Genomic DNA, 144,179 nt, shown 5'->3' on the forward strand with positions numbered 1-144,179 from the left:
TGCCCTGACAATAAACATTTAAAAAAAATGTATCCGACGTCTCCAGTAATTATAGCCATTCAAAGCAAAGTGGGACAAAAATTCTCCTTGTGAAATTAATACAACTGGTATTATTCAGTGCTGATGGGGGGGTGGTGTTCATTGGTATAAAGTCTCTGGTAAACAAGTTGACAAACATCTGCCAAGCACCTTAAAAGTGTTTATTGTCTTTGCTTTCCTAATTCCATGTCAAAGAACTTATGTTAAGGAAATAAAACAGTGATGCACACAAAGGTTCACATAGAACATGTGTTCCCTGCGGCAATTTTGTAATAGCAAAACCCTGAAAGGAACCTGAATATGCAACAACAGGGAGATGGTCCTACATGTCCACAGCTTCTTGAGGGCATGTTTCTGAATTCAGAATTTTGGAATTTTAGAAGGATAGTTTGGGGCATGTTACTTAGCCCCCTCAGGAGGGTCTGTGGCAGCATGGTCCACACGTCCAGGTTACTGCCATGAAACTTATTTATAGTCACACTAATTGGTATAAATAAACCAGAAATAGTCCAAGGCCACTTCAGGTCAGTACCTGAACTTTCAAAACAGCTTTTGGTTTTCCGAGCAATTTGAACTTGTCAATAAGGTATCGTGGATCTGTGTAAGTTACAGTATAATTTTTGAAGACTTTCTAATATGGGGCCGGGGAAGAGTAACAAAATCATAGAATGATCCAACTCCATTTCAAAAAAGAAAAACGGGAACACAGTTGTTACTTTGAATGCACCATTTGCTGTTTTCCATCTAAGCTGACCGTATCTTCTTTCTTTCCCCTCTTTTTCTCTTCTCCCTTTTCCTAAAATCTCCAAGTGGAAAGGTTTAATTTTTATCAGGGTAGGAATCAGGCTTTGCCCCACTCAGCTTTCTCTGAACTGCCTGCTGAGGGAGGCTGCAGAAAGGAAGCCCTCCTTGGCCACCTCCCTCCCATTTGGTGACGCTGAGAATGAGCCTTTGCATGTGCAGAGGGAGGGCCCTTGCTTGCAGGAGGAGCAAAAGAACCTAAATTGCTTTGTGTGAAGAAATGGGAGGGAATTTGGGGGGCAGAAGCTGGGGGATGGGGGAAAGGAAGGATCACTTAGCAGGGTGTTGGAGCCTCTGTTAGTTTCCTGGAGCTGCCAGGATCCAGCTCCCCAAATTTGGTGGCTTGAAATAACAGAAAACAATTTCTCACAGTCTGGAAGTTAGATGTTCAGAATCAAGGTGTCAGCAGAACCATGTACTCCCAGAAGGCTCTGGGGAAGCATCCTTTGCATTCTCTAGTTTATGGAGCTTGGGAAGCAGTCCTCGGTCTTCCCTGGCCTGTGGCAGCGTAACTTCAATCTCTGCCTTCTTCCAAAGGTGGTCCTTCCTCAGTGTGTGTCTGTGTCTAAATTTCTGTCTTCTTATAGGACAAGAGTCATTGGATTAGGATCCACGTTAATGTAGTAAAACCTCATCTTAACATGACTGCAAAGACCCTATTTCCAAATAAGGTCACATTTACAAGTTTCAGATGGATATGGATTTGTTGGGGCAGGCGGGGGGGGGGGGGGTGTTATTGTTCAATTCAGTACAGACCCCTAGTGTGGGACTTGACGGAGATAGGAATTCTAATATTCCTTTTTTTTTTTTTTTTTGCAGAGAAGGAGTTTGGGGGAGGGGCTGGATGAGAGGGAGAGAGAGAATGTTAGGCAGGTTCCACACCCAGCATGGAGCCCTATGCCAGCTGGATCTTACAACCCTGAGATCATGTATGACCTGAGCCAAAATCAAGATTTGGATGCTTAACTGACTGAACCACCCAGGCTCCCCCAGTACTCCATTTTTTTAAAAAGGCTCTTTCTGCTGAATGAATGAATGATGTATATGGACCTGTAATGTGAATTTCCTCCTTGCCTTAACCCAAAAAATTTCAGTATAAGTTGGCCATGCAAGTGTGCCTTATGGGCAGTGTCGTTTGTGCGGGAATCAAGGAAAAAGCATTTCTTTGTTTCTGTGAGATAAAAAGGGAACAACCATGAGAAGTGAAATCAGGAACCTCAAAGAGGCATAAGGTAAGAGCAGGAGAATCCCTGGGAGTGAGAGTTGGGATCTGAGCTGGTATCTGGTTATGGACGCACACAGAAATAAAATGCAAGGATTCATTGATGGGGGAGAATAGGGCTTTCTGTTGTTTCGGACTATGCTTTTACATATTTCCCAAATTTTCCATAATTATTATAATTTATTTTAATAATCAGGAAGAAAAATCCCAAAAATTATTTAAAAGAAGAGCAGTACATGGTGATGTATTATTTAGACTTTAATCCGATCTCCAGAAAATGCTTAAAGACCTGGCGAGCTGGCTTCTTCCTTTATTTAGTCTAATCAGACCCCTAAATACTATTAAAGCAATAATTTTCATCCTTCATGAGTATAATTATCTTATTCAAATTATTCTCTTTGATCAGCGTGGGGAGTTTACAAAAATTATTATTATTATTTCCTTAAGAAATCCTAAGTAAAAGCAATTACTAGCTTTTATACTAAAAATTAATCGGCACATGTTACAACTGTCTAGTAGACACACAAGGACACTTGGTCGTCATTTATTTTACTATACTTCTGAAAAACAAATGAAGATTCAAAATTATGAATGAGTAGGCATTAGCCACTTCCTATGTTGCATCACTATGCTAGAAACAGGAATAGAGCAATGAGCAATTTCTGCCCTCAACGATCTTATATGTCAAAGCAGCAGTGGTGTGGGGATTGGAGGATCAATTAAACAGGTCACTGCTATAGTGTGGGGCAAGCGTTACTGATGTGGGAGACAGGGGCAAAATAAAAAATTACATTTCCTTCCTGCCTACAGCCTATTGACAAGCCTTTGAAATAGGTAGAGTGAACCTCCCACAACTCAGCTGCCTTGATGGTCACACTTTGCTAAGGGCAGAAGGTAATCTTGGCTTAACATTATCCTGATCCTCCTCCCCACCCCAGGATGCTGTGAGTCTAGTTTCACATATAAAAATCCCTTTGGAAAATTTCTTTGTCTCTACCTCCCCAAGATATATGTTAGCAATCATCCCCTAAGCATATGGCCCACTGATACACGTCGGAAGGGTTTCATGACTAAAGTTTTATTAGACAGTAAGAAATGACCTTTTCCCAACAATAGCTAGCTTTTTCAAGGTCCCTGGAAACCTTGCTTCCAAAATACCTTAGAAACTTTATCTATCTTTAATCCCCTCCCATCTTGAAAGTATATAATCGGCCATTCCTCATGACCCCAGCGCAGGTCTTTCCGCTCATGGGTCCTGTCCCTGTGCTTTAATAAAACCACCTTTTTGCTCCAAAGATGTCTCAAGGATTCTTTCTTGGCATCAGCTCCAAACCCTATTTCCTCATCATTACAATGAGGGAGTCCTGGGCTCTGACAACATCGGTCGGGGAGAACTGATGAAATCTGATAAGGAGGTGGGTATCGGCTTAGGGAAGATCTGCTTCTGGAAGTTCTATTTGAATTGAGACCCAAGGGTATGGGTCTCAGTTATGAGAAGAAGAGGAAGAGGAAATGGATTGAGGATGAAAGCAAGTGTGGAATACTTGAGTCTGTCAGTGAGGACTGTTTCCATTTCAGGTGTTAACAATTCAACTCAAACTAGTTTAGGCAGAAGAAATTTGTTAACTTCTAGGTGGAAAGTGAAGGGGAGACATTGGCTTCAGGCATGGCTGGATCCAAGGGCTCAAACAATGTCAGTTTCTATTCCTCTCTTCATATCTTTTTTCTGTTTTCGGTTTGGTGTCGTTCTTTAGTCCAACTTTCTCCTCATCATGGGCAAGATGGACACCAGCAGTTCCAGGCCCACATTCTCCTAATTTAAGGGCCACTGAAGAATGTTATCTCCTTTAACTTTCCTTTGGAAATAGAGTCATTGTAGATGTTAATTAAGCTAAGGATCTTGAGAGGAGATCATCCTGGACTTAGGGTAGGCCCCCCCCAACACAATGGCCGGTGTCCTTATTAAAAAGAAAGGACACCCAGAAAAACAGAGCTGATTGTGATATGAAGGCAGAGGCAGAGATTGGAGGGATACCTTTCCCAGCCAAGGAGCTCACTTGTCTGGAAGCATGTTGGTGATTTTGTCCTGGGGTTTGGAGTGAGGCCAACCTGGGCCTCCGAGCCAACACTTACAATCTCTTAGTAGGAATGACATGAGCACAGAGCGCTCCTGGTGCACAGAAAAGTGGGGCAATTCACCAGGCTTGGTGCAGATGCAAGACTTCCCCACGTGGGTGATTTCTGCCCCACATTTTGAAGAATAAATCAGCCAGATGACAGTAGAAAGGGCATTCATAGCAGATGCCATGGGTGCCCACTCTTATCTCCCAGCATGTTGGTGCCTGGCCCATATTTCTGCACATGAGGGTCCAACTGGCAACTGCCAGCCTCTGAATTCCTTTGCTTGAGGCTTTTTCTGGCCTCCCAGGAGCACATGACGGAGGCTGGATGTGCTAGAGAATTAATCATCCCCAAGATAGCCCTCAACCAATGACTAGCTATAATTAGTGGATAAATAAACCAGCAACTTCAGCCTTCAGTTTGGGAACTCTGAGGTGTGTGTTACGTAGTCTTCCCACATTCATCAGAGGGATTCCACTCCATCTGTCCCCATTGTAACTAGTTTGTTGATGCATCATTTATTGGCTTCCTTTCCTTCCCTGTCTCACTTCCCTACACCCCATGTGGTACTTCCTGGACTCACTTCCCATTGAATGACTTGCATTTGAATCCTTGTCTCAGGGTATCCCTCTGAAGGAACACCAAATTAGACAGTATCTCATACAGAGAAAGTGACTTGTTCAAGAGCCTGGGGACATAAGCGTGGAGATCTCATGACACCTTTAAAGTGATTGTCCAAATTATTTGAGAATCTGCTATCCTGGTCTTTTGGTCACCCATTTGGACTCATCTGAGGCTTAGAAATCAGTGTGTACCACGTTGTAATGACTCCTGTTTTATTTTGGGAATTGTTGGAGTTTAGAACCCCAGGGATTGTTAATTTTCCCTGGATTCCTCAGACCTACGCCGTGTTGGGCAGGTAGTGTGCATTCCGTGAGTGATTTTGAATTAGTGAACTTGTTTATTTTATTTAAATTAGTGTATAAGAAAATTTCAGTGCCTAGTATGTAATGCATGTTCAATAAATGTTTATTGAACAGAATTAAAATATACTGCAAAGTCAGACTTTTTTTGAACAGGCATTGTGCCACCTAGTGGTGATTTTGAGGAGGGGGATTCGCAGGCACTAGTCTTGTGCTCTAGAATTTGGGGGACTTTGATTTTACTGAGGGTTCAAGGTTGGAAGCTGAGTTATTTGTAACAGGAAAATGACAGAAATAGCTTAAATGTCCACGGACAGGGGCATAATAAATTAAATAATGCGATATCATCTTCATAGAACACCATGCCGTTATCAAAATGGATTAAGTTGATTTATATGCACTGATACAGAATTTTTCCAGGACCCGTTGTTCAAGTGATAATCTGGAAAATAAACTGGAAATCACAGAAAATACATATAGTATAATGCCATCATGTCAAAATAAAAGGAAAATATCCCCTATATCTTTGGTTTTTGAGAGGTGGGCTCAGCAACAGACTGGGTGGGGTGACAAGAAGATTTTTCAGTCCCTTCCAGTTCTGAGATTCTGTAATCCTATGAAGTCAAAGTTTATTGTTCCTTTAAAAAATATATTGCTTTGACCCATATAAAAAAACTGTAAAACTTTATGGAGGGACATAAAAGAAGACCTGGCTAAATGAAGACACATGTCAAGTGTCCTGGATTGATAGAGTCAACCTTAAAGAAATAGAACATTCCTCAAAATTAATCCAAGTTTAAAAACAGCAATAACAAAATTGATATCCCTGGGCATTTTTGGTTGGGGAGGACTTGAAAAAGTCTTATAAAATTCATCCTGAAGTTCAAATGTATTAAGAAGAGTCAGAAAGTATTTGAAAATGAAATCCATGTTGTAAGGTTAGAACAGCATCATACACTAGAGCTAGAACAGATGAAGGAAACAAAAGAGAAAACCCCAGAAGCAGAGAATTTAGTATATACCAAAGTGATGCTTCAAGACAGTCAGGAAAAGATGGGTTATTCAATAAACTGCTGGGACAGCAGTTGCCTTGGTGGTCCTTCCCATGGGCAAGACACCTGTATGTATCTTTTCTAGAAAAGTTTCACTAGCCTGATCATTCAGAAAATAGTTTAGGTTGTATTTTTCTGTCTGACCTTGTACTGAAATAAATTCCTGCTAAATTAATGAAAGAAAAAAGAACAAAGTCATTAAATACAAGAAGAAAATATTGGTAAATACATAATGTTGGGCTTGAGATAGACTATAAATACAATCTTAAAGGCAGAAACCATCATGAAAAGACAGATTTGTTTCTATCAAAATTTTTTAAAGTTTGTGTATCTGTGGATATAAATTAACAAAGCTGAAAGACAAATACCAAGCAGGGGAAATATTTATTACATAAATGACAGAAAATTCTTAAATATATAAAGCTCTTTCACAAGACAATAAGATTAAAAGGAATGTTTGATAGACAAATGGGTAAGGATATTTGGTAAGGATGCAAATGGATAAAAAAGGATACAAAGGGATACATACTTACAAATGGTAAGGATATTTGCCAAAGAAGAAATCCAAACAGCATATAAGCAGGAAAATGTTTACATCGTTGAAGAATCAAGGGAGTGCGCATTAAAAGGACAATGAGGAACCTTTCATTCTATCAAAGTTTTAAATATCTAAAGTCATTTTAATCTTGCGTTTCAAGAGAGTTGCTTATCAGAGTGTTGACAGTGATTAATTATCTGTGGGTAGTGGGTTAAGGGCACTTTTCACTTTTTGTTTGATTTTTCTTGGTATTAATAGTTTACTTTTACAATAAAGGAATAATAGTTTGTGCTGACTCTTAAAAGAGTGCTCCACTGAAACCTCTGCAGAACTCATTCCTGGGGAATGAGCAAAGGACACGTCCAAGCGATAGGCTTCCTCTCGGGCCTGGCTCGCAGTTGCTGACCCACACTGCATCATCTTGGCCTCAACTTCAGGACCTGGGGCCAGGTGGCTGCTATTGTGGACAAGCAGCATGAGACCAAGTCACGGAGACCACTCAGCAAGTGGGAGCCTAACAATCTAGGTGACGATTTATGAAAATAACACACTAGAACTTGGTGTGACTACTCTCTTCAAACCAAAAAAAAAAAAAAGGAAAAAAAATTAAAGCCATGCCTGATGCCTGATTGTGTTCTGTGGGAAGAAAGGCTGGGTTACCAGAAGAAAAAGTTAAATCATTCAAGCCTGTAGATGAAGAAAATGCTGAGCAAGTGTTAGTTGAAGTGGAACAGGCAAATGAAGATGCCGCAGTTGTGTTCACCGGGGTGATTTCAGAATCAGAACTGGTCTGTTCCAACATTTAGAATAGTCCTGCCTGGCACATGTTCAAGAAAAATGAAAGTTCCCTTCAGTCCACGTAGCACCGGTTCACTGCAGTCTATCAAGTGTGTGACCCTTATCAAATCCCATGGCCACCTTGCTTGGCTCTCAAACTGAATCTAGATCAGCAGAGAGTTACGTAGTCTGTTGAACTACTGTCTACAGCTGGTTTTAAACCAAGCTGAGCTTCACAATTCTTCAGTTACTCTCTCTTTAACTGAGGATTCAGCTTCTGGTACTTCCTCTGGGAGGTGTAGATGAAAGTTTCTCTGTATCCAGGCAGCTTCTACCTCTGGAAAAAACTGAGTTACCTTGGGTTGGGTTCCCTGGAAGCAGCCTCTGAGATAAGTCTCTGTGTGCAGAGTTGTTGGGGGTGCGATGGAGGGGTCCTCAGGGACAACACACACAAGTGAGGGGCAGAGGACTGGGCAGAGGGAGAAATGATGCTTCTCAGCCAATCCTATGGAGAGTTCTGGAGGTGCGGTGACCTTGTAGTGTTGTCCTCAACTGAGGCACAGGGGCCAGGACTTTGTATCCCCTAAATTAACCAGTCACTGGATGCATGCTGTTCCTGGGGAGAAAGCATATTCTTGGATGAGGCAGATTATCAGTCTTTGCCAAGGGAAGTCTCTAGGGAGGAAGGCAACTGAATTGTCCTAGCAGACTGTTGAGGAAGAAAAAAAGGTCCCGAGAGAAGTGGGCCTGCTGGAAGGATTTCTTGTGGAGCCAGAAGACCAGACAGGTGGGTATGCTCCACGGGAGGTCCAAAGGACAGACCATCCACAATGGCAATGGGAAATGCACTAGTGAGAGAAGTACCAACATCACTAAGAAGTTCAGAGGGGGTTCTCTTCTGCAGGCCAGGGATGATGGGAAGAGAAGCAATCATAGGGCTGGGGTTGGTAATATCTTGGTTGGTAATGACAGCATCCTGGGGCCACAGAAGCCAGGTGCTGGTCTTCACCACCAGAAGCCTGGAGGCTATAATTAACAGAAAAACTGCTAAGTTAAGAGAGGCTGCACAGGGAATCGGATCCTCAGGGGCTGTGAAAGTATTTAATAGTACAAGGTGGGCTTAGGGGAAAACTAGATGGGCAGCTAGCAGGGTGCTGCTTGATATCTATAACCAGAAGAAGGCAAGAATGGGGGAGCAGGAGTCTGAAGGTGGTTGACCTGATGAAAAAGTCATGCTTCTCGCTCAGTTCTCAGATCTGAGTCAATCTTCAGACCAAGACCACAGAACCCATCAACTGAAGAGGTGGCTGGGTCTTTAGAAAGGACCCTGCAACACTGAAACAATTATTTACTACAATCATTACTCTAGGGACTGTGACCATTTTCATAGCTAGCTATATGTTGGGGAAAGAGAAACACCCAGAAATTTTGCAGGGTCTGAAAGGATCTCATTAGCCAAAAACCTGAAGTGTTATCATGGCCCCTCTGTAATTATGGGGGTCACGTGGTAAGCAGAGTCCTGGGTGATATCCAGCTTACAATGAGCCCATGGGAAAACAGACACATCCACTGGTCTTTCCTCAGTCCCTGAGTGTGTCACTGGGATGATATATTGAGAGCAATCTCCATATTAGGTCCTTGGCCTTGAGTACTCATGGTGGGGAAGACCAAGTGAAAGCCACTAAAACCGCCCCTTCCCTACCAAGATGAGATAATAAATCAAAACCAATATTTCACCCAAGGGGACAGGAGGATGATGGTAGAGATTAATGCCACCATTACAGACCTAAAGGAGGGGTGTCTGGGTGGCTCAGTGAGTTAAAGCCTCTGCCTTTAGCTAGGGTCATGATCCTAGGGACTTGGGATTGGGCCCTGCATTGGGCTCTCTGCTCGGCAGGGGGCCTGCTTCCCCCTCTCTCTCTCTGCCTGCTTCTCTGTCTACTTGTGATCTCCATCTGTCAAATAAATAAATAAAATCTTAGAAAAAAAAATACCTAAAGTATACAGAGTAGTTGTCCTGTCATATCTCCATTTAATTTGCCAGTCTAGCCGCTTCAGAAACCAGGAGAACAGTTTGTTGACTGTGGACTTAACCATGTAGTTGACCTGATGATAGTCACTGTACCGTCTTGGTGATCTGTCATAATACAGTCCAAAAGGATCTGAACCACCCAGACATCGCAGAGAGCCCCACCCCATCTGTTACACTGATAGCAGTGTGCTCCTCAGGCATGCTGAGCAGGAGATAGCTAGTACATTGCAACCCTTGGTCAGACACATGCCCTTCAGAAAAGCCCATGAAGATTCAGGGACCGGCCACTTCCGTTTTCAGGGAATCAGTGATCAGGGATCTGCCAGGATAGTTCCTTCAAAGTAAAAGGCAAATTAGAAAACACAAATAAGGCTAAAGAAAATAGTGCCTATAATCTTGTAAAACCTTATAATCCTCTAAAGGTGTCCTTAGTGTTTACATCTTTTAGGACGTTTTTCAACGTGCACAGAATATAAATCTAACAAATACAGAGTCATGCCACTATCTGATACCGTGTTTATTTCCTTGCTCGCTTGCTTACTGCCTAGATCTCCTCACTGTGTACACAAGCTCCATGAAAGTCACGTCTTTCTCTTGTTCACTGCTGCATCCCTGGCACCTAGAATACACTTGGTGCTGGATAAATATTTGTTGGTGGCATAAACCATACATACTAGACGCATTGTTTTGTAGCTAGTTATTTTCAACGAACTTCCAGCTGCTTCAGGTTGTACTTCATTTTTCTTAAAATGTGTCGTTCCGGAAGTCATGTGAAAGCAGAGAGCTCTCACTCCAGAGACTACTTTTATCAATGCAACTTCAAAACCAAGAAACCTTAGTCTTCTGGCAGCCCTCGCGTCTCTTTCGCTTTGGCCGGCCCTGCCTTAGAATCTTGAGCCGTCACAGCCTTGCCTGGATCATTCTTTAGAGGCTCCAAACCAGGTTCCAAGGACACAGGGGAAGACCTGACGAGCAAACAGCCCGCAGCCACGTCCCTCCTCCGGCCACGCGGGGGCGTGAGAGCGTCTCCGTGGGCTCTCGGTCAGGGGCCCGCTAGGGGGACGACTCTGCGGGTGTGGGCGGAGCAAAAGGCGCCCCGGCCCGGACAGGGGGCAGGAAGTGAGGAGGCGGGGCTTCTGCAATGGGGTATGCGCTTGCGCAAAGGTCCGGTTGGAGGAGTCTTCGTTTTCGCCACTGCTAGGGTCTGTCCTGGTGGGGACGCGTTTGCCCTTCTTTTACGAGTTGGGCCGGGCCCAAGGGGCAGGGGCAGAGTGCGGGAGTTGGGGTGGAAGGACTTCGAGGTGGGGACGGGGTGAGGGGCGGGGCTCGTGAGCACCGCGGGGAAGGTTGGGGTGGCGGAGCCTGGGGGGCAGGGACGGAGGGGCGTCCGGGCGGGAGTGGGGAGGGCCGGCGTCTGCGGTCGGGGGAGAGGGGCGAGTGGAAAAGGGGTACGGGAGAGTCCCGCCTCAGCCGTCCCTCCCCTCCCGGCGTGAAGTGCAGGGACCCCAGGATGCCCTGCCAGCCGGGGAAGTGCAAGTTGGCAGGTGGATGTGGTTTCCGGAAAGGGAACCCTGCTTCTCGCCTCAGCCTTTCCTTCTCTTCAGCGGCTCTTTGTTTAAAGTAGTATGTATAATTAACGCAGCCTGGTGTGCCTCACACCGACACCTTCCCCTGTGGAAAACCGCTTCTAGCCGCCTAAAGCAGCCCGGGAGGCAATCCCTCTCTTACCTCCTCCCTCTCAAAGCAGAGAGCATAAAGTTTTCCTACCTAAGCCCTGCCATGAAGAACGGAACATCTCCTGTCGAAACAGTTCCCCGGAGTTGTGATAATTTCTTCATGAAGTCGTCTACGAATGCTGCTCTTTACACTCTTGAAATAATGTCACTTGTCTGCGTAAAGAGGAGCAACAGTTTTGTTGTTGCGCGGTGCGGTCCTCAGTGAGAAACTTCAGTCCGGGGCGATGAGAATAGCTTATCGGGAACTCAGGGATTGATGGGCTCTAGTGACTCCAGCCAGTGCTATGTAACCCTCGCGAAAATGATGTGGGTTTCTCTTCATCCTCTCAGCCGTGGTGGCGAAGGGGTGCAGCCTGGCATTTGGAAGCTTAAGAACCAAGTCTGTTGCCTTCCAATTTATTTATTTATTTTTTTAAAGTCTTCCATCATGGGTGTACTTTGCTTGAATGATTATTTTAAAGTACACGTCCTATTTTTGCCAATCTGACAGCTGCTTCCATAGAAACCAGAGAAGAAATAGTCATTTTCAGCAGAGTTGTTAAAACTGTCTTCCAGGCTTCGGCTGCGAGTGCCAGTGAGTGCTGTACTTGCTCGTTCTGAGATGGTACTTGAAGAACTAAGGATCTGAAATGTTCTTAGAGGCTAACAATCCAAGTTGTGTGATTTTCTCACATCATTAATTTAGTAATCTTAGAAGTTTGCCAGCTATGTTTGTTGACCTGCTAGGGTTCTTTGAAGAGGAAGTGTCAACCCTGATTCTTTCTTAGGCTTTGTGTAGTCTAGTGTTGGCTCTTTGAAAATGTATAAATAGATTTCTTCCCCAATCCTTTACCCTTTCTTAAGGATAAACGAGGGATTGCAAAATATCAGGCACTATTTCTGTTTTAAATGACACTTGATTGTCAGTGAAACAGATGATAATATTTGTAGTTATGTTCCTGTAATGTGTGGGGCTTTTGCTTATACCTTCTGTGTCAGAAAATTTTTTAAAGATTTCATGCAAGACGTGAGAGATGAGCAAGAGTTTGCTTGCCGTAGTCACAGAGCTAAGCAGTGTCATAGATTTGCATAGAAATAGAGATGAGAGCTTTTCTGAAGGGTATAAGTAAATCAGTGGGTCTAGAGCTTAGGAATGGGCAAGGGAGAGCTGGGGTAAGATGCCTGGAGAAAGTGGGAGGTGGTGTTATGAGAGGCTTGGTCTTCTATATAGAGGAGTTTATGGAAGCCCATGGAAACCACTGGAAATTACAAAAGTAGTTGCCTTTATTGATTTTGGGGCTTTCAGAGTAATAATACATCCTGTAAAAATTTAAACAGCACAGAAATACATGAGATGAAAATACTAAGTCCTTTACATCCACCATTCTGCCACTCAAAATAACCATAATGAATAGTTTGCTGTGTTTTGCTTTAGATTTATTTATATTTATATATACTAGCATATTTCAGCATTGCTATTTTCGTAAGTTGGGCAGAGATTTTTGTTTGCTTTATTTTCTGTGATATCTCAAAAATCCAGAATGGTATGTGATATGGCATGTGGGAGGCACTCATTAAATATTTAATGAATGAATAACATCATTCAGAATCAAAAACTGAATGGGGTCTAGTGTAGGTTTGTTTGGCCGAGGTGGTTAAAAAGGTTTTTGTTTGTTTGTTTTTTAAGTTCATTGCCAGCATTTTAAAACTGATGACTTTTTCACATTAAGTTGGAATTTCTGACTTTTCTTGAAAATATTGAACTGTGGTAACACTAAGCTCAAGTTCCTTTACACTTGTTGCATCTTCTTTAGATGGACATGAACCTGCATTTACTTAAGTATGGCTTTGCCTGGACCCTACAGACTTGCGCTATTGAGTACAGTAGCCACTCGTCACCTATGGCCATTTTGTTTCAAATGAACTAAAATTGAGTTCATTAAGAATTCTGTTCTTCAGTCACACCAGCCACATTTCAAGTGCTTGGTAGCCATAGGTAGGAGCTACCATATTGAACAACGCAGAAACATTTCTATCATTGCAGAAATTTCTGCACTGCAGCACCAGTTTACACATCTGAATTTGCTATTCCTGATCTACAGAATTTTTGCAAGTAGCATTTGTTATTTTTAAGAATTTTTAAGATTCGTGTCTCTGTCATTACACAGATCTCCAATTTTTAAAAAAAATGGCTGCATAGTACTTAACAGTGTAGGACTTTATGTGAGTTGTAGGAATAGGATTCTGTTGTCTGATTTGCATTTTAGAAAGATTGCTTCGTTCTAGTTTGGGGGGGCAGTGATGAGCTGGAGGGGTAGGAGTTGGTGGTTTTATAGGCAGAGGGAGTGGAGGGTATATAGTAATCCACAATTTAAGGCCACAGAGCCCAGGAAAGGGTAGATTGAGATATTAAGGAGGCAGAATTGACATGAGTGATTGAGATTGAGATCTTTTGTATGGTAAAGTCCCTGCAGGGATTATCCAGAACTGATTATCTGGAGCTGATTCAGTGATGAAAATTGGGAGTTTGGCTTTACAAAGTCTAGAAGGAACCCTTAGCTAATTCTAATAAGCAGCATGTGTAACGTCAAAATGTTAGCAGCTTGTATATGAAAGGTGTAACTTATACCGTGTAACTTCTGAAGTCAGAGATCACTTATTAACAAGATACGGAAACTCTTTGAAGAGAGGGAATTGTTTTTGGAAGAAAATAAAAGCTCATGAAGCTCAGTTAAATTTAGAAGTACAGTGGGCTCTTGGGAACAGGATGGTTTGAATGTTGCCCCCCCCCCCCTTTTTTCTCCCTGAGACTTCATGATCTTTTCCTTTCCTCACATTGATTCCATTGTCCTTCCTGTTGATCTGTTTCTTTTGTAAAGGTTTTTGTTTGCAGTTCTTGCTTGCATATTGCTTTGTGTTGCCATAGCACCAACTGTAACTCAGTTTATACATGCCTTTACTCCTTTGCCTGATACTGCCTCACCAAAAGTCTTTTCTGTGTCGTATATCCACTCCTGGTTCTGTGGCCAATGGCAGGGGTCACTGGGAAAGATTGCAAGCCTGGCTCTGTCCCTTAAGTTGAGGCTGTAGGATGCCATTATAAAGGGAGTGTGATCGGGCAAGTGTCTGAAGCTTATCTCCTATAGTAAAGGATCTAAGAATGTGGGTTTGTGTTGTTTTTGCAGTTTGACTTCTAGCAAATTTTTAAACCTTAAGTATATTTTCCCATTTGAAACCATTTTTTTCTCCATCTGCACGCATGGCATAAAAAAGAAGAGTTGCCTTGAATTCTTCTGCTACTCATGGATATCCTTTCTTTTTAAAAAATTCATATAATGCGTGATACTTAATGAGGACCTATATCTTAATATCCCTTAATAGTCTTGCTTAGATACATTTTCCCCCTCAACCCCATGACATCCATGAAGGCAGGGACTGGATTTTATGCTGCATCTGTAACTCACAAGCTACCTAGCTGAGGAAGAACCTTACTAGCTACTCGAATACTAATTTTGAAATGATTTTTAAGCCTCAGTTATTTTACTACATTCAGCTTGGTTCCAAAAAAAAAAAAAAAAAACCAACCTGGAAAGTATCTTGTTAATAACATCAGATTATTATGTATCAAGTCTGGACTCTGATTTAAAATGGGTAGTAATTCCAAAAGGTTTACTTGGAGTTGATGTTTACTTAGCATGCCCTTTATTCACATGATATGTTAATAATTCATGGTTGGAATATATAAAGTATAAAAAATCTTGAGTGACTTTCAGATAGCTCGATACATAGGTAATATGGCTTATTAAAACCGATATTCTGAAGCATCTTTCTAGATAATATTGTATTAGTCTAGTTTGAGTTATATTTACATATTTTCCTCCAACCTTTATTGTGAAGATTTTGAAGCAGAAAAATTGAAAAAAAAATTTAATGAACACATCTATAAACGTGACTTAGATACAGTTGTTAATATTTTACTGCATTGGCTTTATGTCGTGCGCGTGTGTGTGTGTGTTTTCGTTTTATAATTTGAAAGTGAATTTTATTCATCATAAAGAGCTACTTCAGCAAGTAGTCAGTCAGGTATAAGATATTCACCTACATAACCACATCATTATCATCTAATAAGCAGTACTTACCTAAAATAACCTAAAAGCAAACCGTGTGTAAATTCCCCCAAGAGTACCAGTTATCTCCTAAAGTTGTTTTTTTTTTCAAACTAACTTCTAATCAGAGTTCAAACATTGCATTTTATTGTTGTTTCTTTTTAGTATCTTTTGAAAAATAGTTTAATATGTAATTGATATAAAATAAATTGTACATATTTAAGCTGTATAGTATAGGTTTTGGCATGTGTGTAAAGCTGTGAAACTAATACCACAGTAAAAATAGTGAACATATTTGTTATCTCCGACACTTATAATCTCTTTCCTGATTTTTACCTTCCCATCCTCAGGCAATCATTGATCTCTTTGAAATATAAATTATTTTGCATTTTCTACAGTTTATATTATAGAGCTGGAATCATAGAGTATGCACTTTTTTGGAGGGTGTAGGGTCTGGCTTCTATTGCTTGATAGTATATAGAGGTAAAATTGTTTTTGTATATTGCTTTTGTATCCTGCCCCCTAACTAAATTCATTATGATATCTTTGGATTTTTTAAAAATTTATTATTTTTTAAAGATTTTATTTATTTATTTGACAGAGAGAGATCACAAGTAGGCAGAGAGGCAGGCAGAGAGAGGAAGGGAAGCAGGCTCCCCACCGAGCAGAGAGCCCGATGTGGGGCTCGATCCCAGGACCTTAGGATCATGACCTGAGCCAAAGGCAGAGGCTTTAACCCACTGAGCCACCCAGGTGCCCCATCTTTGGATTTTAAAAATAGATGATCATGTTATGTAGGCATAAAGGCCATTTAGCTTATATGTTGCTTGTCTCTGTGCCATTTATTTAATTAGACATTTATTCATTCTATTGTGTTGAATAGGATCTCCAGTACAATATTGAAATTTAAGTGGTAAGAGTCAGCATTCTTGACTCAGTGCTGATCTTAGGAGGAAAGTGTAGTCTTTCTCCAATAAATATGCTGTTGGTTATAGTTTTCTATAGGTGTCGTAGTTTACTGAGAGGTTTTTTTTGTTTTTTTTTTTTTAAATCAGGGTTGGATGTGGGATTTTATCAAATGTTTTTTCTAGGGCACCCTGGTGGCTCAGTCAGTTAGGTGTCTGCCTTCGGCTCAGGTCATGGTCCTGGGGTCCTGGGGTCAAGTGCTGCATTGTGCTCCTTGCTCAGCAGGCAGCCTACTTCTCCCTCTGCTTGTGGCTCCCCCTGCTTGTGCCCTCTTGCTCTCTCCCTCTGACAAATAAATAAATAAAATCTTTTTAAAAAATGCTTTTTCTTTATCGAGATGATCATGTAGTGTTTCTTTTTCAATAAATAGGGTGGATTACATTGCTTTATGAATTTTTATTCAAACTTACATTCCTGGGACATATCTCAGCTGGTTATGATGTAGTCTTTTTATATATTGTTGAATTCGATTTTCTAAAATCTAGCTTTGTTTCTATGTTCATGAGAAATATTACTCTATAATAGTCTTGTAATTTTTTTCTGGCTTTAGTATCACAGTAATGCAGATCTTATGGAATAAAATATAAACTATTAATTTCTTTTCAATTTCCTGGAAGAGTTTGAATAGAATTTTTATTAATTTTTTCTTAAATGTTTGTTAGAATTGCCCAGTGAAGATATTTGGGCTGGGAGCTTTTTTTGCAGGAAGGTTTTTAAGTACAAGTTCAATTTAAAAAAATAAATATAAGGCTTTTCTGATACATCCATTTCTTTCTGAATTAGGTTTGGTAGTTTGTGTTTTTCAAGGAATTGGTCCATTTCATCAGAGGTGTGAAATATAAGATTTTCTCTTCCACTCGTTTTAAGAAATTTGATTAGGATATGTCTTGAAGTAAGTTTCCTTTGTGTTCACTATGTGTATGGCTTTTTAAATTTCTTAGATTTGTGGGTGTACAGTTTTCATGAAATTTGGAAAATGTTGACCATTGTTTCTCCAAGTTTTTCTTTTTCTCTTTCTTTCTTCCTTCTTTCCTTCCTTCCTTCCTCGCTTCCTCACTTCCTCCCTCTTTCTTTCTTTCTACCTATCTATCTATCTATCTGTCTACTACCATCCCTCCCCTCTTTTCAGGAACTCCAGTTATACATATATTAGGCCACTTGACTTATCCTACATCTTCCTGATGCTCTGTGCCTTTTTTTTCCCCCTTGGTTTTTTATTTTGGTTTTCTTGGTCCCTATTGATATGTCAAGTTCACAAGTCTTTATTTCACTGTTAAAATATCTAATCTTCTGTTAGTGTCATCCAGTGTAATTTTCATTGAAGGCATTGTACTTTTCTTGTCTCGATGTTCAGTGTAGGTCTTTTTAAAAAAACATATTCCATGTCTCTACATAACGTTCTCAGATTTTCCTTTAAGTTCCTAAACACATAGTATATAGTTGTAATAATTACTTTAATATCCTTATCAGTCAATGCTGTCGCTCATGTTATTTAGGAGTGAGTTTTTATTAATATTTTTCCTAATTATGGTTCACATATCCTGCATCTTGGCTGCTGGTAATTTTTAATTATGAATTTTACCTTATTAGTGGTAGATATTTTTTATATTCTTTTAACTGTTTTTAAGCTTTTTTCTAGAATGTGGTTAAGTTCCTTAAAAACAGTTTGATCTTTTTTAGTCTTGCTTTTAATCTTGGTTGGGTATGGCTAGTGTTGCTTTTAATCTTGGTTGGGTATGCCAGAGTAGCTTTTAGTCTAGGCCTAATTTTTCTCTAGTGGGGCAAAACTCTTCTGAGTACTCTACCCAGTGCCCCGTGAATTCAGAGGTTTTCCACTTTGAAGGGTAGAAATAGGCACTCTTGTCTGCCCTCCATGGGCCCTGAATATTGCTCCTCTAATTCTGTCAAGTGATTCTTTCCCATCTTTAGGGACTTTCTTCACATGAATGCCCTGTTTAGAACTTGAGGACACCAAGCAGATTTCCCTGCCTAACACCTTCTGGAATTCTTTCTCTGCACAGTTGTGGCTTCTCTTGTACTCTGCTCTGCGGGGTCTCATTTCTGTGGCCTACGTGAACTCCCAGCTTCATCTCTCCAATTTCGGAACATTGTTGGGCTGTGCTAGGTTTCCCCTGCCTACCTAGTGGCTTGGAAATTCTCTAGGTAGGAAGCTGGGGGCAGTTGTAGGGCTTATCACATTTGTTTCCCATCTCTCAGGGGTCACTGGTCTTCATTGCCTGATGTCCAGTGTGTTGAAACCATTGTTTTATTTATTCTGTTTTTTCATTTGCTTTCAGTGGGAGGATAAGTCTAGTTCATCTTATTCCATCTTGACCCCACTCAGTAGTGTGAGGATTATATTTGAAAGGATCAGATTGTATTTTAAAAAATACATTTTAAAACTTAGATTTTACTATTCCATTACATGCTTTTCCCTTTACTTACTGCCAGTTGCTAAACCTACTGTTATTTTTGCTTAATCCATTTCTTATTCCCCAATAATTTAACTGTTAAAATAAAAAGATTTCCCCCAGAACTAAAAAATGAAAAGGAGAAAAAAAAATCCAAGTTTCTAAGGATGTGTTATAGAGGGGAAAAAAAAAGTGAGTAAAAGTTGTTTGGTTTGTATTGCATGGGCGTGGTGGTGGAAACCCAAGGTAATTCAGGCTGAAATATGTCAGGGGAAGAACAATTGACACACCTATTTCTTAAGAGTTATGTTCCCAATTTTGTAAATATATATTTTCCAGAGATATTTTTAACTTATTTTTGTGTATATGTATTCCAGATAATCAAGGAGAAGAAAGATGAACTTAATCTATGGACTGCAGTCTGCTACTAGAAACTGTGTTTTCTTCCGATTTCATTTGCTGGCCCACTGGAGAAAATGTAACACACGAGCTGTAACCTCACCAGACTGTCATCAAGTACAAATTAATCATATAGTTAATAAGTATCAGGGTCTGGGAGTATATCAGTATGATAGGTTGACTTTTCTGCCTGAAAATTTTTCTTTCTCTAAGACCTTCAGTAACGAAAGACCGGGATGCCTCTTGAGCACGAGATGTAAGGAAATGCGGATGGTTACCCCAAAATGTACTGTGTGGAATGACTCTTTTTCAAGACAGCTACAGATAAAAGAAGTTACAGGAGTTCCTGCTCTTTCACTATTGCATCCTCTAAACTGTCTTCATGAAAGAGACATCAGGAGTTTCCACACTTCTCCTCGGATTCAAGCTGCTCCGGTTCCTCTCTTGTTGATAATTCTCAAGCCAGTGCAGAAACTATTTGCAATCATTGTAGGCAGGTAAAAAAACTTAAAAAAAAACAACAACAAACTTTTATATTACAATGTATTTATAAAACTACTTTTAATTGGATTTCCCACCCATATTTAGCTCAAAATTAAGTTTCTAAACAGATGGTTCTACCCAGTTTTGTTAAGTATGATTTAGTAATTTTGAAATGATTTACTGCATATTATTTTTTTTAAGATTTTATTTATTTACTTGGGAGAGAGAGAGACAGACAGACAGAAGGGGGAGGGGCAGAGGGAAAGGATGAGAATCCTAAGTAAACTTTGCACTGAGCACGGAGCCTGAGATCTCTGAGCTTTACAGTCCTGAGATCATGACCTGAGCCGAAATCAAGAGTTGAATGCTTAACCCACTGAGCCACCCAGGTGCCCCAATTTACTGCATATTATAGTATAAAAATATGATCTTTAAAAAATTATCTTACATAGGTGCTTTTTAAATGATCTTATGTTTGTGATTACAAGAATGAGAAATGTTGGTTACAGGTTGTAATAAGAGTAGTACTTACAGGGGCGCCTGGGTGGCTCAGCGGGTTGAAGCCTCTGCCTTCGACTCGGGTCATGATCCCAGGGTCTTGGGATCGAGCCCCATGTCGGGCTCTCTGCTCAGCGGGGAGCCTGCTTCCTCCTCTCTCTCTCTCTCTCTGCCTGCTTCTCTGCCTACTTGTGATTTCTGACTGTCAAATAAATAAATAAAATCTTAAAAAAAAAATCTGATTGACTTTAAAGAGTAGTACTTACAAACATATGTGTTTAGTTTACAGAATCCGAGGCAATGGGTCATGAAACTGAAGAACTTTACTTATTTAAGAATGGGCTCATTCCTAGCCTGGTTAACGCTTAACTAGCATTTATCTTTTCTATTCTATTTTTCTAGGCAATATTTTTCTATTCTATTTCCAACACATCTTTGTTATTTTCTCTTGGGTAGTCCTTCATAATAATTATGGTTTTACAGTTAATAGTACCTTATATTTAATTTATACCTCCCCCCATAAATAATCTTGTTTTGTCTTATTTGCCCCATTTATTAAAGAAAGGTAAAGTCAAATATTGTCTCCTCATAAAGCTTTTTGATGTTTGATGATTGTGAAGGCCCTTCTAGCCCTCCTACTTCCATACTAACTAAACCAATTTTCTTTCTATCAGAAATTGAGAACTTGTATTCTCTATATGTATTGTGTTCCTTATGATTTGACATTGGCACCCAGAAAAAAATACAGCTGTGTTAGCTCTTGATGTAAGTAACGGCTGTCAGAGAAAACCAGAGCTAGACAATAGTTAAAGCAGTAATTACAGATTTTATGCAGGACTTTTGCAGTAGGGGAAGAGAGACCTAAGTATAGAACCAGAGTTAATTTTGAATACAGCATGGGCAAGAGGGGATTTATAGAGTTAATTTTGAATACAGCATGGACAAGTGGGAATTTATAGCCAAGGAGCAGGGTGAGGTTTGGTGGATGGAAAATTACTAAGAGGAATCATTAGGAATAAGGGGGAATTCTCTCTAACATGACCCTACCAAGCTTCTTGCTGAAGGCAGGTAAGGGTGATCAGATACCATTTGGGGGCTGGTGAATGATGACGAACCTAATCAGATATTGAGTGTGATCAGATATGGAGGATGGGGGACTCTGGGTAAACTGACTTAGGAGGACTCTTGCTGAAACTGGACAATGGAGAGAGAAATACAGAAGTCCAAAGGTGAGGTCTTGTTGAAAAAAGCCTGAGTAGAGTCTGGTGGAAGAGAGAATCTTTGTCACAGCTCAGCCCAGGTTCTTAGGCCAATGGCTCTTTATCGTCCTCTTTAATCATTATTTTTAACTTTTTGTTTTTTTACTATTATAACAACTTAACATTTTCTTTTAAGCTGTGTTTTCATAATTTTAAGCAAAAAATAATAAGTCATATAAAGTTTAATTGGGGAATAAGTCTGGCCTAAGTTTCTTCAGGTTGAAACACTTTGAGGCATTTTAGGTGTGTCACTTAATAAAATTAAGATAACTTGAAGTTATTTTATAAGATGAATTGTGTCAAGAGAATAATGTATGTATCTTAAATTTTTGTTGTGATTTCACAGATGAACTTACAAGGAAAAATTTTGCCCCGGTGTTGAAAACATTGCTTATCAAAATGTCTGTGAACCCCACTAAAGAGCAGAGGGTATTGTTGCCTGGTAGAAAGTAGACCTCCTCCCGTGTTAACCGTACTGTCTCTCATTTCTTTATTTACAGTGTTTAAGCCCTTATTACTTCTCCTTTGTCATGTTCTTGAGGGGATAGTGGCCTTTTTTCTGGAGAGCAGTACTTACATCTAAAATCAGTCCTGAGGTGGTTTCCCTTGTACCTTGCTGAAGTAGTGGCAGATTGTGTCAGAAGTCTCATGAGCAGTGGGGAGGATCATGGTTAAAGGTACAGATTATTGTACCATAATCTACTCAGATGTTTATGGGGGCAGTTCATCCCTACTAAGTGGTTAAGTGCTCAGACTGGATCACACTGTCTTCCTTGCCTGGTTTTCCCTTATCACTTCTGCAGCCTTGGGCAAGTTGCTTCGTTTCTCTCTGTCTCAGTTTTCTCTTATCTAACGGGGTTATTGTGAAGGTTAAATGAGATGACATATGTATAACGATTTGAATAGTGGTTTGCATGTGGTAAACAGTCAATAAAAGTTAATTAATGGAAGTTGTGTAAAATAGATACTCATTTAGTGTTCACCTTTAAAATAACTGAAGAAGAAAATTTAAATGAACTTTAGAATTTTTAACTATAGTTCCATATAACTGATTACTTGTTTATCATTTAACTAAGAATTTTATAAATTGAAAAAAATTCATTTATACAGAGAAATATATCACAAAAATTCAAGGGTTTGAAGACATAAAATCGTAGCATAAAATTAAGTTTTGGTGATATGTGCTGATACTCTTCTCAGGACTTTGAATTTTCTTTTTACTCTAGGGGCATAAGAAAATGGTGGCAGGCACTTCCTCCTAACAAGAAGGAACTATTTAAAGAAAGTTTAAGAAAGAATAAATGGAAGTTACTCCTTTGTTTCAGTAGTTTTGGATTGCTCTTTGTAGTGTTTTATTTTACTCACCTGGAAGTGAGTCCTGTCACGGGAAGGAGGAAGCTACTATTATTGGGGAAAGAACATTTCAGACTTTTATCAGAACTGGAATATGAAGCAGTAAGTAGTAAGAATTGTTTGTAATTAGATTGCTTAATATAATAGTCAAAGCAGGAAAGTTTCTTCAGATGAAAGATGCACTACTTTTTTATGTTGATCTTTGATAGAAAATTAACATTTTCCCAAAAGGCCCCCAACTTTTTATACTTAGTATTCCTACTGCCTACGTTACTTTTCTTCTCATTCACCCAGCTAACTCCTGCTCATCACATGTCACCTTAAATGTCACTTTCTCAGGAAAGCCTTCCTTGATTATCCAGGCTGGGTTATGCAGGTTGGCTACATTAGGCTCTAGGGGTATCCTTCATACAGACTAAATTATGAATGAGCTCATTTGTATTTGTGTCCAGTGCTTGGCTCTATTGTGGTCAGGTCTCCTACTTTTATTTTCTCTTTGCATACTGTACTATTCCCTTAAATCACTTATCATGAGGATAACATAATAATTATTTGCATAATTATTTATTTGCTGATCTGTCTCCTTTGTTAGCCTAAGCTCTGTGGGAACACAGACCCTGTCTGTTTCATCATTTTTATCTTAAGTACTAGAACAGTGTACAAAGTAGTGCTTAGTATATATATTTTTTAGATAAGTAGGTATGTAATAGAATTTTGTACCTTGAAAGTAATGTAGAATAGGATTTCTTTTCTAAAATATAATTTCTGGCAATTTATTATATTTTTGAATGTAAAGTAAAGTTGGAGTTCAGAAGCCTTAACTCCTTAGCAAGTACGAGGTAAGTTAAGCATTTTATACCACTAGAGAGTTTCTTGAGGACAGATCCTCTTTTTCCAGTTCTTAGCACACATATATAGCATGGACTCAGTATTTTTTGAATTAGTCTCATAGTCTCACTTGACAGTTTTGGCATGGCTAAATCTTTGTAGCTTTTTATTTCAGTTAAGCTTCTGAGTTTGTCGGTAGAAAGTTACCATTAAAAAAGAAATAACAATGTTTTTTCACTAAAAAGCTGTTCCTAGTAAAGATAAGATGCATCTCTTCTAGTAGAATTTATACAGAGATTGGAGGTGTTTCTTAGGATAGTCTTACCTGAAGCAAGTTTGAGGAAAATGTTCTGGAAAGATTGAGGCAGGCCTAGTGTTAAATTAGTATGTCTTCTACCATTCATATATCACTTAGACGCTTTAAAAATTATATTTAATATATATCCTTTTTTTCCTACAAATGTAATAACCTGCTTGATATGAAAATTGAAGCACATGTTCTTATAGAGATATTATAAAGTGCTGTTATTATGTATAATTTTGCTTGTTTTGTCTACTTCAGAAGGGTTAGTATAATATTTTTTGTTGTTTCAGTTTATATTGGTGACTTGTGCTTTCTAAAAATGCTATTGATACTAAAGACTATTTAGATTCCAGTGGTACAAAACATCTATTTTTAATACATCTCAGGGAAGGTTATAAGCTTCTTGCTCCATATGTGAAAGAAGTTACACATTTTGTGGAAATTAAAGTAATATTTTCAGAACACCTTTAATTTTCCTATACTTGAAAGGGTTTCTCATGAATATAGCTTCAGAAAAGTGTCTTCATATGGTGGCTACTCTTACTCAACATAGTGTAGAGAAAATGACATGCCTATTCTAAAATTTCAGAAATTTCCTTTGATTCTGTGTGAATAAAACTTTAAAATTAATGAAATGTCCTTTTTTTGGTAAAAGTTTTTTTTTTTCATTAAGTATAGGCTGTTCTATTCAGTGGGTTATGAAAGCAATTTTGTTTTATAGTTCCTTATGTGAAATCTTTGTCCTCTAGGCAATGTTTTGTTTTCCAAAATATTTAGGAAAGTAGAAATCATATTTAAGCATTTTATTTGTTTATAGGGTAATAGAAAAGATGAAAGTTTTATTTCAACCAGTTTATATGAAAAATCTTAGTTATTAGAATCCATTCCATTTGTGAGAAATCACATTGCCTTTGCCTGAATAATTCAGATTTAAGGATCTGAGTGTTTAGTATATGTAGATTTTTACATAATTAAAAATTAAAATGTTCAACAATACATAGCCATATAACTTTTCATGAAGCAGTATAAACGTTTTGTAGTAGAGCTACAACTCTCTTAAGATAAAGATGACTTTTTAATCTTTCAGTGGATGGACGAATTTAAAAATGATATGCTCACTGAGAAGGATGCCCGATACCTAATGGTTAAGGAGGTGGTTAATCATTTGATTGAATGCAATAAAGATATTCCAGGGATCTCTGAGATCAATTGGATTATTCATGTGGTTGAGTCCCCAGATGTAAATGCCTTCGTGCTTCCAGTAAGTGAAAGTTCTCACACCTAATGTTTAATTGTTCAGTTTATTGTCCTTGTTTTTTTAAGGTGTCCACTTGCTTACATTATTTTCTTTATGGTGCAGAATGGACAAGTGTTTATCTTCACCGGGCTTTTAAATAGTGTGACTGATATCCACCAACTTTCCTTCCTTTTGGGCCATGAAATAGCACACGCAGTACTTGGACATGCTGTAAGTACCTAGAATGAGTATTCAGTTCTTACAATACCGCTTTGAAGTTAGCAAGTTAAATCTTAAAAGATTTTATTTTTTTTATTTGACAGATAGGGATCACAAGTAGGCAGAGAGGCAGGCAGAGAGAGGAGGAAGCAGGCTCCCTGCTGAGCAGAGAGCCTGTTGTGGGGCTTGATCCCAGGATCCTGGGATCATGACCTGAGCTGAAGGCAGAGGCCTCAACCCACTGGTGACCCAGGTGCCTCAAGTTAAATCTTTTAAAACCAACTTTTCAGTTTTCTTTTTCTTTAAAAGATAGAATTTTAATCTTTAGTAATTGACTTATTCTGTTACCTGAAAAAATATGATTGCGTAATTGTGAGAATTTTTATGGTCTTTAGTATTTGATACCTGAATAATTAGTATTTCTCTTAAATACTATTGTTATCACCTTTCTCTTTTGCTAAAAAGTAATTATTCTCAACCTCTAATTACTTCAAATTAGATTTTAAACTTTCCATAATTATTAACATACTTGTAATCTGTTCAGAAAATTAACTATATGAAAGTGATATTACTATTTAAGTGGGTAAATCAGTTTTCTTGCTTTTTTATTCATTCTCAGAGGATTGCTTGGAGCATATCTGAAAATCTTTGGAATGATATGCCATATATAATTAATGCAGAGTCATAATAATGATATCTTGCCATTTTATAGTTTGCTGAGCTTTTAAATACATACCTTCTTAATTATAATTTTAATACGATTCTCATTAAGTATGTATTTAATATCTCTATATTCTGTATGAGGAAACTCATGTTTAAAAAGACTCTAAGTAACATGAGTAATGAGGCCAACTGACAGATTGAGATTTTAACCCAGTTCTTGTGTTTGTAAATCCAACACTTCTTCCTTTTACCATAGTTACCTGATTATTGGCAGCGCTTATTTTAATGGATCATAGAATTAAGATTGATTTATACTCCTGTGAATACACATCTGTTTGACTTCATATGAGTCCAAAAAACCTAATATATTTATTTACTCATATATTTATTTTTATTCATTAAAAATAAGCATTTCTCTTTTGTCCACATTAATTAGAAAGACATATATTTCCTAATTGGAAACAAGAAGATAAATAGTGAAAGAATCATGAAATGCTATGTTGGAAATGCAAGTGATACTAATTTTAAATGGAAATGATAATGTTACTAATCTCTCTAAAAGTCATCTCAAATTCTGTCTATTCCTTAAAGTATTAATAAATTGAGATTGGCCACAGGTGTGTTTTTTTGAAGAACAAATAGTAATTATCTCTTTCATTTCTTTTGAGTTATGTAAAAATAGAAAAAACATTTTCTTCGAACAGATATGTATAAGAATAAATCTAAACAATCAAAATAGATTGTCTTTCAAGAAAGAGCTTCATAATTGTCAATCAATATTGGTCATTTTTAGCACTTAGAGGTGATCATACTCTGTGCCTTTACTTTTCTGGCCTCTAGTTCAGTGCCTCATTCAGCATATTGTTGTCATCTCTGTCAGGACAGGAATGCTAATTAGATAAGATACAAAAAGATAATACCAGCCTTAAAAATTGAAAATAGCTATTAATATTTTTTGTAGAGGTCTTACACATTATCAGCAATGTATTTTCTCTTTTAGCAGTCTCCATTTTGATTTCATGTAGCCTTTAATGTTTTCTTTGTTCCACAAATACATATTAAAAAAAATATTTAGTTTTCTAAAACTCTCTAATAGCAATTATATTCTTTAATAATTAATAACAAGGATGTTCTCTTCAGTAATGACTTTATCATTTGTAGTTTTATTCTTTTATGCTAAAATAATTCCATACTTGTTTTTCATGACACACAGTTCATATAATAAGCAAATAATGCTTTGTGAGGGTACATTATATCGTTAAGAGAAGTTGTCAACCCTGTTTCATACATTCAAGTAATGATTCCTATACAGTCAATATCAGCATTACATTAACATTTATTAATCAGTTTTAGTAGGGAATGATAAACAATCCAATGTGTTAAACTTACATTTAGAAATTACTACTCAAAACAACTATTTTAAGTAAAATTGGTTACTGTTCTAAATGAATATAAAACTTCATAGAACTCTATTTCCTAGTGAGAAATACCAGAGTGATAAAATTGCAAACTTGCATAAATGAATCATACTTCATATATTAGGTCATAAAGTCCAAAAGACTTTTATTTAAAATAAATTTCCAATATTTTTCTGAATTTTCTGTGTTTTAACTATTTCATATGTTAGGTAGTATTTAGTCTATTCAAAGGTATAAGCATAATGAGCACATTTGGTTGCTTTAGAAAGTAACGAGTGCATTAGAAATTAAAACTTCCTGAGTTTGTCCTTTTACTAATAGCTCTGTGAATTTTGGCAACTCTCTTAGCTTCTCCCCATCATAGTTTCTTTATAAAATAGGGATAATTGTACCTAGTTCACAAGATTATTATGCTTGTTAGTATAAGAAGCATACATTTTTATATATCTATATAAGAATATACATTCATATCCATGAACCTGTCATTGTGTCTAAATGATGTTAGGTGGCTCGGTAAATGAATGAATGAATGTATATACACATAAGCAAGTATGTAAGCAAGGGATGGAATGAATTAAAGCACATAGAAGAAGAAGAATATGAAATTTTAGTTGGAGAAGGTCAGTTAAAATGTTAATTATTCAATGTAATTATACTTGAACTAGAAAATGTAGGTATATACTGTCTTTTTATTTTTTGGTGTATACTCTTAATTTATTAAAAGTAATTTTCATTATTTTGATTATTCTCAGGCAGAAAAGGCTAGCTTGGTTCATTTATTGGATTTCCTGGGTCTGATTTTTCTCACAATGATTTGGGCCATTTGCCCTCGAGATAGTTTGGCACTTTTGGGCCAGTGGATACAGTCTAAACTGCAAGAGGTAAGTGTGAGACAGTAAGTTGAATTTGTAATGGCTGTGATGAGGATATTTTAAATATTACTGTAAAGTAACAGATACCAGAGATATACCAAAGATGTTTTGACATACCGTGAAATACAGCTACTAAATTTTAGTGTCTAAGTTTTCTCATTTTGAGGAGATATTCTTCTTCTTCTTCTTTTTTTTTTAAGATTGATTTATTCCAGAGAGAGAGCACATGCAGACACACACAGGCATCAGCAGGGTGAGGGGGCAGAAGGAAAGGGAGAGAGAAGCAGATTCCCCACAGAGTGTGGAGCCAGCGGGGTTCGACCTTACTACCCATGAGACCATGACCTATCAGAGATCAAGAGTCGGAGGCTTAGCCAACTGAACTACTCAGGCATCCCTTTAGGGGATATTCTTAATAATGAGCATTCCAATTAAAGGATACTATATCTTTTAAATGATGGGGGATAGATGTGTTACAAGGGCTTAGCAACTTTTGGCTAACATAATATTGTGTAGGTGGGGAGTACATAGTTATCGGTCTAAATAAGAGAAAACCTGGTCACAAATCCTTTCCTTTCTTCTATTACTTTACCTTCAGACTTTTCAGTTTTGTCTCTCATAGTGACTGTGTTGTACTTACTATGACTCTCCCTTTCCCCAAATACTTGCATTCTGATGGGAAACTCTTAAAAACTGTAAACTTTTATGGGCACAGTGTTGCTGAAGCTGCTTTACCACCCTTGTCTCCTTACTCCCACTTAAACTAAAATTACCTGGAAAATACTGAAAGGATAATCTTATTAGGTGTTTGTTAACTTTCATTTTAGTACTTATGTATGTTGATAATCCGTGTAAAACTTACTGGGGTCCTCATTTTGTTCAGAACACTTCACTACTGAAAGTAGGTCTTGCAGTCTTGATAATTGCTTTGTTAACTATGATTAATTATTTTATTTTACATCTTGTTTCACATATTTTCTCTTGTCCTGGGAGGTTTAGTTATTCAGGAACAATCTGTTATTTGTTTATTTAATGATTTGTGGAGCACCTATCATTGTGCCATCTGGGTGCTGTTTAAATCTAATGTGTAAAATTCTTTGAGACAAATGCTTTTGAAATTGGATAACTAAGTCTTGTATTCAGTGTTTACCATATCATCTGGCTGCATTTATATTGAAATAAAGGTTCTTAAAAAGAAAAAAAAGAATTGTAATTACTTAGGTTATAGGGTCTCATATTTTGAATTTTATTTCTTTTTTGTTATACTGGGAAGTCAAAGGTGTTAATGTGGTTTTCCCCTCATTTATCAGTACATAGCTTTTTTCTGTAATGTACTCTGAAGATCTTGTCATAAGATCTTAAGTCATAAGTCATAAGCTGTTTCTCCCTTGAAATGCTTGATGAATTGGGCTACTTCATATAATTCTTTAATAATTAAACTAAAAATAAAGTAGGGATTACTTCTCTTTGAACTCTTTTTCCCTAAAACACCCCAGTAATTTTGGTGATGAAGAAAAGTTTCTTTAGAAAGCTTTGCTCCTTATGATTGGAGAGCAGGAGGGGATGCTGATAGTGAAGTCATAAAGGAGGGGGAATTGCTGACATTCATTTGCCAGAGAAAAGAAGAAACAGGGGTCTTCACATAACCATTGGGGAGTCCTATTTTTGTAATTTTAAAAGATTTGGGTATAATATAGTAGCCCACATGGAGTGCTACCACGTAGGGTTTTAGAAGCTATTAGTGATAAGACTTATTGGTTACTTACCATATGTTAGATACTAGGATAAACACTAGATTAATTATGTATAGGGGTTAAGAATACTAGCTGTGAGCAGATGGACCTATATTTGAATTTAGGCTCTGTTAGACCTAAATTCTATAGAACCTAGGCAGATTACTTCACCAATTATAGGTCTCAGTTTCTTCATCTGTAAATTGGCTTAATACCGACTAACCCAAAGCACTATTGTGGGTTTAATGATGCATTTTGTTTTATTTATTATTATTTTTTGAAGATTTTATTTATTTATTTGGCAGACAGAGATCACAAGTAGGCAGAGAGGCAGGCAGAGAGAGGGCAGGAAGCAGGCTCCCTGCTGAGCAGAGAGCCGGATGCGGGGATTGATCCCAAGACCTTGGGATCACTACCTGAGCCAAAGGCAGAGGCTTTAACCCATTGAGCCACCCAGGCGCCCCTCATGATGCATTTTAAAGTAGGATCCCTCAATCTAAGCCTATTGACATTTTGGACTAGATAATTCTTTGTTGTGGGCAATTGTCCCATGCACTGTGGGACGTTTAGCCTCTAAACATCTACTCTGAACATCCGACCTCTACCTGCTAGATACCAGTAGTACTTTCACCCCCATCTGCCCTCCTCCACAGTTGTGACAATCAAGAATGTCTCCAGGGGTGCCTGGGTGGCTCAGTTAGTTAAGTGTCTGACTCTTGATCCTGATCGGTTCGGTTCATGATCTCTTGGCACAGGTCATGATCTCAGGTTCATGAGATTGAGCCCCATGTCAGGCTTGTGCTGAGTGTAGAGCCTGCTTAAGATTCTCTCTTTCCCTCTGCTCCTAAACCACCTGTGTGCACTCTCTCTCTCTTAAAAAAAAAAAAAAAATCTCCAAATATTTCCAAATGTTCCTGGGGGACAAAAGCATATCCAGGTGAGAACCAGTGATTATAAAGCATTTAGTGTAATACCCAGTACAAAGTAAGGACTCATTAAATAGGCGCTGCTATTATTATTTCCTCAATTTATCCTGTCTGCAACCCTAGGAGGTTGGTGCTGTTGCTACTCCATTTTACATATGATGCTACCGGGCTTAGAGGGGTTAAACAATTAGCCAGGGGTTCACAGTAAGTGTCAGCATTTGGACTTGAGTGTAAGTTTCTGTCCTTTAAAGCCCATGTTTTTAACCAGTTATGCTATCGGTAGACTTGATGGACCCCTGCAGACTGCTCATTGAGAGTGATGACATGATACAGTACAGTTAAGCGGCCTAAAAAAGACATGATTGAGAAGGAAGAAAGTCATATCTAGTAGTCATGTACTATGGATTAGATTGATTATATTATTTCTAGACATGACTGACATGTAGCTACCTCTGAAAAAGTGTTTCCTCTATTAATAACTCTGTTCTCAAAAGTCCTGCCTATTGATCCATTGCCTACAAATTTTAGTACTTACTGAAAATTAGAATTTAACTGGAAAGCATTCACATAAATACAAGTAATTAGGAAAGTTAAAATTATGATATCTATTTGTATTTTTTTATTGAAGTTGAAAGAAAATTTCATTTCCCTAATTAATCAATACTTAGAAGAGAAAGATAGCATTAAGATAATTTATTCAAAGAAAGGAAATTCTGCTATATGGTTAATTTTCTAACTGAAATAAATTCTCTAGTAGTGTCAGTGGTTATTATCTAGCTATATTTTTTCAGTTTTCTTTTAAAACTGTAAGATCTGGGGCACACGGATGACTCAGTCGATTAAGCATCTGCCTTTGGCTCAGGTCTTGATCCCAGGGTCCTGGGATCAAGTTCTGTGTCAGGCTCCCTGCTCATTGGGGAGTCTGCTTCTCCTTCTCCCTCTGTCTGCTGCTCTGCCTACTTGTGCTCTCTCTTTCTCTTCAAATAAATAAAATTTTAAAAAATATTTAAAATTGCAAGAACAAAATGATCAAAATATTAAAACTTACATTAATGAGCTTTCTTTAGGGGATCCTCTACACAGTAGGTAGAGATTATAATTGGGAAAATGGAAGTGCGGGTATCCCCTGCTTTCTGAAAGTTCGTGTTATATCACTTTGGTTTTAGGCTTTTTTTTTTTTTTTTTCTTCATAAAAGTAAACATACTCTTTGGATTTCTTTTGGTTAGTGAAAACAGGTACTAATGTAGGTCTTTTGTAAAAGCAAAGTAATGTGAGACAAAGTTTTGGAAAGTGGGGGATACCTGTACAGTAATACTCCTACCCCATTATCCATGGGGTGTGGGGAGGGTGGAGTATATTCAAGACCCCTAGTGGATAGGCCTAAAGCCTCAGATAGTAGCAAATCCTATATATACTATGTTTTTTCCTGTACATACATATCTGTGATAAAGTTTATAAGTTAAGCACAATAAAAGATTAACAGTAACTCAAAATAGAATAATTATAACAACATACTGTAAAAAAAAGTTATGTGAGTGTGGCTTCTCTCAAAATATCTTATTGTACTGTATCAACTTCTTCTTGAGATGATGTGAGATGCAAAATACCTATGTGACGGGATGAAGTGAGGTAAATGATGTAGGTGTTGTGGTGTAGCACTAGGCTGCTAGAGACCTGACGGTGTGTCAGAAGGACCATCTGCTTCCAGACTCCCGTTGACTGCGGGTAACTCAAACCATGGAAACTGAAGCCGTGGGTAAGGGGGATTGCTGTACTCCATGTGGTACTGTAGAGTCTCCAGAAGTCTGTAGGCATAATTTTTTAAATACTCTTTTCATGTTTTAAAATATTAATCTGTGATGGAGGCAATAAAGGCTGCACTTTTTGTTTTATATCATGGTGTTCTTTAAATGTTAATCATGGGGAGCGTAAAAACTTTATCCTAGATGCTCCATGAAATTAATTTCAAAAATTGCACTTTGTTACTCCTTTTACTATGAAATAAATATCCTTAATGGAGCTTCTCTTTCTTATTTCTTCTTAGTATATGTTTGATAGACCATACAGTAGAACATTAGAGGCTGAAGCTGACAAAATTGGACTACAGCTTGCTGCAAAGGTAAATGCTTGGTAGTTGAGAAAACACAGTGCCCTTCACACAATAAAAGATAAATGTACATTGTCTTTATGAGCTGTGGCATGAGCAGAGAATGAGAGTTGGACCGTATGAAATTTTTCATTAATACCTTTTTAAATTTGTGCACTCTAGAAACTGATATACTACTATCTTTGTTAAACTTCTCTCCCTTTCTCTCCTATCTAAGGGCTTTTCTGAGTAAAATAGTATATAATTATTTTTCTCCACTCAGAGAAAGGTTTGTTCTATTGTAGCTATGATCCTAGATGAACCACCTGATTTTATAATTTAAATAAACAGAAGAACAGGCTTATTACTTTGTATCTTTGAGATTATTTTTGTTGCAGCAAATGACTGACCTTGGCTAGCCAGAGAGTAGCTCTGGGCTTTTACTATGGTTTAAGTTGGCTTTTGCTCATGTCTCCTTTACAGGGCACTGGGTGCCTCCCTGCCATTTTTATCATCTGTGATAACTGAGTATTATTAGTAGAATTTAATATTAGAAGTAAAACTACATTTTTAGAAATAAGTAAAAAACAATGCCACTTGGTACATTAAATTCAAATTGTACTTGATTCTTTGTTGAGTTTCCAGTAGCTATTAAAAATCCTAGCTGTTAGAAATCACTATTATTTGAAGTTCTTATTGTGAGTTTTATGGGTTTAATTTCATAAATGAAGATATTATCCATCCCAAAGCAAAAGTAGTTATGTGAATGTTACATAATGAGAATTGAGTAAATTATCTGACTGTATAGATTAAGAGGTTCCCAAATAGTGGGCCACAGATTGGCTAAAACAAGAGTTTCCTAATTTCAATGTACTACAGTCTATGAAATTTTCCTTTTAATATAAGTGTGTTTTGTGTTCTGGTTAAGAAATCTTTGCCTATTTCAATAAGTTGTTACTGTTTTATTTCCAAGAAGCTTATTATTTTATTACCTTTTAAAAATATAATATGTGGAAGAGGTCAGGATACTTTTTTCCCCATGTGGATATCTAATAGCCTCAGCTCTGTTTATTGAAGAGATATCTTTTCTCCACTATACTTCAATGTCTCTTTGTCATAAATGTGGGAGGCTATAGAGAGGTTTATTTCTGGACTCCCTATTGTATTCTACTGACCTGTTATCTGTCTTTGAGCCAATACCACATTGTCACTGTAGCTTTGTAGTAAGCTGTGATATCTGATAACTTCTGTCCTCCAGTTTGTGGTTCTGCAAGATTGACTTGGATATTCTTGGTTCTCTTCCTTTCCATATAAATGTCAGAATCAGCTTATCAAATCACACGCCTGTACAAAAACATGCTTGGGATTTTGATTGGAATTGTGTGAATTTGGGGACAGTTGACTACTGTCAATAATATTGAGTCTTCCAGCCCACAAGTGATTTATTTGTCCATTTATTTAGATATTCTTGTAATTTCAGTGTTGTTTCTAAATGTTTTGTGTGTGTGTGTGTGTGTATAGGACTTAAAAATCTTTTGTTAAATGTACTGCTAAGTGTTAGACATTTTTTGATGTTATCATAAAGTGTCATTTAAGAAATAAGCTTCCTCATATATAGAAGTGCATTTTGTTTTTTGTAAATGAACTAGTATCCAACAACCTTGCTAAAGTCACTTAATTCTAATAGTGTGTAGATTCTTTTAGATTTTATATGTACACATTTGTGTTACCTGTGAATAATGACAGCTCTAGTTCTTCCTTTCCAATCTATGTACTTTCTCTTTTTTATCATACTGCGATGGCCAGAAAATTCAGTACGGTGTTGAGGGTGAGCAGTGAGCACTTTTGTTTCTTCATGACTTTAGGGGGAAAGCATTCAGTATTTCACCATTCTGGTGTCTGTGACAATTTTTTTTGTTTTTGATTTTGTTTTAAATCTGACTTTTTAGAAGAGTTGCCCTTCTATTCCTAATATGCTGAGTTTTTTAAAAAATTATGAGTAACTTTAATTTTATCAAATTTGTTTTCTGTATTGATGAGTATATAATTTTTCTCCTTTAACCTGTTAATGTGACAAACTACATTGATTATTATTTTACACATTAGGACAACTTGTTATTTTGAAATTATTTTACACATTATGACCACTTGTTATTTTGAAATATAATTTTATCAGTTATATTATCCTTTCCACATATTACTGAAGTTGGTTTGCTAGCATATAGCTTAGAATATTTGTATCTGTATTCATAAGAGATACCAGCTTGGAATTTTCTTTTCTTGTAATGTCCTGTCATGTTTTGGTATCAAGATTATGCTGGCCTTATAAAATGAGTTGGGAAGTTTTTTTGTTTTTTTGTTTTTTTCTTTTCTCTGGAAGTGTTTCTGTAATATTAGTGATATTTATTTTTAAATGTTTGGAGATTCAACGGGTAAAACCATATGGGCCTACAGATTTCTTTGTGGATGGTCTTTAGTTATGGATTCAGTCTTTCTAACAGATAAAGAACTAATCCACATTTTTCTGTTTCGTGTCAGGTTTTTTTTAAGAAAAAGGATTTATTTTAGAGAGATTGAATGAGTGAGGGGAGGGGCAGAGGAAGAGAGAGGGAAAGAAGTAGACTTCATGCTGACCGCAGAGCCCAGTGCGGGGCTGGATCTCATGACCCTGAGATCATGACCTGTGCTGAAATTAAGAATTGGAGGCTTAACCGACTGAGCCAGTCAGGTGCCCCAGTTTTCTGTCAGTTTTTATAAGTTTTGTTTTCTAGAAACGTATGTTTTGTTTAAATTCTAAACATTACTGGTATAAAGTTTTTTAATATACATATATATTTGCATTTTGTGTTGTTTTTTTAATTGAAGTATAGTTGACACACAGTATTACATTAGTACCGTGTGTACAAAACGGGGATTCGACAACTCCATATGTTACGCTCACCGTAAGTGTAGCTACCGTCTGTCACCATACAATTCTGTGACAGTACTGTTGACTGTATTCCTTATGCTGTACCTTTCATCCTGTGGCTTATTGTTCCGTAACTGGAAGCCTGTTTCTCCAGCTCCTTCATCTTTTTTGCTGCCACTTCCTGCCCCTCTCCACTGGCAACCATCAGTTTGTTACCTTTACTATATTTTTAATGTCTGAAGGATACTGCATTCTTCAGATATATTTGGTTTATTTATTGATTCAAAAATTAATACAGTTTTAGTTAAGGAGTTACATATGTTGTGATTCCTTCCACTGCCAATCACCTTAGTTTTTGTAAAGTTTAAGTCATAATCTTCAAGGTAGCGCTCTTTAAAAAAATTTTTGTGGGGTACCTGGGTGGCTCAGTTAGTTAAGCGTCCAATCATTAACTGCAGCTCAGTTCATGATCTCAGGGTTGTGGGGCCAAGCCCCGTGCAGGGCTCAGTGGGGAGTCTGCTTGAGATTCTCACTCCCTCTGGCCTTCCTCCCCGCTCATCTACTCTTTCTCCCTCTCTCTCTATCTCTCAGTCTCTCTCTCAAAATAAATAAATGAATCTTTTAAAAGAAGATTTGCTCAGTCCACAGTGCTTTCAGTTTGGCTTCTTGGATCTCCACTTGAGTATGGACATGCTTCAGAACTTCACCAGCTGTAATATTTAGGTTCCAGTTTCTTTAAGCAGTTTACTTTAGGGCCATGTTTAGGGTCTGAGTAGATGGATCTGCTTAGTTCTTAATTTCAGACACCTTCTAAACATGCATAAGTTCAAGCTGTATTCACTCCTAAACTATCACACCCTAGAATAGTACAGATAATTGGGATATGCTAATACCTAAGATTAAAATAATTTGACTGTTAGTTCTTTGATGGTTTTAGCAGATCCTTCTTGTGGTTCTTTCCCATAGATAACACATATTTCAGCTTGTATATTATCTGTAACTGTCTTGTAGCTCACTAATCCTACTTTCAGCTGTGTCCATTCTGCCATTAAACACATCTTTGACTTTAAAATTTTATTGTATTTTTAAAAAATTTTTAAAAAGATTTTTACTTATTTGTTTGACAGAGAGAGAGAGAGAGATCACAAGTAGTCAGAGAGGCAGGCAGAGAGAGAGCGCGGGAAGCAGGCTCCCTGCTGAGCAGAGAGCCTGATGCGGGGCTCGATCCCAGGACCCTGGCTTAACCACTGAACACAGAACTATTGGCTCTGAATGATAATTTCATCCATTGTAGGTGATTCTCCCTTAGTCTGGAAGACAATTAGAATAGAGCAGATTATTTCAGTCAGTCAGAGCCTGAGCTGGGTCTTCATAAGTTTCAATTTACCTGTACTTCACCTTCATTTATAAGAGTATTGCTGTACAGGGAAGTCTGCTGAAGGCGTGGAGTATTTACTAAGTTCCTCCTGTGTAGTGGATTTTGAACTTCAGTTTTTGATCCACTAGCACCATGAGACTGTTGAAATCTCTATTCAGTTTTCATCTACTTTTTGTTTTAAAAAGTGCCCTGTGCAGCTAAGAATTAATAAGATGCCTTGTTGAACTGGCATCCAGTGGTGTCTTTGCCCTCCTATCTTTCAAATCTTAGCTTCTCAAATTTGGCTGCCTTGTCAAGCCTGACTTGTAAGTTTTGGCTCTCTAGCCCTGCTGGATGGCTGAAAACTCTCTTTAGTCACCTCTTTCTACTTGGATTTCTTTTGAGTTCTACTTGTATTCTCAGCCTCTGGCTCTTCATTGCTTAGAATTTAACAGATTTCACGGAAATCTTTCTTTGAAAAAAGTTGATGGTATTTTGATAGGAATTGCATTAAATGTGTAGATTGCTCTTGGTTCCGTAGACATTTTCACAATATTTGTTCTTCCAATCAATGAGCATGAAACATTTTTCCGTTTCTTTGTGTCTTCCTCAATTTCTTTCATACTATATGCAGGTAGGCTGTCATTGAAAGTAGAAGGAGAGATAAAAATCTTCAGGACAAACAAAAACTAAAAGAATTTGCAAACACCAAACCAGCCCTACAGGAAATATTGAAAGGGGTCCTCTAAGCAAAGAGAGAGCCTAAAAGTAACATAAACCAGAAAGGAACAGAGACAATATACAGTAACAGTCACCTTACAGGTAATACATGGCACTAAATTCATATCTTTCAGTAGTTACCCTGAATGTAAATTAGGGCTAAAATGCCCCAATCAAAAGACAGGGTATCAGAATGGATAAAAAAAATAAGACCCATCAATATGCTGTCTGCAAGAAACTCAGAGACACCTCCAGATTTAAAATGAGGGTGTGGAAAACCATTTACCATGCTAATGGACATCAAAAGAAAGCTGGGGTGGCAGTCCTTATATGAGACAAATTAGATTTTAAACCAAAGACTATGATAAGAGATGAATAAGGACACTGTATCATACTTAAAGGGTCTATCCAATAAGAAGATCTAACAATTTTAAATATCTATGTCCCTAGTATGGGAGCAGCCAATTATATAAGCTAATTAAAAACCAAATCAAAGTCGGGCGCCTGGGTGGCTCAGTGGGTTAAAGCCTCTGCCTTTGGCTCAGGTCATGATCTCAGGGTCCTGGGATTGAGCCCCACATCGGACTCTCTGCTCAGCAGGGAGCCTGCTTCCCTTCCCCTCTCTGTCTGCCTCTCCACCTGCTTGTGATCTCTGCCTGTCAAATAAATAAATAAAATCTTAAAAAAAATAAAAAAAAAACAAATCAAAGAAACACATTGACAATAATACAATAATAGTAGGGGACTTTAACACCCCCTCACTGAAGTGGACAGATCATCTAAGCAAAAAGATCAACAAAGAAATAAAGGCTTTAAATGACACACTGGACCAGGTAGACTTCACAGATACCTTCAGAACATTCCATCCCAAAGCAACAGAATACACATTCTTCTCTAGTGCACATAGAACATTCTCCAGAACAGACCACATCCTGGATCACAAATCAGGTCTCAACTAGTACTAAAAGATTGGGATCATTCCTTGCATATTTTTGGACCACAGTGCTTTGAAAGTAGAACTAAATCACAAGAGGAAAGTTGGAAAGAACTCAAATATATGGAGGCTGAAGAACATCCTTCTAAAGAATGAATGGGTCAGCCAGGAAATTAAAGGAGAATTTTAAAAATTCATGGAAACAAATGAGAATGAAAACACAACTGTTCAAAATCTTTGGGGTGTAGCAAAGGCAGTCCTAAGAGAAAAATAAATAGCAATACAAGCCTTTCTCAAGAAACAAGAACAGTCTCAAATGTAGTTGGCATCCTTATTCACATATCCTTATGTTCCTTGCACTTACATAACAGTAGGGTGGGATTGCTGGCACTGCTATGTTTGTTTTAAAAAGATACTCCCTGTTATTACAGAATGTTATGGCAAATCTTAACCAATGACACATCACAATACCCTTTTTTAAATACCTGCATCAGCACTGTTTTCAATATCTTTAATTTTTGTTAATTTGGACAAAAAATGGAATCTCATTGCTTTTAAATATTTGCATTCTCTTGCCTAGTAGTAAAGTTGAGAATATTGTTTCATTTTTATTGGCTATTTCTTCTTTTGCAGATGTTTTTTTTTTCTTAATGTTTTTCTTGATAGATTTTAAAAATACATATTCTAGGCCCCACACCTGGATCAGTAGCAGGATGATGAAACCCTGAATCTGAATATGTTTAGGAACTTCCAAGTGATTCTGCTATCTAGGCAGGTTTGGAAATTACTACTTTGAGTGATCAAATGTCAATTTTATGTTTTTGGGTGACTTGGTAAGATAAATTTTCTGTGGTATTTAAGAAGAATGAAATTAGGTTAGCAAATATTGATATTCCTTTGATTATCTATAATATGCAAGCCATCTATTTTTTAAGAGTGTATCTGGATAGATACAACTATGATTTCATTTTCTAAAGCATATCTAAATAATTGTGTTGTGGATGAGGTGACCTTTTGCCAGTTGTGACATCATACTTGGTTCAAAGGAGAAAACAACATTGCTACATGTGTTAAGTCATGGATCCATAGTGATATAGGCAATATCTTTGTTATGGAGCACTTAGGCTATAATGTTCTTTGTTAAAAAAAATATTTATTAATTTGAGTGAGATAGAGCATGAGCACAAGTGGGGGTACGCAGAGGGAGAAGCAGGCTCCCCGCTGAGCAAAGAGCTGGATACAGGGCTTGATCCCAGGCCGCCAGGATCATGACCTGAGCCAAAGTCAGATACTTAACCGACTGAACCACCCAAGTGCCCCTGGAGCACTTAGGATATAAAAATGCCGTGTCTCAGTACAAGTATTTATTTCCTATCAAAAAGGAGGAACAGTATAAGAACCGTAAATATTATATTGATACCAGCATTTATTCTATGATATCACCTGTTTAGATGATAATGCCATTATTTGTCATTTAACACTATATACTGATACCATGCTTAGTATGTTATATGTATTGTCTGGACTAATCCTTTAGTAACTCTGTGAACTAGTGATTAGTATCATTATCTCCATCTTACTGATAAAGGAACTGAAGCCCAGATAGATTAAGTTACCTTCTTATAGGTACAAAATGGTAAAACCATGATTCAAACCCAAGGGTGTATGATTTCAAAGTCTGTTGCTGCAGTTTTGTTTCTGATCTTATCCCTCTACCACAGTTATATTTCTCAAGATCAACTAGTCTCCATGTTGTCATATCCCATGCATGCTTTTCTATGTTTATCTTGTTCTTTCTCTTAGTAGCATTTCACACTATTAACACCACTCTCCTTTAAAAATATGTATTATTTGTGTGACTAGCTACATATTTCATTATAGTATAAAAAGTTGTTTAGTATTGTAAACTCGTAATGGAAAATAATAGCCCTTACCGCACCTCCGCCTTATACTCTGGAAGTGAAAGTCCCCTTAACTTCTTTAGCTGTTTACCTCTCTCTATATTTCCACATACTGTGTTTATTTTGTAATTTCTTGACTCAGTAGGCTTAAACAATTGATTTCTTGTTACGGAAGATTTAATCTTTTATAAACCTGATTAATGTTTTTGTATGCTTATTTGCTATTTGTATTCCTTCTCGGTTAATTATCGTTCAGTTTTTTTCCCCCTCCATACTCTAATCGGATTGTCTGTTTTCTTATTATTGACTTTGGAGTATTTTTATGTATTTTGCTTACAGTCATTTGTTGGATATGTGATTTGAAAATGGTTATTCCTTGTCTGTGGCTCATCTTTCTTAACAAAGTTGTATGTGTGTTGTGTTTTTTGGTTTTCTTTCTTTCTTTCTTTCTTTTTTTTTCAGAGCAAACATTTTTAATTTTGATGAAATCTAGTTTAAGGTACCCCCAAGGAAACTCTGCCAATTTCTGGGGCGAGCTTCCTTCTGATACCTTAACCCACAAATTCCAACTACTCCTTGCAGTCCTGAACTCTTATCTTCTAACTCCTTAGCTTAGCCAATCTTTCCGTGTTCTGCTTGGGTTCTACCCCTTACACTGTGGTCAGGAAACTGCCTCCAGACAGAGAGCAGACGCAAATCCAGGGATTGCAGTATGCAGTGTTGTCTCTTTCTCTCAAGAATCACAGTCTAGTCTTGCCTTTTGTCCAGTACCTGAAAATATTTGCCTTGTGTAGTCTGTCCGGTTTTATGGTTATTTGTGGTGGGAGGATAAATCCAGTACCAGTTAGTCTCATGAATGGAAGTGTGTACATCCCCAAATTTGTAACTCGTGATTGTCCATATCTTAAAAGAACTCACTAAGAAACTTTTCAGAAGCTCTGTATATACCTAGGCGTCCAAACCTAGGGATAGCAGACTCCACTGTAAGATAGATAGGGCAGTGAGCTAGTTCTCTCTTTGGGAACTCCACATGGAATATATGTAGGCCCTGTCTGTGGCTGTTAAAGTGTCTTTGTAGAAGAATCCTGTAAAACTGGCTGCTGTTGTTTAAGGGTTGGAAAAGGAGAGGGAGGCGGGGTTATCTCATTCATTGTGGAGACTCTTCTTTAATTCTCTACTTGGATCTTACACCTGAGCCCTTTTTTCTTGAGTATCAGATACAGAACCTTTCTGGAGTCCCCATGGTGTGGGGGTATCAGCTGCCAAAGAAGCAGTGTAGTATAATGATAATGAGCGAGCTCAGGAACTTGACTGGCCAAGTTTGAGGATCTGCTTTGCCAGCTCTAGAGTACTCGCTATGTGATCCTGGGTGAGCTTTTTATCCTTCCTATACTTCAGTTCTCCCCATCTATAGGATAGGAATGGTAATTGGATCTATATTATAGAATCAATACAATTGAAGTCCTAGGAGCACTAGTCTTCTAATCATTTATACTTAAATATATGCCTGTGTTTCAGCTATAGTCAAAAAATCAAAAACAAACAAACAAAAAAAAACACAAAATATCTACCTGTTATTTCCTCTATTTCACAAGTATCTCAAACCTAATATGTTCAATATATCCTTGATTTTCCCCTCACATCTACTTCTAGTCTTCCTTTCCCCAATAAATAAACCACCTTCTATTCAGTTGCTTTTGGAAAAAATCTGGAGTCCTCCTTAATACTTCCTTCCTTTTTATCATTCATGTGGAATTTTTTACCAAGTGTCGGTAGTCATATCTATAAAATATATCTCAATATGTTTCTGTCTCCACCATTAGCATTTTACCTGAACTTCTGTGCCAGCCTCATTACAGCTTTCATTGACTCCAGTCATATTTCCCTTCTCATAATAGTTAGGTCCACTCAGCTAGGACATTTACTTTCTCAAGGTAAGACTTAACATGGATACTGGCCAGCATTTGCCATCAGATTTTTCGTATTCTCCTTTTGATTGGTACATTCTTTTTCATATTTGTTAATAAACCCTATTAGAAGACATCTTTGAGACCAAGGTGACACTTTTTACATTGATATACATAGACCTTTTCTGACCTATTATGTTGATTTCTATTTATTGATTCAGTGTATATTTAATGTGTATGTGTCATCTTCTAGAATGTAGGGATACATAATACCTTTGTGGAGGTCATAATTTGAGTAAAAAGCAGAGACATTAAATAAATGATTTTTATAGTTTAAAGGATTGTGACAGAGATACACAAGATCCCCTGAAAAAAGAGACCAGGAATGTAACATTAGCTAGGAATGAGAACTTGACCTAGAGATTAGACTGAGAAAAAGATATTTACAGAAGACATCTGAAAGCTAAGTAGTAGTTTTCCTGGTGAAGATGTTGATGGGGGTGTTTTTGGCATGGCGGACAGCATGTTCAAAGGCAAAAGTAATGATTGCTTAGTCCAGGAGTTAAAAACTCAGTGTGCTAAAATGTAGAGTTTCAGGAGCACCAGTGGCAAGAGATAAAACTGAAAGGTAGAGACTTGTTAGCAGTTGAGAGGATTTCATATCTTACCCAGCATAGAGGTTGGGACCTTGGACTCCAGAGTCAGACTGACCTGTGTTTGACCTCTTGTCTCTTTTCCATCATTGCGGGCAAATCACTTACCCTTTTTAAGTCTCTTTTCTAGTCTAAAAAATGGGAATAATGATACTACTACCTCAGAGGGTTATTTTACATGTCTTCCACTTGATTCTTAGTTGTGGCTGGTATCCTCTTTTTGGACATTGATGCATGAGACTTTCTTGACTTCTTGCCATTTAATATTTAAATTGCAGAATGTAATTATTTTATTCCTAATTCTGTCCTTATTAGGCAACCTTATCATTATAGCCTGGCTTCCTTGGTCCCATGCCTAAAAGGGAGAGAACGTGATGAATTGAGAATGCAGGTGCACTGTGCCCTTGGTAGTTTGGGCAGTAATAGTTATTGCCACACATTAACAAGTTGATATTCTTTTTTTTTTTTGAGAACTTTTTTTTAAAAATTATGTTAGTCATCATATAGTATATCATTAGTTTTTGATGTAGTGTTCCGTGATTCATTGTTATTTTTTTTTAAGATTTTGTTTATTTATTTAACAGAGAAAAAGAGATAGAACACAAGCAAGGGGAGTGGGAGAGGGATAAGCAGGATTCCCGCTGAGCAGGGAGCCCAACGATATGGAGCTCCATCCCAGGACCCTGGGATCATGACCTGAACTGAAGGCAGATGCTTAACGACTGAGCCACCCAGGCACCCCTCCATGATTCACTGTTTGTGTGTGACCCCCAGTGCTCCATGCAATATGTGCCTTTCTTAATACCCATCAAGGGGGTAACCATCCGCCAAAACCCCTCCCCTCTGAAACCCTCAGTTTGTTTCCTGGAGTCCATAGTCTCTCATGGTTCATCTCTTCCTCTGACTCCCCCCTTCATTTTTCTCTTCCTTCTCCTAATGTCTTCCATGCTATTCCTTACATTCCACAAATAAGTGAAACCATATGATAATTGACTTTCTCTGCTTGACTTTTTTCATTTAGTATAATACTCTTCAGTTCCATCTATGCCGATGCAAAAGTTGGGTATTCATCTTTCTGTTGGCTCAGTAATATTCCATTGTATATATGGACTGTATCATCTTTATCCATTCGTCTCTTGAAGGGCATCTTGGCTCTTTCCACAGTTTGGCTATTGTGGACATTGCTGCTATGAACACTGGGGTACAGATGGCCCTTCTTTTCACTACATCTATATCTTTGGGGTACATGCCCAGTAGTGCAATTGCAGGGTCACAGCATAGCTCTGTTATTAAACAAGTTGATATTCTGCTTTTTTATCAAACTTGTGGACTTGGTTAATGGGAACTGTTCCTGTGAGATGGATCTGTTGGTCACGTGCTGTCTCATTAGATTTATGAGATTTTAAGGCCATGAACTAGACAGAATATGGAAAATTCATTAAAATCAGGTTATTCAGGAGGTCTCTTTGAAAATAGGCAGCTTGCCTCCCTTAGAGTGCTCTCTAGTTGTGCTTTGTTATTGGGTATGAGTTTATTTTGTGTATTTATATTTTCATGGTTTTAATTTTTCATTTATAAGGCATTTAGTTTATCATTACATAAATTATCAGACTAATACAGGGTTGGTAAAAACTGGTTGGGCTAAGGTGTGACCCACAGAATAATAACTAGATGTACAGTTACCAGCTGACAATCAAACTAAGTATTTGATTTTGTGTGTATAGGTGTGTATTCGTCACTGTAAAGATAATTTGACACTTTACAGTCATTTACATAAATGAGTGATCTCACCACAACTAAATCATTTTTATTTTTTAGTATCTGTTTTTTAAATATGAAAAAGGAAACTAATTTTTTTTTCAGTGGTTTTAATGCAGGAGCCGCCTTTTAGTAGGGCACTCACTGTATGTGATTGTGATGATCACAGTGATTAGGTAGTAGAGATTACTGGTGTTTAATGGGGATGCGGGGGTGGGGATGGAGACAGAGATCTTGAATCCGCTATAATGGCCTGGAGAGCCCACAAATTTATAAGTGTTGCTGTACAGAGATGCTGCGAGATGGTTTCTTCAAGTAGCCTGAATAACTATGCAGATAGCACCATCTAGTGACGGAAATAGGTAATAGAATCTACTTTCATCAAAAAAATAAAATCAAAATTATAAAATTTCTGTAAATAATAGGTTAAAATCATAGACTTTTGGAACAGGAAAGAAAGTTGGAAATAATCTAATCCATCTTCTCCTTTTACAGATAAGGAAATTGGGGTCCAAAGAAGTGAAGTGATTTCTCCTATAACATGCACCTAGTTAGAAAGAGCCCATGCCCAGGTCTCAGAGTTTTCCAAGTTGGTAATCTGAGCCTTTGTCATAGAAAACTATTTTTGTGTTCTATTTGGGTTAATATCTTAGGTGCTTTGCTTAGTGATTTAAGAATAAAAAACAGTAAATGGGGAGAACATCTCATTTACTAGGTGTGTTACAATGTAGATTTTCATAAAGCGTGAACCTCGTTGTATCACCTAGACAAATGAGACAAAGTTTTGTGTATTCATTTCATTTTTTTAGTTGCAATGATTTTAGCTCCAAATGTTGAATCTTATGATAAAACTTTAGTATGGGGAAAAAAATGTACATGGAAATTTATTAAAACTTTATTGTATTTATTGATAAACTGACATGTTGGCAATCAAAAGATGCAAAAAACTTTAAAATGAAATGAATTAACAAAATGATGCAAGTCTTCCTATTTCTCTTTGTTAGGGCATATAAAATAGTTTTGGTAAGTCAAGGTTCTTTTGTTTTGTTTTTAATGAGAGGGATTGGCAGATATTGAGAATGATTTACTTGAAACCATCTCGAGCCTGTGTCACATTCAGTTGGAAAAGAGCAATTTTTAAGTATTGACTGTAAAATGTTGTTTATACAAGAAATGGGTTCCACCGTAAAGTGAGCTTTAGTGAGTGATACCATCAGAGGTATTGGGACAGTGAATGTATGAAAGTGAGAGACTGGGGGAACCAGTTTCCTGGCAGATGGTGGTGACAGTGATGACAGTAGTGCTGATAACACTGATGATGATATTGACAACAAATGGCAGTAATGTAAACTAACATCTCTACATGCAGGGCACGTGCACGTGTTTGCGTGTGTTAACTCTGTAATTTTCATAACAACCCTGTGAAGTATAGGTGTTGTTATTATCCTCATCTTACAGATGAAACTCAGGGATAGAGGAACCAAGGAACCTGACAAAGGTCTCACAGATAGCAAGATTTTTCAGGAAAGGTACATTTGTTTATGAAGTAGAACTTTCTACACTTATCTTAATGCACCAGGAACAATTTTGGTTTTCTGTTGCACTGCCTCTAAGATCGCCATTTTTTAAAAATCTGTTTGGTCTTTTTTTTTTTTTTTAATTTTTTTGATTAACATATAATGTATTATTTGCCCCAGGGGTACAGGTATGTGAATCATCAGGTTTATGTTTGGTCTTTTTAAATGGTATCTTTAAATAGCCTCAGTGTGTTCTTCTACCTCTAGGAGTCGAACTACCCTTCTGCCATAGTCCTTTGTAGTATTATCTCAGATAACTATTTTACTAACCACTTGTCTGTGAAATACAGGAGAGGATGTCACAAGGACTGAGACAACTGTAAGCTGTTAATGGCTTTCTAAAAAATGACTCAGAACTGCTAATGTCAGACATTACCTCTTAGGGTTATCACTGACAGGATTTTGTTGGAGAGTCTAGGTGAATAGAAAGCAAAATTCAGAGATGCTTTTATTGTTACATTTTTAATGAAAATTTTGGCTACAGGTAGGATATACTGGGTCTGGATTTATTTATACATTTTTTCAGGTGTTGTTTTGGCATTGGAAAATGTTCAAATAGAAGCATAGCTTTTCTACTATTGTACTCTTATGAATATCATATCCCACTGAGTTTCTAATTGAATAGTAGCAAATTCTTTTTCAACTAATACGTCCCTTAATGCATATTCATGCATGTTGATAATTAAACTTAATCCTTCTTTAGTTGTAAATTTGTGATATCATCACTTATGACCGAACCTAATATCCTATAATATTGGTTGCTCACCAGGGGAAAGTAAGAGTAGAAATAGTATCCACTGTGTTCTGGATCTGGACTACTTTATAAGAGTTATCACATTTAATCCTAATGATCCCCTGCTTTCATTTCATTTTTATAGATGAATCTGAGACTCCTGGAGACTAAGTTATTGGCCCAAGGTCACAAACACTTCAATCATTTTACTTGTGTTTAAATCCTAACTCTATCACTTACTAGTTATGTTATTTTCAACAAATTACTTGACCTCTTGGGTCTTGGTTTATTCTTATCTGTAAAATGAATGTAATAATAGTACTTAACTCAGAAGTTTGTTATGATGATTCAGTGAGTTAGTATTTGCCATACACTTAGAACAATACCTGGCATTTAGCTCCATGTAAGTAATTACTAGTTAAATAAAATAAATGGTATTTTGAGCCCAGTCTTTCTGTTTCTCCTTTTCCCATTCTCCCAGTATAATGCCTCAAAAAGTATTCCAGGACCTATGTATTTTGCTGAGACAAATTTTCTTATATTTCCCTGGTCAACTCTGACAATAACTAGTTCTATTTTAAGAAGAAAACCTAGTCTAGAAATTTTCCACTTTTTCTTAATGTACTTGTGGACACTTGGTAAACACAAGTTCCTTACTTTACTTTTTTAAAAAAGATTTTATTTATTTATTTTAGAGAGGGAGAAGAGAGCATGCAAGTAGAAGGAGGGGCAGAGGGAGAGAGAGAGAAAATCTCAAGCGGACTCCATGCCAAGCACAGAGCCCAACACAGGGCTCAGTCACAGGAACCTGAGATCATGACCTGAGCCAGAATCAAGAGTTGGATACTCAACCAACTGAGCCATCCAGGCACCCCTGCCATAATTTGTATTGAGGCAAGTGAGTTAGGCTTGTGATGAACTGAATATTTATTTTCTAAATATTTCTATTTTGATCTATAGTTGATCTATAATTTTGATAAATAATTATCATTTTTTTTACTGTGGCAAGAATATTTAATGTGAGATCTATCATCTTAACAAATTTTTAATTTGTATAATACAGTACTATTAACTATAGGCACAGGGTGGTACAACAGATCTTTAGAATTTATAAATCTTGTATAACTGAAACTTTCTGCCTTTTGAATAGCAACATTGTATCTCCCTATACCCAGCCCCTGGCAGCCACCATCTACCCTCTGCTTATGTGAGTTTGACTTTTAAATGCCTCACATAAGTGGAATCATGCTATATTTGTCCTTTTGTGACTAGGTTTATTTCACTTAGCATAATGTCCTCAAAGTTTATCCATGTTGCTGCATGTGGTAGGATTTCCTTCTTTATAAAAACTGAATAATATTTTATTGTATGTATATACCACTTTTCTTTCTCCATTTTTCCATTGATGGACGTTTAAAGATTATTTATTTTTTTATTTGACAGAGAGAGAAATCACAAGTAGGCAGAGAGGCAGGCAGATAGAAACAGAGAAGCAGGCTCCGTGCTGAGCAGAGAGCCCGATGTGGGGCTCGATCCCAGGACCCTGGGATCATGACCTGAGCCGAAGGCAGAGGCTTAACCCACTGAGCCACTCAGGTGCCCCTCCACTGATGGACGTTTAGATTGTTTCCGCATCTTGATTGTTATGCGTAACGCTGCAGTGAACATAAGAGTGCTGATATCTGTTTGAGATCCTGCTTTCAGTTCTTTTATATAAGTACCCATACATGGGAATGCTGGATCATATAATAGTTCTATTTTTAATTTTTTGAGAAACGTACTTACTGTTTTCTGTAGTGGCTGTACTGGTTACATTCCACTGACAGTGTACTAGGGTTCCACTTTTCTCTGTTCTCACTAACACTTACCCTTTTGTTTATTTTTTAAATCAGTTATCCTGACAGATGTGTGGTAATCTCTCATTGTGATTTTGATTTCCTTTACCCTGGCAGCTAGTGATGTTGAGGATTTCTAAATATACCTATTGGTCATTTTTATGTTGTTTTTGGAGGACTATTTAAGTTTTTTGCCCAATTTTAATTGTTATTTGTTTTTTGGCTATTGTTATAGGAGTTTTTTGTATGAAGTATTAACCCCTTATTAGTTGTATGGTCTGCAAATATTTTCTCCCATCCTGTAGGTTGCCTTTTCACTCTGCTAATTATTTTCTTCATTGTGCAGAAGCTTTTTAGTTTGATGTAGTACCATGTGTGAGTTTTTGCTTTTGTTGCTGGTGCTTTGGGTGTCATATCCAAGAAATCATTGCCAAGATCAATGTCATGAAGCTTTTCCCCCTATGTTTTCTTTGAGGAGTTTCACATGTTTCAAGTTCTATGTTTAAGGTTTTAATCCATTTTGATTTGATTTTTGTCTGTGGTGTAAAGTGAAGGTCCAATTTCATTGTTTTATATGTGAATATCCAGTTTACCCAACACCATTTAATGAAGAGACTATCCTTTGTCTATTGTATATTTTTGGCACTTTGTCAAAGATTACTTGATGGGATTATTTCTGGGCTCTGTATTCTGTTCAGATGGTCTGTATGTCTGTCTTTCTGCCACTATAATTATGTTTTAATTATTGCAGCTTTGTAATACATTTTGAAATTAGGAAGTATGATACCTTTACTTTTCTTCTTCTTTATTAAGATTATTTTGCCTTTTTGGGATCTTTGGTAGTTCTTTGTGAATTTTAGGATTTAAAAAAAAAAAGATTTTATTCATTTATTTGAACTAGAGAGTGAGAGAGCATAATTGGGGGAAGAGGGAGAGGGAGAAGCAGGTTCCCTACTGAGCAGGGAGCTTGACGTAGGCTCGATCCCAGGACCCAGGGGATCATGACTGGAGCCAAAGGCAACCACTTAACTGGCTGAGCTACCTGGGAGGCCCTAGGATTGTTTTTCCTATTCCTGTAAAAAATACTATTGGGATATTGATAGAAATTTTATTGAATCTGTAGATTGCTTTGAGTACAATGGGGATTTTAACAACATTAAGTCTTCCCATCCATGAGCACAGGATATCTTTTAATTTATTTGTATGTTCTTTAATTTCATTGATATTGTTTCATAGCTTGTAGTGTATAAGTCTTGATCCTTTTAGTTATGCTTACTCCTAAGTATTTTATTGTTTTGATGCTAAGTGGCATTATTGACTTAATATGCTTCTCAGACAGTTTGTTATTAGGGTATAGAAACACAACTGAATTTTATGTTAGTTTTGTAACTTGAAATTTTGGTAAATTCATTTATTCTAGCAGTTTTCTTTTGTGGCATCTTTAGTGTTTTCTATGTACAAGATCATGCTATCTGCAAACTGAGATAATTTTACTTCTTTTTTTCTGATTTGTGTACTTTTTCTTCTTTTTCTTTTTGCATAATTGCTCTTACTAGTTCTGGTACTGTGTTGAATAGAAATGATGAGAGTGTTCTTGATCTTAGAGGAAAAATTTTGTTTTTCACCATTGATTATGTTGTTTGCTAGGGTTTTTTTCAATATACGGTTTTTATTATATTAAAGTAATTGCCTTCTATTCCTAGTTTGTTGACTTTTTTTTAAATGAAAAGGTGTTGAAGTTTGTCAGGTGTTTTTTCTGCATCTGTTGAGATGATCATATAATTTCTATCCTTCATTTTGTTAATGAAGTGTATTGCATTACTTGATTTTCATATGGTGAATTATCCTTGCATCCTAGAAGTAAATCTTACTCGGTCATAGTGTATGATTTGTTTTTTTGGGCTAAATACAGCTTATTTTTAAAATTAAAAAAAAATTAACTGAAGTATGGTCCACTTTAATTTCAGGCATACAACATAGTGTGATTCAATGATTGTATTTATTACACAATGCTTGTGTTAAGTGTTATTACAATCTGTCACCATCCAAAGTTATTACAATATTATTGACTTTATTCCCTATGCTGTACTTTTCATCCTTAGGACTTATTTATTTTGTAACTGGAATTTTGTACTCATTCAGCTTTTTTCCCTCCTCCTCCAACCCCTCCCCACTGGCAACCATCAGTTCTTTATATTTATGAGTCTGTTTCTGTTTTTTGTTGTTACTGTTCATTTGTTTTGTAGATTCCATATTAAGTGAAATCATGTGTTGTGTATCTCTGTCTGACTTATTTCACTTAGCATAATACCCTCTAAGTCCATCCATGTTACCGTGGATGGCAAGATTTAATTATTTTTTATTTATGGTTGAGTAATATTCCACTGCATATATATGCCATATCTTCTTTATTGTGGACATTTAATATGCTTCTGTATCTTGTCTATTGTGAATTGGTGTTTTCATTTTTTTAAAAATAAATCCCCAGAAGTTAAATTACTGAATCATATGTTATTTCTACCTTTATTTTTTGAGGAACCCTTATACTGTTTTTCATAGTAGTTATACCAGTTTACATTCCTACCAACAATGCACAAGGGTTTCCTTTTCTTCACATTTTTGCCAACATGTGCTATTTCTTGTCTTTTTGATACCATCCATCTGTCTGGTGTGAGGTGATATCTGATAGGGGCTTTGATTTGCATTTCCCTGATGATTAGTGATGTTGAGCATCTTTTTCATGTGTCTGTTGACCATTTTTATATCTTTTTTGGAAAAATGTCTCTTCAGGTCCTCTGCTTTTTTGTTAATTGGATTTTTTTTTTTTTTTGGTGTTGCATTGTATGAGTTCTTTATATACTTTGGATATTAACCCCTTATCAGTTACATTATTTGAAAAAAACCTTCTCTATTCAGTAGGTTTCCTTTTCATCTTGTTTATGCTTTCCTTTACTGTGAAAAAGCTTTTCAGTTTGATGTCATCTCAGTAGTTTATTTTTGCCTCTGAGTTCCTTGGAGGAGACATAGCCAGAAAAATATTGCTAAGGCTGACATCAGGGCGATTACTGCCCATGTTTTCTCGTAGGAGTTTTATGGTTTCAAGTCTTGTATTTAGGTCTTTAATCCATTTTCAGTTTATTTTTGTATGTTCCATAAGGAAGTGGTGCCATACACTTGCGTGTGGCTATCCAACATCATTTGTTGAGGAAACTAGACTGTCTTTTCCCCACTCTGTATGTCCTATGTTGAGGGCATAGATATTTACAATTGTTACATTCTCTTATTGGATTTATCCCTTTGTCGTTATGTAATGCCCTTCATTATAGTCTCTTTTTAAAGTCTATTTTGTCTGATATTAGTATTAGTAACCCCCTTTTTCTTTTTTTTCTTTCTTTTTTTTGCTTACCTTTGCATGGAGTATCCTTTCCATCCCTTTACTGTCAGTCTTTGTGTGTCTTTAGCCCTGAAGTGAGTCTCTTATAGGCAGCGTATAGATGTATGCTTATTAAGTATGTGCTTATTTTTATGAGTAAAATTTTTTTCTTCCATAATTTTCTTCTATTTGTGGCCTTTTATTTTCCGTTTTAAAGGAGACTATTCAGCACTTTTTGTAAGGCAACTTCAGTGGTGATGAGCTTTTGTTTGTCTGGGAAACTCTTTATCACTGCTTCATTTCTGAATAATAACCTCGCCAAGTAGAATATTCTTGGTTGTAGGTATTTTCTTTATAGCATTTTGAATATATAATACTACATTGTTCTGGCTTAGTTCTTCTGAATAATCACTTTATAGCCTTATAGAGTTCTCCTTGTATGTAACTATTGGCTTTTCTTTTGAAGCTTTTAAGAGTCTCACTTTATCTTTTAATTGTAATTATTATTTGTCTTGGTGGACCTCCTTGAGTTCACCTTGTTTGGGTCTCTGTTGGTTTCCTGTACCTGAATGTCTGTTTCCTTCCTTAGCTTAGGGAAGTTTTCAGCTATTATTTCTTCAAACAAGTTTTCTGCATCTTTCCTTCTCCTCTCTCTGGGACCCTTATAATGCAAATATTAGTATGATGTTGTCCCAGAGATACCTTAACCTATCCTCATTTTAAAACTTTTAATTTTAATGTTTAAGTTTTTAATTATTTTTTTAAGATTTTTAAACTTACTTATTTGACAGAGAGAGATATCACAAGTAGGCAGAGAGGTAGGCAGAGAGAGAGGAGGAAGCAGGCTCCCCGCTGAGCAGAGAGCCCGATGCGGGGCTTGATCCCAGAACCCTGAGATCATGACCTGAGCCGAGGGCAGAGGCTCTAACCCACTGAGCCACACAGGTGCCCCTAACTTTTTAATTTTTAAATTTGAGTACAATTGATCCACAAAGTTGTATTAGTTTTGGGTATACAGCATACTGATTCGATATCTATATGTTATGCCATGCCCACCACAAGTGTAGCTACAATCTGCCATTATACACTGCTCTTACAGTAGCATTGACTGTATTTTACATGCTGTGCCTTTTATTCCTGTGACTTACTCATTCCATAATTGGAAGCTTATATCCCTCATTCTCCTTTACCCATGTTGTTTATTCCTCTACCTACTTCCCTCCAGCAACCATCAGTTTGTTCTCTGTATTTGCAGATCTGATTCTGCTTTTTGTTTATTCATTTGTTTTAGATTACACATTAAGTGAAATTATATGGTATTTGTCTTTCTCGGTCTGACTTTTTTCACTTAGTGTAGTACCCTCTAGGCCTATCCAGGTTGTCACAAATAGCAAGATCTCATTCTTTCTTATGGCTGTATAATATTCCATTGTGTATATATACCACATCTTCTTTATCTATTCATCTGTCAGAGGACACTTGGAATGCTTTCATATCTTGTCTATTATAAATAATGCTGCAATAAACATAGGGTGCATATATCTTTAGAAATTAACATTTTTATTTTCTTTGCATAAATACCCAGTAATGGAATTTCTAGATAATATGGTATTTCTTTTTTTAAATTTTTTGAGAAATGTTTATACTGTTTTCCACAGTGGCTGCACCAATTTGCATTCCCACCAGCTGTGTGTGAGGGTTGCTTTTAGTCTACATCCTCACTAACACTTGTTATTTCTTGATTTTTTATTTTAGCCCTTCTTAAAGATGTGTGGTGGTATCTTATTGTGCTTCCTTTTTGTAGTTCACTGATGATTAGTGACGTGGAGCAGTTTTTCATGTGTCTGCTGACCATTTTTATGTCTTCTTTGAATAAAGGTCTGTTCACATCCTCTGCCCATTTCTAAATTGGATTGTTGGGGGGTTTTTTGGTGTTGAGTTATGTAAGTTCTTTATATATTTTGGATATTAACCCCTTATCAGGTGTATCATTTGTAAATACCTTCTCCCATTCAGTAGGTTGAGTTTTTGTTTTGTTGATGGTTTCCTTCTCCGTACAAAAGCTTTCTGTTTTAAGGTAGTCCCAGTAGTTTATTTTTGCTTTTGTTTCCCTTGCCTTAGGAGACATATCTAGAAAAATATTGCTGTGGCCAATGTTAAATCACTGCCAGTGTTCTCTTCTAGGATTGTTATGTTTTCAGGTCTCACATTTGGGTCTTTAATCCATTTTGAGTTTACTTTTGTGTATGGTATTAGAAAGTGTTCCAGTTTCATTCTTTTGCATCTTGTCATCCAGTTTTCTCAGCACCATGTATTGAAGAGACTATATTTTCTCCATTGTATATTTTTTCCTCTTTTGTTACAGATTAATTGACCATATAAACATGAGTTTATTTCTGGGCTTTCTATTATTTTTCATTGATCTATGTGTCTGTATTTGTGCCATATCTTCATTTTTAAATTCTTTTTTTCTTTCTCCTGTTCAGCTTGGTTGCTTTCCATTACTCAGTCTTCTAGATCTCTGATCTGTTCTTCTACATCCTCTGATCTGCTTTTGATTCCCTATGGTGTATTTTTCATTTCAGTTATTGTATGCTTCAACTCTGATTGGCTCTTTATATTTTTTTAATATTTAATATAAATATATTTATATTTATTATTTTTATATTTTATATTTATTGAAGTTCTCACTGAATTTATCCATTTTTCTCTTAAGTGTGGTGAATATCTTTATCACCATTGCTTTGAACTGTGTCATATAAGATAGGTTACTTATTTCCATTTCGTGTAGCTCTTTTTCGGGGGTTTTGCTTTATTCTTTTGTTTGGAACATATTCCTCTGTCTTTTCATTTTGTCTGACTCTCTGTGTTTGTTTCTGTGTATTAACTAGGTCTGATATGTCTCTTGGTCTTAAAAGTAGTAGTGTTATGTGAAAGGTGTCATGTAGTGCCCAGTAGCTCAGTTCCTCTGGTTGCCAGAACCAGATGGTCCATGGGTGTCACCTGTGTGAGCTGAATGCACTCTCCTGTTGTGGCTTGGTTGTGAGTGCTGAGGATGTCTTGGTGGCTGGAGCTGGCCTTTAGCCTGCCTGTCAACAATGACTGGCTGAAACTACTGTGGGCACACTGGTGGACATGGCTTGCCCCTGGTGCAGCTGGCTGAGGGTTGGCTGTTGTCACCATGGGCATGCTGGTGGATAACAGCCCTTAACCTAGCTTTCTGCTGTGATTGCTCTGGATGCATTTGGTGGGCAGGGCTTGCTACTGGCATAGCTGGCTGAGAAACCTAGCTGTAGATATTGTAGGCATGCTGGAGGGTAGCATTTGCTTCTACCCTCCCCTAGACAGGAGTCACTTTAGAGGAGCACTGCTCCTGGACTGCTGCTTACCATGTGGCAGGGCAGGTGCTGCTTTGGAGTGGTGCCTACTGGGATGGGTGTAGGGGAAGGCTGCAGTGGGGCAAATGGTGCTAGCAAGGTGATGGAGAATGTCAGAACTGGCTCCTGCAACTATCCTGCTAGCTAGGCTAAAGGAAGGCAAGAAGAATGGAGCCTGTCATAACTTCTCTTCCCAGAGAAATCTGCAGATTCCTGCCTCTCTGGCATACATCCTAAAATTAGACAATAAATCTTCATGTATAACAAAGACTTTTTAAATTTGTGCTTCTGTGCTGGGGTCTCTGACTGATATAGTGCACTAGACTTTTAAACACAGAGACTTGTTTTCCTGTAGCCTTTTGGCTCCCTTAGAGTTAAGCCTCATTGATTTTCTTTTTTTCTTCTTTCTTTCTTTTTTTTTTTTTTTTACTTTTCCTCTGTATTTATTAGACGTACATGTAAGTTAAAAATCATATATATGTGTGTGTGTGTGTGTGTGTGTGTGTATTTTTTAATATATAATAGGTTTTATGTAAGAAGTTATATACAACAAATTATACACACACACATACATACTGGGGAGTGACAGGAAGCGTTAAACTTATATTTAGGAAATACAGTAGCTATTTTTTATAGTCTTGAAGAGTGAAGAAGGTAGTTTTTTGGTGTGTTGATAAATGTATCTCCTGCAGTCCACACATTCTCATTTATTTTCAAAGCTAGATATTGTGGAGATTTGTCTTTTTGGTTCAAGTCCTTAGGCCTGGAAGTGCCCAGTGTTAGGCCTAATACCCTTCCTCTTCCGTACTTGTTATTGTTTCTCCTCTTTTCTGGTTGCTGTGCCAGAGGTTTGGTTCCCTACAGTGTCTGTGTCCCTCCACTTCTTGTTGTGGCCTTCTTTCTATGATTTTGACTGTGAAAGATCTGTTCTGCCAATCTTCAGGTCATTTTCACAGTGAGTTGCAATACCTGTAGTTGTCACCTTGATTAATCCATGGCAGGAGATAATCTTAGGATCTTTTACTCTGCCATTTTCCCCCACTCCCCCTGTTGTACAGTTCTTTCAGTGTGCTATTGGGTTTAGTTTGCTAGTATTTTGTTAAGGAGTTTTGAATCTGTGTTTATCAGGATATTGGGTGTGTAGTTTTTTTAGTGTCTTTGGCTTTGGTATCGGGATAATGCTGACTTTGCAAAATGATTTTGGAAGTGTTCCTTCCTTGTCAACTTTTTAGCGTGAATTTGACAAGAATTGGTGTTAATTCTTTATTTTTTAAATTTTAAAATTTAAATTTATTTTTTTCAGTGTTCCAAAATTCATTGTTTATGCACCACACCTAGTGCTCCATGCAGTACGTGCCCTCCATGATACCCACCACAAAAAGGCTCACCCAACCCCCACCCTCCTCCCCTCCAAAAACTTCAGTTCATTTCTCAGAGTCTACAGTCTCTCATGGTTTGTCTCCCCCTCCGATTTCTCCCAACTCACTTCTCTTCTCCATCTTCCAAGGTCCTCCATGTTATTCCTTATGCTCCACAAGTTAGTGAAACCATATGATAATTGACTCTCTCTGCTTGACTTATTTCACTCAGCATAATCTCTTCCAGTCCTGTCCATGTTGATACAAAAGTCGGGTATTCATCCTTTCTGATGGAGGCATAATACTCCATTGTATATATGGACCATATCTTCTTTATCCATTCGTCCGTTGAAGGGCATCTTGGTTCTTTCTACAGTTTGGCGACTGTGGCCATTGCTGCTATGAACATTGGAATACAGATGGCCCTTCTTTTCATTACATCTGTATCTTTGGGGTAAATACCCAGTCAAAAACCTCCCAAAAAACAAGAGCCAGGACCTGGAGAATTCTACCAAACATTCAAAGAAGAAATAATACCTATTTTCCTGAAGCTGTTTCAAAAAATAGAGACAGAAGGAAAACTTCCAGACTCTTTTTATGAAGCCAGTATTACCCTGATCCCCAGACCAGGCAAAGACCCCACCAAAAAGGAGAATTTTAGACCAATATCCCTGATGAATACGGGTGCCAAGATTCTCAATAAGATCCTAGCTAATAGGATCCAACAGTACATTAACAAGATTATCCACCATGACAAGATGGGATTTATCCGTGGGATGCAAGGATGGCTCAATATTTGCAAATCAATCAGTATGATAGAAGAAATCAATAAGAGAAGAGAGAAGAACCACATGGTCCTCTCAGTTGATGCAGAAAAAGCATTTGACAAGATAAGCATCTGTTCCTGATTAAAACGATTCAAAGTATAGGGATAGAGGGAACATTCCTCAACTTCATAAAATCTATCTATGAAAAACCCACAGTGAATATCATCCTCAAAGGGGAAAAGCTGACAGCCTTCCCTTTGAGATCAGGAACAGGACAAGGATGTTCACTCTAACCCTTCTTTAAATGTCTGGTAGAACTCATTTGTGAAACCGTCTGGTTCTGGGCTTTTCTTTTTTAGTAGGTGTTTTACTATTGATTCAATCTTCTTTCTTGTTTTAGGTCTTGTCACATTTTTCTGTTTCTTCATGATTTGGTCTCAGTAAATTGTGTGTTTCTAGGGTTTGTCCATTTCTTCTAGATTTCCAATTTTGGGACATGTAACTATTTGTAGTTACAAATACTTAGTGATCCTTATGATCCTGTTTATTTCTGTGACTTTAGTTGTAATGTCTCCTCTCTAATTTCTGATTTTCTTTTCTCATTTTTTCTTAGTCTAGCTAAAGGTTTCTTAATTTAATTTCTCCTTTCAAAAGTCAGCTTTTATTAGTTCATTGATTTCTTTTCCTGTTGCTTTTCTATTTTCTATTTTGTTAATTTCTGCTATAATCTTCATTATTTCCTTCCTTCTGCTAACTTTATACTTAGTTTGTTCTTTTTTATAGTTCCTTGAGGTGTAAAGCTGGGTTGTTTATTTGAGATCTTTTTTAATGTAGACATTTATTGCTATAAACTCCCTTTCTAATAATGCTTTTGTTGCATTGTGTAAGTTTTAATATGTTATATTTTTGTTTTTGTTTGTCATAAAACATTTTGTAATTTACCTTTTCGTTTCTAATTTTACCCGTTGGTTTTTTGGGAGTATGTTGTTTTTCCTTCAGCTATTGGATTCTAGTTTCACTTCACTGTGGCTGGAAAAAATATGTGTTTTGTGACCTAACGTGATCTATCCTGAAGAATGTTCCATGTGTGCTTGAGAAAATGAGTATTCTCCTTATGTTGATTGGAATGTTTTGTAGATGTCTATTAGATCAATTTGGCGTATAGTGTTAAAGTCTGCTGTTTCCATCTTGATTTTTCTGTCTGGAAGTTATGTGCTTTATTTAAAGTAGAGCCTTGGGGCACCTGGGTGTCTCAGTAGGTTAAGCCTCTGCCTTCAGCTCAGGTCATGATCTCAGGGTCCTGGGATCGAGCCCCGTATCGGGCTCTCTGCTCAGTGGAGATCCTGCTTCCCCTTCTCTCTCTGCCTGCTGCTCTGCCTACTTGTGATCTCTCTCTCTCTGTCAAATAAATAAATAAAGTCTAAAAAAATAAATAAATAAAAAATAAAGTAGAGCCTTGCAATCTCCCACTATTATATTGTTGTCTGTTTCTCCCTTCAGTTCTACCAATGTTTACTGTGATGCTGGTGCATATATATTTGTAATTACTTATCCTCCATGTTTATTGATCATTTTATCATATAATGTCCCTTTGCTTTTGTGACAGATTTTGTCTTAAATTGTGTTTTGTCTGATTTATGTATAGTCACCCCTGCTCTCTTGGTTACGAATTTGCATAGAATATTTCTTTTTCTAGCTCTTTGCTTTCAAACTATCTGTGTCCTTTAAATAAGTCTTGGTAAACTTCATATAGTTGGATGTTATTTTTTTATTCTTTTGGAAACTCTTTGTCTTTTGAGTGAGGAGTATAATTCATTTATGTTTAAAGAAATTGATAGGGAAAGAACTTACTGTTGCTATTTTAATTGTTTTCTCTTTGTCTTTAGTTCTTTAGTCCTTTCCTTCTGGTGCCATCACTGTATTTTGTTGATTTTTTTGTATTGACATGCTTTGATTCCTTTTTCTTTTGTATATCTTATATAGGTACTTTGTGGTTACTATGGAACTTACAAAATGTTTTGTAGTTATAATAGTCTATTTTAATTTTAAGCCAATAATTTAACTTCAGTTATATACAAAAATTTTATACTTTATGTTATTGATTTCACAGTTTACATTTTTTATATTGTATATTCACTAACATATTCTTATAGTTATTTTTAATACTACTGACTGAACTAGAATTAAAATAATTTATCTGCTACTATTACAATATTACAGTATTCTGTATTTGTCTATATATTTACCTTTACCAGTGAGTTTTAGACTTTCAGTGCTTTTGTATTGCTGTTTATAGTTCTTTTCTTCATTTTGAAGAGTTCTCTTTAATGTTTCTTATAAGGCAGTTCTAGTGACAATGAAATCCCTCAGATTTTGTTTGAGAAAGTCTATGTCTTTTATTCTTGAAGGACAGTTTGGATAGGCAGTTTTTTTTTTTTAGCACTTAGAATGTAATGTCCCACTCCCATCTGGCCCTCAAGGAGTCTGCTGGGAAGACTTGTGGAGGTGCCCTTGTACATACTGATTTACTTTTCTTTCTTTTTCTTTTCTTTTTTTCCCCCCAAATTCTTTGTCTTTGACTTTTAAAAATTGCTTATAATGTGTCTATATAATTGATATCTTTGAGTTCATCTTTCACAGTTTGTCTCTGGGTTTCCTGGATCTGGATATCCATTTTCTTCCCCAGAAGTGGGAAATTTTCAACTGTTATTTCTCTGAGTAAACTCTGTGCTCTTTTCTCTCTCTTTCCTTTTCTGGGACTTCCATAATGCACGTATTGGTCTACTGGATGGTGTTCTATAAATGCTTAAGTTTCCTTCACTCTTTTATTTTTATTTATTTATTTTTTTTTACTTTTCTGGTTAATTTCCTGTGACTTGTCTTCGAGTTCACTGATCCTTTCTGGATCTAAGTCTGCTTTTGAATTCTTTTTTTTTTTTTTTTTTAAAGATTTTATTTATTTATTTGACAGACAGATCACAAGTAGGCAGAGAGGCAGGCAGAGAGAGAAGGGAGGAAGCAGGCTCCCTGCTGAGCAGAGAGCCCGATGCGGGGCTCGATCCCAGGACGCTGGGATCATGACCTGAGCCGAAGGCAGCGGCTTTAACCCACTGAGCCACCCAGGCGCCCCTTGAATTCTTATAGTAGTAAATTTTTCAGTGCATTTATCTTTCATTTCTAAGATTTCTGTTTGGTATTTTAAAATATTTCTATCTCTGTTATTCTCACCTTTGTTTATATTTCTTCTGACCTGGGTGACTATCTTTATGAGGGTTACTTTGACTCTTTCAGGTAAATTACATAGATGTTTCATTAGTATCACTTTATGAAGATTTAAGTTTTTCCCGTGGGATATATTTCCCTGGTTGTTCATTTTCCTTGACCCTGAGTTGGTATCTTTACATTAGAAAAAAACAACCAGCTTTTCCAGGCTTTGTGAACTGGCCTTCCACAGGAGAGGATCCTAACCAATTAGCCTAGCCAGAGACTTTGTGGCCCTCTCAAACCTTTGTGCCAGTCCAACTCCATCTTTGTTCTTAGTGGAACCTAGACATCTCAAGTATGCCAGGGCCTTGGGGAACCTGGGTGGCTCAGTGGGCTTCCACTCTTGAATTTGGCTCAGGTCATTATCTCAGGGTGGTGAGATCAAGCCCTATATTGGGCTTTCTGCTGGGTGTGGAGTCTGCATAAGATTCTCTCTCTCTGCCCCTCATATAAATAAATAAAGTATACCAGATCCCATCATTGCTCTGAGATAGGTGAATTGTAGGCATTTTCTCAGGCAACTCCCAGAAATGTTGGAACATTAAATATATGGTTCACTTTCTTTCCTTCCCAGGGAGGAGAAGCTCAGATCTGGGGAATTTTGCCACTCACTCTCTGTTGGAGGGAGGGGCAATTGCAGTTGTTTGTGTGCTAATTGAGTGTCCTTATTCTCACTGGCCTCCAGGCCTACCATGTGCTGCATTTCATCAGTGCTTTGAGACAAGACAGAAGCCAGTTCCTTGGGCAGCCCTGGAAAAGTTGGAATGTTGGATACATCATCCAGTTCTTTCCCTTACTAGGGAGAAGCTAGGGTAGGGTAGGGATGATGGCAAGAGGCTGTCCCAAATTTTCCTACTGGCTTTAATGTGTATGATTCACAGTTGTCTAAGGTACAGGAGCCTCTGAGCTAGTTTCTGGATCTCTCAGAAAGAGAATTTGTCTCTATATTGTTAAATCAGTGTATTTGTATTGGGAAGAAGGATCCATTGCTTCTTATTCCCATATCTTGCTGATACCCCATCACTTATTTTTCACAAACTAGAAGAATACAAGTAAAATATCCCTTTTGAAAACAAAGTTATCTCACATTAGTGGTTCTTTGAATTGGGTTTTCGAAATACAGACACACTTCAGTATCTTTATCTTACTATTAAAGCAGATATCATCAGTCCTTTTGGAATACTTTTAAGTTGGGAATATTTTTCAGTCTATGGGGTAATTATTTTCTTCTATTTCTGAATATCAAATATTGCTTTAAAGATTGCCTTTGTGTTTTTTAAGAAGAGGGAGGTTCTTTATTTTACTTTTGATTATCACTTTTATTTATTTTTGTTTTATTTTAGAAAGAGATCATGCAAGTAGAGGGGAGGGGCAGAGGAGAAGGGAGAGAGAGAATCTTAAGTGGGCTCCGTGTTCAGTGTGGAGCCCAATGCAGGGTTTGATCTCATGACTCTGAGATCATGACCTGAGCCACAGTCAATAGTTGGATGCCTAATGGACTGAGCCATCCAGTGCCCCTGATTAACACTTCTAGATGTGAAAAAATTTTGGATATTGTTTTGGTATGTGTAACAGAATACCTCATAGTAGATAATTCCTGGATTTGTAATGTCTCTTGAAATGTTTATCTTACAGTTTTCAGGGGTTTTTTTGTTTTGTTTTGTTTTGAGCTACTATATGGGCTGTGCTTTTTAAAATGTAGTAACTCTTTCAACTCATTTTTACGAATTCTCTTAGAAGAATATCTTGCTTGCTTGTCTCATCTTATATTTGTATTATTATGAATATGTTGTCCTGCTGTTGAAGGACATATTTCTGTGTGTGTTTAGAATTCATTATCAAATAATTACTTATGTGTGGACACACACACACACACACACACACACACACAAGCTCACATATATGTTACATATGTATTTTTCACATATATAGATATACATATATCTATATTTATTTTTATCTTAAATGGGTCACATATTTATTTTTATCTTAAATATATATTCCTGTTTATAAATATGTACACGTATCTGTCTATATATGTACAATGAGGTAAAATACCTTGGATTCTTTTTAATTTAGAGTATTTAGAGGTCTTAAAGAATTATGTTGCAGTTCTGATGGTGGAGTAGGAAACACCAGGGATTTGTCTCCCCAGATAGACTACAATTACACCAACAGAGTCTGTCTGATTGTATCTATTTTAGAATTCTGGTGTCTGTTTAAGGCTTGTACCTTCCAGGGGAATACTGGACAATGAATTGTGCTTAAGTTTGGTTAATTTCACCTCTTACAGCATTACCTGCCACCTATCCTACCTGTGTCACATATCAGTACACAGGTTTCTGGAGCATGTACACAGCTTGCCAGAGCCAGGGTAAGGAAAAGGTCCCTGTCCTTCAAGTATCAGTGATCTGTGCTCTGGTCACTGAACGTGGCTTTTGATCTTCAGGTGCATATAGGTGGGCAGCCATTGTTTTGTACCTCTCCTCATTTTAGCAGGCCCTGCACCTAAACATCTGGTAACATTCCTCTCCCACCAACTCCCCCACTTCATTTGTTTTCACTTTTTGGTGAGGGGAGCCAGATACTGAAGACTAGGACTTTCTAAAACAACTGCATATTTGGGGAAAATTAGAAAATGACTGTGCATGCTCAGAAAAATCCTGAAGAGACATTATATTTATGTCCAGGCTAACCCTAGGCACAGAGATAGTGGTAGTAAAAAGAAAAAGAAAAAGAAAAAGAAAGAACAATAACAGAACTAGCAGATTCTGTTGGAGGGGTAGAATCTCATATCCAGAGTTACATTTTCAAATGTCCAGTATTCACTAAAAAGGACAGGCATGTAAGAAACTGGAAAGTATGGCCTATTCATAGAAAAAAAATTAAATTAGCAGAAACTGTCCCTTAAGAATATCTAATGGCAGACATACTAGACAATGACTTTAAAACAGTTGTCTTAAAGATGCTTAAAGAACTAAAGGAAAGTGTAAGTCAAGAAAGTGATTATGAAAAAAGTGAAAATATCAGTATACAGCTAGACACCCCCCAAAAAACTAACAAGAAATTTTGGAGCTGAAAAATACAACAAAAATATGGGCAGATTCAAAGGGAGATTTAACAGGCAGAAGAAAGAATCAGTGAACCTGAAGGTAGGACAGTGGAAATTACCAAAGCTGAGGAACAGAAAAGATAGATTTAAGAGACCTGGGGGATATGATCAAGAGGATCAACATATGCAATGTGGGAGTCCCAGAAGGAGAAGAGAGAAGGGGCGGAGAGAATATTTCAAGAAATAATGGCTGTTAGATGTCCATCAACAGTTAAAGGGATAAAGAAGGTGTGGTATATATATATAAGCAGCCATCAAAAAAAAAAAAATCTTGCCATTTGCAATGACATGGATGGAACTAGAGGGTATTATGCTAAGCGAAATAAGTCAATCAGAGAAATAAAATTATCATATGATCTCTCTGATATGAGGAATTTGAGAGGCAGATCAGGGGTTTTGGGGGGAAGGGAGGGAAAAAATGAAACAAGATGGGACCAGGGAGGGAAACAATCCATAAGAGACTCTTAATCTCAGGAAACAAACTGAGGGTTGCTGGAAAGGAGGGAGGAGGGAGGGATAGGATGGCTAGGTGATGGACATTGGGGAGGGTATGTGATATGGTGAATGCTGTGAATTGTGTAAGACTGTTGATTCACAGAACTGTACCCCTGAAACAAATAATACATTATATGTTAATAAAAAAAAAAGAAATGATGGCTGAAAACTTCCCAAATTTGATGAAATACATAAATATAAATGTCCAAGAAGCTCAGTGAGCTTCAAGAAGATGAACCAGGGGTTATATGTTATAATCAAACTTTAAAAAGCCAAAGACTTAGAGCAAATCCTGAAGTAGCAAGAGAGAAGTGAATCATCACATTCAAGGTATCTGCACTAAGATTATCAGCAGATTTCTCATCAGAAACTTTGTGGTCCAGAAGACAGTGTTTGTTATATCCAAAGTGCTATAAAAGAATAAAGCTGTCACTAAGAATCCTGTGTCCAGAAAAACTGTTTTTCAAAAGTGAGGGAGAAGTTAAGACATTCTCAGTTAAATGAAAGTTGAGGGAATTCATGACCACCAGAACTGCTCTGCAAAAGATGTTCAAGGGAGTCCCATAGGTAAGAAGAATGTATACAAGACAGTAACTCAAAGCTTTTTGGAGAAATAAATATCTTGGTAAATATGGGGACATTTTCAAAAGCTAGTATTATTATAACAGTTGTTTGTAACTATACTTTTTTGTTTTTGTACAATTTAAAAATGCCTTTGAATTATACCTTTAAAGGAAATACCTTTAAAGAAAAAAAATTATTAGTATAAAAGCTAGTGTTACTGTAAGGTTAGTTTGTAATTCCAAATCTTGTTTTCTATGTAATTTAGGGGACTAATGCTTTTAGAAGAATTACTTCATTATTATTATTATTATTATTATTATTTTGTTTATGTAATATATAAAGATGTAATTTTGTTACATTTGAGACTGAAGAGAATGGAGACAGAGCTGTGAAAGAGCAGAGTTTTTATATGTTACTGAAGTTGAACTGGTATAAATTCGAAGTAGAGTGTTATAAACTTAGGTTGTTAAATGTAATCTCCATGGTAATTAAAGAGAAGATAGCTATAGAATATGCACATAAGGAAATGAGAAAGAAATTTAAATGTTTCACTACAAAAAATCAAACAGAGAAGACGGTAATGTAGAAAATTAGGGCAAAAAGGATAGAGGATATATAGAAAACAATTAGCACAGTCATAGAAGTAAGTCCCTCTTTATCATTAATTACCTTAAATATAAATGGATTAACTTTCCAGTCAAGAGACAGAGATTGCTAGAATGGATGAAAATACGTGATTCAACTATATGCTGTCTATATAGACTAATCTGAGACCTGAGGACATAAGTAGGTTGAGCGTAATAGGATAGAAAAAGATATTCCATGCAAATAGTAACCAATAGACAATAAGAGTGGCTATACTAATATCAGACAAAATAGACTTTTATTAAGAAAGATTACAAGAGACAAAGAATGGCATTATGTAGCAAAAAAGGTTTGAAACAACAAGAAGATATAACATTTACAAAGATTTATGTACCTAATTGCATACTACTAAAATACATGAAGCAAAAACTGACAGGACTGATGGAAGAAATAGATAGTTCTGTAATAATAGTTGGAGACTTTAGTAGCTTTACCCAGAATAATGGATAGCACAACCAGATAGAATATAAAGAAATAAAGTACTTAATGCAGTAAACCAACTAGATCTGAGAGAACCTACAGAATTCTCTATTCCCAAACAGCAGAATGTACACATTCTTCTCAGGGACATATGGGACATTTTCCAGGATAGGCCATACATTAGGCCACAAATTCTCGTAGATTAAGGTATATATCATTCCTAATGATATATCTTGGTGTATCTTCTCTGACCACAGTGGGATGAAGTTAGAAATAAGTAACAAAAATAAAACTGGAAAATTCATGAAACTCTGGATATATTTTTATTTATTTTTTTTAATCTTTTTTTTTTCTTTTCAGCGTAACAGTATTCATTGTTTTTGCACTACACCCAGTGCTCCATGCAATCTGTGCCCTCCCTAATACCCACCACCTGGTTCCCCCAACCTCCCACCCCCCCACCCCTTCAAAACCCTCAGGTTGTTTTTCAGAGTCCATAGTCTCTCATGGTTCACCTCCCCTTCCAATTTCCCTCAACTCCCTTCTCCTCTCCATCTCCCCTTGTCCTCCATGTTATTTGTTATGCTCCACAAATAAGTGAAACCATATGATACTTGACTCTCTGCTTGACTTATTTCACTCAGCATAATCTCTTCCAGTCCTGTCCATGTTGCTACAAAAGTTGGGTATTCATCCTTTCTGATGTAGGCATAATACTCCATAGTGTATATGGACCACACCTTCCTTATCCATTCGTCCGCTGAAGGGCATCTTGGTTCTTTCCACAGTTTGGCAACCGTGGCCATTGCTGCTATGAACACTGGGGGTACAGATGGCCCTTCTTTTCACTACATCTGTATCTTTGGGGCAAATACCCAGTAGTGCAATTGCAGGGTCATAGGGAAGCTCTATTTTTAATTTCTTAAGGAATCTCCACACTGTTCTCCAAAGTGGCTGCACCAACTTGCATTCCCACCAACAGTATAAGAGGGTTCCCCTTTCTCCACATCCTCTCCAACACATGTCATTTCCTGTCTTGCTAATTTTGGCCATTCTAACTGGTGTAAGGTGGTATCTCAATGTGGTTTTAATTTGAATCTCCCTGATGGCTAGTGATAATGAACATTTTTTCATGTGTCTGATAGCCATTTGTATGTCTTCATTGGAGAAGTGTCTGTTCATATCTTCTGCCCATTTTTTGATATGATTATCTGTTTTGTGTGTGTTGAGTTTGAGGAGTTCTTTATAGATCCTGGATATCAATCTTTTGTCTGTACTGTCATTTGCAAATATCTTCTCCCATTCCGTGGGTTGCCTCTTTGTTTTGTTGACTGTTTCCTTCGCTGTGCAGAAGCTTTTGATCTTGATGAAGTCCCAAAAGTTCATTTTCGCTTTTGTTTCCTTTGCCTTTGGAGACATATCTTGAAAGAAGTTGCTGTGGCTGATATCGAAGAAAAAGTATATAGGATCAAAACTTCACAACATTGGATTTGGTCATGATATCTTGGATATGACACCAAAGACACGGGTAGCAAAAGAAAAAATTAGGCAAATTGAACTTCATGAAAATTAAAAAAAAAAAGTTTTGCATCAAAAGACATCATCACAGTAAAAAGACAACTGGGAGAAAATATTTGCTAATCGTTTATCTGATAAGCAATTAATATCCAGAATACAGAGGATTTTTAAAACCTAACAATAACACAAAAGACCTGATTGCAAAATGGATGAAGAACTTGACTAGACATGTCTCCAAAGAAGATATGTTAATGCCACTAAGCACAGAAAAAGATTCTCAACATCACTGATCTTAGATAATGCAAATCAAAACTATAATGAGATACTACCTCATACTCATTAGGATGGCTACTGTCACAAGAACAGAAATTAACAAATGTTGGTGAAAATGTGAAGAAATTGGAACTCTTGTGCATTGTTGGTGAGAATGTAAAATGGTAAGCCACTGTGAAAATGATGTGGTAGTTTCACAAAAAAATTTAAGTTCAACTACCATACGATCCAGCAGCTCCACTTCCGTATATATTCCTCAACGTATTGAAAATGTCCTCAAAAAGGTATTTGTATACCCGTGTTCATAGCAGCATTATTCACAGTAGCTAAAATGTGAAAGCAACCCAAGTGTCTCCTGACCAATGAATGGATAAGCAAAATGTGGTATAGACATACAAGATACTGTTCAGTATTAAAAAGGAAGGAAATTCTGCGGTGTGCTCTCATACTGGATGAACCTTGAGGACATGGAAGCTAAGTGAAGTAAGGCAGTCACAAGAAGACAAATACTGTATGATTTCATTTGCATGAGGTACTTAGAGTAGTTAGAACCATAAAGACAGAGTTTGTAATGGTAGTCATCCAGGATGGGGGTAAGAGAAGGGGGAATTATTTAAGAGCTGTATACAAAATGAGGTATAAGGATGGTTGATGGTGGTGGCTGCACATCAGTGTGAGTGTATTTAATACCTGTGAACTGTACACTTAAAAAGGGTTAAGATGGCAAATTTTTTATGTATTTTACCATGATAAAAACAATTGTATTGTTTTAAACACTGAATAAAATCTACTTGGATTTCAAATTATTTTTTCTTTTCATTTTCCCAGCATTTGAAAATATTTTGATGGTGTTTGTTATATGTGCTGCCGAAGCGAGCACTTGATGGTGTTTGTTAAAAGCAGAGTGGCATGGATGTTGACTAGATCATGATACTGTGTATTTGCCTTTTTGTGTGTCACAATCTCACTGTTTTAAGGCCAAAAGCATATTAATGCTTTTTGATAGCACATTTTACAGTATGGTGTGTGTTTTTTCTTAATTGTGTTAATCAAAAGTAAACTAGTTGGGAAATATAATCACTTTAGCCAATCACTTCTTACAGAAAAAATTGGAAATGTCAATGAATTGAACAGGCTTATTATAATATTTACTGAATCACCCTACATAGGATTAGAAGTAATTATATTATAAAAGTAATATACGTCATATAATTCAGAAATAAAAGTCCTGCTCTTTCTCCATCATCAGACACCCTACTTATACTCTTAGGGTAGCTAGTACTTTTAACAGTTTCTTAAATTGCCTTCCAGAATTGTTCTTTGTATAGATAAGTATATGTGTATGAGTGTCTGATGGAAATATGCACAAATATACAAGACATGTATATCTTATTTGTTAAAAAAGATAAACTTTTATAAATATTTTGAATGACTTAAATATGTTCTTTAGCACACACACACTGAGGAAAACTAGAAAAATTGATAGGCACATTAAAAATATAACAAAAAATATAATTTCATTTCTTTAAGTTGAAGTCTTATTCTAGTGGTATAGATTAAGAATAAAGTTTCTATAATGCAGTTTAATAATAGATGAGATTTTTAAATCCTTATTTTTATGAAAACAAAATATTAATTTGTGTGGAAGATTTTTGCCCTCAAAACATGTTCTTAATGCCTGTTATATTGAAAATAGTGTCTTATCTCTGGGAGTGCGATTACTGTGAATATTGTACAGGAGTAGCTTTGGCTTCTCTAATACCATGTTGTATGAGTTTTTTTTTTTTTTTTTTTAAAGCAACGAGCACGTGCTACTTTTATTAAAATGCAAGAATTTTTTTTTCATTGCAGTCATTTTTATTTTTTTGTTTGTTTCTTGCTACGTTTTCATTTGCTTTTTTGTTTTGTTTTGTTTTTATTTTTATTCCAGTTAACATACAAAGTTATATTTGTTCAGGTTATAATTTAGTGATTTAGGGGCGCCTGGGTGGCTCAGTGGGTTAAAGCCTCTGCCTTCGGCTCAGGTCATGATCCCAGGGTCCTGGGATCAAGTCCCGCATCGGGCTCTCTGCTCCACGGGGAGCCTGCTTCCTCCTCTCTCTCTCTGCCTGCCTCTCTGCCTACTTGCGATCTCTGTCTGTCAAATGAATAAATAAAATCTTAAAAAAAAATAATTTAGTGATTCAGCAGTTCCATACAGCCCCAGTGCTCATCATGATAAATGCACTCCTTAATCCCCACCACTTATTTCACCCTTCCGCTCATCCTCCTCCCCCCTAGTAATCATCAGTTTGTTCTCTGTAGTTGTCTGTTTCTTGCTTTGTCTTTCTCTTATTTTTTTACCTTTGCTTGTTTGTTTTGTTTCTTAAATTGCACATGAGTAAAATCACATGATATTTGTCTTTCTCTGATTTATTTTGCTTAGCACTATGCTGTCTAGCTCCATCTGTGTCACTGCAAATGGCAAAATTCTTTTTGATGGCTCAGTAATATTTGTGTGTGTGTGTGTGTGTGTGTGTGTGTGTGTGTGTGTATTATACCACATCTTCTTTATCCATTCGTTGATCACTGGACACTTGGGATGCTTCCATATCTTGGCTGTTATAAGTAATGCTGCTGTAAACATAGGGGGCATATATCCATTTGAATTAGTGTTCTTCTATCTTTTGGGTAAGTACCCAGTAGTGTGATTGCAGGATTGCAGGATAGTTCTATTTTTAACTCTTTGAGGAACCTCCATACTGTTTTCCACAGTGGCTGCACCACATTGCATTCCCATCTGCGGTGCACAAGTGTTCCTTTTTCTCCAGATCCTCGCCATTACCTGTTGTTTCTTGTGTTTTTTTATTTTATCCATTCTGACAGGTGTGAGGTGGTATCTCATTGTGGTTTTGATTTGCATTTCCCTGATGATGTGACGATGAACATCTTTCATGTGTCTGTTGGCCATTTGTGTGTGTTCTTTGATGAAATAAATCTCTGTTCATGTCTTCTGCCCATTTTTAATTGGATTATTTGTTTTTTGAATATTGACTTTTGTAAGTTCTTTTTTTATTTTGGGTACTAGCCCTTTATCAGATATGTCATTTGCAAATAATGATAGAAAATATCTTTAAAACATAATGATATAAATTTTTAAAAATGTTCTCATAACTAGGCTCATCTTTTAAAAATTAATTCTGGTTTTAGGCTTGTGTGGACGTCAGAGCAAGTTCAGTGTTTTGGCAGCAGATGGAATTTGCAGATAGTCTCCAGGGCCATCCCAAGTTGCCAGAATGGTTATCCACACACCCTTCTCATGGAAATCGAGCTGAGCACTTGGATAGACTCATACCTCAGGTGAGCTAATGCTGTATAAGGCAAGACATTGTTTTTACTATATCATTTATTTTTAATGTAGGTACTTCTTGTGCTTAGAAGAGTTCTAGTCTAGCCTATCAGAAATTTTGATCACTATAATTATGGATTATCGGTTTTCATAGGATTTGACTGAAAAGTAAAAGTCCTGCTTGTCCATAAGTCTTGGGAAATAAATTCCTGTTCAGTTTACTTTTCTTGATGGTGACGGTTTAACCTTTATAGAATCATACCTTTTAATTTTAACTGATTTGGCGAAAGTCTAAAACTCAAAGTATGTATTTTTCAACATGTTGATCATAATTTAGTCTTGGTGATTTCAGTTTTGTTAAAAAGGTTGTTAAAAATACCAGTTAATGGGACGCCTGGGTGGCTGAGTGGGTTAAAGCCTCTACTTCAGCTCAGGTCATGATCCCAGGGTCCTGGGATTAAGCCCCCCCCCTCCAAATAGGCTCTCTGCTCAGCAGGGAGCCTGCTTCCTTCTCTCTCTCTCTGCCTGCCTCTTTGCTTACTTGTGATCTCTGCCTGTCAAATAAATAAATAAAATCTTTCAAAAAAATACCAGTTAATGAACTGTGTTTGGCTCAATTAAATATTAATTTTGATAGTGATGCTGGAATTTGTTTTCTTAGAAAAAAATCTTTTTGTATTAGTTTGCTTTTTGGTTATTTGTTTATAGGAAATGTGCTGTGTGGTGTTTGTTCTTTTTTGGTAGAATTTCTGAATGGATCAAGTTTGAAGCAGCTTTCTCACAAGTAGTTTTTACTGTCTTCTGAAACTTTCGACTTAACTTCATTCAAAATATTTTCTGTAGTTACCACATCAGTACAAAATGGATGTCAGGCATCTCTAAGCCAGGCTACATCTCTCTTCTGTTTCACTTGAATTAAATTTGCTGGTTGGTTATAAAAACAGAATATGCTTTAGGAATTTAAGAATTGGTATTGGTCTGTTTGCTAAAGGATAAAAAGAGACCCAGGACTTTCAGTATGATTTCAAATTCAGTTAAGAAATTCTGGGTTTCTTTTATAAGAAAGAAATGATGCTAGTAAGTATAGGGGATACAAAGAGAAATAAGACATGATTCTTGATACTTTCATACTAAGGTAAGATACAAATTGATTCTTAATACAACAGGGGATATGACTTACCATAAGAAAAGTAGAAATGTGGTGGTATGCAACTTGAAGGAATAATAACTAGCGTTTAGTTTGGAATGGGAAGCAATCACAAGATTCATTCATTCATTTATGTGATCAATATTTGTTGATACTCATCTCTAATCTGCTGTTCTGTGTTCTGTAGCCAGGGAGTGAGTGAGGACAAAATAAAACAGTCTTTGTTTTCTTGGAGCTAACATTTTAATTAGATAATTCAATAATAAACAAACATACAATATGTCAAGCGGTGATAAGCATGAGGGGCAAAAAGAGGGCTGGGAAGCAGAGAAGATTTACTAGTCTGTGTTCATGTGTCAAGGAGAGGGCCTCACTGAGTAGAACTTGGAAAATCCCTGGAGCAAATCCTGTGAGTATATGGATGGAGTCTTTTAGGCTGAGGAAGTAGCAAGTGCACAGGACATAAAGTGAGAGTATGTTTGGTGTGTTCAGGGAATAGCCAGGAAGACATGGCGGCTGAATGGAGTAAGGGAGGTGGGGAGAATGGTTGAGATGTAGAGGGACCAGACCATGAAGGGTCTTCTAAACCACAGTAAGGACTTTTATTTGAAGTGACGAGGGAAGCTAGGAGAAGATTTTCAGCAGAGGAGTGGGTTGACCTGACTCATGTGTTTTATAGTGATCACTGGGGCTCTTGTGTGGAAAGTGGAATGTAATGGGGCAATGGTGGAATCAAGGAGACTAGGAGGCTCTTGCAATAATCCTAGTAAGACATTATGGAGGCAGAAGAGAGTGAGAGAAGTGGTCACATTTTGGATATATTTTGAAAGGAATGATGACAGAATTTATTGACAGCTTGGGCATACTTTGTATCTTTCATAAGCATTGGAGATGGCCAGACATGGGTTCTTAAGACTTTTCCTAAATATATCTCATTTATGCTCCTAATTCAAAGAAAAAAAATTTTAGAAAGACAGTGAAATTTACTTGATATAATAGATACTAATCATTCCTCTTAAAAGGGCAACATAAGATTGGGATCATATGTGTTTAATTAGTAAGTGATGTATACTGAAGCTCACTGGTTCTGAGAGTCTTCTCAGTGATACCCACGACCCAGAGACCTTGTACTGCCCTGGGAAGTTTAGCCTATCTCTAAAGTCATAATAGTCACATGGTTTTCTTTTAGAATCCCCTTTCTTTGCATTTTTGCTCAGTGAAATTCTAAAAATATATGGCTTGCTTAAACTGAATAATGAATTCTAGCCAACTTTCATCTGAAGCTTGTTGTAAATTCTGTAAAAAAATGTGCTTTAGTGAAGTCTTTAAAGTAATAATGAATTGATTAGTGTGTATGAGGAAAAGTGGTTGGAGAAACAAATATGTTATTTGGGAACCAATGATGAAAAACACTGGGATATTTTTTTTTCCTTCTAAAAATAAACTATCCTAGTTCAGAAACTTAATTTGAAAACCTCATATAATTTCTTATATTTCCCCCCCAAGTGATTAAATTCAATTTGAAAGTAATAAAACTCTACTACAATATTGGGAATAATTCAGCGGTTGAAGTGAAGCTGATAGTGCAAGAGTATACTGTTAATTAGAATACATGGTCATAATTCAGAGATTGGAATTCCCTACCATTGTAATTCTAATTTCTATAATGAAACAAAGTGATTCCTCAGGCAATTTATAGAATTATATGAGTCTATAGACTATTGCTAAGGACTACTTTTTTGTTGTTGTAGTTAAAATTTATTTAAGGGATTTCTTTTGCTTTTGTTTTTTTTTTTTTTTCCTTCCTTTTTTTTTTTTTTCCAATTTTTTATTTATTTTCAGCGTAACAGTATTCATTGTTTTTTCACCACACCCAGTGCTCCATGCAATCTGTGCCCTCCCTAATACCCACCACCTGGTTCCCCCACCCTCCCACCCCGCCCCTTCAAAACCCTCAGGTTGTTTTTCAGAGTCCATAGTCTCTCATGGTTCACCTCCCCTTCCAATTTCCCTCAACTCCCTTCTCCTCTCCATCTACCCTTGTCCTCTATATTATTTGTTATGCTCCACCAATAAGTGAAACCATATGATACTTGACTTTCTCTGTTTGACTTATTTCACTCAGCATAATCTCTTCCAGTCCTGTCCATGTTGCTACAAAAGTTGGGTATTCGTCCTTTCTGATGGAGGCATAATACTCCATAGTGTATATGGACCACATCTTCCTTATCCATTCATCCGTTGAAGGGCATCTTGGTTCTTTCCACAGTTTGGCGACCGTGGCCATTGCTGCTATAAACATTGGGGTACAGATGGCCCTTCTTTTCACTACATCTGTATCTTTGGGGTAAATACCCAGCAGTGCAATTGCAGGGTCATAGGGAAGATCTATTTTTAATTTCCTGAGGAATCTCCACACTGTTCTCCAAAGTGGCTGCACCAGTTTGCATTCCCACCAACAGTGTAAGAGGGTTCCCCTTTCTCCACATCCTCTCCAACACACGTTGTTTCCTGTCTTGCTAATTTTGGCCATTCTAACTGGTGTAAGGTGGTATCTCAATGTGGTTTTGATTTGAATCTCCCTGATGGCTAGTGATGATGAACATTTTTTCATGTGTCTGGTAGCCATTTGTATGTCTTCATTGGAGAAGTGTCTGTTCATATCTTCTGCCCATTTTTTAATATGATTATCTGTTTTGTGTGTGTTGAGTTTGAGGAGTTCTTTATAGATCCTGGATATCAACCTTTTATCTGTACTGTCATTTGCAAATATCTTCTCCCATTCTGTGGGTTGCCTCTTTGTTTTGATGACTGTTTCTTTTGCTGTGCAGAAGCTTTTTATCTTGATGAAGTCCCAGAAATTCATCTTTGCCTTTGTTTCCTTCGCCTTTGGAGACATATCTTGAAAGAAGTTGCTGTGGCTGATATCAAAGAGGTTACTCCCTATGTTCTCCTCGAGGATTCTGATGGATTCCTGTCTCACATTGAGGTCTTTTATCCATTTCGAGTTTATCTTTGTGTACGGTGTAAGAGAATGGTCAAGTTTCATTCTTCTACATATAGCTGTCCAGTTTTCCCAGCACCATTTATTGAAGAGACTGTCTTTTTTCCACTGGATATTTTTTCCTGTTTTGTCAAAGATTATTTGACCATAGAGTTGAGGGTCCATATCTGGGCTCTCTACTCTGTTCCACTGGTCCATGTGTCTGTTTTTATGCCAGTACCATGCTGTCTTGGTGATCACAGCTTTGTAGTAAAGCTTGAAATCAGGTAACGTGATGCCACCAGTTTTATTTTTGTTTTTCAACATTTCCTTAGCAATTCGGGGTCTCTTCTGATTCCATACAAATTTTAGTATTATTTGCTCCAGCTCTTTGAAAAATACTGGTGGAATTTTGATCGGAATGGCATTAAAAGTATAGATTGCTCTGGGCAGTATAGACATTTTAACGATGTTTATTCTTCCCATCCAAGAGCATGGAATGGTCTTCCATCTTTTTGTGTCTTCTTCAATTTCTTTTAGGAGTGTTCTGTAGTTCCTCGAGTACAGATCTTTAACCTCTTTGGTTAGGTTTATTCCGAGGTATCTTATGGTTTTTGGTGCTATAGTAAATGGAATCGATTCTCTAATTTGTCTTTCTGTATTTTCATTGTTAGTGTATAAGAAAGCCACTGATTTATGGACATTGACTTTGTATCCTGCTACATTACTGAATTGCTGTATGAGTTCTAGTAGTTTGGAGGTGGAGTCTTTCGGGTTTTCCATATAGAGAATCATGTCATCTGCGAAGAGAGAGAGTTTGACTTCTTCCTTGCCAATTTGGATACCTTTTATTTCTCTTTGTTGTCTGATTGCTGTTGCTAGGACTTCTAATACTATGTTGAACAAGAGTGGTGAGAGTGGGCATCCTTGTCGTGTTCCTGATCTCAATGGGAAGGCTGCAAGCTTTTTCCCATTGAGGATGATATTTGCTGTGGGTTTTTCATAGATAGATTTGATGAAGTTCAGGAATGTTCCCTCTATCCCTATACTTTGAAGCGTTTTAATCAGGAACGGATGCTGGATTTTGTCAAAAGCTTTTTCTGCATCAATGGAGAGGATCATGTGGTTCTTCTCTCTTCTCTTATTGATTTGTTCTATCACATTGATTGATTTGCGAATGTTGAACCATCCTTGTAACCCAGGGATGAATCCTACCTGGTCATGGTGGATAATCTTTTTAATGTGCTGTTGGATCCTGTTTGCTAGGATCTTGTTGAGAATCTTAGCATCCATATTCATCAGTGATATCGGTCTGAAATTCTCCTTTTTGGTAGGGTCTTTGCCTGGTTTGGGGATCAGGGTAATGTTGGCTTCATAAAAAGAGTCTGGAAGTTTTCCTTCTGCTTCAATTTTTTGAAACAGCTTCAGGAGAATAGGTATTATTTCTTCTTTGAAAGTTTGATAGAATTCCCCAGGGAATCCGTCAGGTCCTGGGCTCTTGTTTTTTGGGAGGTTTTTGATCACTGCTTCAATCTCGTTACTAGATATCGGTCTATTCAGGTTGTCAATTTCTTCCTGGTTCAATTTTGGGAGTTTATAGTTTTCCAGGAATGCATCCATTTCATCTAGGTTGCTTAGCTTATTGGCATATAACTGTTGATAATAGCTTCTGATGATTGTTTCTACTTCCTTGGTGTTAGTTGTGATCTCTCCCTTTTCATTCTTAATTTTATTAATTTGGGCTTTCTCTCTTTTCTTTTGGATTAGTGTGGCCAATGGTTTATCGATCTTATTGATTCTTTCAAAAAACCAGCTTCTAGTTTCGTTGATACGTTCTACTGTATCTCTGGTTTCTACCTCGTTGATCTCTGCTCTAATCTTGATTATTTCCCTTCTTACGTGTGGAGTTGGTTTGATTTGTTGTTGATTCTCCAGTTCTTTAAGGTGTAGAGACAGCTGGTGTATTCTGGATTTTTCAATTTTTTTGAGGGAGGCTTGGATGGCTATGAATTTCCCCCTTAGGACCGCCTTTGCTGTATCCCTTAGGTTTTGGAGTGAAGTGTCTTCGTTCTCATTGGTTTCCATAAATTGTTTAAGTTCTTCTTTGATCTCCTGGTTGATCCAAGCATTCTTAAGCAAGGTGGTCTTTAGTTTCCAGGTATTTGAGTTCCTTCTGAACTTTTCCTTGTGATTGAGCTCCAGTTTCAAAGCATTGTGATCTGAGAATATGCAGGGAATAATCTCAGTCTTTTGGTATCGGTTGAGCCCTGATTTGTGACCCAGTATGTGGTCTATTCTGGAGAAGGTTCCATGTGCACTTGAGAAGAATGAGTATTCTGTTGTTTTAGGGTGGAATGTTCTGTATATATCTATGAGGTCCATCTGGTCCAATGTATCATTCAATGCTCTTATTTCTTTATTGATTTTCTGCTTCGATGATCTGTCTATTTCTGAGAGAGGCGTGTTAAGATCTCCTACTATTAATGTATTCATATCAATATGACTCTTTATCTTGATTAATAGTCTTTTTATGTAATTGGCTGCTCCCATATTGGGGGCATAGATATTTACAATTGTTAGATCATCTTGGTGGATAGTCCCTTTAAGAATGATGTAGTGTCCTTCTATATCCCTGACTACCGTCTTTAGTTTAAAATCTAATTTATCTGATATGAGAATCGCTACCCCGGCCTTCTTTTGAGGCCCATTGGCGTGAAAGATGCTTCTCCATCCCTTCACTTTCAGTCTGGGTGTATCTTTAGGTTCAAAATGGGTCTCTTGTAGACAACATATGGATGGGTCCTGTCGTTTTATCCAATCTGCAACCCTGTGTCGTTTTATGGGTGCATTTAGGCCATTCACATTGAGAGTGATTATTGAGAGATATGTTTTTATTGACATTGTGTTATCTTTGAAGTCTTTCTTTCTGTCGATTGTCTCTATATTTCTGTTCAATGCTATTCTTAGGATTTTTCCTCTTTTATAGAACCCCCCTTAATATTTCCTGCAGTGTCGGCTTGGTGGTTGCATAGTCTTTCAAGCCTTGCCGGTCTTGGAAACTCTTTATCTCTCCATCCATTTTGAATGTCAGTCTTGCTGGATAAAGTATTCTTGGCTGCATGTTCTTCTCATTTAGTGCCCTGAATATATCTTGCCAGCCCTTTCTGGCTTGCCAGGTCTCTGTGGACAGGTCTGACGTTATTCTGATGGGCTTTCCTCTGTATGTAAGGAGCTTCTTTGTCCTAGCGGCTTTCAAGAGATTGTATCTACAATTATGATTCCTCAATTTTACTATGAGGTGCCTGGATGTTTTTTTTGAATTTATAATCTTGGGGGGGGGACCTTTCTACTTCTAGTACATGGACACTTGTTCCATTCGCAAGATTGGGAAAATTTTCATGAAAAACTTGTTCCACTATATCTTCTAGACTTCTTTCTTTCTCCTCCCCTTCAGGGATTCCAATAATTCTGACGTTGGAACGTTTCATGGCATCATTTATTTCCCTGATTCTGTTTTCGTGGCTTCTAAGCTGTTTGTTCCAGGCTTCCTCCTGATCCTTTCTCTCTATTTGTTTGTCCTCCAGATCACTAATTCTATCTTCTGTCTCAGTTACCCTAGCTTTTAGAGAATTTAGATTAGATTGGAACTCATTGAGAGCGTTGTGAACCTCATCCCTGGTGGCCTTCAGCTCTGCCCTAACATTATGAACCTCCTCTCTGGTCGCTTTCAATTCTGCCCTAATCAATTCTGTTTGGTCATCCATGGCTTTCTCCAACCTAGCTATTGCCTGGATAATTGTTAGCCTGAATTCTCTTTCTGACATATTGTCTATGTTGATAGCCGTTAGCTCTGTTGCAGAAGGCCCATCCTCTGTATTTTTCTTCTGTTGGGGATTCCTCCTCCTAGTCATTTTGGTGAGAGATGACTGGACAGATGTAGCTGGATGTATTGACCGTGGTGCAGTCAAGGTGCACCCTGGAACGCTTCTGAGCACTCAGGATTCCCCACCCAAATGAGAGAAAAAAGAAAAGAAAAAGAAAAAAGAGGGAGAGAGAGAGACAGGAAAAAAAGGGAAGATAAAAGTGAAGGTTCAGCCCAAATGGGCCCCAGGGTAAGGTTTATGACGTATACAAACAAAAACAGACAAACAATAAGACTGATAAAAGTATATGACGAGAGAAAATATATATATATATATAAGCAAAAAAAAGGAGGAGCCTCGTCAAGAAGAACCCCAAGTATAAGATTTATATACTATCCGGACAAACATAAATACACAGAGACACTGGCAGAAGAAAAAGATGGGAGCATGGTTATAGATTCTCGGTGTGGGCGAGGAAGGTTATTTTGATTCTTCCTGGATGTATCTTGATATCTTTGTTAAAGGACTCAACTTTCCTAAGAAAAAGGGGGATTAAAAATTGGTTCACCTATAGGGGTAGCATTGCTTGGAGAAAGGGGGTTACCTTGAAGTTTAACTCTATATGAATATTAGAAAATAAAAATAAAAAAGGAATAAACTGGACTAAACTAAATTAAAAATTTTTTTAAAAATTAAGAAAATAGAAAAGCAAAAGAAAAACACATGTGTATGTATCAAAAAATTCAGGTTAGAAGTTTATCATGGAATTTGATGTACTGGACATCTCACTGTGATGGTAAATAGGTTAAAAAATTATCTATATAAAAAAAGAAAAAAAATGAACCAGAATAATGGGAAAGAATTAAAAATAAAAGTTGTATCTATGAAGTAATGGTGGTTGTTCTCTTGTAGTCTTTTTTTTTTTTTTTCCTGATTTGTTTTCTGGGGGAGGGGGCTGCCACGTGGGTTTTCAGTCAATGATGTTCCCTGAGTTAAGTCCTCCCGACCCCCTCAAGGGGGTGGGCTCTGAGAAAAACGTTTTTTTTCAGGTTTTTGTTCTCTGGAGGTTTTTATGTTTGTTCACTTCTTTTCTCTCGCCTTGACAGCTTTTGATGGTTTTTGGAGGTTTAGAGGAAAGAAAACTGCACCCCAACCTCCCTCTCAGAGAGAAGCCTCAGTCTGCTCCCCTGCAGGTGCTGCAGCCGCTGGGCCGCTGGCAGAGCAGATTCTGAGTCACGGTCCCTGGGGACGCAGGATCTCCTGCTTGTACGCAAAACCAAGGCAGCTGTGGCTGTCTGGGCAGCTCCAGACCGCCAGAGAGGTTCCAAGCAGCGATCGCACACTGAGATTTTCCCGCTGGCTGGGGCTGAGAGCTCAGTGCTTGCGCGCACCTCTCCCAGGGGATGGTTTGGGGCGCGGCGCCTCCAGCTCTATCGGCTCTATCGCCGCGTGGGTCTATCGCCGCGTGGGTCCCAGAACACCAGGCTGGGCGTTCGTGCACCTCTCTCAGGGGAGGTTGAGGCACGCGCGCATCTCCAGTAAGGTGCGCGTTCTGCCGTCTGGTGTGGCTCCCAGCCCCTCACGGGAGCCGGACTCCACCCGTTCTCGGGCGCACTGGCGGCTCCGGGACAAAGACCAGGTTTCTCCGCCGCACTCTCTGGCTCAGCGCCAGGGGAAGCTGCCCTGGGTCTGGGGACTTAAGCCCCTATCCCTATCCGCCCCGATTCCCACAATTTCCCCGCTCGAGTCTTTGCTCTTTTGATTGCTTTCAACAAGACTCCAAGTTAATGCTGGTCCCCAGATGCCGGGCACTCTCGTATTGGGGTATTATTTTCCAGTCGGTCGCCTCTGGTGGCTCCCTCCCCCTTTTGTTTATCTTCCGATATCAGTCCGACGTTCCCACTCCACTTTACCTGCCCACTGGCGTCTTCTGGCCCCCGTAGAGATCCAGACGTGTATAATTCTGATCTCAGGCTGATTTCATGGGTGATCGGAGTTCTTTGGTAGGTAATCAGCTCACTTTAGGGTGCAGGTTGAAAAGGCGCCTCCTCCTACTTCCCCGCCATCTTGTCTCCCCTGTTTGTTTGTTTTTTTAACTTACGTGAGTACAGGGTGCCTGGGTGGCTCAGTGGGTTAAAGCCTCTGCTTTCGGCTCAGGTCATGATCCCAGGGTCGTGGGATTGAGCCCCGCATCGAGCTCTCTGCTTAGCAGGGAGCCTGCTTCCTCCTCTCTCTCTGCCTGCTTCTCTGCCTACTCGTAATCTCTGTCTGTCAAATAAATAGATAAAATCTTAAAAAAAACAACAAAAACTTATGTGAGTACAGTGTTACATTCTACCTATCAAGCTCCTGTCCTTTGACATTCCTGACAGTATGCTTGAGTGATGTACGTCTCAAAGGTAGTTGGAAATACAGCACCAGAACACAGAAAAATCTAGGCAAGAGATGAGGATTTCAGAATCACCTGAAAAATGTGATAGTTGAAGCAGGGTAGATGAGTTCACTTAGGAAGTAAACAGAAAAAGATCCTGGACAGAGTTAACAGTATAAAGTAGGTTACCTGTTTGACTGGTAGGAAGAAGATTGAGCCTGTAATAAATCAGATTTATAGGAGGAGAAAAGATCAAGAAAATCAGGAAAGTAAGATTCTTTGGTTCTATGAAAACACAAAGGTTGATAATTTTGATTTTTTTTAAATTAACTTACAGAAGATGGTATATTTTTTATTTCTTACTGGATTCCCTGAATATCATCAAAGAAATGTATTATTTCTTACCACAGCATATCAAAATTGAAGATATTTTAAATCTGTACTTTTGTGCATTTGACAAATACTTACTGATTATGTGTTAATGCCAGACCATAGGTGTTACAAGTGTTGTGAGCAAAATACATAAAAATCCCTGCCCTCATGAAGCTTATGCAGTAAAGGGAGACAGACAATAAATAACATTAATTAGTAATGTATAGACTAGATTGCTGATATATTGTATACTAGTAAGTAATGAGTGTTAATGGGGAAAATGAAGGAAGAACAAATGTATTAGTCAGCTTGGGCTGCCATAGCAAAATACTAGAGACTGGGTGGCTTAAGCAACAGAAATTTATTTCTTCACAGTTCTGAAGGGTAGAAGTCTAAGATCAAGGTTCTGACTTAAGCAATAGCAATTAATTTTTTCAGAATTCTTAAGGCTGGAAGTCCAATAATTTCCTGGCAGATTCAGTTTCTGGTGAGGTCTTTCTGGCTTGCAGATGGCTGCCTTCTAGAGCATTGTGTCCTCACCTGATGGAGAGAGTGAGTGTATTAGTGTCTCTTCTTTTTCTTGTAAGGGAACGTTAATCCCTCATGAAGGCTCCCAACCTCATCTAAACCTAGATTACCTCCCAAAACCCCATCTCTAAATAATCTCTAATAATCTCTAAATAATCACATTAGAGGTTAAGCCTTCAACATAAGAATCTGGGGTGGGGGGACAGTCCAGTCTATAGTGGATAGGTAATATGTGAGCAGAGGTGGTCGAGGTCCTGGAATAGCTGTTTGAAATGGGGTTAGTCAGAGAAGGTTTCACTGAGAAGATGGTATTTGAAGGAAGAAATGGAATAAACGAAAGAATGAGCCATGTGGCTTCCTAGGCTAACACCCTTCCAGGCAGAAGAAATAGTAAGTACCAGGCTCTGAGGTAGGATTGAGCCTGGTGTATTTGAGGGACAGCAAGGAGACCAGTGTGGCTGGATGGGGTAAACAAGGGAAAGTGGAGAGTGTGGATTTTGAAGCCAGTGTAAGGACTTTGGCTTTTGCTTACAGATGGGACACCAGTGGGAAGTTTTAAGAAGAGAACTAGAGGAGTAACAGGATTGACTTACGTTTGGAAAGAATGTGATAAATAGCTCCTACAAAGCACTAAAATCATATTGTTTTGAAGTATTTTAATATAGTATGTCATTCAGAATATAGACTGATTTCCTTGTTTTGTTTTATTTTAAGATTTATTTATTTGACACAGAGAGAGAGAGAGATCACAAGTAGGCAGAGAGGCAGGCAGAGGGAGAGGGGATAGCAAGCTTCCTACTGAGCAGAGAGCCCAATGTGAGGCTCCATCCCAGGACCCTGAGATCATGACCTGAGCTGAAGGCAGAGGCTTAACCCACTGAGCCACCCAGGTGCCCCTTGTTTTGCTTTTAAAATCAAGAAAATGCCCCCAAGTTAGAAAAAAAAACTGTACCTTTGCTATTTTTTAATGTGTATTCTGCGATGAAGCATGCATAAATGCCTAGTTAAATATAATCCTGTAATCCACCAGCATTTAAAAATGATAAATATAGGGTTATAGTATTAATAATATTTATAGTTAATAAGATGATATGGTATAATTTTATTTACTTGAAATAATCAGTTAAATTTAGGAAACAAATATTCCACACATTTTGGTTACCATAACAACTTGGGTGAAAAATTGAAGAACAGATGTTAAATCAACCTGTTGATGTTTAATGGTATGACAGTTTTAAAATTATACTTAACACTGTTCAGATTTTAAATTTATGTGTAACATAAGTTGTCCTTGAAAGAGATCCCTTATTTAACTTTCTTTCTATAAAGATTGTTATAAAATATGGATGAATAGATGTGAATAAAGGAAATGGTATGATAACCCAGGATAGAAATTTACTTGAAAGATTTATTTTACAATGGAAAGCATTCAGACTGAATTTTTTATTTTCTGTTTCTCTCACTGACTTACTCTCTGCCATCTGGGGGAAGGATATGGAGAATGTTAGAATGTCTAGGAAAAACATTTAATTTGGCCTTACTTTTGTTTAGGGTTATGTTATAATAATTTTGAGTAGGATTTATTTTTTAATGACTCTTAGTACTTTCAATGTCAGCCTTATTTGTAAACTGTTTTTTAAATCTTGGTGTTCACATATACAGCATTCAGTTTTTATAGATACTGGCAGGCTGTAAATGCATTCATTTTAATCTCATTTTATCTTGAATTCTTTAAACTTTCAGGAAGCTGGGGGTTGAGATCTTATAAATCATTCCTATGCATTTATAATTGGACAAAGTAAATGCATAAATCATTAATATTATAAATCTCATGAGTAGAAAATATGAGTGTTTAACATTGAAGTGAAATGTCGTTGTTGGCCAGTGTACACAAACATACACTGTTCACCTTACAGAATTTCATTTTGTCTGACATGGAGAGTGTTGAGGAAAAGGCAAATATCATAGCAGCTACTGTAATTGAATTGGCCTCTGAATCATATAAAGCCAGGAAGCCTGACAGTAACATTGTCTAAAACCTTAAAAAAATATTATGGTTCATGGGATGTGTATCTACTTGAGGCTGAAGTGAATGGGCTATTAGAAAAAATTGCTTTTGGGGGGAAAGAAAAGTATGATATTTTTAGAAAAACGTGTTAAAAAATGGAGGTGATTTTTTTTCTTGAAATGACTTGGTTTCTACTTTCAAAGGAAGCTTTTAATCTAATTATGAAGCTTCTCTGGCCATTAATTTTTTTCTCTTTTTTTCTTTTTTTAAACATAATTATTGTGGCTTATTTTTTATGAATAAGTAATTGCTGTTTTACTTGATATGTAGTGCCTAAAAGAATCCTGATGTGTACCAGCAGTTTTTTCATAAATACTTCAGTTATTATTGGGAATAAATACAGCCATTTCATAATATATTGCTCTTCTATGTCAGGAGTGGTTGATTATAAAATTTATTTGAAAATTTTTTCTTATCATTCTAGAGGAAGATTGACATGTGTCAAGGTGGTCTTAATTTTTAAATTTTTTGTATTTATTAAAATTTTCAGTTATTTAAGTAATTAACTTTTTTTTAGACCACTTCAAAAACTAGTCAGATTCCAATTTCCATTGCAGTTTATGAAAGGAAATGAAATGAATTAGAGGGAAAACATTTTTAGAGGTAAAATCATGACTTACACAAATGTAAGATGAACAATATCTGAGATTTTCTTTAACTTATTATTACTGAGAGAGCCAGTAATATGTTATAGCTAGCTCTCCGGAAGATTTCAGAACCATAGGTACATAGGCAATCAGGAATGCTGAACTGACTTTACAGACAGATGCAAAACTGATCTATTCATGAGGCAATGATCAGTTGCATTCCACCAGACAGTTTGCCTACATTTCTACAGACATGCGTTATTTGCATTGTTATTAGTTTTCTACAGATTATGGAGTTGTAAAACAGCTCTAAGGCCTTCAAAGACAGAGGTGACACTCAAGGATGCACTTGATAGGATATCTAGTGTTCTTTTTCGCCCACTTTAAAGTTTTTCACAATTTCTTCTGTTTTTATTTTCTGTGGTCATCCATTTGCCTTTCAAGTAAAGACACTAAATCAAATTATCCTGTCAGGCTAATATATAAACAGAAGTTTTTGTTTTGTTGCTTCTAAGTAGCCACAGAGCCATTATCCTTATGTATTTCTTTTCTGTCTCTTAAAGTAACAAACTACTATTCTCATTCATTCATGTTAAATTTGTTTCTAATGAGTTTTTGATTGATGTTATTGATGTTAAAATCCTAGGCCTTTTTTTTTTTTCTTTTTATGGTATATGCTTGCCTATGGAAATTAAGGGAGAGAGCTTGAAGTGGGGTATAAAGGGATTGGTTTCATTTTTTAGGATTTTGGGGAGGAAACATTTTTATATACCCTTCAAAGGTTCTTCTGGCTGATCTAAATTAAATTGACATGAAATAGATTAACAGGAGAAAAACGAGTTTAATTTTGTATATATGGGAACCCCACATACTTGAGAGGTTCAAAGACAGGTAAAGTGAAGTATATATGCCATTGTGTGCTAAGGAATGGGATAAGGCCCTGAGGCTTGGGGGTGGGGGGGGGGGGCGGTCGGGGAGAGCAAGTCACAGGGCGATAAGAGGAAGAGCAGATACTTGGTAAGATGTTTGCCCTTTCATACAGATGGGTCACTGAGATAAAATTTATTTCTGGTAATAACTCTTATTCTGGGGAAGACCCCCCCAGTTTATATTCTTCTAAAGGTAGTTAGGAGAGGAGCGGAATCTTCTCTTGAGCCCACAGGGGTTTATTGCCTTCAACTCAAAATAGTCCACATGCCAAAATGGCACATTTTAGGGAGACTTTTTCTGCACCCCTTCAAGGAAAAACATTTAAACCTTTCATGAGTTATTTTGAACTAAAGTTATAGATATAAAATCAAGAACGAGGGCACAGAAATGCAGAAATGACAAGACAATGGAAGATAGGGAGGAAAAACATCTTTAAAAGAATTTTTATTATAAATCTTAAAAACACATGTAAAGATAGAGAATAATTTGAATAATGTAATGAACCCCCATTTTCTACTCACATTCATTAGTATCAACCTTTTTGTACACTTGCTTCATTTGAATCTTCTCTTATTTTTTCCCATTCGTATTTTAATGTAAATGCCAGACATGAGGGCTTTTTCCCCAATTACTCCAATATGATGTATTTTAGAAAGTGTACCATTTTCATCCACAATTATACTATTATTCCTAAGAAAATTTACAGTAATTCCCTATTAAAAATAAGTATCATATCCTGCCCATTTGCAGAGTTCTCTGTCTCAAAATATAATTTTCCCATTGGTTTATTCAAATCCTGATCCATCAAATCTATGTGTTGCATTTGCTTATTTTGTCCCTAGTCTCTTTGACTTCAGAACAGTGCCCTCTTCCTTTTGTTTTGTTTTTAAACATGCCATTGACTTGAATAAATCTAGCCTCACATTCTAGATTTATGTGATTGCTTTTTTATGATATCATCTAAATTGTGTAAAAAAACAAAAGTCAACTGAGTAAATTTAAAGACCAAATTGGTTTTATTCTGCAGTTCATGAATTGGGCAGCATCCTTCTAGCAATGGAAAGGAATTCCAAAAAATTGAATAAAATGAGAGATTTTTGTAAGCAGAAAGGGGCTGGGACAGGGAAAGAGGAGTTACCTCATCTTTCTTTGGGTGACTGAAGGGGTCTATCCAGCAGATTACCTCACTAAATGCTAACGGGGAAATTCCAGATTTACTGGTTTAAGATTCCATTCTGGAAGTGGTTGAAACTGCAGTTAGGTTCGCTGTTGAGTTTTGGTTTGGTGATGTGGGGCTTACCCCAAGCAAGTCTGTTTTGGGCCTGTTATCTCTCTCTCTCTGGTTTTTTTGTTTGTTTGTTTGTTTTTAAAACACTTGTTTCTCTGTATACCTATAAACAGAAGTTAAATTTTGGCAAGAATATTTTATAGGCAGTGCACCTATGCTTCATATTGTTTCACATCAGGATTCTCTTGATCTGGCTGCTCCACATTTAGTGATGCTTTATTTGATCAGGGGGTTTGGATGATGATGGCCTGACTCTTCTTTGTCAACATGGTTCTCCCTCATCTGGCCAGCAAGTGATTGCAGGGTAATGATTTAGCACTCCATAAATATCCAGTTTTTCAGCAGCCTGGGAAGTTTTTTTTGATTGACGGGAACTGTCATTGTCCTCTGACTCAAAAGGATAACCTACGTGTGTGTCTTTAGGAGTAATCTATATAGAACAGTGAAGAAGGGACTCAGACCAGTCAAATGAAATCTAATGGAAGAAAAGATGTTACGGCCACATTTTCTCCCATTCAAGAGTAGACTTAAGAGGTAGATGGAAGAGATTTTTAAAAAATCAGAATGATGATGAGCACATAAGAGTTGAAAAGAAAAACGATCATAGGTATTGTATTTAAGACATTTTGTGTATGAGTGTCCTTAACTAATAACACCACAAGGACCCTCATCTAAACTAAATCTACAATATCCACAACAAAAAGCCTCTGAAATGCCCATTTTCTTCCAGTAAGATAAGCTTCAGAGAGTAGAAAAATGTAAAAAAAACAAATCTCAGATACAATTTAAAAGCTTTCCTACATTGAAGAGGACAGCCTAGGTGCCCCCTGAAGCTGGCATGAGAAGGCTGATTTAACTACACTGAAAGTGACAGAAGAAGAAAGAATGACTTTACAAATGTAAGATACATCCGTTCCAGAAAATTGCTAAACTTGTGAATACAGCAGACAAGCTGTAAAACTTTCAGTGGAGCCTGTGAAGAACAGAATTGATGCCCCAGAGCAAAGACTCATTGATGCTGGAGATAAAGGAACATAGCACAGCCAAATTAAAACACCCAAAGCTAAAAAAAAAAGTCTGAAAAATGGAAGAACACTGAAAAGACATGAAATCAAGCTACATAGAACAATGGAAAACACCAGTACCTTCATTTATGTCTTAATTTCTTTGGCTGTGGTTTCCATAACGCATTTGATTTAGATAATGTTTCTCAAGATGGGTTTTTAGAACCTCAGAGCATCATGCCCGGGATGCCCCGAAATGACAATGCCTAGATATTTAAATCTGCCAAGTGTTTAATCTTCATTGCAAAAATAGGATTTTGTAAGCTGCCAAGTGTAAAGAGAAAATATAAAGATGCATATGAGTAAGAATGATTTTAGATTTTACCTTTTATGTTTTGGAGAAGTGTTAGAATTTAAGGGAAAAGAAGTAAAACAAAACAAAACAGTGGAAATAATACACTTTGGTATGCATCTAGCCAAACCCACTTTTCTTTCTTTTAAGATAGAAGATCCCTTACTTAATATATGGAACAGATAGAACAATATATCAGTGAAGTACTTAGTATCTGGAGTTCTCTTTCCAGAATTCACAGATGATCAAAAATTAGATAGAGTTTATAGTTTAGTCTGTTTATGTATAATTGTGATTCTAGCTTGCACTCTATTCTTAGAAAACCATAGATAAAGTAAGGAACTAATAAAGAATTGAGTTGAAAGTATGATAAATAAGATTCAACTGACACAAAAAACTAAATGCTAGGAAAAAGATGTATTTTTTTTCTCAAAAGTGCATGCATCTTTCAGAAAAATATTGGTCATTAACTTGGACAAAAATATGTATACTTAATATAAAAATGTTATGATTTGATTATCAGAATATTAAAAATTAATATAACAAAAATTAAAATATGGGCAGCCACATGAAAATTAAAATTTTTATATGTATAAGACAAGAAAGAAATCCATAACAATATGAAGATAACTTAAAATTTTAAAAAAATTTGTAATGGTTTTACTTGTATTTTCATGGATTGCTGTCAAACCTATATGTAAAAAAAAAAAAAGTTACCAATTAAAATGTCTATATTAGAGAGAAAAGAGAAAGGAAATCGAGACACGTAGTATGCCGCAGATAGGGAAAATAAAATTAAGCAGGAATAAACAAAATTATAATAGTTGATTGTTTTGGAAATTTCGTCAAAGTGAAAATTATCAAATCAGTTAGTTAGACAAAGAGTAAAAGGTAAATAGGATCAGGAGAAGAGCTACAATAATTTACATGCAGGAAAACCAAAATACTTGAGAGAATGTTATTTTTAGGTAGATGATGTTAATTAATGGTTCAGGTCAAAATCAAAAGTAATTAAAGTGTATGCATGCATGAGTGTGTGTATGTGAGAGAGAACTGCCAAAGTGGGTACAGCTAGAAGTAGAAATTGTAACTAGAATGTACCTCCTCAAATTAGTTTTTGAAGGAAGAGGTAAGGTGTAATTAAATCAAATAAATGAAAACAACTGTATCAGCAACCCAGAGTCATAACACATTAGCAAAGAAAAGAGCACCTAGCCCTGATGGGGATTTACTTTGGAGAATTTTTTGAAAGTTTAAAGAACAGTTCTTCAATGAATAATTAACTCTAGCTTCAAAATATAGAAAGGGACATTGTTAATTATCTGATTCATTCTATGAACATTTTGTTTTGACAAATTGATAAAAATACCACCTTTAAAAGAATTTATAGACTGGGGTCATTAACCAGCAAACAGTACAGTACTAGGTAATAATAATTATTTACTCGGAGCAAGTAAATTATCCTCAGATACATGGGTAGCATAATAAAAGCAGTGCTGTTAACACAGAGGAAGGAACTCAAGACTCATTTCTGATTCCTTCTCTATATCCTACCCACAAGAAGATCTTGTCTATTGCCCCTTCTCCACCACCATCATCCCTCACCTGAATTAACTGTGGTCATCTCATATTTTAATCTTCCTGTTCCGTTTTTCACCTCATCCCCTAAGGACAGCATGTTGCAGTACAATAGCCAGAACCATCTTTTAAATGTTATTTCCCTGCGTAAAACCTTTTAGTGGCATCTCTCGAATTCAGGATAAAAATCTAACCTCCCCGCTGTCTTTAAGTCAGGAAATTTGGCCACTGCTTCCTTCTTCAACTTTTTCCCATGTCCCTCTCCCCCAGGTTTCCCTTGACTGTAGGTATTTCACACTGAGCCGCTTTCCTCCTCACCGCTCCTCTACTTGCTGACTTCTCTGCCTGAAATATTCTTCCCTCAGCTCTTGTTACACAAATGCCATCTCTCTTCGGAGGCTTTCCTTGATTCCCCCCGTCTCAAATAGCCCTTCTTCCATGTAGTCATGCTCTAACACAGTTCATGGTTTTGTCTCTTCATGTACTACTTTTAAGTAAAATGATCTTGTTTGCTTGTTTATTGTCTGTCTCCTCCTCTAAGAATGTAAGGCCCTTGGCTCACTGCTGTCTCCCTAGTGCCCGTGACAGTTTCTGAGATGCTTAATGAATATTTGTTACATGATTGCTTGATAGGTCATAGAGCAAGAGAAGTAAAATAATACTGGGTTAAAAATAGGAAAATTGGACAATGAATGCAGTTGAGTAGCAGTTATATTCCCTCATGGAAATTTAGCGTGTAGCAAACTAATAGTTGATTATTGGAAAAGGTTGCTTATAGGAAGTAGTATAAAAATAGCAGTGGTCTTGGGAGCTTTGGGTTTTAGTTCTGATCCACCCACCTAACTTTGAAGAAGTTTCCTAATCTAACCTTTAGGTTTTTCACCTGCAAAATTGCGATAACAGCATTTCCTGGCTGTTTGATGTACATACGTGAGTGTTTGTGTGGGTAAGGTCCTGCCTCCTTCCCTCTTTCCTTCCTTCCCTGTCTTATAAGACATTTTAATGCTAAACATTCTACATTGGGCCATGATTTCAAAAGAGCTTCATACTATTTTACCATTTGAGACAAGTAAAATACCTGGCACAGTTGAAGGCACGTAGAAACTGAACAGTATAATACTGTTCGTTTCTTTCACTTCTAGTGGGAATCTGTAGGCTGGCCAATTCCATATTTAACTCCAGTCTTCCTTGGGATTCTTAGAACTGTATGTTTTTGCTATTAGAGTACATTCTTGTTTTCCTAGACTCTCAACTCTTAAGAGTGTTTTCCCTATGACATTTATCATAATGATTTATTCAAAGCTTGTGTTCTATAGGTGTTTCTTTAAAATTCAGCATGCATTTATTAAGTACCTGTTATGTTCAGTGTGTAAAGTTAAATTGAAAATAAAGGCAATGGAAAGGCATATTCTAGTTGTATAGTGTGAAAATATTGCTCACTTTTGAAGAGATATTTAATAGGTTCTTTTATTTATTTATTTATTTTTGCCTGGTTAAAAAGTATCATTTATTTGTTAGCATCTCTTTTTTAAATTTAAATTCAATAACCAGCGTATAGTACATCATTAGTTTCTGATGTAGTGTTCAGTGATTCATTAATTGCATATAACCCCCAGTGCTCATCATATCACGTGCCCTCATTAATACCCATCACCCAGTTACCCCAGCCCCCAACCCATCTCCCTTTCCACAACCCTTAGTTTGTTTCTCAGATTCAGGAGTCTTTCATGGTTTGTCTCCCTCTCTGATTTCTTCCCATTCAGTTTTCCCTCCATTCCCATATGATCCTCTGTACTGTTTCTTATATTCCACATATGAGTGAAACTGTATGATAATTGTCTTCTCTGATTGACTTATTTCACTTAGCATAATACCCTAATAAGTGCATTTAATAAGATAGATTTGAATTTATAAAAATAAAAGATGTTGACACCCTGAAGTGTAATAAAATAAATGTGGAAAGTAAAAAATAAAATTACCAACATATGTGATAAAATCTTACTATGCAAAATAGATGAAGATTTGATAGAAGTGTGTATGGTCTGTAATAGGATTTTGTTTTGATAGGTGGTTGGAGGAGAGAAACAATTCAAACATGTAGAAATATTATGAGAAAACCTTTATGAAGAATGTATAGGAAGGGAGCATAGCCGAGACATCTCAAGGACTTTTTTTAAGTAAAAGATTTACTTAAGAAAAAGTGTGGTGCAAAAAATAATTAGTGCAAAAGCAATATAGTCTGAAAGCATCAAAAACAAAAACGACAGAAGTGGGTTCTAATCCCTTTTTTTCTAAGCCTTTTTACTTCTATGCCTCCTTAATTTTTTAAATTTATATTTATTAATTTTTTAAGATTTTTTTAAAAATTTATTTAGTTGACAGAGATCACAGGTAGGCAGAGAGGCAGGCAGAGAGAGAGAGAGAGAGGAGGAAGCAGGTTCCCTGCTGAGCAGAGAGCCCGATGTGGGGCTCGATCCCAGGATCCTGAGACCATGACCTGAGCTGAAGGCAGAGGCTTTAATCCACTGAGCTACCCAGGTGCTTCCTTTTTTTAAATTAGAGTATTTTTAAGAGCAGTTTTAGGTTCACAATAAAATTTTGCAGAGGGTACAGGAGAAACATCTCATATACCCCTTGCCTCTGCTCAGTTTCCCCCACTATATCAAAGTTCTGCAGTAGAGTGGTACATTTATTATAAAAGATGAACCTACGCCAACCAATCTTTATGACCCAAAGTCCCTAATATATATTAGGTTCACTTTTGGTGTATATTCTGTGGGTCTTGACAAATATATAATGACTTGTATTTGTCATTACAGTGTCACACAGAATAGTCTCATTGCCCTAAAAATACTCTGCCTATTCATCCCTTTTTCCTTGATTAGCCCTGACAACCATGGATCTTTTTAGTATCTCCCATAGTTTGCCTTTTCTAAAATGTTATGTATGTAGTAGGAATCATACACTATATAGCTTTTTTAGATAGTTTTTTTTTTTTTTTTGCTTAAAAGTACGCATTTAAGTTTCCTGCATGTATTTTCATGGCTTGATAGATCATTTCTTCTTTGCAGTCAATAATATTCCATTGTCTAGATGTAACACAGATTATTCATCCATTCACCTACTGAAGGACATTTGGTTGCTCCAAGTTTGGGCAGTTATGAATAAAGCTACAGTAAACATTTGCCAAGCAATTTTTTGTTCCCTGCCAGTCACAACCTCTCTGGGGTTCAGTTTCCTCCATCTCTAAACTGTAGCTGATGATTTATAAGGGTTCTGAGGTTGGAAATGATACGGTTATCTAGATAACAGTCATGAAATCTTATGTTATACTGATTATGAATAACTTTGGTAGGCCTGTATGCTGAAGACATAAGTTGGTAAAGCCTTTCTGATAGAAAGCAGTCTGGTCCTATAGAAATTAAAATTATACTCTGTTCAGATCATTCTATTTTGGAGGGTGTACTTCAAGTAAACCCAAATGGAAGTTATAACATTTTTTCTTTAAGCAAAGATTTTCATAGTGCAGTTAATTTTTTTAAAAAATGTTTAAAGATTCTATTTATTTCTTTGAGAGAGAGAGAGAAGGAGCGGTGGGGAGGGGCAGAAGAAGAAGCAGGTTCCCTGCTGAGCAGAGAGCTCATGCGGGGCTTGATCCCTGGACCCTGAGATCATGACCTGAGCCAAAGGCAAGATGCTTAACCCACTGAGCAACCCTGGTGTCCCTATAGGGCAATTTATTAAAGCCAAATAAGATAGAACAAAACAATGGAAACAATCCAAATGCCCAGAAATGGGGAAATGCCGAGTAAATTGTGTGAGGGCAGGGATCATGACTATTTATTCAGACTAATGTGTGCCTAGCACCTCACTCAGTGCGGTGTTCTAAATATCGGCTGAATGTAAAAATACTGAAGAACTTAGGGGAGAGGGAAGAATCGATGGCATTCTGCTTTTCCCTTCATTTGCTGCTTTGCATCTCTCTTTGCTCCACTCAGCTGTACTAGCTGTTACCGGCTGGACTCCACATTTGCCCCTTCAGTGACCCCAGTGAACGTCTTAGGTATGTGATGTAGCGGCCATCACATAGCAGCTTCTCCTTGGAAAAGGACAGCACCATGGCTGTGGAGGAGTTAAAACAGAGCAGCCTGTGTGTCCCCATTTTGCCAGGACAGTCTCAGTCTGTGCCTGATGTCTCAGTGTAAAGCTTAGGAGCAGCTTCCACGCTCAAAGGTAGCTGGGTTCAGACAGTAGGGTGCCATTTAGCTTAGGCTCTTTCTTTTTACTTCAATGCTGGAGTTGTGAAACATTTTCTTGATTTTCCAGTTCAGTTTACTTTAAAATGAACATTTTCTTTTAATACCCAATGGATGATTGTGAGATACAAAGAAAATCAGATAAGGTCCCTGTCACCACAGAATTTTCCTTTAATGCTTTTTCCTCCATAGTTTATTTTGGTAACTCCTAGCCTCCTTCAGAATCAGGTGTTCCTACATCCAGGCTCCTTCTATCACCTCATCCTTTTAGAAGACATTTTTCTGGCTTACCTCTGGCTGCATGCCTTCCTCTCCTGTGGAACTTAAAGGAATATTCCTAAGAACCTGTGCCACTACCACGTGGCACTCTGGGTATTTGGAATAATGGAATTCCTTGCCCAGACACTTTTGAGCCTACTTCTGGGGACTTGTGGGTCTCTTCCCTTGGATACATGCACACAAGGCCCCTCTCAGTGCCCACTAAGCCAGGGATGGGAGGAGATGGGAGTGGATGGCAGGTTAGGGACAGGAGGTGGGCAGGCTCGCTGCAACCTTACACACTGCAGAATTTAGGAATTCTAATTTTTACCTGGCCTTCAGGGTCATTTTGAATGTGTATTCCTCAAAGTAGGAGAATAGAACATACTTTTTGTAGTGGTTTATTAGCTTGACTTACCACTTTTAGATATTTAAAGACATGGTATCTGAGCTTCCATTTACATTCTTGCTATGGACCCCACAAATATCGGGGTGGTAAAACCTAAAATCCTTACCATGACACAAGACATCCTATATAATCTGTTCCTGCCCCTGCCCCGCTTGGCTCCAGCTGTGCTAGATTCCTCACTGCTCCAGAACAGTCTAGGCGTGCTTCTGTGTCAGGTCCTTGCACTCCCTGCTGCTGCTTCTTGGAATGCTCTTCTTCCAGATATCCATGTGACCTCATATCTTTCAGATCTCCCCACCTCCCCCTCTCCTCCCTGTGGCCCCCTTCAAGCAGCACCCCCTCCCCACCACCATCATTACTTTATCAATGAGGCCTCCCCAGGCTAATCTTTACAGAATTTTATTATCCCCACAAACACTGATTGTCTTCTTCCCTACTTTACTTACTTCCCTTAACATGCATCACTATGAAAAAGTTAGAAGTAATAAAAAATTAAACTAGGTCCCTTCCCTAAATATCTTTCAAGTCCTCCTTAGATATAAAATGCTTTTTCCTTAAAAATTTTCTATTTTAGGGGCGCCTGGGCAGTTCAGTGGGTTAAAGCCTCTGCCTTCGGCTCGGGTCATGATCCCAGGATCCTGGGATTGAGCCCCACATCGGGCTCTCTGCTCAGTGGGGAGCCTGCTTCCTCCTCTCTCTCTGCCTGCCTCTCTGCCTACTTGTGATCTCTGTCAAATAAATAAATAAAATCTTTAAAAAATTTTTTTTCTATTTTAGTTTTTGTGTCTTAAAGTCATTTATGTAGCCACTTTAAAAGACAACTTAGATCTCCAAGTCTACTTATTTAAAGCTGCAGTATCCCTACTGTGGTGCCCTCAATTTTTTAAGCATAACCATTTTCAGCTCTCTTAAATGATTCTTTTAGTATTTCCCACCATATCTACATAACAAACATACTTCTATTGCTACTTCCTAACTTTTCAATTTTAGGCATTACCAGTCTACTTTCTCCTGTAAAGGATGAGAACTAAGGTTTCCTTTATCATTGGCATGTGTGCACACATACGCGCGCACACACACACACACACACACACACATGATCCAATTCTCCCTCTTCCCAGTATGAGTTGTGATTTGGGGTAGATGAAGATTCAGTGCTTTTCGAACTGTAAACACCAGTCATAGCTGAGCCATGTTGTAGACTATGATTACTTTTCCTCTAGCACTTTATTCTTCCTGGAATTAAAAATTACGTTAGTTTTGATTTGCTTACTTTTCTGAGTTATTAGCATCAGTGCTCCCTCAGACTGCCCTAGTTATATGTGTCTTCTTTCAGTATGTTCCCACCTCTGTTTTTTCTTTTTATTTAATTTTATTTTTTCAGTGTTCCAAGATTCACTGGTTATGTACCACACCCAATGTTCCATGCAGTTGTGCCCTCTGTAATACCCACTTCTGTATGCTGTTGTTTTCTGTTGAGTCTTCAGATCTTTTTAAATCTGGATGGGTGTTCTCACAGTCAGGCCCCATTTGACTGAAATCATAGAGACACCTCTAAGAAGGCTTGCTTATAGGACATTGCACAGTCACTGCGGATAGAGTTGTTTGTTTCAAATACTTATTATGTGAACCAACAATGAAAATATAACTCTGTACCATAAATTTCTGTATGGTTCTCTTTCATATGTTATGATTAAGATACCTTTTATTCCAAAAATACAGAATGTATTTTCATATTTCATTGTTTTACAAAGACCATATTATAAATTACTGGAATAATTTTAATAAATTTAAATTTATAAGTAAATTTAAATAAATATATATGTTTTGTATGTATATTTTGTTTAAAATAAGTAAATTTAAATAAAAAATATAGTACTGTATTCTTTATTTATAGGCTCTTAAAATTAGAGAGATCTGTAATTGCCCACCACTTTCTGGACCAGACCCTCGATTACTCTTCAAACTCAGCATGAAGCATTTCCTGGAAGAATCGGAGAAAGAAGACCTAAAAGTCACTGCCGAGAAACAGAAAATGGATACTCTCACCATTCAACAACAGAAGCAAATACCCTTAACATATATAGTTGAGAAAAGAACTAGCAGTTGAATTAAAATTTATGAGACATGGGATATATGAAGAATGCAGCGGTCCTTAACATTTTTATGTTATTTTTAAAAAAAATGATGTTTGAATTTAAAAAAATGTACATTCAGGGTCAGATCATGTATATTACAAGTATTATCTAAATTCTTCTAAGTATTTTCATGAAATATTGATGTATTTTAATATATTTTAGAGTATCTTCAATGAGGAAAGTGTCACAGAATAAATTTATATTACACATTTTACTCTGTCTCATACTTGCCTTTCATTTGGAAGGCAGAACTCTAGTGGATGAGAAATCGGAATGTGCAATAATTCTTAACATGGAGAGAGTTCCAGCTGAGCCTAAACTGGGGTTCAGAGTCTGGGTGCTTATGATGAACTGGGAAACTGACAATCTGAAGCATGTGTTTGCAGGAATTGTTTTGCTCTGGGATAGGATTATGTGGAATAGGGGACCTTGGGATGGAGAATTTCCTGGTCCTCGCTTAGGGACTCTGAGGGGAAAAGGGCTACACAGGCAGAAGCTAAAGAAGCTGTTTTCGTGGGAGGCAAAAGTAGTGCTCGTCGTGGTCCAGGTGACAAAGTGTAAAACAAAATGGTAAGGGATGGTCACTTCCTTGCAGATCCAGTGTGCTGCTGATGTTCTGAGGTCCTAACAGAAAGTTGTGTCATCTTGGGTCCTTAACAATACTGTGGTTTGGGAATCTCGGGAGTTCGCAGGGAAGGCAACCACCCTGTACTCACTGAGGGAACCATCCGGAGGGGCCAGAGAAGGTGCCTCCCCCAAGGGGAACTTCCTGGGCAGCAGACATCAGCCAAGGGCTGGAAGAAGATGGGACAGGAAGCACAAGGCACATCCCTGGTGATACTCAGAAGTTACTATATTATATTAGTCTGGAAATAAATTTCTAAAATGTACTATTTGTATAAAATTATTTGTACTCCCAAACTGGTGAAGTCTAGTGATGTTGTGGTTCTATTCCTGAGAGGGACATTTTTCTTGAAACACGTTATGTTACATAGTTTCTTAGAGAATTAAAGGGGAAAGAAACGATCTTTTATTGAGTGTCTTCTCTGAGCTGGGCCCATTTATCCCCAGACCCCATGAAGTAGGTTGCAGCAGTTTCCTTTTGCAGTGAGAACCAGGATTTTGGAGAGGTTACGTAGTACACCCAGTGCCTCTCAGCTAGAAAGAGCAAACCTAGATCTGTCTGACTGCATGTCTGCCCATCTTCACAACTCGCAGGTATCTAAAGCTGAGCTCCCAGAGGGAATAAGCACCATTTTCAGGTGTTAGCTTCCTCAAGTATGGCTAGTACAGGTAAACATCTAATTACAAAATCAGGATCACTTACCCGTAGGATGGCTATCCTTCTTTCAGACCCTTCTCTCAAAAATTGTACGTGAAAAGCCTGGGTGGGGCAGGTTAGGCGACTACAACCTCTCCCCCGTCTGTGAAAGCTGGCGATTTCTCATTTGGGATGTGTCCTCACACATTTCCTTAGACACGATATGTACCTGGTTGTTAAGAGAATTTCAGGGACTCTTTAAATTTTTCAGGCTTACTGAAGATTGCTGGTAAGGAATTTCTTGATCTGCACACAACACTTGTAAGAAGGAGATTCAGAAGAACTGTTCTCCTCGTTGTTGTTGTTCATACTCCTAGCGATTGCCATTCTGTCAGAGGCACTCCATAACATGGAAAGACATTTGGAGAATGTCACCTAGAGGTAAACAGTAAAGCACACTGTTAGATTTCCCTGTAGATTTCGTAAGAAAATAGTGTGGCGGCCCTAGTCTATTTTTCCTTCCATCGCATTATCACATGTAATTGTACTATTCGGACTTCCTAGGAAACATATACAAGTTGACATGTCAGAAAAAGCAGAGAAAATATAGAGAGAATAACTTTATAGTGCATATGGAAACAATATTTTTAACCCATGGGATCAATAAATGTTAAAGAAATGTTACATTTTCAGCTCAGGGTTTTAGGGGAAATTAAATGGCCGTTGGCATGTAATATGTATACATATGCTCTAAGTTATATGTGGAAACGACCTCTCTAAGTTCTGCATTTTGTTGCATAACATACTGCCAAGGTTTTTCATGTGGCCAGAGGATTTAGGTGTCATTGGCTAGTTGCTCAGTGGTTAGGAGTGTGATGCCAATAAATATAAGGCACAGATTCAATAAAATCTCTCCTATAATCTGGGTAGTTGTAGGACTGTCCTCTAAACTCAAAGAGAATATGTAGGGGCACCTGGGTGGCTCAGTGGGTTAAGCCTCTGCCTTTGGCTCAGGCCATGATCTCAGGGTCCTGGGATCAAGCTCCACATGGGGCTCTCTGCTCAGCAGGGAGCCTGCTTTTCTCTCTCTCTCTCTCTCTGCCTGCCTCTCTGCCTACTTGTGATCTCTGTCAACTGAATAAATAAAATCTTTAAGAAAAGAAAAGAATATGTATATTTACTGCTATGTCTCTAGTACCTAATAATTTTTGGCACATTATGGGTATTCAGTTAGTATTTTACTGATACCGTACACTCAATATCCTCTGGTCAAAGGATGATGAAAAAAAAGAAAGGCACTTTATGAAATCTCTGCCTCTTTGTAGCCATGGGACCCTGGGCAAAGTCACTTCAACTCTCTAACCCTCATTTATTCATTTGTAAATTGGGGATAAGAGATCCCACCTCATAGGTTGACATGATGATTAAGGCAAATGATGTACCGAAAGCATTTAGCATAATGCGTAGAGCTCCAAACATAATAAAAATAGCCACGATTTATTGAATGCTCACTTTGTACCAACCACTGTGCTAAACATTTTTCAAGCACTGTTGAACCTCACTGCAGCCCTATATGTGATAGATATTCTATTAGCCCCATTATAGACCAGGAAACTAAAGTTTAGAGGGTTAATGAAACTTGCTCAATGTTAGGTGACATATTTCTTAAGATTATTTTACTTGCAAGAACAGGAAAAAAAACAAACCTGAAACTCAAGGAAATTTATTGCTTCACCTAACAAAAAAGCCCAGAAGTACACTAGCTTTGGACATGATTTAGTCCAGAGAGCAGTGGTTCTTTCTCTCTGTGATTTGTCTCAGCTCTGGCTTCACTCTTCCCTGCTGATGTCAAGATGGCTGCCAGCAGCTGCCAGAGCTACATGCTTCATTCACATCCAGTTGGAAAGAGTGGCTCACCTCACAGCTATTGAAACAGAACCTTCAATACTAATTGCACCCTCTGAAGAGCAACCCAGAAGCAATGACCACCACAGGGGATGGAATAATCCTGACTGGCTGGAGCTGAGGATGGTTACAGTCAGCACCATTCAAACGAGAGAAAGAATGATGAACTATAAGAGACTGTGGACCCCATGAAACAATCTGGGGGTTTCAGAGGGGAGGAGGGTGGGTGGGTGGGAACAGGGCGATGGATATTGAGGAAGGCACATGCTGTGATGAGCACTTGAATCACTGAACACTACATCAAAAGCTAATTCTGTACTATATAGTGGCTAACTGAACATAAAAAACAAAACAAAACAAAACAGAGTGACTCGCATGGAACCGCAGGTCTACTAAGTGACTGGAATAAAAACCCGTTACATTTATTTTCTTTAAGGAGGCAAAGAAACAAGATAATTTGTAGATTTGGTCCAAAATGATATTTAATCTGAGTAAAAACAATGCTGATATGGCAGTAAATTTTCATTGGTATATTGGCTTTATCATTTGCAACCTGAAGTATCTCCTAACCTCAAAACCAACCTGAGAGACTGGAAGGCCATGTGGTGTTACTTCCTTATAAAGGAGAAGACTAAGGCTTGGAGGGATTAGGCACGTTCTCCCAGCATGCACTTCAGGTCAATGACTGACCTGGCATGAGAAGGAAAGGATTCCTGATTTGTAATCTAGGGCTCCTTCAGTCATACCACGTTCTTTGGAGAGGGACGTATTACCTCCATGTTTCCTCTGGAGGCCGAAGCTCGGAGATACTAAGCAACTGTGTGCTCAGCACTGCTCAGCTCGTAATGGCCGAGCTGAGACTCAAACCCTCATCTTCCGACTCCAAAGTCTGTGCTCGTCATCCCGTTACTGCCACTGTGGTTGGCAGATCTCGTAAAGGAAGTGGCAGTGAAAACTCTTTTCCCTTCACCCCTCATTTGTGAACAGCAGGGCCAATACCCTCCTTTCTCTTAAAAGCAGTCATTTTAATATTCTATGACAGGTGGTAAAAATATTCATTTTAAGTATATTCATATACATGAGGGATAAAATTCCTGTTAATCATCGTTTTTTTTTTCTTTCTGTTAATCATCTTTATAACGTGTTTTTATTGGAGCCTCGAGAGTGCCTTAATCTGTGGTGAGAAATCTCTCTCACTTCATTACTGGAAAGAACCCTATCCGTGTATACTCACCCCTTCACAGTTACCCCCAAACTTCTGTCAGAAGACCAGGAGCCTCCGAAGGTAGGTCAGTGACTCCCAGCCTTTGTGACTCCCAGCCTTTTAGTCATCAAGGACTCCTTTTGGGTGGCCTGGCTGTGTGCATGGACTTTCACAGCAGAGTTCCGTCTTGAAGGGATGGAGGGTCCCGGCTCATGACCAGGGCTTCTTGCTGTGCTGGCTGTTTAGGAGATGAGTTCGTTAGGCGCAGGGCGGAAGTCACAGTGTGGTGCTGCTTCCATGTCTCAGAATTTCTGTGATATCATCCAAGACCCATCAGGACTTCCGATCATCATGTGATCTCTGCTATTACCAAAATTCCAGCCAAAAGAGAAATTTGTGATTTTAATTAGTCAGGGTGGCCTAATTATGTGAAAGAAAATGCAAAATTTTTAGTTAGGCTTTTTGAAATATTAAGCACAGCTGGAAGATGCCCAGTACTGTCTTTGTGGGCCACGAGGAGCCAGAGACCTCATCCTGGGTGACAAGGGTTTAAAGCAGATTGCTTTGTTTTTTTCTCCAGACTATAAAAGAAAGTAAAATTGACATGTATTAATTTTGACCAATATATCAAAGTAGAACCATGTTTGTGTGGGTTAGGGATGATGGATGATCCACTTAAAGATTCTGTTGTTCTATATTTAAGGATATATTTCTTTAATTATTGTTTTTGTATGGTTGAATCAAATTCAAACAAGTTGAATTTTATGTTTCTACAGCTATTCCTCTGATGCTATAGTAGCCTTGAGAGAATCAAGGGCAATATGACCAGTCTTATGGAGTGTGGAATAGTAACATCTGCCCTGATTATTTCTCAGGATTATTATGGGTTTTGAATGTAGCAATGTGTATATGCTTTGGGCAGCATCCAAACTGCTCTCCCCCTGCCGATTCTTATATTCTAGCACTGTCTTAGTCTGGACTGTAAGATCGTTAGTTAGTAGAGGGCATTTCCAGAAGGATGGCTATTTGCCTGATCTAGTACAACACAGAACTGAAGATGTGTGAGACAAAGTGAAGCCTTTTTGTACCATGTTTTGTTTTAGTCTGATTTATGAGTGTGTGTGTGTGTGTGTGTCTATCCTAGTTATTCTATTAATCCTATAATGACCTTGGTCTAGAGAGTATACCTACCTGGTTTCCATCAATTTCTATTTTCTGATGCTTAAGTCAGCCTCTTCCTGTCCAGCCCATTTTCCAGAGGATGGACTGAAAGAATGGAAATTCATGTTTGGTGAGCCCTGATAAAGACAAGACACCACAACCTCTCTCTCTCTCTCTTTAATCCTCACGGCACCTCCTCAAGGCATGGGTTATTTTCCCAGTTGGCGAGATTTGGGGCAGGCTCATTCTAAGTCACTTTACTCCATAAGGCTCACTTTTCTTCCTCTGGAAAAATGGAGGTAGTAATGGTTGGTGGCTTCATGGGGTTATGTGGGGAGGCCCAAATGTATGCCTGGGGCTCAGGTATATCCCAACATGTAGGAGGTATATGTATCAGGAGTGTGTGTCAGGACCACGTGGGAGGCCCCAACTGCATCCCTCGGCCCACCCAAGCTCACCTGCTGCCAGGAGGGAGTGGGGGGAGGGGCAGAGTTTCCAGCGCCATTCTCACCCAGCTGCTTGCTTCGCTGTTGAGGGGTTTCTCTGCCACCCCGTGATTTCCTCCATCACCAGCGGGGGTACCCCAGGAGAACAGGGGGTTTGACTCCTTCAGGGTGTCCCACATCCAGGGGATCAGCATCAGTAGTAAATGTCTCATCCTTTTGGGATAATTCTAGGGCATGATCTGCAGTTTGCCAATGGATAGGACTGGATCCGCCATTGCCCAGAACTTTAACCCACTCCTTAATGAAGGCTCTGTAGGCTTCTCTCCCTTCCCTCTCTCTCCATCCAGTCCTTCGCATGTGCTTCCCCAGGATCATTGCCAAATGACCTGGTGCCCACCTAGCCTACCTTAGCACCTGTGTTGGGGCCAAACTGTGAAGTTCACTGTCATACTTGTTGTTCTTGACTTCCCATAACAACCCCACTTAACAGAAGAAGAAACTAAAGTTCAGAGAGATAAAGTAATGTCCCATGGCTGCATCACAAATGGTTCTAATAATCCCCGTGTGGATCGTCCTGAGGAAGTCATAAGTCAACTATCAGCTCTAAATGGGTCCTGTAAATGGCTGTTTTGGCCATGAGTTCCTTATTTTCCCTTCAGAGTGTTACTTCCTCTAATGATGGTGACATGGACAATGGTCCTCAGATGCCCAGAGTAGCCATGAACATGCCCAAGTACAATAGCTGGTCCTCCCTCCTTCAGGCCACAGTCAATTCCCAGAGCAGCCTCTCCATTGGAACCTATTATCTGTGATTCATGGGCTCTGGATCTGGAGTGACCCTAATAGCTACCCATGCAGTGGGAGTTTTGACTTGGAAATCATAGTCCAGGCATAAAGTGGTATTGACGCACATGTGACAGCTCGTCCGGGAGCAGGAGAAGTTCATTTAACAGCCAGAACAGATTGCAAAGTTACCACTCAGTGGCCTTGTCCAGAGCACAGAAATCCGTCAGGAGTCAAAACGTGAAGGAAAGGCAGACTGGGAAGACATGCCGGGCTTGGAGAGGCCTGCTTAGCAGCACTCAGACTTATTCTGCAGAGGAACTTGGGGTTGGATTGTTCTGGAGATGTGGTCAATAGAGCTCAGCAAGATCACGTTAACAACAATAAGATCAGTAAACCGAGCAATAATAAGAGTGACCGTTCATCACTGAGGCCTCGTACAAACCAGACCCCCAAACACTTGACATATTGGATTCCTGCAACAGGACCTGCGTGAGGTCCTGTGATTGTCCCACCTTATATAGGAATGACAAAATCTAAACCCAGAGAGCCTCTGTGACCTCATGTAGACATCACGGTTTGGACAACCTAGCCCTTCGAAGATTTGGGGCCCCAGATTAATGCCATCTGGAGGTGTAAGGTGGTAGTACGTTGGCTCTTTGGCTGGTTGGTTGAGATACAGTGCACAAAGATACAGTGTGATGTAGAGAAATGTCTTTCGAACCAGATAGACCCTAGATTAATGTTACTTCACTTTCCCAGGACTAATTTCACTCCTACTAAATATTTGGTAATATCTGCCTCCCAGAGCACCTGTGAGAAGGCAGTGGGTTTGTCCATGTACGAGCTTGGCACTGGGTAATGGGTCCCTCCTGGCTGTTTCTCTTTCCCTCTCAACTTTGTGGCTTCTAGTCCACTTACTTCCGAAGATGATTTACAAAGGAAGGTTTGGGGCCAAAATCTGGGAGGAGATTCATTTCTTTGAGGCCAGGCCTCAAATTAAGAGATTCTTTTGTAAGGCAGAGAATGTCAAGAGACAAATATAAGAGTATTCTTTCAACAAAGTCATTTGTTTTCTCCTCAAGATAACATTAGGTATTAATGGGGCATTACCTGCTCTGGTTTCTGCCCTCTGCTGGCAAGATCTCTCTCCCTGAACTATTTCAAATGTCCTGGTAGAGCCAGAGAGTCTTCCTCACCCTAGGCCCCACTGAAATATGAAGGGTAGATAGAGCTCCCAGGGTCAAGTTCCAGGACCATGACTGATCACTGACTTTCTCCCTTAAAGGGAATGGCCTCTTTTACCCAAGATGTCGACAAGATGTTGATTCAGGCTAATTTTTGAAGTGAGACTTAGAAAAAGTAATTATGATAAAAAAAATAAAACAACTAAAAAAGCTAAAAATTAAAACTAAAAAAAAAAAAAAAAGTACCCTAAAACTAAAGGTTATGTTAGGACCAAATATACCAAGGGCAGGAGGGGACCACTTCTGGGAGAGGATGGTATGTGAAGACAAATGACACAGATATAATTATTTTACTCCAATTAGAACTGAATCTAATGGTCACACAAGTTATAAACCGCACACCTCCAGGGGGTGACATCCAACCACAGAACAATGTAGGTAACACCCAGTATAGTTGTGCAACAACAGCCTTATCTTTTATAACCCCTTTATCCTTTCTGCTAGGAAACATGACCATCAACGTAGAACAGAATTTACAGTGAACTCAAGTTCTAGCTGGGAGAGGAGATGGTCAGAGAGAAGTTGGATACTTTTATTAACATTTATAACGATAGTAGGCAATTATAGTTAACACAGATTTAAAATGTGTCAGAAACTCTACTAAACACTTTGCATATGTTCTTCCCTTTTACCCTCAACTCCAGTACTGTTGCTGCCCAACCAACAGCCATTCTTCCTCTTCCTTTCTAGCAAAACTTTCTTCTGTTTGGGTGGCTGTACCCTGCCCAAGGTTTTTATTTATCATAATAAATCATGATCATTTAAGTCAATCAAGGCAACATTAACCCCCAAAGAGAGTGATTGATCTAGGAGTTAGGCAGGTGACCAGATCTGGTCAATGAGGAATAAAGGAACATGTGATATTTTCCAGAGATGGCAAATATGTCCCTCTCTGATAAGAGAGAGCCACATAAAGGCTATCCTTTTTTTTTTTTTTTCCTTTTTTGGTAACTCGTGTTTTCCATTTCTGCTTTGCAAGTACCGGTAAGATATGAAGTTTAGGGGTACCTGGGTGGCTCAGTGGGTTAAGCCTCTACCTTCACCTCAGGTCATGATCTCAGGGTCTTGGGATCAAGCCCCTCGTTGGGCTCTCTGCTCAGCAAGGAGACTGCTTCCCTCTGTCTCTCTCTGTCTCTCTCTCTCTGCCTGCCTCTCTGCCTACTTGTGACCTCTCTGTCAAATAAATAAATAAAATCTTAAAAAAAAAAAAAGATATGAAGTTTATTGCTGCTGTGGCCTTCCCACAATCTAAGAATAATGAAAATACCAAGCAAGATCCCTAATATCACCTTGTTGTTGAGCCAACACTGGCTCTGCCTCCCTTGAAATTTTTTGTGAAGTGAGATAATTAAATGTCTTTATTGTTTATGCCACTATTAATTGAGTATTTTCTTACTTGTACCCAAACGAATTCCTGCTGATAAAATATTGCTGTTTCCATTTTCCATTTTATGGGTTAAATAATACATTTTACAAGTTAAATAACAATGTCACAGAGTTAGTAAGTGGAATGGCTACGCTTTAAGCCAGGTCTGCCTGAGCCTAAGCTTTTCACTGCTGCTCTTCTGCCTGGAGCCAAGTCTAACTACCTTCCAGGGAATTACATTCGGGGGCAGTGTACTAGCCCAATCAAATAAGCACTCCCAGCAGTGGACCACTCCACACGGGAAGTATTCAACCCAAGATGACTATCTCTAAGTGTTGTTGGTGAGAAGAGTCAGCCTCTGAGCAGGCTAGGTAAGGAAGATGGACTCTAAGAGGCAAACGTTCCAGAAATGTGTTCTGCAGTAGAACCAAATGAACCAAAAACCAGGTAAAAAAGAAGTTGCAGCCTTGGCTGACCAGGTTTTCACTCTGAGGAAGTGTCTCAGGCATTTGTACTCAGAGAATGGGCATGATGGTTCTGTTCCTGGGCTTCTGGTGGCCATGGTGTGATGATCGGTCAAGTTCAGAGTCCTGGCTGTGCCATTCCTTAACTGTGAACTTCAGCTTCCTCCTTTGCCAAATGGGAAGAATGGCCTTGGTGTACTTCACAGGGCCTCTGTGAGGATTAAAGGAGATGATGATACACTTTCACAAACATTTATTGAGGACCTACTATGGGCCTAGCCTTCCGTTGAATCCTGAGGTGTGTGTAAGCTGCAAAGAGCTTTCCAAGTTTAAAATATTAAGTATTATTCTTTATTTTTAAGATTTGTACAATTTCTCTCTCCTTCCTACCCCACCAAGGAAGCAAAAAAAAGGACCCCATTCATCTGTTTTGAAATAAATTTAGCTCTTATCCAGGAAAATAGAAGAAATAGCTCCAACAGGCAGAGTTTCCAGCAAGACAAATCCCCCAATGGCCTCGCTCTGCCACCGCTCAATAATGGTGTTTGCTATAAATCAGAGAGCTTCTTTATCAAGTGCCTCGGACACGCTTGGGACCGATTTAGCCCTAGAGTGAGATTAATCACAAATGCTGCTTTAGAAAGAGTGATAGGTATGAATAAGGAGGTTCAGTGGACATCATTTTGATTCACTCCGATTGCTACAGATAGCTGGAGTTTGCAGAGCTAAGGTTCTAAGTTTTTAAACATTTCTCAGTTTGAGAAAATATATTGCATCCAAAAATTATCCCTAACAATGACCTAGAGGGACAGAGTTTGAAAGCACCTACTATGTGTATCAAACACTATGCTTATGTCATCTCTCTTTGTCCCTGTAACAATTCTGTGAGATAGGTCTGGTTATCCTCATTTTAAAGAGGAGAGGAGTGAGACCTCCAGCAGTGAGATGGCTTGTGTAAGTGACCAGGTGTCAGAGAAGAGAACGAAATGCAGGTCTGCTGCACTCTAGAACCTTAGCATAGAGCCTCTTGGAGCCTTAATTGGAGCTCCCTGGCAGCCAAGCTCCATGCAGTCAGCAATAAATCAATGGAAGTGACTTACTGAGATTGCTGGTTCCAGCAGTGAGGCTTCAAAGAGTCCCTCAGGACCCATCATTACTGAGGCTTTCTGTGACAGCCTTCTTGAATATCTCACTCCCCCCGCCACCACCACCCAGGGTAGCAGATGAGTGAATGAATGAATGAATGAATGTCTGCCAAACAGAATAAGAATCTACCTCCTCTCTCCTGGTTTACAGTATGGTAGTCGTGGAAGGTGTGGCACCACTCAGACCCCTCCCCTTCTTCAAGAGAACCCACTGGGGGGACCATGGGGGACCAGTGCTCCCACTGCCAATCCTCCAGATCCACCAGTGATGCTTAACCTGGACTTCCCCCCCAGCCGGTGACTGAGGACAGCAGGGGGCCAAGGCTGGGCAGGGCCACTCTTGCCTGCAGTGAGATACCTGTAATGGATGATGATTGCTCAGGGACTTCCTGTTGGCCTTGCTGGGCCTCTTAGAACTGTGCTAGAGTCAGAAGCTCTTCTGAGTCCATCCTCCTTCCTCCCCAGTCCCCTGCCCCGTGGTCTGAAGGCTCTGCCTGCCTGCTTCCACCTACCCTACCCTTTATCACTCATGTGTTTCCCCAATGACACTCTTGCACATCTGGTCCTGTCTTCATGCCTGCTTCTTGGAGAGCTCCAAGGAACAGACTCAGTGATACTATTTCCCCAGCCCACTGTCTACTGCCAGGAATACTGATCAATAGGGCGATATTGTCATGGAATGGAATACGACAGAATGGTGCAAATGAATGCATTATAAATATAGATATCAACATGGAGACATCTTAAAAATATAATAATGCTGAGCAAAACCCCCAAAGTGGTGCAGAATGATACATACAGTATGTAACATTTCTATGAAGTTTTAACATGTGTAGAACTTCATTTGAAAAAAGGCAAAAGAATGGAAATAAATACCTGGAGGGCCAAAAAGAAAATGTGTAAAACAAGGTGATACCTTGTTTGTAGATACGTGTATAATAAAAATATAAAAGACACACCAGGGAATGATAAGCACCAAATTCAGGAGAGAGGTGACCACTGGGGATAGAAAGAAAGGAGAAGGTGATCAGCTTTTCTGTTTTAAGCCGGATGGTGGGTACAAGGTGGTGCATTGTACTTACACTTTTTATATGCCTGAAGTATTCCATAAAAAATTAATGCATACTAAATCATACCCAACCCTGTGCCTGTTTTGAAAAAATATTTAAATGACTTGGAACTGGCTTTTGTGGAAAATCTGGGATCCATGTTGTCCCATGCCAGCAGCTAGGGCTTCGTCTCTCGTGGCTGTTTCTGCCCTGAGCAGCAATTACTTATTACTCATTTTCGTGCTTGTTTCTACTCTCTCCCTCTCCCAGCCCCTTACTGGACCATGAACTCTCAGAAAAAGGATGCTCAACTCCTTATTTCTGAATCCCCAGTGGCTATGACAAGTAGCAGGGGAGCAATATGTATATTATTATGTTTTTAATAATCAGGAGATAAGAAAACAGGATCGTCAAGAGAGAAGGCGGTCAGGTAGAGCAGACGGCAGAGCAGACGTAAGTCAAGTCTACCACGTAGCCAGGAGGGCAGAGCCTGAGCCCTGCTGAGCCCAACTGCACATGCACGTGGGATCTGCGGTGACGTTCCTCGGGGGCCAGGCTGGAGGGTCTGCCACACTTGACTTCCTGTTACTCTACCAGCCACTTTATCAAAGTCTTCATGGGTTTCATTTTCAGTCTTCCTCACTTGGAGAGTTGGGCATCATCACCCCTTATTAAAGTTAAAGGCACTGGGAAGCTCGGCAAAGTAGAGAGCTACCAGAGTCCCCCAGCAGCTAATGAGCAGCGTCAGGTTCACACAAAAGTCATGGTGGTCTCAGTTGTCCACCATGGGATTCTGCATCCAGGTCGTCTGTCTGTCTGTCTGCTGGGAGGCCACTCTTCCATGTATGAATGTGTCCCTTTATTCAACACACCTATTTTGCAGGCGCTCCTGCCCCGGGCACCAGAAGACAGTGAGAAACAGCACAGTCTCACCCCGCCCCTCAAAGAGCACCCACCTAGCAGGGCAGACAGAGGCGTAACCAGGTTTCCAGTGCTGTGGGGTGACTTGCATGGTAGGGGAAGGTCAGGGGGCAGTGGCAGAATGAAGATGAGCTGCATCACCCAGAGAAGGTGTCAAGTCTTCCTAGAAATGTGACCTCCAGACGGGAGCCAGGTAAAGCCACGTGGAGGCAAGAGATGGTGTGTGGCCGGGGAGGGAATTGGTTCCTTCCTGTAGAAGGAATAGCTTCTCTGAGGTCTGAAGAGGGGGAAATAAAGTGACAGGGCTTTATGTGACAACCGTTTGGGCATCCTCCCCGAGTATCCCTCTCATTTGCCCCCTAGGTTCAGGATTCTAGGCTTCAGGGACCTTTCCTGGGCACCTACTTTGCTTCTCAGACCTACCCACCCCAGCTGTGTGAGGCCAGGTCCTCCGAGAAAGCAGAGAGCAGAAACTGAGACACAACCACACGTGCAGACATCAGAAGGGTAACGGCCTATGAGAGAAAGTGAGGGGGAGGCCAGGGAAGGCCGGCGGAGCTGTGGACCATGATGCCGATCTGACCGCCAGCGAGGGAGAGAGGGAAGGAAGGTTGGGAGGAAATACCTCAGACAGCGCTAGGTTTGGCAAGGCTGCCTGGGGTTCCTTGAGATAAAGTTGCCCATGAGAGAGCTTGGGTTCCTTGAGATAAAGTTGCCCTAGGAGAGGCCCTGCATGAGTGGCCCTCCCTGGCTTGGCCACTGGCTGGGAGAGTTCAGGGGCAAGTGTGGTGCAAAGGCAGTGCCAGGTTTCAGAGAGCAGTCGATGGGACCACTGGTCAGTGACACTCTCTGAAGTTGGACATCCAAGAGGCACGTTCTTGAGGCCACCTTGCTGCCCTAGGTCTTTCACCCAAAGTCCAGATCTCCTTTGGTCCTTATTCCTGAGTTGCAGCAGAGGAAACACATCTGACCAGAGGTGGTGTAGGGTGGTGGGGAGGAGGGTGGGGGTGAGGAGGGCAGCTTGGAGCCCATCTCCCCAGGTCTGCCACTTACTGGCTGGGTCCCTGGCCCCCCAGTTTCGTCATCTGAAAATGTGGATGAAAGCACTTCCTATCTCCTAGGATTGTTGTAGGAGTAAATGAATTGAAATACATGGTGAGTGCTTAACGAGCATTATCCATTATTATTTTAATGGTGCCATTGTGATTCAGAGGATGTTTCCATGCATCGGTTTGACAGGGCTGCATCAAAATGTAAAAACCTTTTCTGTACCCCTGTAAATGCTGTGTGCCAGGCTCACTGGAGCCTTGACCCTTTGTCCGTGTCTCTGCAAAGCTTCTCCTGACCCTGAGGCTTGGTTTGGGGTTCTCTGATCCTGCAGTCTCCTCTCCCGCGGAACTCTTTGCAATGATGGGTTGCGATTTTGTCATGGCTGTCATTCCCTCCACTGAACTGAGAGTTTGTGGCCGGGGGTGGGGGGTGCTGTCTTGCTCACTGCTGCGTCTTCAGAGCTTGGCATGCTGGCTGGTCCCAGCCCTCGCAAGGTTCAGACACAGGGCCATCCTTCATGGTCTTGCAGGGCATCCACCAGAGAGGAGAGTGAGGCTGCCCTCTTGCTCAAGCTCTGGATGCCGAGCAGTGTGCTCAGGGGTGCTGTGTCTGCCCCAGAGGGAAGGCACAGTGTTCTATTCTGCATTCACACAAAGTTGCTGACTGCTCGCTAAGCTGGGCATCATAGAGCTGTACATACCCAGAGGAGGGCTCTTTCCTTATTCGTAAAAGGTGCCCTGTCAGCTAACAGAAGCTCTGCCCATCAGCAGGGCTCCGAACGTTGCAAGAGCACGGCGCTGTGCCTCACAGCCTGTTAGCTCTCCTAGAAACTTCTGGATGAACCCTCCTGAGTCTGTTTCTGCCTGTGTAACATGAGGGGTCCCATTTGTGTTCCTCTAAGGAACTCTTCTGCCCTGACATTTAAGGATTTGTGAGAGCAGGTATCTGGAGCCTACTGAGGTGTGGGAATTTAGGATTGCTCACACCCTCTCTAGGGCAAGGGTGAGCCTTGGTCATCCCCATGCTCAGCTCCTTCCTCCTCCAGGGAGCCTTTCTGATCAAGCCCACATCTACCACATTTGCTTCATACTTTATAGTTTATTAGTTGACTGTATAGACATTACTTCCTATAAGTCTCACGACAACCTAGTGATGTTTGTGTTATCATCTCATCTTATTGATGAAGGAAATGAATCTCAGAGTGGTTAAATAACTTTCCCAAGACCACACAGCTAGTAAAAGGCAGAGTTCAGACTTGAACACAACTCTAGAAATTAGAGTTCCTACCTGCTTTCTTTATGTTGCTTATATCTTTTCTCTGCATTGCATGTTTCATTCCTCTGTTTAGAATATAAGAAGAGGATTGCACTTCCTTCTAGGTCCTCTAAAACACACACACAGTAGGTGTTGTCTAAATGCTGTCTGAGGAAAAGCCAACAAGCTTGAGATGCAACTCCATCACCTGTCGAACTCTAGAAAAGCCCCGCACAAGTACAGACCCCAGGTGTGTAAGACACTACTCAAGCTGATACCGTCTATGCATGCGCCTGGTGCAGCTGGTATGACGCTGTTAAGGGGACAACTCCATGGAAAAAAACAACAACCAGCTCTCCTGTCTTTCCTGCCAGCAACTGTGGTTTTGCTAGCCAGACGCTTGGCTTCCCTGTTTCTGCAATGTGTTCTTCCTGTTCTCTCCTCCTCACAGCCCAGGCTCTGCTCCTCCTCTCACTTAGTAACCCCACCTGCTTGACCCCTCCAGCTGTGAGCTGTTTCTCTCTTCTAAACTTGCCCCCTCCTAGCTTAGGAGCGTTCACCAGGAATCTCCCAGAGCCCGCCCCACAAATGTCCGTGGGCAGCCCCACAGCCTGCCCTGTCTCAGATTCTCGGGCACTGCTGAGACATATGGCAAGTGCAGGTGCAGACTCATTTATACCTGTGAAGCTGCGGACTTACACAGATGGGTCCACCCGGCCACACGGATCCTTGTCCACTGGGCCAAGAGCAGATACAGGGACACGCAATATGTCCTGGGGAGCAAAGGGCCCACATGCAAACCCACTCATGTTTTATACACAACAGGCGTGCCCAGATGCAGAGTACATGTACAGACAAGACTCTCACGGCTTCACGTGACCGTGTGCTGCTGAGGCTGCCTGGGGCGCACATCCCCCAAGGTGTGCAAACCCAGTGCCGCATGCTCCACGTGGAGACACGCACACGCATGAAGGGCAAGGAAGGCAGCCCTAGCCGCCCCCTCCCAAGGAAGATTCCGTTCCAGCAGGGAAGACACAGGCTCACGCCTTCTCCTTGGGGCCAGCTCTGCCTTTGCCAGGTTGTCTCTCCCTTGGAGCAGAGCCAGAACTTGTGGTCTGGGAGTCCCCCGGTGCCACACTCTGGCCTGTTACCTCCACATTCCTCCACTCCTCTCACCAGGCACACTCTGCTCTCAGCGGGGAAGGCGCTAAGGCTTGAGGTAATTAAATCTCTCTCTTTGCTTCAGCAACATTGATCTGTACAGGGGCATACTCTGACTCCGAGGGAACAAAGCTTTTAATTTCCCGGCTGGAATATGCTGTTCTTAGACTTGTTTCACGTGTGAGTCATAGGAGTAAAAATTACAGCACATGCTCCCATCTTCAGAGCCTGCTCTGGCTTGTAAGGCTCTTGTGTACCGTTTCATCTGAGTCTCAAAATAAGCCTGTGGGAAAGGTGGTGTAAGTCCATTTTACAGATGAGGACAGTGAGGCCAAAACAGCAGCTACAACTGTCACTGACTTCCCACTGTGTGTCAGGCCCCTGTTCTAAGTACTTCGTATACTTCAATTTTTAGAAATTATTTTTTTTAAGATTTTATTTATTTATTTGACAGAGTAGGCAGAGAGGCAGGCAGAGAGAGGTGGGGAGGCAGGCTCCCTGCCGAGCAGAGAGCCCGATGCGGGGCTTGATCCCAGGACCCTGAGATCATGACCTAAGCCGAAGGCAGAGGCTTAACCCACTGAGCCACCCAGGCGCCCAATTTTTAGAAATTCTTAGGGTGATACTAAGAGGTAGGTCTGTCGTCAGCCCTATTTTACAGAGAGGAAACCGAAGCACAGTAAGATCATGTGAACAGATTGCGGTCACCTACTTGGTGGCCAGTCTGGTACGTCAGATGCTGTATGCAGTTAAAGGCACTTGACACAGGGTATTTGTCTTTTGGGTAAAAATCTAAAGCAATGACTCCCCATGTTCTGACTGCCAATGAGCACGTATAGGATTTTCATACATTGCTGACTCCACCCTTTAAAGATTTTATTCATTACAGTCATTAAGAAATGCCTTGTCTCACCTGGGTGGCTCAGTAGGTTAAGCCTCTGACTCTTGGTTGCAGCTCAGGTCATGATCACAACATAGTGGGAATGAGCCCCGCCTCAGTCTCCGTGCTCAGCGTGGAGTCTGCTTCAGCTTCTCTCTCCCTCTGCCCCTCCCCTTTTCAAATAAGTAAATAAATCTTTTTTTTTTTTTTTTTTTTAAGAAATAGCTTGTCTTATGCCATTTCTATGAGACATTTGAAGTTTTGAAATAGCTTGAGGTACCTTGAACCTCCCAAACATGGCTACTGATTGAGGTGCATTGGGATCGAGGGGATCTAGGCTGGAGACCCCTGAGATATGGAAGAGAATTTAGCTAAGATTGACCTGGGTTTAAATACTGCCTCTGCCATTTACCCGTTATGTGTCCTTGGGCAGGTAACACACCTGCCTGAGTCTGGTTCGCTTCCCTGCCGCGTCAGATGGAAACCATAGCACCCGTAAGTGGAACAACAAAGGCACCGGAGAGTGATCACAGATGCCCCCGCACCACCTCCGAGTGGGGAAAGCAGTATTTGTAGTTGTCAGAAACATGATACAGCTGGCAGAGGGATATGAAATCAGTTACGTAAATTATGAACTCTATGTCAAAGTTCTATTTGTCCTGAGACAGGGTAGAAATCAGCACATTTCTCACCAGGATAGAAAATAAGAACAGAGAAAACCCAGGAGCTCTCTGGAATAACTCAGCCGCAGAAAGCCTTCATTCTCTTTATGGGCACTCTGTTGGGTCTCCCCAGGACCACCATTGTTCATCTCCATGCTTGCCTGCTTCTGTGTCATTTGATGTACACCTTCTGACTCTTTTAGCTATTTGGTAGTTTAACAAGAGTCGGTTGTGGTTGTGTCGTTAGGTATTGTGCTTATGTGAAAGCAAGAACAAATCTTGCTTTCTCCTTGCCAATCCCTGAGGAGTCCTGGCCTTCCAAAGCCTCCATCTGTGGTGCGTCTCCATCCTTGCTCTCTCCTTTCTCACCTGTCTTGCCTTTTTCTTATTTAGAATTATTTCAAGAGAGTGAGTGCAAGTCTTAACCACATTAGGAGAAACAACTGGTTTTTCGATCATGAGCCTCTACTGGCCTTGGACATTTTGAGTATCTAGCACCAATGTATACATATTTCTTTGTTCACAAATTATATTGTTACTTCTCTACTAATACTTTATGCATGAGACAGACACAAGTGGAGATTTCTAAGATGGGGCTTTAAAAAAAACATGAGATAAAAATAAACAATAATTAATTTATTAATGAGACAAAAATGTTTGCGCACACTAAAATATTATGTTTTTGAAGATCTTGGTTTAACACTTTCTGAGATAGTTATTTAAAGACCTAGTCCAATGTTCAGTTTATACCAGAGGTTGAATTTAGTCACTATCTTTGCTGTACGAGACTACCAACAGTGAGTTTCATCATAGAAAATGTTGGCAAAAATGTTGCAAACTCTTGACTTTTTGAAAAACGATTGCATATCTAATTTTTACTTTAGATAATTCCCTCAACAACTTAGCTTTAGGATAACTAGTGAACCTCTGTTTGGTGTAGAAGGTTTTTATTATCTTTACCCAGTTCTAGTAGTTTAGATAATATAATCTGTAAATCCACTTAACTGTGCATATGCCAACTAAAATAAGCCAGGAAATATTGAAAACCTAAAATTGAATGAGGACTCCATAGACAACCCTTCTGCATTGTAAGACACTTAGCAGTTTCCTCAAGATCCCTCACAGAGAGTAGGTAACAAATAGGGTATCACAGCATCAGTGTCCATCTGTATGTTACACCTTAGTAGACCTTAATATTTTACATATTTTACATTTAAATATGTAAATAGAGGGCTAATATGTTGTCCCCCAAAGCTTCCATGAATCATTGTGCATGCTATCTGGGTAGGTCAACCTCATTTTGGAGACCACTGGGCTGGAGAACAATGAGATTCAGGATGACGGACAGCTACATACTCAAGTGGGAGGGCACCATATTTTAATATCTGTCTTTAACACCTATCTGATAGGATAATTGTGAGAAATAAATAAAATGGCATAGTAAATGGTCAATGAATATTAATTCTTTCTTTCCTCTTTTCTGCTGTTCAACCTGAGGGCAAATGAAAGAAAGGAGATGGATTCAGGGAAGATATTCTGGCCAGAAGTAAAACAGTATAATTTTGGATGTGTTTCTGTTTTGGTCTTTCTAGTGGTTCTTCCCTGAACACAATGCCCCCAATAGGAGAAAGGCCTGCACAATAACATATCCTATTATAATACAGATGATATGCCCTTCCTAGCCTGCTCCACATAAACATGTATACTGCTGGTCTTTCCCACTGATGCCAATTTCTTCATCTGATAAGGCCATTGACTACCCTCCTAGATCTGACTCCAGCTCCTGGATGGTTAAGTGATGTTTATGTATGTAGATTTTGTGCCTTTAACTCTGGTTGATCCATCCATGCGTTATGCTTGAAGGGAGGTCTGGGCACTCAGCCCAATTCATACTTGTGGTAGTTTTAACAGATGTCCACAAATTCTTTGATAGTTCTCTTTTTAAGATGTGGAGCTTAGTTCATCTCTTGGTCCAATGTGAGCTGGATCTAGTGACTTGATTTTAAGAAGCTAGAATATGACAAAAGTGATGGCATGTCATTTATGAGACTGGATGATTCTCTCTCATTTGCTCTCTCTTCCCCTTGGGTAATTGCCATGGGGAAAGTCAGCTTCCATGTCTTAAGAAACCTGAGGGAGCATTGTGTTGAGGCCCACATGGCAAATATCTAACATGACCAGCCAACAGCCAGACAGAAACCAAGGCCTTCTGCCAACAGCCTTGTGACTAAGTCTTCTTCTTCTTTTTTAAGATTTTATTTATTTATTTGACAGAGAGAGATCACAAGTAGGCAGAGAGGCAGGCAGAGAGAGAGGAAGAAGCAGGCTCCCTGTTGAGCAGAGAGCCTGATGCAGGACTCAATCTCAGGACCCTGAGATCATGACCTGAGCCAAAGGCAGAGTCTTAACCCACTGAGCCACCCAGGTACCCGTGACTAAGTCTTTTTACAAGTTGATTCTCCTGTCAGAGTTGAGCCTTCAGATAATGCAGCCCAGCCAATCTCGTGGCTATAAACTTGTGAGAAATCCGAGCCAGAACCCCCAGCTCAATGACCCAAATCCATGACCTTCAGAAACCAGGAGATAATAATATTTGTTGTTTTTGTTGTTAACATGTAATGTATTATTTGCCCCAGGGGTACAGGTCTGTGAATGATCAGGCTTACACATTTCACAGCACTCACCATAGCACATACCCTCCCCAATGTCCATAACCCAGCCACCCTATCTCTAACCTCCTATCCCCCAGCAGACCTCAGTTTGTTTCCTGAGCACTTTTTCATGTGTCTGTTGACCATCTGGATGTCTTCTTTGCAAAAATGTCTGTTCATGTTTTCTGCCCATTTCTTGATTGGATTATTTGTTCTTTGGATGTCGAGTTTGATAAGTTCTTTATAGATTTTTGGATACTATCCCTTTATCTGATATGTCATTTGCAAATATCTTCTCCCATTCTGTCAGTTGTCTTTCAGTTTTGTTGACTGTTTCCTTTGCTGTGCAAGAGCTTTTGATCTTAATGCAGTCCCAATAGTTCATTTTTGCCATTGCTTCCCTTGCCTTTGGCGATGTTTCTAGGAAGAAGTTGCTGCGGCTGAGGTCGAAGAGGTTGTTGCCTGTGTTCTCCTCAAGGATTTTGATGGACTCCTATTTCACATTGAGATCTTTCATCTATTTTGAGTCTATTTTTGTGTGTGGTATAAGGAAATGGTCCAATTTAATTTTTCTGCATGTGGCTGTCCAATTTTCCCAACACCATTTGTTGAAGAGACTTCTTTTTTCCATTGGACATTCTTTCCTGCTTTATCAAAGATTAGTTGACCATAGAGTTGCAGGTCCATTTTTGGGCTCTCTATTCTGTTCCATTGTTCTATGTGTCTGTTTTTGTGCCAATACCATACTGTCTTGATGATGACAGCTTTGTAATAGAGCTTGAAGTCTGGAATTGTGATGCCACCAACTTTGGTTTCCTTTTTCAACATTCCTCTGGCTATTCAGGGTCTTTTCTGGTTCCATATAAATTTTAGGTTTATTTGTTCCATTTCTTTGAAAAAAATGGAAGGTATTTTGATAGGGATTGCATTAAATGTGTAGATTGCTTTAGGTAGCATAGACATTTTCACAGTATTTGTTCTTCTAATCCATGAGCATGGAACATTTTTCCATTTCTTTGTGTCTTCCTCAATTTCTTTCATGAGTACTTTATAGTTTTCTGAGTACAGATTCTTTGCCTCTTTGGTTAGGTTTATTCCTACGTATCTTATGGTTTTGGGTGCAATTGTAAATGGGATTGACTCATTAATTTCTTTCTTCTGTCTTGCTGTTAGTATATAGAAATGCAACTGATTTCTGTGCATAGATTTTATATCCTGACACATTACTGAATTCCTGTATGAGTTCTAGCAGATTTGGAGTGGAGTATTTTGGGTTTTCCACATAAAGTATCATATCATCTGCAAAGAGTGAGAATTTGACTTCTTCTTTGCCAATTTGGATGCCTTTTATTTCTTTTGTTGTCTGATTGCTGATGCTAGGACTTCTAGTACTATGTTGAATAGCAGTGGTGATAGTGGACAGCCCTGCCATGTTCCTGACCTTGGGGGAAAAGCTCTCAGTTTTTCCACATTGAGAATATTTGCTGTGGGTTTTTCATAGATGGCTTTGATGGTATTGAGGTATGTACTCTCTATCCCTACACTTTGAAGAGTTTTGATCATGAAAGGATGCTGTACTTTGTCATATGCTTTTTTGGCATCTATTGAGAGTATCATATGGTTCTTGTTCTTTCTTTTATTAATGTATTATATCACATTTATTGATTTGCAGATATTGAACCAACCTTGCAGCCCAGGAATAAATCCAACTTGGTCGTGGTGAATAATCCTTTTAATGTACTGGATGTAATGGATCCTATTGGCTAGTATTCTGGTGAGAATTTTTGCATGCATGTTCATCAGGGTTATTGGTCTGTAATTCTCCTTTTTGATGGGATCTTTGTCTGGTTTGGGATCAAGGTCATGCTGGTCTCCTAAAATGAGTTTGGAAGTTTTCTTTCTATTTCTATTTTTTGGAACAGTTTCAGGAGAATGCATATTAATTCTTCTTTAAATGTTTGTATTCTTTAAATGTTAGAATTCCCCTGGGAAGCCATCTGGCTCTGGGCTCTTGTTTGTTGGGAGATTTTTGATGACTGCCTCAATCTCCTTACTGGTTATGGGTCTGTTCAGGTTTTCTATTTCTTTCTGGTTCAGTTTTGGTAGTTTATATGTCTCTAGGAATGCATCCATTTCTTCCAGATTGTCAAATTTGCTGGTGTATAAATATATACCATATACATATGCTCATAATATGTTCTTATAATTGTTTGTGTTTCTTTGGTGTTGGTTGTGATCTCTCATCTTTCATTCATGATTTTATTAAATTAGGTCCTTTCTCTTTTCTTTCTGATGAGGCTGGCCAGGGGTTTATCAATCTTATTAATTCTTTCAAAGAATCAGCTCCTAGTTTCATTGATCTGTTCTACTGTTCTTTTGGTTTCTATTTCATTGATTTCTGCTCTGATCTTTATGATTTCTCTTCTCCTGCTTGGTTTAGGGTTTCTTTGCTGCTCTTTCTCCAGCTCCTTTAAGTGTACGGTTAGGTTGTATACTTGAGACCTTTCTTGTTTCTTAAGAAAGGCTGTATTGCTGTATATTTTCCTCTCAGGACTACCTTTGCTGTGTCCCAAAGATTTTGAACAGTTGTGTTTTCATTTTCATTTGTTTCCATGAATTTTTAAAATTCTTCTTTAATTTCCCAGTTGACCCATTCATTCTTTAGTAGGATGCTCTTTAGCCTCCATGTATTTGAGTTCTTTCCAACTTTTGTCTTGTGATTTAGTTCTAGTTTCAAAAATATGCAGGGAATGAACCCAGTCTTTTGGTACCAGTTGAGACCTGATTTGTGACCCAGAATGTGATCTATTCTGGAGAATGTTCCATGTGCACTAGAGAAGAATGTGTATTCTGTTGCTTTGGGATGGAATGTTCTGAATATATCTGTGATGTCCACCTGGTCCAGTGTGTCATTTAAAGCCTTTATTTCCTTGTTGATCTTTTGCTTAGATCATCTGCCCATTTCAGTGAGGGGAGTGTTAAAGTCCCCTACTATTATTGTATTATTGTTGATGTGTTTCTTTGATTCAGTTATTAATTGGTTTATATTATTGGCAGCTCCCATGTTAGGGGCATAGATATTTAAAATGGTTAGATCTTGTTGGACAGACCCTTTAAGTATGATATAGTGTCCTTCCTCATCTCTTATTATAGTCTTTGGCTTAAAATCTAATTTATCTGCTATGAGGATTGCCACCCCAGCTTTCTTTTGATGTCCGTTAGCATGGTAAATGGTTTTCCACCCCCTCACTTTAAATATGGAGGTGTCTTTCAGTCTAAAATGAGTTTCTTGTAGACAGCATATCAATCGGTCTTGTTTTTTTATCCATTCTGATACCCTGTGTCTTTGGATTGGGGCATTTAGCCCATTCACATTCAGGGTAACTATTAAAAGATATGAATTTAGTGCCATTGTATTGCCTGTAAAGAGACTGTTACTGTATATTGTCTCTGTTCCTTTCTGGTTTATGTTCCTTCTAGGCTCTCTCTTTGCTTAGAGGACACCTTTCAGTACTTCTCATAGGGCTAGTTTGGTGTTTGCAAATTCTTTCAGTTTTTGTTTGTCTTTGAAGCTTTTTATCTCCTCCTATTTTCAATGACAGCCTAGCTGGATATAGTATTCTTGGCTGCATATTTTTCTCGTTTAGTGCTCTGAATATATCATGCCAGTCCTTTCTGGCCTGCCAGGTCTCTGTGGATAGGTCTGCTGTCAATCTAATATTTCTACCATTGTATGTTACAGACCTTTTGTCCTGAACTGCTTTTAGGATTTTCTCCTTGTCGCTGAAACTTTTAAGTTTCACTGTTAGGTGATGGGATGTGGACCTATATTTATTGATTTTGAGGGGGGATCTCTGTGCCTCCTGGATTTTGATGCTTGTTGCTTTGCCGCATTAGGGAAATTCTCTATTATAATTTGCACCAGTATACCTTCTGCCCCTCTCTCCCTTTCTTCTTCTTCTGGGATCCCAATTATTCTGATATTGTTTCATCTTATGGTATCACTTATCTCTCAGATTCTCCCCTCATAGTCCAATAGTTGTTTGTCTCTCTTTTGCTCAGCTTCTTTTTTCTCCATCATTTGGTGTTCTATATCACTAATTCTCTCTTCTGCTCATTTATCCTAGAAGTAAGAGCCTCCATTTTTTATTGCACCTCATTAATAGCTTTTTCTGATTTCAGCTTGGTTAGATTTTAGTTCTTTTATTTCTCCAGAAACGGATTTTATTTCTCCAGAAAGGGATTCTCTAATATCTTCCATGCTTTTTTGAGCCCAGCTCGCATCTTGATAATCGTCATTCTGAACTCTAGTTCTAACATCTTACTAACATCTATATTGATTAGGTCCCTAGCCATTGGTACTGCCTCTTGTTCTTTATCTTTGTGGTGAGTTTTTCTGTCTCATAATTTTATCCAGATAAGAATAGATTCACGAGAGAACAAAATACAAAAACGGTGGCAAAGACCCCAGAAAAATATACAGTAATTAAATCAGAAGAGACCCAATACGGGGGAGAAGAAAGGGAAGGAAAAAAAAAAATATATATATATATATATATATATATATTAGACTGGTGAATACAACAGAACCACACACTTGATTTTGGGTGTACACTGGTCTCTTAGAAGGAACTACCTCCCAAAATTTTAATATATATATATATATTATATACACATATAATATATATTTATATATATTTAAATATATATTTAATAAATATATATATGCACACACACAAAAATAAGGTTAAACACGATGAAGGGATGGAATATGACTATAAAGATGCAAATTTAAAAAGATTCTAAATAAGGAATTGATAAGATAAGAAGTTTGTTGAAAAAAGAAAAAAAAAGAAAAATGTGATCAGGCTGGAGACTAGAACAAAGCCATGTGCTAGATTTAGGGTGTTTTGATCTATTAGAAGAAATTGTATCCCAAAATTTTAAAGGAAAAAAAAACCCTATATATATATACAAAAAATAAGGTTAAATACAATGAAGGGATATTATATAACAATGAAAATTTTAAAAGATTTCTTAAAATAGGCATTGATAAGATAAAATAGTTAAGAAATGTTAAAATAGTAAAGAGGAAAAAATTTTAAAAATAGAATAAGAAAAAAATAAAATTAAGAAAATTTAACTTTGAAAGACTAAAGGATCATGGGGGAAAAGCCATGAATTCTATGTGTTGCTTTCCCCTAACTCTGGAGTTCTGGAGTTCTCGTTGATCTGTGAACTTGGTCTTGGCTGGATGTTCCTGGGGATCTTCTGGGGGAGGGGTCTGTGGGAGTGATTCTCAAATGTTTTTGTCCAAGGCAGAATTATGCTGTCCTTGCCAAGGGCCAGGCTAAGTAATCTGCTCCGGTTCGGTCTTGGAAGCTTTTGTTCCCTAAATGCTTTCTGTAGAGCTCTGGAGGACGGGAATGAAAATGGCGGCCTCCCAATTGCCAGCCATAGCACATGAGAGCTCAGGGCCCCACTCCTCAGTGTGCCCTTGGAGAAAAGCAGTCAATCCCTCCTATCTCCCTGGTCTCTGGCTGCGCTCCATGCTTGCCCAGCCTGTGACCGAGCATTTCTATCTCTGGCACCCGAGCCTATTTGGAGTCTCCAAACCCAGCAGATTCCTGCAGCGTGCTTCCATGCTGCTCCTCTGGAAGGAGGAAGGAGGGGTTCTCCCTGGATCTGCCACTTGTGGGGTCCCTCCTTGAAGAGCATTGGCCCAGCTGTGCCTTGGATCAGTTTAAGGTAAACCGGAGCTGAAAGCTCACCCTTCAGCTCCGTCTCTGCAGCCGGCTTCCCTGCTTGGATACTGGCAGCTCTACCACACTCAGACACCCCCGTCTTTCTGTGACCCCATAGGACCTGAGACTACACTGTCCCCGTAAGGGCTCCACCCCCCGCTTAGCCACTGGAGCCATGTCCCTTGGTGGAGCAGACTTCTAAAAGTTCTGATTTTGTGCTCCACTGCTCTGCCACTGGCCGGGAGCCAGCCCCTCCGCCCGCGGTCTATCTTTCCGTCACTTGGGATTCACTGCACGTCCTACCTTCCGGAAAGTGGTCACTTTTCTGTTCCTAGAATTGCTGCTCTTCTTCTCTTCGATCTTGTGTTGTGTTTGTAGGTGTTCAGGATGGTTTGATAACTATCTAGCTGAACTCCTGGACCTGATGGTAGATATTTCAGTTTCTTACTCCTCTGCCATCTTGCTTCCTCTTCCTTAATATTTGTTGTTTTAAGGCACTAAATTTTGGGGCAATTTGTTACATAGAAAGAGATCAATAATAGAATGTTCAAAATCTTGGGCCCACTTTTCTTTGTTCCTCACTGATTTTAATTTTTGCTTTCTTGAGTTTTCTATAACAAATGATTTCTGATTTTATTGCCTGTTTCTGGTGCCAGACCACTATCGCTATCTCTCTTGTTTAGAGCTCAGTTTCCTCATCCAAGCACCAATGGCTGCTGAATACTGAGCAGTCATCCCATTCTAAGGGTGTGCGCATCTGTTATTCTGCCACTCATCTCTACCAGCATGTGAAGTGACCATATGATTATCCCCACACAGTGAATAAACCAAGGCTCAGAGAGGTTAAAAAAAAAAAAAAAAACTGGCCCACATTAGTATTTAAACATTTATAGGTCACACTTGAAGCCATATGCTCTAAATTGCTTTGCCTTTCTACCTGCGGCTTTGATCCTGGTTCCCCTCATTTACTTAGGTGTTTTAGAGTAGGACAATTCCTGGCTTCACAGCTCACCAGGTGATCACTGTTCCCTCCTCTCTCAAGGAAGGGAAACAGCATCCACCTCAAAAGTTTCTGCAAGGGCTCGATGCGGAAGACCTGCGAAGTATCCACCTGTCCCACTAAACCAGTGCTGTCCAACAGAACTTTCTGTGATGGTGGAAGTGCTTCCTATCTCTCCATCATGGTAGCCACCAGCCACATGTATCTATTGAGCACTTGAAATGTGGTTCATTGAAATAAGGCACTGAATTTTTCCTTGTATTTAATTAAGATCAGTTTAAATTCAAGTAGCCACCCATGGCGAGTGGCCACCATACTACGCGGCGTAGTTCTGAACTGTAAGCTACAGGAAGGCAGGAACCACACCTATTTGGCTCACCACAACATATCCAGCAGTTACCACAGCGTCTGGAACAAAAAAGGCCCCTGTAGTTAATTGTTGAATGAAAGACTAGATGTACAAAGGAGTGAGCGGCCCGTTGCGGGGTTTGATCAATGGAATCCATCCTCTGGGCAGAACACTGATGTTCGGCAGACCCCTCCTGCCTGTGTGCATCTCGCCTTTTCTCCCTCATCAACAGCAGCCAATTATGCTCTCCTGCAGAAATGTCATTGGAGCTGGGAATTGGACAGACTAGATTTCTGGTGACTGGGGGGACGGAGGGAGAGAAGCCCCCTACATCTCTAATGGGCCACAGAGGACAAGAAGCCCTCTCCTCATCCCTCCAAGGCTGACTAGAAAGTTTGTCTGTAACAGAGATGGTTAAATTAATGATGAGGCTCAGTGACAGGGAGGCCAGAGCAGCCCCCTAAATGTCACCTTCGTTATTTTTCAAGCCAGCACGATGAACTGCCTTCCCAGTCAGCTTCCGTGTTGTTACTGTTCTGCCTCAGGGTGGAGGGATTTTTTCCCCTAATCCCTACAACATAAGTGCTGTAAGTTCAGCGAGGGCAAGAGACAAGATGGCACAGGCCGCTTAATAAGGGGTTTGGCTGTCACTGAGCAGGAGCTGTTGTGCAGATATGAAGAGGTGGTGGGGTGAGAGCGGCCTCGTGGGGCCCCCTTCCTGTTTGCCCCCCTATTATACAGCGTCTGTCTTTCCACTCCTGCCAGCGAGAGAGCACCGTCTGACACTCTGACCCAACACTGGGTTGTTGGTTGGTTTGTTGGTTGTTTCTTCTCTAGATCAGTATTCTAGCGTAAAACGTTAGTCACGGCTGGGAGCGCAGCAAGCTCTGGGCCAGGGGTCCAAAGACACAGATAGTCTGGACTCGGATGCCACAGGTGTGGCTGGCCTCTGGCAATTCACTTTCCATCCCTGAACCTCAGTTTTCTACTCTGCAAAATGGGAGGGGAGTGGGCGTGGCGATTCTGAAAACCTCTTTAAGCTCTAAGCTTCCATAGGAACTAAAAGTATGGGCTTTGAGGTTACGGAAAGTAAAGTTTGAACCCTGGCTCTGCTCCTTCTCAGCTATTACTTAGCCTCTCTGGGACAGTAATAAAAGAACCTCAGAGGGATGCCATGAGGAGTAGATGAGATAATGAATTTCAGTGGCCTCAATCCTGGCTGCATACTAGAATCACCTGGGGTGCTTTTAAAAAATAACAATGCCTACAGCCTCACCCCTAGAGACAGTGACTTAATTGTCTGTGGTGAGGTCTAAGTGCTCGGATTGAAAAAGCTGCACAGGTGCTTCTGAATCTTACCTATGGCCCAATGGGGGGCATTTGCTCATATATAGCCGGAACTTAGTATTTGGTGATTCAATGCATATCTTTAAGATCATTTCCATCACATCTTTCTCCAAACCTGGCTGTCTGGCCCTAAATTACACATGCCAAAAACCAGCCCCAGGCTTGTGAAATATAAATCCCCATTGATCCCTCCTTCTCCCATCCTCTTCCCTCATCGTCAGACTCCTCCATCCCCAGCCATGCCTTCAGTGCTCTGGACTATCATTAAGGTACTTCTGGGTTCTTTACTAGCCTATTAAATTATATTCTGGCTTCCAGCATTCATTCTCAGGGGGGATCAGTGAGACACAATGATTATGAACATAGACTATGGACCCACACGGGGTTCTAATCCCAGCTGAGCTATTTACTAGCTGTGTGGCTTTGGATGCTTTTTAAAACCTTTTTGTGCTCAGTTCCCTCATCTGATTCCTAGGGATCCAAGGATCCCAATCTTTGTTTGAAATCAGTTTTTCTCCTCTATATGACTCTCTTACAGTGTTGTCCTATTAGGAGAAGGAAAGAAAATTGAACAATAGAGGTATTAAGCATAACATGGAATATTTTCCAGCCCTATGTCATTTCATCCCCCCCCAGAAGCAAGCATCATATGCCTGTTTTGCAGAAGACAAATGCAAGGCACAGAAAAGTTGTTTAACCTGTCCAAAGTCATGCAACGAAAAGAGGCAGAGCCAGAGTCCCCCTGCCCAAGACTGACCAACTCCAGAATCCATGCTATGGGCTTCTGATATAGGAAGAAGGGCCATTCCTTTGGGGACGTTCCCCTGCTTTGATTGAACTCACAACTCTGGGAGGGATGCCTGTAGTGTGGAGCAGGGAGGAAGGAGGCACCCACACCCACCCTCTTGTTTGACCACAGATTCTGAACCAATTCTGTTGGATGACAGATATCAAATCACAGGATAATTACAGGATATATCTGTGTCAGGTTTTTGTTTTTGTTTTTGTTTTGAGGAAGCATAAGTAGGAAGGAATAGCCTGAGATTTCCCAGCAAACTCATGAAGAATTAAATAGGATAGCATTCATTCCTTCTTTCTTGGTATCAGTTTTGGGTATCATGTTGTACTGATCATGAGGTGGTAGAGAAGGAGAGGAATTTGAGTTTTCCAGAATAAGTGAATATTTGAAGGTAGGAAGAGTGTGTGACAAAATATCTCCTTTCCTCGGAAAGGAGGACAGCACTTTACTGTCACACACTGGGTCTGGAGGATCGTGGTGTCTGGGAGCAGGCAGAATGAAGGCTCAGAAAGGTCTATACCAAAGGTGACAAAGCAGCAGGTCTCCATCAAGACTTGGGTGAGAAAGGAGGGGCCTGAGGTCGTGGGGAGGAGGAGGCGGTTACTCTGAAAGCAGGAGGTGTGCCCCTCAAAGTCTGGTTTCCTCTCCTTGCCTGCCCTGGCACCTGCTTGCCCTTCACAGATCCGCCCTCCCGCTCCCTCCCCAAGCCTGCCCCTTCATCTGTCAGCAAAGCTGTTCTGTGTTGCTGTGGCTGCCTTTGCTCAAGGTGAGCTTTGAGTCTGGGTCAGCAACGACTGCAGCAGGCCTCCTGGGCTCACCCTTCCCGAGTGCCCTGGCTCTGCTCCTCTGAAAGGTATTTCTGGTCACTGCATCTTAATACTGAGGCTTCCTTGCCTGCCCCTACCCTTCAGTTGTCCCTGTAGCTGGATGCATGGTTTGGACTTTGTGCCCATGGAGCTGTTGTAGATCAATAGCTCAACATTATTGTAAGTGACTTCAAGGGGCACTTTTCAAAGGGCCTGCCCTTGTCACCACCTCTGGAAGGAGGAGTTCATGGTCCATTTGACCCTCCACTTGACCCGATTGCTTCCTGAGCCAGAGGTGGGCACGTCACCCTAGGCAAGAATTGTGTGGCAAACTTAAAAAGTTGAGTGGAGCCCACTGATTTATTTCCCCCAAGTTTGGAGTGGGAAACTTAGAGAGACAGCTGCCAGTATGTGGAAGGCCCCGTGGACTTGCCGCTGGAGGACTGAGGGGACAAGTACCAGCAGATGTGCAAGCAGAAGAAGGAAGGAAAGGATAATGGATAATGAGCAGACCCAGGGAGAAAAGCAGAGACCTGCAGGGCCCGTGAGTTGGCGCCCATGCCTCAGTTTCCCTGGGGACTAGCTGCGCTTGATTTCCTATCAGGTTCCCTGAGACCTCTGAGCACAATCCTCCAGACCCCTTTATCCTGGCTGGCTCTGGTGGGTTTCTCTTTCTTGACTGAAACAGAGCGTGGGGGAAGCTGCCACACTGACATGCAGTCCCTGGAGAGCCACCTGGGGGAGGGGAGAAGAAAGAGCTGGCTCCAGGCGGGCTTACTGCACCGGCTCTTCCTCAGCAGGCCTCAGGCCGCCAGGGACAGCTGAGCTGCACAGGGACGGCAGTCTTGAGAGGTGGGATTCCAGGTGATTAGTGGAAATGGCTATAGATTCAGACTGGCTGAGAGGAGGGAAAAAGTCCTTTCCGAGAGGGGGCAGCGGTAGCAAACACTTGGAAAGATGAACACATTTATTATTATTGTTATTATTATTATGATGTAAGTTTACATATAGTCTGACTTTCTTTTGCTGGGTGTACAGTTCTAGGAGTTTTAATACATGTGTAGATTTATGTAACCACGCTCACAATCTGAACACAGAGCAGTTTATCCCCTCAGAAAGGCCCTTGTGCCCCCTTGTGGTCAAGCCTTCCTCCCACCTCTAACCCCAGGGTCCTCCATCACTGCAGTTTTGCCTTTCTCAGAATGTCCTATAAATACAATCAATCATACAGTAGGTTAACTTTTGACATTCATCCCTGTTGTGTGTTTTTAGCTGCTGAGCAGTATCCCCTTGTATGGGTAATACCAGCAATTGTGTATCCTTTCCACGTCCTTCCCTGGCTTGGGTAATGACGAATAGAGTTGGGATAACATGTATATGCGTGTTTAGAATGAACATGTTTTTAATTCTCCACTGCAAATACCTAGGAGTGGCACCTGCGGATCATGTGTTAATTGTAGGCTTAACTTTGTAAGAGACCGTGGGCTGCTTCACAGAGTGGCTGGACCAGTCTGCATTTCCACCAGCAACCAGTGAAAATTCCAGTTGCTCTGTGTCCTTGTCAACACCTGCCTTTGTCATTTATTTTTTAAGAAAAATGGAGCCAGCATCTGCTGGTACTCTGATCTTGAACTTCCAGCCTCCAGAGGTGTCAGAAATGAATTTCTGTTGTTTATAAGCCATTCAGTGTGTGTGTGTGTGTGTGTGTATACATATACATATATATATACATATACATATATATATTATATATGGAGAGAGGGAGAGAGAGAAAGAGAAGAAAGAGAGAGGGAGAGAGAGAGTTATAGCAGTCCAAATAGACTAAGATACCATGCTCATAGGGGTGTAGTAGTATCTCATTGTGGTTTTAATTTGCATTTTCCTAAAGGCTGATGATATTTCATGTGCTTGTTTGTCATATGGATAGCTTCTTTAGTGAAGTGTATGTTCAAATACATACACACAAATACATATATATACATTTATGTATGTACACACATATAATATGCATTTACATATGTAAATAATATGTATTAATATAATTGATAGAAATGTATTTACATATGTCTGTGTATTTACATATATGAACTCACATATATATATTTATATGTGTGTGTGTTTGTGTGTGTGTTGTATGTATATATATATATATGGATTCAATTTTTTTAGAGCAGTTTTAAGTTTGCAATAAAATTGAGAGAAAGGTAGAAATTTCCCATATATTCCCTGCCCCCACACATGCACAGCCTGCCCTTTTATCACCATCCCCCACCAGAGAGGGACATCTGTTACAATGAATGAAGAGAGACTGACACGTCACAATTACCCAAAGTTAATAGTCTACCTTAGGGTTCAATCTTGATGTAGAAAGTCACCTCTCTGACCCTGTGTTTTGTTCATTTTTTTATTTGGACATTTGTTTCCTTACTGTTGAGGTTTGAGACTTCTTTATATATTCTGAATACAAGTCCTTTTTGGATATGTGAGTTGCATGTATTTCCTTCCAGATTTTAGTTTGTCTCTTGTTTTTTATTGACACCTTTTATCATCACCATCCCTATCTCTGGTAGTTTTTCTTATCCATGTTTCTACTTTGATAGGAATCTATCCCTTCCAGCTTTCTTATGATTAGTATTTGTATGGTGTGTCTTTTTTTTTTTTTTTCATTTTTTTGAATTAAAAAAGTACTTTTTATATTGGGATGATTTTAGATTTTCAGAGGTTTCTCATATGTCCTTCACTTAGCTTTCCTTCATGTTAAGTTCATACAATACTATGGTACATTTGTCAAAACTAAGAAATTAACACTGATAAATACTATTAATCAAATAACAGACTTTATTTGGATCCACCAGTCTCCCCACTAGTGTCTGTTCTCTGTTTTGGGATCCAATTCAGGATCCCACATTACATTTAGTTATCATGTCTCTTTGGTCTTCTCTGAGTTATATAGTTTCTCAGATATTGTTTTTCCTGATCTTGATGAGTGCTGGTCTAGGTCCTTTTTTTTTTTAATTAATTAATTTATTTTAATAAACATATAATGTATTTTTATCCCCAGGGGTACAGGTCTGTGAATCGCCAGGTTTATACCTTTCACAGCACTCATCATAGCCCATACCCTCCCCAATGTCCATTTCCCCACCACCCTCTCCCGTCCCCCCTCCCCCCAGCAACCCTCAGTCTGTTTTTTGAGATTGAGTCTTTTATGGTTTGTCTCCCTCCCGATCCCATCTTCTTTCACTTTTTCTTTTCCTACCTCCTCCCAACCCCCCCACATTGCATCTCCACTTCCTCATATCAAAGAGATCATATGATAGTTGTCTTTCTCTGATTGACTTATTTCACTAAGCATGATACCCTCTAGTTTCATCCACGTCGTCGCAAATGGCAAGATTTCATTTCTTTTGATGGCTGCATAGTATTCCATTGTGTATATATACCACCTCTTCTTTATCCATTCATCTGTTGATGGCTATTGTGGACATTGCTGCTATAAACATTCAGGTGCACGTGCCCCTTCGGAGCACCACGTTTGTATCTTTAGGATATATACCCAGTAGTGCAATCGCTGGGTCATAGGGTAGCTCTATTTTCAGTTTTTTGAGGAACCTCCACACTGTTTTCCAGAGTGGTTGCACCAGCTTGCATTCCCACCAGCAGTGTAGGAGGCTTCCCCTCTCTCCGCATCCTCACCAGCATCTGTCATTTCTTGACTTGTTAATTTTAGCCATTCTGACTGGTGTGAGGTGGTATCTCATTGTGGTTTTGATTTGTATTTCCCTGATGCCGAGTGATGTGGAGCATTTTTTCATGTGTCTGTTGGCCATCTGGATGTCTTCTTTGCAGAAATGTCTGTTCATGTCCTCTGACCATTTCTTGATTGGATTATTTGTTCTCTGGGTGTTGAGTTTGATAAGCTCTTTATAGATTTTGGATACTAGCCCTTTATCTGATATGGCGTTTGCAAATATCTTCTCCCATTCTGTCAGTTGTCTTTTGGTTTTGTTAACTGTTTCCTTTGCTGTGCAAAAGCTTTTGATCTTGATGAAATCCCAATAGTTCATTTTTGCCCTTGCTTCCGTTGCCTTTGGCGATGTTCCTAGGAAGAAGTTGCTGCGGTTGAGGTCAAAGAGGTTGCTGCCTGCGTTCTCCTCAAGGATTTTGATGGATTCCTTTCTCACATTGAGGTCCTTCATCCATTTTGAGTCTATTTTCGTGTGTGGTGTAAGGAAATAGTCCAATTTCATTTTTCTGCATGTGGCCGTCCAATTTTCCCAGCACCATTTGTTGAAGAGGCTGTCTTTTTTCCATTGGACATTCCTTCCTCCTTTGTCGAAAATTAGTTGACCATAGAGTTGAGGGTCTATTTCTGGGCTCTCTATTCTGTTCCATTGATCTATATGTCTGTTTTTATGCCAGTACCATACTGTGTTGATGATGACAGCTTTGTCATAGAGCTTGAAGTCTGGAATTGTGATGCCGACTTTGGCTTTCTTTTTCAATATTCCTTTCGCTATTCAAGGTCTTTTCTGGTTCCATATAAATTTTAGGATTATTTGTTCTATTTCTTTGAAAAAAATGGATGGGATTTTGATAGGGATTGCATTAAATGTGTAGATTGCTTTAGGTAGAATAGACATTTTCACAATATTTGTTCTTCCAAATCCAGGAGCATGGAACATTTTTCCATTTCTTTGTGTCTTCCTCAATTTCTTTCATGAGTACTTTATAGTTTTCTGAGTATAGATTCTTTGCCTCTTTGGTTAGATTTATTCCTAGGTATCTTATGGTTTTGGGTACAATTGTAAATGGGACTGACTCCTCAATTTCTCTTTCTTCTGTCTTGTTGTTAGTGTAAAGAAATGTGACTGATTTCTGTGCATTGACTTTATATCCTGACACTTTACTGAATTCCTGTACAAGTTCTAGCAGTTTTGGAGTGGAGTCTTTTGGGTTTTCCACATATAGTATCATATCATCTGCAAAGAGTGATAGTTTGACTTCTTCTTTGCCGATTTGGATGCCTTTAATTTCTTTTTGTTGTCTGATTGCTGAGGCTAGGACTTCTAGTACTATGTTGAACAGCAGTGGTGATAACGGACATCCTTGCCATGTTCCTGACCTTAGCGGAAAAGCTTTCAGTTTTTCTCCATTGAGAATGATATTTGCGGTGGGTTTTTCATAGATGGCTTTGATAATATTGAGGTATGTGTCCTCTATCCCTACACTTTGAAGAGTTTTAATCAGGAAGGGATGCTGCACTTTGTCAAATGCTTTTTCAGCATCTATTGAGAGTATCATATGGTTCTTATTCTTTCTTTTATTAATGTATTGTATCACATTAATGGATTTGTGGATGTTGAACCAACCTTGCAGCCCTGGAATAAATCCCACTTGGTCGTGGTGAATAATCCTTTTAATGTACTGTTGGATCCTATTGACCAGTATTTTGGTGAGAATTTTCACATCTGTTTTCATCAAGGATATGGGTCTGTAATTCTCTTTTTTGATGGGATCCTTGTCTGGTTTTGGGATCAAGGTGATGCTGGCCTCATAAAATGAGTTTGGAAGTTTTCTTTCCATTTCTATTTTTTGAAACAGTTTCAGGAGAATAGGAATTAATTCTTCTTTAAATGTTTGGTAGAATTCCCCTGGGAAGCCATCTGGTCCTGGACTTTTGTTTGTTTGGAGATTTTTGATGACTGTTTCAATCTCCTTACTGGTTATGGGTCTGTTCAGGCTTTATATTTCTTCCTGGTTCAGTTGTGGTAGTTTATATGTCTCTAGAAATGTATCCATTTCTTCCAGATTGTCGAATTTGTTGGTGTAGAGTTGCTCATAGTATGTTCTTATAATTGTTTGTATTTCTTTGGTGTTGGTTGTAATCTCTCCTTTTTCATTCATGATTTTATTTATTTGTGTCCTTTCTCTTTTCTTTTTGATAAGTCTGGCCAGGGGTTTGACAATCTTATTAATTCTTTCAAAGAACCAGTGCTTAGTTTCATTGATTTGTTCTATTGTTTTTTTAGTTTCTATTTCATTAATTTCTGCTCTGATCTTTATGATTTCTCTTCTCCTGCTGGGTTTAGGCTTTCTTTGTTGTTCTTTCTCCAGCTCCTTTAGGTGTAGGGTTAGGTTGTGTACTTGAGACCTTTCTTGTTTCTTGAGAAAGGCTTGTACTGCTATATATTTCCCTCTCAGGACTGCCTTTGTGTGTCCCACAGATTTTGAACCATTGTGTTTTCATTATCATTTGTTTCCATGAATTTTTTCAATTCTTCTTTAATTTCCTGGTTGACCCATTCATTTTTTAGAATGATGCTGTTTAGTCTCCATGTATTTGCATTCTTTCCAAATTTCCTCTTGTGATTGAGTTCTAGCTTCAGAGCATTGTGGTCTATAAATATGCAGGGAATGATCCCAATTTTTGATACCGGTTGAGACCTGATTTATGACCCAGGATGTGGTCTGGAGAATGTTCCATGTGCACTAAAGAAGAATGTATATTCTGTTGCTTTGGGATGGAATGTTCTGAATATATCTGTGATGTCCATCGGGTCCAGTGTGTCATTTAAGGCCTTTATTTCCTTGTTGATCTTTTGCTTAGATGATCTGTCCACTTCAGTGAGGGGAGTGTTGAAGTCCCCTGCTATTATTGTATTACTGTCGATGTATTTCTTTGATTTTGTTATTAATTGGTTTATATAGTTGGCTGCTCCCATGTTAGGGGCATAGATATTTAAGATTGTTAGGTCTTCTTGTTGGACAGACCCTTTGAGTATGATATAGTGTCCTTCCTCATCTCTTATTATAGTCTTTGGCTTAAAATCTAATTGATCTGATATAAGGATTGCCACCCCAGCTTTCTTCTGATGTCCATTAGCATAGTACATTGTTTTCCACCCCCTCACTTTAAATCTGGAGGTGTCTTTGGGTCTAAAATGACTTTCTTGTAGGCAGCATATTGATGGGTTTTGGTTTTTTATCCATTCTGATACCCTGTGTCTTTTGATTGGGGCATTTAGCCCATTAACATTCAGGGTACCTATTGAGAGATATGAATTTATTGCCATTGTATTGCCTGTAAGGTGACTGTTACTGTATATTGTCTCTGTTTCTTTCTGATCTACTACTTTTAGGGTCTCTCTTTGCTTAGAGAACCCCTTTCAATATTTCCTGTGCAGCTGGTTTGGTGTTTGCAAATTCTTTCAGTTTTTGTTTGTTCTGGAAGCTCTTTATCTCTCCTTCTATTTTCAATGATAGCCTAGCTGGATATAGTATTCTTTGCTGCATGTTTTTCTCGTTTAGTGCCCTGAATATATCATGCCAGTTCTTTCTGGCCTGCCGGGTCTCTGTGGATAGGTCCGCTGCCAGTCTAATGTTTTTACCCTTGTATGTTACAGACTTCTTTTTCCGGGCTGCTTTCAGGATTTTCTCTTTGTCGCTAAGACTTGTAAATTTTACTATCAGGTGACGAGGTGTGGACCTATTTTTATTGATTTTGAGGGGCGTTCTGAGCATCTCCTGGATTTTGATGTTTGTTCCCTTTGCCATATTAGGGAAATTCTCTCCAATAGTTGTCTCCAGTATACCTTCTGCTCCCCTCTCTCTTTCTTCTTCTTCTGGAATCCCAATTATTCTAATGTTGTGTCATCTTATGGTGTCGCTTATCTCTCAAATTCTCTCCTCGTGGTCCAGTATTTGTTTGTCTCTCTTTTGCTCAGCTTCTTTATTCTCTGTCATTTGGTCTTCTATGTCACTAATTCTTTCTTCTGCTTCATTTATCCTAGCAGTGAGAGCTTCCATTTTTGATTGCACCTCATTAATAGCTTTTTTGATTTCAACTTGGTTAGATTTTAGTTCTTTTATTTCTCCAGAAAGGGCTTTTATCTCTCCGGAGAGGGTTTCTCTAATATCTTCTATGCCTTTTTCGAGCCCGGCTAGAACCTTGAGAATCGTCATTCTGAACTCTAGATCTGTCATATTACCAATGTCCGTATTGATTAGGTCCCCAGCCTTCAGTACTGCCTCTTGTTCTTTTTTTTGTGGTGAGTTTTTCCGCCTTGTCATTTTGTCCAGATAAGATTTGCTTTCTCCTCGTCTAGAATTCCGCTGTTCTTGGTGAGTGAAGTTGGTCTTGGCTGGGTTTCTTATTGATCTTCTGGGGGAGTGGCCTGTTGTAGTGATTCTCAAGTGTCTTTGCCGCAGGCGGAATTGCACCGCCCTTGCCAGGGGCTGGGCTAAGTAATCCGCTCGGGTTTGCTTTCGGGAGCTTTTGTTCCCTGAGCGCTTTCCATAGAGTTCCGGAGGACGGGAATGAAGATGGCGGCCGCCCAGTCTCTGGCCCGGAGGAGCCGAGAGCTTGGGGTCCCGCTCCCCAGTGCGCCCTCAGAGAAAAACACCCAACCTCCTCTGCCTTCCTGACCTCCGGTCACACCTGGAGTAAAGCAGTCAATTGCTGGCACTTGGAGAACAAGCGCCCGTTTGCTTCTGTCTCCGTGGCCTCCGGCTGCGCTCTGAGCCCACCCAGCCTGCGACCGGCACAAGGTAACCCCGGGCTGAGAGCTCACTCCTCGGCTTTGTCACTGTAGCCGGCTTCCCTGCTCTAATACCTGTGGGCTCTGCAGCACTCAGACACCCATGGTCCTTCTGTGACCCCGCGGGACCTGGGGTTACACTGACCCCGCCTGGGCTTCCCCCCGATTTAGCCTCTGGAGCGATGTCCCTCCATGGAGCGGACTTTTAAAAGTCCCGATTTTGGGCTCCATTGCTCCACGCTTGCTGGGAGCCAGCCCCTCCACCCACGGTCTGTCTTCCCGTCGCTTTGGATTCACTTCTCCGCAGGTCCTACCTTTCAGAAAGTGATCGATTTTCAGTTTCTAGAATTGTTGCTCTTCTTCTTTTCGATTTCCCATTGGATTTGTAGGTGTTTGCAATGGTTTGATAAGCTAGCTATCTGATCTCCTGCTACCCGATGTCATCTCAGCCTGCTACTTCTCGGCCATCTTGACTCCTCCTCTGGTCTAGGTCCTTTGTAAAATATCTCTCAGTTTGGTTTTACTTGATGTTTTTTGGTGGACAGGGGTTGCACATGTGAAGGTCTTTCTCATGGTATTATATCAGGGGTACAGAACTTCTACCTGACTTACCACTGCCTATGTTAATAAACCTTGATCACTTGGTTATAATACTGTCTGCCAAAGTCCTCCACTGTTGAGTTCCTTACTCCCTCCCTCTTTCTATAGTCTGTACTTTGGAAATGAGTCACTAAAGCCAGCCCACTCTTGAGGGGAGAGGAATTAAGCTGTAATTCCCACCATGAGAAACCACTCTTTGAACCAGAACTAGAAGGAGCTTCTTTTATGTTTATCCAGTGCATGGTTCTAGATTTTGGACAGACTTTTAGTCTGGCAGGGCAAGATTAGAGGAAAAATCAACAGGGAATTCAGTGCCAGTTTGGTGCTCCTTTGCAGATTTGCCTAATACCATTTATTTTTAGTCCTCAGAGAGCTGCCCCGCACTTGCTGTCTGGTGTTTCAGTTGCTTTCACCAGGACTGGGGCAGAGTAGAGGGTGCACACTGCATCTTGACTAGAACCAGAAACCACTCATTTATTTATTTTTTTTGAAGATTTTATTTATTTATTTGGCAGAGAGAGATTACAAGTAGGCAGAGAGGCAGGCAGAGAGAGAGGAGGAAGCAGGCTCCCCAGCGAGCAGAGAGCCTGATGCGGGGCTCAATCCCAGGACCCTAGGATCACGACCTGAGCCAAAGGCAGAGGCTTTAACCCACTGAGCCATCTAGGCGCCCCTCATTTACTTTTTATTCACTAATTCCTTCACTCACTCTCATTTAATCATTTGCTTGTCCCTCATTTATTAATTCTTTCATTTATTGTTACTTGTTTGCTCATAAGTCATATGTATTTCAATCAATACACCTGCTTTGAGCACTTATTTTACTGAAGTGCTATGCAAGTCACTGCAGATGGAGATATGAAATACAGTTTCTGTCCGAAAATACTCTTGGGCTAGAGAGAAAGCAGATTATCAAATAAACATAAATATAGTGGGATGAGTTGTGGGGACAACCAACTGCCTTAAGTGAGGGGATCTGTAAGAAGGCAGCCTGGCTCCAGGAAGCTGTCTTTTTTAAAGACAGAAGTTTTTGAGGTCTGCAGACATTTCACTTTGAAAAGACAGCATGAGCTACAGCATGAGATTGGGAGATGATAGGGGCATGTTTGAGGAAGTGAAGTCCCTTGTCTTTGACTTTGGCACTCCTAGGATTTCAGGACAGGCACGTGACTGAAAACCATTTTAGGATGGAACAAAAGGACTCCTTCAAGATAATCCCTTAGTTTAGGAAATTGGTATTTGATGGTCTCTTCTATGTGATTCTTACTCATACTGGTGGGTTCTATCTGCTTGGTGTTCTATAAACAACATTGAACAAATGTAGGCTTTGCTCCAAGGAGCCTGGCTGGTCTGTCACAGGGCTTACCTGCCTTCTGTAAAGAGCAAGAAGGCAGCAGAGCCTGCCTCTGTAGCTGTATCTGGAAAACAGGGTAGGGGCGGGAGAGTAACCTGATTCTCACTGATGTTCATATTCAAGAGGAACCAGGGGCTGAGATTTACCATTCATCTTCAATGACCTTTCATTTCCTTCTTTGGATCCCAACCCCTGGAGATGCAGAGCCTCCTGTTCCCAGCCTCTTGTCCCTTCCCATAATTGGGGCTCCTTCATCTGCAGACTCAACACCAGGCCCAGCCCCACATCTGAGGCACAGCATCAAACCTCCCAACCCCCCTGCCTTGGATCTGGTCTATTCTTCACTGCATCATTTAAGATGGAGGGAAAAAAAAAATTAAACATGAATTTGGGATCAGGTTTACCTGTGCTCCAATATAAAATATTGTGAGACAAGTTGTTTAAGTCTTTGTTGTCAATTTTCTGATTGTAAAATTGATTATGGGAAAAATTCCTATCTTCGACCTTGCTAATAGAATCCCGTTTCTGTTCCCACGTTGGGTGATCACAAACTTCTAGGGAAGGAGTTAAAGCCTCCAGTGGGTTAATGTTGGTCGAAGCTGATTGGGGTAATTCCTTTCCTTTTAGGAAGGGGCATGGGATGAAATTCTCGCTCATGAGACATGAGGGGGATGTCTGCTGGGGGCTATGGGAATGGATTTCTTCAATGGAAAAAAAAAAGGAGCCTCAGAGAAAGAAACACTCACATTTCTTCCTCAAAGAAATCACATCCTCATGTGATGCCTGAAGCTGGGGCAGCCATTGTAGGAGGCTGCAGAGTGTACAAAAGCACAAACCCATACCCCTAAGAAAGATGGCAAGGGAGAAATATAGGAAAGCCTAGTTCTGGATGACATTGTTAAGCCACTTCATTGAGCAATCCAGAAAGTGTGCTTCCTTCAGTTTCCATATTGTTCAAGACAAATTTCCTTTTGTTTGTCATTTTTGGTTGAGTTTTCTGCTACTCACAGCCAAAATCATCCTGATACGTGGTATTATAATTCCTATCTTTCAAGGTTTAAATGAGAAATTTTTGCTCACCCTTTAGATCTTATTCCAAATGTCACCGCTTCAAGAAAGCCTTCCCTGATTACTTGTAGTAGGTCATATCACCCTGTCATACATTAGTCACTAGCACCATGTATCTTTCTTTTCCTTCATGGCACTTGTCTTAGTTTGTTTACTTGATTATTTACACTCTCCTTTATTAATCTCTAGGCTCTGTCAAGGCAGAAGTGGTGTTCCTTCTTTGACCATTATGTCTCCTGTGGCTAGCAGAGTGCGCAACATATAATCAATCTTCAAATATTTGTCAAATGGAAGAATAAATTGATACATGAACACATGCAGAACAGAACTGGCATGTGGCTGGAAAGTCTACCTTCATGCCTGTTCTGAAATTGAAAAGTTCATCAACTCTTTCCTTATTTTTCATTTTAACAAATAACTTTGTACCCAGTCACTGGCTGGTGTATTTCAAAACAGTTTTAAATGTGCTTTGAAATGCACCATTATTTCATCCCCTCAGGAGCAGGTGGTATTCCTCCCCATCTCCCCTCTTGCTACTGGTTTTTTAGTATTCATGACAGCTAAGCAAACCCCTTCTTTGATTTTTCTCCTTCAGCAGGCTCTAGGAGACTGATCAGTCATTACTTGTGAATAATGACCAGGGAGGCTGCTAAGCCACATAGGAATCTGGCTGCCTTGCACTGAGCACTAACCCCTTGCTAGTGAAATGAAGGCAGTTTTGTCATCAACACCATCCTAACAGGGTATCCAAAGAGTTGCCTTCCATTATCCAGTAGGGATCATGGGGCTTGTGATTGGGACTGGGGGGTGGAGTGTGGGATATGGGAGCTTTGGGAAAAGAAAGCTGGAATAGTTTTGTCAACCCTCACAAATATTTTGAGGAAATCACTAGCACAGCATAGTGATTTATTTTTATGAGGTATTAGTTTGCCTTTTAGGGTGAGTCAGAGCTCATAGTCAGAGAGGCAGAGCTTATCCTTCTCTTTCTTTTAACTGTGAGCAAGGAATGACAATGTCATCAATGACAACAGTAAAAACTACAGTCTCAGAGGAGACTAGAAATGGAGTTGGCAGCAAGTATTCATGGTTAGTCCAGCATTTCTCAGAAGAGGTTCTGCAGAGCCTAAGTCCCTGAATGCTCTTTGCTAAAAGGGTTCATGGTTAAACTATTTGGAAAACATAGTATGTACTTCACTCAGTAAATAGAAAGGTCCTTGAAAAATAACAAAACCTGATAAATTTTGTTTAACCCGGAATTCTGATGCCTACTTTATCCAAGAAACCATTATTTTTTGTAGCTATTCTTAACAACTCCTGGAAGGAAGACATTTTGGGAAATGCTAATCTGAGCAAGGGTGGTGACTAGTTATTCTTACATAATATTTACTGAGCAATTAATTCATTCATTTATTCATGTAATCATTCATTTATTTGAGAAAGATCTACTGAGAGACTATTCTGCATAATGTAATGGGCCTGGAGCAAAGGGTGCAGATTTGATCGATGCCTGCCTAAAGCTATAGTCTGGTGGACAAGACAAAATTAAATCACAGATTTCCCAATTGATTGCTTAATTACAGCTGTGATGAGTGCTACGAAATGGAAGCACAGGATGCATATAAATTTATGTATCAGGATAAGAGAGGTCATTTGGGGCACTCAGGGAGGCTGTGAACCAACCATCCTGGTTTGCCCAGGACTGGGGGTGTCCTGTGGTTGGTGACTTTAACTGCCCAAACTGGGACAGTCTCAGGCAAATCAGGATGGCTGGTCCCCCTAGCAGAATGCGACTTCTGAGGTGCCATCTGAGGATCTGACTTTGAGAGAACCTTGGTACAGTGGAGACATGTTTTGGGGAGTCATTTTACCCCCTGGGCCTGACCCCTATCTGGAATGAAAGGGGTGGTGGCTCTTCTGCCTCCTCATGGATTGTTGGGGATAGCTGTGGAATGATGATGATGGAAGGCCTTTACCAGGCATTTGTAATTCCTAAGCTCCAGGGGTGACTCTTCCTTCTACGGCAACTATACTTCATCACTACCTGAAAGAAAGTGCCCATTCCTCCAGGGGAACTTTTTCCGAGAAGTCACTAGCTGCATACCCAGGGTTTTAAATCCAACAGCAAGAGGCATTTCCTACAGACACGAGAACAGAAGTACATGTGCAAGCTTCCTGCAGGAGATGTGAATCACGGAGTGGGAGACCATCAGGATGCCCCCGGAAAACACTCCCCCCTGGGATCTAGGAGGGGCTTGAACTCAAGAGCATCTTCCTGCTGACACAATCCTGGCAGGGTGGGCTGGAGGTCACTGCCTGGTCCTGCAGCCCAAAGAACAAGATTGCATGTGCATTTGTGCACCACGAGCAACTCATTTCCTGCTGGGGGTTCAGTTTCTTCATCTGCAAAGCAGAAAGAATGATGTTTATTTCAACCAGCTGTTGGGAGTTTAACAACAATAATCACCGCAAAAGTAATATCCCCAGAATGTAATAAATTTACTATGCACAGGGAATATGTAGGGAATATGTCCTTACATATACAGACTTGACTATTATCTTCCATATTACAAATGTGAAAAAGGGGCTGAGAGAGGTTAAGAGACTTGTCAAAGGTAGAATGACCAAGTGTTCTGGTTTGCCTGGGACTTTTCTGATTTCAGCATGCCAAGTCCTCTTTCTTTGGAAACTCTCAGTCCTGGACAACTTGGAATGGTTGTCATGTTATACAGTCATGCAATTAATAAGTGATGGAACTTGTACATGATTTCAGGAAGAGGATTGATGAGACTGTTAAAAATTATAGCAACACTTATTAATATAATGTTTTATATAATAATATCATTATTGTATCAATTTCCATCTCAATATAAACCAAATTTTATTTCCTTATTTATTTTTTATCATGATACATATACTCTTTAATCCCAATCCCATATGGCCCCATCCCCCCACCCACCTCCCCTCTGGTAGCCATCAGTTTGTTCTCTATAGTTAACAGTCTGTTTCTTGGGGCGCTTGGGTGGCTCAGTCGATTAAGCACCTGTCTTTGGCACAGGTCATCATCTCCGGGTCCTGGGATTGAGCCAAGCCCCATGTTGCTGAGCTGGGAGTCTCCTTCTCCCTCTCCTCTTTAAACTCCCCCTACTTGTGCTCTCTCTGTCTCTCTCTCTCAAATGAATAAGTAAAATCTTAAGAAGTCTCTGTGTCTTGATTTTTCTATTTTTTTCCTTTGCTGGTTTGTTTCTTAAATTCCACATATGAGGGAGATCATATTTGTATTTGTCTTTCTCTGATGGACTTATATTGCTTAACATTATTTATTTATTTATTTGACTGCCTGATATTAACATATAACACTGAAGACAGAGCTTGGCACATAGCAAGCACTCAACAACTATTTCTTTTTTTTTTTTTTTAAGATTTTATTTATTTATTTAATAGAGAGAGAGAGAGATTACAAGTAGGCAGAGAGGCAGGCAGAGAGAGAGGGGGAAGCAGGCTCCCCGCCGAGCAGAGAACCCGACGCGGGACTCGATCCCAGGACCCTGAGATCATGACCTGAGCCGAAGGCAGAGGCCTAACCCACTGAGCCACCCAGGTGCCCCTCAACAACTATTTCTTGAAGGAATAGAGGAACTACTCACCACTGAGATGCATAATCATTGACAAGATTTGCTTAACATTATACTCTCTAGATCCATTCATGTTGTAAATGGCAAGATTTAATGCTTTTTTTAATGGCTGAATATTCTAGTGTGTGTACGTGTGTGTGTGTGTGTGTATGTATATGTATATGTGTGTATACATACACACATACACATATACCTCTTCTTTAGTCATTCATCTGTGGATGGGCACTTGGGCTGCTTCCATAGTTTGGCTATTGTAAATAATGCTTCTATAAACATAGATGTGCATGTATCCTTTTGAATTAGTGTTTCTGTATTCTTGGGTTAAATACCGAATAGTGTGATTTCTAGATCACAGGATAGTTCTATTTTTAGTTTTTTGAGGAATTTCCCTACTGTATTCCATAATGACTGCACCAGTTTGCATTCCCACCAACAGTGC

The 144,179-nt window shown here is 39.0% G+C and overlaps 1 protein-coding gene across 1 annotated transcript; it reads left to right on the plus strand.

Moving 5' to 3' along the window:
- The first annotated feature begins 10,619 nt into the window (after positions 1 to 10,619).
- On the plus strand, positions 10,620 to 98,907 carry OMA1 (OMA1 zinc metallopeptidase). The gene is made up of 9 exons (XM_080801288.1): positions 10,620 to 10,707; positions 19,081 to 19,599; positions 22,569 to 22,797; positions 24,915 to 25,088; positions 25,188 to 25,295; positions 28,117 to 28,245; positions 32,941 to 33,015; positions 71,621 to 71,770; positions 97,651 to 98,907. The coding sequence occupies exons 2-9, from the start codon at positions 19,100 to 19,102 to the stop codon at positions 97,861 to 97,863; spliced, it is 1,578 nt and encodes a 525-aa protein (XP_080657414.1). The 5' UTR covers positions 10,620 to 10,707; positions 19,081 to 19,099; the 3' UTR covers positions 97,864 to 98,907.
- Positions 98,908 to 144,179: the final 45,272 nt, after the last annotated feature.

Source organism: Martes martes (genome assembly GCF_963455335.1).
Source record: "Martes martes genome assembly, chromosome: 4".
Taxonomy (NCBI): domain Eukaryota; kingdom Metazoa; phylum Chordata; class Mammalia; order Carnivora; family Mustelidae; genus Martes; species Martes martes.

Coding starts and splice junctions, on each gene's coding strand:
- OMA1 (XM_080801288.1), top strand. CDS start 19,100: ATGAACTTAATCTATGGACTGCAGTCTGCTACTAGAAACTGTGTTTTC. Junction 19,600..22,568: donor TTTGCAATCATTGTAGGCAG/GTAAAAAAACTT, acceptor TTTTTACTCTAG/GGGCATAAGAAAATGGTGGC. Junction 71,771..97,650: donor TGGATAGACTCATACCTCAG/GTGAGCTAATGC, acceptor CTTTATTTATAG/GCTCTTAAAATTAGAGAGAT.